The 119883-nt window shown below is 42.6% G+C and overlaps 1 protein-coding gene and 2 non-coding genes across 4 annotated transcripts; 1 reads left to right on the top strand and 2 right to left on the bottom strand.

Annotated features, from left to right (window-relative positions):
- The first annotated feature begins 3449 nt into the window (after positions 1-3449).
- Positions 3450-3521, top strand: TRNAP-AGG. Its single transcript has one exon. It is a non-coding gene; the product is annotated as a tRNA-Pro (tRNA).
- Positions 3522-4260: 739 nt separating this feature from the next.
- TRNAP-CGG lies at positions 4261-4332 on the bottom strand. Its single transcript has one exon. It is a non-coding gene; the product is annotated as a tRNA-Pro (tRNA).
- Positions 4333-20982: 16650 nt separating this feature from the next.
- Positions 20983-119307, bottom strand: RCSD1 (RCSD domain containing 1). 2 transcript variants are annotated; one of them, XM_043963924.1, is made up of 7 exons: positions 119093-119307; positions 44139-44246; positions 42838-42927; positions 35310-35381; positions 32221-32424; positions 27988-28821; positions 20983-23134 (listed from the first exon to the last, which is right to left on the bottom strand). In XM_043963924.1, the coding sequence occupies exons 1-7, from the start codon at positions 119096-119098 to the stop codon at positions 23102-23104; spliced, it is 1347 nt and encodes a 448-aa protein (XP_043819859.1). In that variant the 5' UTR covers positions 119099-119307; the 3' UTR covers positions 20983-23101. The 2 variants fall into 2 exon arrangements, with proteins under 2 accessions (XP_043819859.1, XP_043819860.1); XM_043963925.1 differs by lacking the exon at positions 42838-42927.
- Positions 119308-119883: the final 576 nt, after the last annotated feature.

Raw genomic sequence — 119883 nt, 5'->3', positions numbered from 1 at the left:
CACAAGGAAAAAAAAATAAATTTTGAAGCATTGCTTCAAGTATAAGACATGCATCATATAAAGAATGGTCAGAGAGGAAATGACGGGCAGGGGAGGGGAGGGGAAAGGAGGAGAAGGAAGGGGAAGGAAGGAGAGAGTCAAGACAGAAGTGAAGAGAAAGGTATCAGAAAGGAGCTTTATAAGCAGAGATGGCCTGTGGTACAGTGGAAAGAGTCCTTGGATCTGGATTTAGAAAACTGAGGTTCAAATCTAGGCTCTTCTACTTATTACATGCAGATAGATGCATATCTACATGCCATTTTCACCACCTATTTTTAAAAGTGTGATATATTTGTGTATAAGAAATCTCTAAGAATATGTTAGCTAGGGACTTCTGATGCAGCATGTTACTTTACACTAAAAAATACTAGTCCCCATACTCAGCCTCCAGTTCAACTTGACTAGGTGGCAGGAATTGGATCTAAGAACATTACAGGATTTTGCAGCTTTGGAAAGTTACTTTTCTAATGAGAGCACGATGAGGCGTGCTGAGGACACACAGGCACTGGCAAATAAATGTGAACTATGTTTTTTCAAAGGGAATGATTTGAAGATCAAAGGAGCCGGATTGTATCAAGCAGCTCTCTGTGGTTGCCATCCTCAGAAGGGAATTTGTGAATCAAGTGAATTTACTGAACCAGCTTCTCTCACCTCCTGGATCACTGCCTCCCACTCTGGATCTCCACTACCTGAAGCAGGAGGAAGAACCTAGACCACCGAGAACCAATGCTCACTGGTGGCTGGGATTCATGGAAAAGCCTCCAAGACAAACAATCAAAAGCTTTTCCATTTTTTTAATCCCTAAAAAAAAGTAGCTAAAGAAATGTTTCCCTAAAAGCCCAGTGGCTTTGTTGAATTTAAATGAAAAAGAAGAAATCCAAGCATTTGATTTCAGTCATCCAGCTGAGTCAGTAAAATAATCATCATATCCAACAGGCACTCACTCCATTTGAGGGCAGGACTGGAGCTGCCTAGATGTAGGAGAATCCAATTTTTAAATGTCAAAAGAACCCGCTTTAAAAAACGTTTTGTTAAACAAAGTGGCCTCAGATCTAGAGCATATTAATACCTTTAAGTTTATTCTATTATTCCTGCTCTGAGCTGGAGGTTTATGAAACAATGAAGGCTGCATTTACTCAAGACAGTTTTCAAATAAAACCCATAAAGGTGGAGACAGAATATCTCTAGGGCTAGGGCTTCCAAACTATAATTTACTATTTGTCAGTCTAGTTTTGGTCACTGGAAGGAAGATGGATGAAAATTCCCATCTGGAGGCTGGCCCACCCAGGCTAGTGCCTTCTAACAGGCGTGCATATGGCCTGTTATGATCATTCAAGTAAACAAACACATTTATTTGCACACATATATGTACTGTGTGCAAATTTCAGGGCTTGGCATTAGCAGGAATAGTGAGATACAAAATTTAGAAAAAAAACCCAACACATTCTGCCCTCAAATAGCATATAGATTAACGGGCAAATTATACATAACCACTGGAATGCCGGAACAGTCTCTGACTTTGTCAAAGGTTTAGAACAAACATGCAGGGAGCCTTTAAAAAAAACTTAGCAAATTATAGAAAGCAAAAAATGAGGTTGCCAGCTCCCAGCTTTTGATGCCAGTGCTTTCTTAACTTATCACAATTGATTTCAAAGAACTCTCTCCACTAAAGGTAAGCAGGAGCTAGAAATTTCCCTTCTGCAGAGAGGGTAAGCATGGGGTTTGTGTGTTTCACTCAACTCCATCCACTCAAGTTATAGATAGGTCTGAAGGCTGCATGTTGGAGACGTGGGCCTTATCCAGGAGATATTTAAAGCTCAAGGAATCAGTTGAGGGAAGAAGTATTAAATGAAAAAACAAATCTCTGTGATGTTACCTGGTATTGTCCCATGTGCATCTGTGGAGCCACCTTCTCCCTCATTCTACAAATAATTATTTTCAGATCTGCTTTTGTGTAGGGAACAGGAAAGAATATTAGAGACCTGGGTTCCATGATCAGTTCCCTTCTTTGGAGATGGGGGTTCTGTCCTCAGTAAAATGAATGGTATCAACGAAGTCATCTGGAAGGTTCCTTCTCCTCTGAAATTCTAACTCTAATAAAGACTGAGGTGTGCCTAAGAAGTGGTACAAAACCCACTTACTACAACAAATTAGAGGATGGGGGTGATTCCTTCCTACAGGATTAATCCTTCTTCAAGGAGGTGGAATTGGAGCTACACCTTTGAAAAATGGGTACTTTGGTCATGACCACAAGATGGAATAGAGGTCAGCATAACAGGTGAAGGGAAAGACTAATGCAAAGAAAGGCACAATAATTGAACTGCACAAGACTTTTGCCTGGAGGTGAGGATGTATGAGTAGGGAGGAAAGGCAGGTAGGGACCAGAATTTGAAGATCCTTGGAGAGCAGTTTAGTGAGGTACTGCTGCTGTGTGAAGGTGGCATATTACCTTATGAATGGATAAAGCCGAGAAAAGTGCGAGAATTAGTGCCCTTGATTAATACAGCAACGAATTTTGACTCCAGCAGTGGCTTACGTATAGAGAATACATTCTGCTCAGCTGAAGCACCACCTTCTACATGAAACGTTCTAGATTCCTCCCCCAGCGGGTAGCTAAAAGTCATTCATTCATTCATTCATTCATTCATTCATTCATTCATTCATTCATTCATTCATTCATTCATTCATTCATTCAGGCAGTCTACTAGCATTTAATAAAGCGCCTAAGTTCCAGGAAACACTGGGCTAGATATCTCCCGTATGCCCCCCCCATCACTTTGTATTTATATTGTAATTATATGATAAATAAGTATACATGTACATATTGCCTTTTCTATATAGACTGTAAGCACTTGAAGGATAAATAAAAATGTCGGTCTTTGATTGTCGAAGGAATGGCTAGGGTTTGTTTTGCTTTACTTATTTGCCACAGGAGGGTTGGGAGAGAGGAGACTGATACTGGGAAACAACAGCATTGTAAAACCCCCCCCCCCCAAAGTTTTAGTAAAATATTTTTTAAAAGAATGAATGATGTCCTGAAGATCTAGAATTCAATAAGGGATAAAGTTTGCCGTCTGCCCAAGGGACAGAACAAAAACATCAAAGTGAGTCAGAACCCAAACACTCTAAGTGGAAATAATAGCACATTCTTTAAGCGTTATTAAGAGAGCGTTGGTTGTTCTCAAGTCATTGCTCTCCTCTCTTTTTAATCCAGGGCGGGAATAACCCTCACTAAAATCCTACCGCTCTTAAGGTTTATAAAAGAAAAGAGAAGGAATGATTTTAGCAGGCGGTTAACAGCCATTCCAGGCGACACAATGGAACAAAGCACAACCACCACCAGGGGGCTCCAAAGTTAGAATACAAATCACTAGACTTCTTTATAATGGTAAGAAAGAGCTGGGTGTGCTGGCTCGTTGGTCTAGGGGTATGATTCTCGCTTAGGGTGCGAGAGGTCCCGGGTTCAAATCCCGGACGAGCCCTCTTTTCTTCCCGACATGTAATTTATAAGAATAAAACAATTTGAAATAAACTACTGAACCCCAAGCAATTTTTAAAGACAGCCGTTTAAACTCATTGAGATTTGTAGCTCTGACGGGACATATATTTTCCAGGACCTACCCCACTGTAATGGCATTCCGTTCCCTTCTCCCCCCCAGCAAACCTGGGAAAAATACAAATCCTAACCCGCTCTTTGTTCAAGGGGAGAAATCTTTTGTTCCTGTCGGTCCCTCTTGGGGGTTGGGGGGGAGGGCCTGCTCCCTTTGCATTCATTTCACGCCCTCTTGCACTCGCCCCTTGCACAGCACCCTTTCCCCCACATCCAGTCCGTGATTCCAGCACCCGCTTCAGTGGGGGTATCCCAACACCCTGAGGCATTCCCATTAAAGACAATGAAGGCAACCTGACCCTGGGCCCACAAACTTGCAAAGACTGGAGACTGTGTAAGGGTGCGCACAAGTAGCGTGGCAAAGATGCCACGCGTGTCTCGAGTGAACCATTCGTAGAATTGACCAATCGCTCTCCCCGGCGTACCCCCCCCGGGTTTCCTCATCCCGCCTTCTGGCCCGAGGCCCTGCTTCGATGCACGTGCCCGGGGTCCTCTGGCGAGAGAAAAGGGACGACTTTCTAGGTTACCCGATCACGTTCAGAGCGTTCGGAGCTTTAAACCTTGCAGTTAGTAGGGAAATATGAAAAATCGAAGCAAAGGCGAAAAAACTTGGGCTCGTCCGGGATTTGAACCCGGGACCTCTCGCACCCGAAGCGAGAATCATACCCCTAGACCAACGAGCCGCTCCTAACTAAAACTGCCCCAGCTGCTCCCTTCAGCTCCGCCCCACCCCGCTCCTCACTTCCGCCCCAGTAGAGCCGGGCTGCTGAGGAACCCCTCCCCCTCGCAGGCCCTCCGCCCAGGGAGCCGGCCAGGCCACTCCGGCCACACGGGGGGAGCGCTGGGGGCTCCAGAGGGCTGCGCTGTCGCCCCTGCTCCCCGCAGGGCCAGCGCCCGCGAGGCGGGAAGGGAGCCCCAATGAACCAACGCCGGCGAACGTGCGTGTCCAAAAGCGGAGGAACCACGGACCCCGCGGCCGCAGCCCCCGAGCCCAGCCCCCGGCGCTGCCAGCCCAGTGGACGCATCCGCCCGGTGCCAACAGTAGCCTCCGAGTGCCCGGATATAGAGCCCAAGGGCCCAAGTCCCCTCTTCTCTCCCTTCTCTGCTCCTCTTCCTCTCTTCCCCTCCTCCTCCCCTCTGCTTTTCTCCCCTCTTCTCTCCTTTCTTCTCCTCCCCTCCCCTCTCCCCTTCCTCTCTTCTCTCCCCTTCTCCCTTCCCCTCCTCTCCACTCCCCTCCTCCCCTCCTCCTGGCTCTGCCCCCTCCCCTCTCCCCCTCCTCTCTTTCTCCTCTGTTGCCCTTCCCTGTCTCCTCCTCCCCCTGCTCCCTTCTCCCCTCCTCCCCTCTGCTTACTTCCCCACTCTTCTCCCCCCCCCCCGTTCTCCCCTCTCCTCTCCCCCTCCTCTCTTCCCTCTCTCCTCCCATCCTCCCCTCCCCTTGTAGTTCTCCTCCCTTCTTTCTCTGCCCTCTCTCCTCTCCCCTCTCCTCCCCTTCCTTCTGTACCCCCCTCCTTTCTCACCCTCACCTCCTCCCTCCTCCCCCCTCAGTTCTCCTCCCCTCTTTCTTTGCTCCCGCTCCGCTCTCTCCCTCCTCTCCCCTCTCCTCCCTTCTCCATTTGCCTCCCTTATTCAGCCCCTGGTCCCGTCTCCCTCCACCCTGGGAAGTGGGGGAAGTGGGGAAGTGACTGGGACTGAGAAAAGGGAGAAAGATTGAAGTGAAGGAGGAATGAGGAAGAGAAGGTCAAAATAGGTAAAGACAGACTCAGGGAAAGGAGAAAACTGAAACCAAGGGGATGGAGAGAAGTCACAGAATCTCAGAGCTGACCTTGGTGGTTGTGTGGCCTGGACTGACCCAATCCAAAATTTCTTTAGCACCTATTACAAGTCACTGTGCCAGGTTCTGAGGCCACAGACAAGGAAACCGCAGCCCCTGAGCTCTGGGAGCTGACAGTTTCTTGGGGGACACACCATGTAAACAGATGAGTATATATTGGATAAGGAACGCAAGGAGACCACTAACAACTAAGGGGATCCTGATGAGGTAGCAGATTACCTGAACCTTGAAGGAAGCTAAAGGTGACAAGGGAGGCTGCATTCCAGGCAAGGGGGACAGCCTGTGAAAAGTCACTGAGGCAAAAGATTGAATGCAGAGATGGAGGAGCAGCAGGTAGACCACTTTGGCTAGAACCTACAGAGCAGTAAACCTGGAAAATAAGCTGGAGCCAAATAGTGAAGGGCTTTAAATGCCCAGCTAAGTTTATATTTTGACCTGGAGATAATAGGGAGCCACTGAAGCCTCTTGAGGAGGGAAGTGACATGGTCACAACTTGTGTTTTTGGAATATTATTTTAGCAGCTTTGTGGAGGATGGATTGGAGGGGAGAAGAGACTGGAAGATGTCAATCTAGTTAGGAGGATATGGCAGTAGTCCCTTTGAGTGGAGAGAAGGGGACAGATCCAAAATCCTTCGTGGAAGTAGAACCTATTGAATAAGGGGGATACAGGAGAGGAAAAGAACAGGAATGACTGAACTTGCACTTCTAGGTGGCTTGAAGAATGATGGTACCACAACAAAAAATGGAGAAATTAAGAGGAATAGGCTCAGGGAGAAAATAATTCCATTTTGCACGTGATGAGTTGGAGATGTCAATGGGACATTCAAGTTGGAGATGTCTAATAGGCAGTTTCTCAGGAGAGAAACTAGAGCTGATTGTATACATCTAAGGGTTATCTATATAGAAGTAATAATTGAATACATGGTAGCTCAAGACCATCAAGAGAAAGGATAGTGACAGAACAAAAAGAGGGTCTAGGACAGAATATTGGAGGGACACTCATAGTTAGGGTGTGAACCTGATGATAATACAGCAAAGGGGAGTGAGAAAAACTAGTTAGATAGGTAAAAGGAGAACTAGGAGAGAACACTGTTAACAAAAACTCAGGGAGCAGACAGTACCCAAGAGAATAGGATGGTCAACATTGACAAGTAGGATAAGGACTGATATTAGGTCAACGATTTAGCCATTATGTCACTAGTAACCCTGGAGAGGTTAGGAATTACAGTGTTAGGAAGCACAGTGACTTGTAGTAGGTGCTAAAGAACTATTGGATTGGGTTGGTCCAAGTCACACAGCCACCAAGGTCAGTGCTGAGATTCTGTAGGAAATGATCTCATCTATGTAAAAAATTTAAAAATAAAGGGATGGGGGGCAGCTAGGTGGCACAGTGGATAGAGCACTGGCCCTGGAGTCAGGAGTACCTGAGTTCAAATCCGGCCTCAGACACTAAACGCTTTTGAGCTGTGTGACCCTGGGCAAGTCACTTAACCCCAATTGCCTCACTTAAAAAAAAAAATAAAGGGATGGGACTATAATCCCAGTTCCAAATCCTGTAATTTGAAAGAGTGAAGGGATTGGAAAAAGGCCCTGGGAAACGTCCAGGTTTGGGGAGCATTTAGCAATAGTGCATTCCTTGCATAAATAATCCTATGAATAAAGACTTCTCCTTTCCACGACCTTTATTTTCTCTTTTATGGTAAAAGTGCATCAATAAAGTTAGCAAAGAGTTCAACAGCAGAGGGACAAAGATTTACTTGGATTCAAAAGTGTGGTGCCTAAGGGCAGCTAGGTGGTGAAGTGGATAAAGCACAGGACCTGGATTCAGGAGTACCTGAATTCAAATCCAGCCTCAGACACTTGATACTTACTAGCTGTGTGACCCTGGGCAAGTCACTTAACTCCCATTGCCCTGCAAAAAAAAAAAAAAAAAGTGTGGTGCCTCCTCACAACTCTAAAGGCATGTAAATTCATGTTTTCAGTAGCAGGCCAGAATATGGGAGATTCTAAATTACAACTTCCTTATTTTTCTTCACTTCCCTTTGCTCTTGGTCTGTCCTCCATGGACTGACTTTCTTTTTTTTCCTTTTCTTTCTTTGTTTCTTTCTTTTGTGGGGCAATGAGGGTTAAGTGACTTGCCCAGGGTCACACAGCTAGTAAGTGTCAAGTGTCTGAGACTGGATTTGAACTCAGGTCCTCCTGAATCCAGGGCCAGTGCTTTATCCACTGCACCACCTAGCTGCCCCCTTTCAAATTTTTTTTATTCTTTTATTCTTTCCTCCATGGGCTTTAGAAAACAAAAGCCTCTGGCTGCTGTAATGGACAACGCCTTTACCCTGAAGTCAGTAGACTTAAGGTTGAATTCTTAGCAGCCTCTTTGAAACTTAATTTTCTCACCTATAAAACCAGGGTGATAATACTCATACTACCTGTTCTGTTGAGAAGAAAGCTCTTCAAAACAAATATAAATGCTTATTCTGGTGTAACACTACCAGTTTTTCTGAGCTATCAAAGTCCAGTCAGATTCTGCCTTCTCTAAAGCCTGCTGTCTCTGTCTCTGTCCGTCTCTGTCTCTCTCTCTCTCTCTCACACACACACACACACACACACACACACACACACATATATACAGTTAAGTGACTTGCCCAAGGTCACACAACTAGTAAGTGTCTGAAGCCACATCTGAACTAAGGTCCTGACTCCAGGGGAGGTGCTCTATCCACTGTGCCACAAGCTTATTTTCACAGGAGAGCTTATGCATTACCCCAGACAGTCCACTAATCACTTTACAATGTAATCATAGATTGTTAGGATACTAAGGGTCTTAGAAATTATCCACCCTCTCATCAACCCTCTCGTTTTACAGATTAGAGAATGGAGGCACAGGGAGGTTAACAGAGGTTAGTAAAAAATAGTAAACACTATGTGATACTTGGACCAACACAAAGCTAACAGGCCCCTATCCTTAAAGGTTTTATAGGGATACAGAAGGAAGAAATATATAAAAGAACAAAAATAATAAATGCAGAAAACATTTTTCCTTTTTTTTTTCAGAAAACATTTTCATAATGAATTCTACTTGTACAGACAAACATAGTTATACTAAGGAGTTGCTAGAGTCAAGTGAGGTTAGTCATGAAAGGATGACAGAGGGACTTTTTAAAAGAGGGGAAAGAATTATGATGAAAAGGACTTTCCATGAAGAAGGAATTGCTTGTACAAAAGCTTCCAGAGCAGAAGCAGACTCTGTGTGCCTGACTTAAGTCCAGTAAGAGATGACAAGTGCTGTGCCCATTCCTAATATGAGCTTGATAGCTGGGAGAAGAGAAAGACTACACCTTAAACATCTAGTCCAACCTACATTTTACCGCTAAGGAAATGAAGCTGGAAGGTTTTTTTCTGTCTACAGTAAAAGGGAGAGTTATTATAAGTTGGAATTTTTGACAACCTATGAGCAAGAACTTTAGTTAATTTGAAGAGGCGTTTCCTTCTTTGGCTTCAGAGAATAACAATAATGGCCCTTTATGTAGCACTTAAAAACTGCAAAGCCCTTTTCATGCACTGCGTCATTTGATTCTCAAAATCAACTCCCCTAGGAAGTCGGTACTACAGATACTGTCACCATTTTCCTGGTGAGAAAACAGGGTGATCGATTAACTTGCTTTGGTCACATCACTGCTAAGTGTCAGAGGCAGGATTTGAACCAGAGCTTTCTTACTCATGTCCTGAATAATCAAAATGACACTTTAAAATGATTTCACTACCACCTACCCAGCCCTTTCTTGACCTCTTGCCTGAACTTGACCTCCCCCATTGGAAAATGTTAAGCTGCTTTGGGGGTAGGGTCTGGCTCTGATTGCTTGAATTTGTTTTCCCAGCACTTGTCCCAGGCACAGGGTAAGCGCTTAATAAATGCTTCTAGTCTTGCGATACCCTCTTCCCCGCCGCTCCATTCATTACCCCACCGCTAGGTTAAACTTCCTAACGATCTGATGATGCTCGTCATTCCACTGCTCAGAACTCTCAAAATAAAATCCTACCTCGATAGCTTGGCACCGAAGGCGCTCTCCCATCAGGACAATTCTCTCTCTTCTAGTGTGTGCCCCAACCTTTCTTGCCTCTATGTCTATTCTCATGGCTCTGCCCTGAAGCCCTTCTATCTCCATCAACCGGAATCCTACTCATCTTTTACGACCCAGTCCAAATACCATCTCCTCCATTCAATTCAGTTCCTCAAAAACGTCTCCCTGCGCAGTAGGAGCTCTGACAGGTCCTACCTACCATGCCTTGAGAGCTTTGAATACGATCCCTTGCTCAGTCTGCTTTCTGAGGGCCAGCCCTAAGGAGAACATCTTTATATACTGATATTTTGCTTGCTGAAAAGGCACACATCTGTGTCAGGAACACCACCTCTCAAGTAAAACATGGTGGAGATCGATTAGAGAACGACTACGGGGGATGAATTCAGAGAAGCATGGGAAAACTTCCTCGAACTGCTGCACGGTGCAAGAACCCAGAAAACGACACTCGAGATGACTACAACTTAAACGGAAAAGCCAACCACCGCAACACAACCAAAAGCAAAGTTGCCAAGTGACCCCCCCCTCCCACTCCCCCCTCCCCAGGTGGGAGGCCACGTTTGTGGAACACTGGACAATACACAGACTAGAAGCCATGAAAGCTCCAGACTGCGGGTAGGACTTTGAGGACACCCTGTATTTTCAGGCTTTTTTCAATGTGTCCATTTTAAAAACAAATTTTAATCTTTTTTTTCTTAAGAAAAATATTCCTCATTTGAGATGTTATTTGTTGTATGAGATGGTTCTCTAGCAGCGGGAGGGAAGGGATACTGGGGGGAGTTTGGGCAAGGTAAAATACCAGACATCACAGACCTTGATAAAAGATTCTCGGGGAGAGGCACAGACTCTGTGAGCCCCCCACCTCCTTAGGATAAATACTCCTTGTTCTATGGGATGTTCTTTGCTCTATGGGGTGGCTCTCTGGCAGGGGGAGGGAAGGGATACCGGGGGGAGTTTTGGTTAGGTAAAATACCGGACTTAAGCCGATTTTTGTGAAGATAGCCAGCCTGCCTACGAGGGAATTGGGGAGGTCGGTGTCCCACACAAATGTCCCTCGCGGCCTGCGGGGGCCCGGGGGGGGGGGCACCGGGCCCGGCAGAGCCCGAGGCGCTGCGGTGCATTGTGGGCCCCGGCTCCTCGGCGCACCCCTGTGGTGGACGGTGGGGAGGATGGAGCCCGACGGTCGCCCGTCCAGCCGCGAGTGGGAGAGCTCCTGGGGGTCACTCGGCGAGGCCCCCTGGGCTCCCTGGGAGGGAAAGAGAGATGGGGAGAGGGGGTGGGGAGCCGCGTCCGAGGGAGGAGGCCCGGGTGAGGAACACCAGGGGCGAGAGGCCCGGGGGGGGGGGAGGGGGCGACGGGGGGGGAGGGCGAGAAGGAAGGAGTAGAAGGGGAAACTGAGGGAGGGGGCGGCCGACCAAAGACAGACTGACAGGAGCTGGTGTCAAACCTGACAGGTGCGGGCCGCGGCTGCTCTCCCCCTCGGGGCCCGTCCGCCGAAGGGAAGGGAGGCCCCACTCTGCCCGCCGCTGATTGGCTGGAGCCCGGAGGGCCTGCCCTCTGGCGCCGCCTGCAGGCTGAAGGAGGGAACTTGCCGCCCTAGACTACCCTCTCTTGGCTGAAGAGGGAGGTGCAGGGAGGAAAGAGAGGCCCGCAGGCTTGGGCACGTGGCTGCAGCTGCTAGGCACCCAACGGACCTGACTCTCGGTGTTAGACTATTTATCAAATGCTTTGCAAACAAACCTTCAAGTGCTACATAAATGTTGGGCATCATCATGTATTATGGGAGACAACTAGGTAACGGCGGGTGGAGTACAGTGGTCTAGGTGTTAGGAGGACTTGTTTCACTTTCAGACATTTACAACCTGCGAGACCTGAGCAAGTCAAAATGAGGATAATAGCACCTACTTCCCAGAGTTTTTGTGAAAGTAAAAGGAGATGATATTTGTAAAGTACTTTGCAAACCTTAAAGCTCTATATAAATACTACTTCTACCACCACCACCACCATTACCACTGCTACTACTACTACAACCACCACCACCACTACTACTACTATTATTACCCTGTAACGAGTGATTATGTGCTAGCTGCTTCAAAAGCCAAGAGTAGCAGAAAAGCAGCTCTGTGAGACCAGAATAGGAACAAAGAACAGAGTAGGGGGAGGTTGCCCAACAGGTGATGTATGATGTATGACTGTTCTCCCATTGAGACTCAAGATATCAAGGACTGCCTTGTGAGTTTCCCGGGGCACAGGAATTTGCCTACTCACAGATTTCTGTAAATGTGTGCCAACTCTTCCTTGGGGAATAATTTGACTCAGGATTATGGTTGGACTGTTACTATTTTGCAGTTAGATGACTCAGTGGCTAGAGCTTTAGACCTGGAATCAGGAAGACCTGAGTTCTAGTGTGACCTCTGATGTTTATTAGCTGTGTGATCCTGGGCAAGTCCCTTAACCTCTGTTTGCCTTAATCCATTGAAGAAGGAAATGGCAAACCAAGCTAGGATCTTGGCCGAGAAAATACCACACAGTAAATACCACAGGGTTACAAGGAGTTAGACTGAACAACATTAATGTTTTGATTATTCCTGCTTTTGCTGTCAGTTAAGTAAATGTGTTATAAATGGTACGATTATTTCTGTTCTTGCTTTCTGTTAAATGCTATTGTTCCTGATTTTGCTTTCTTTTGAGTAAATATTATTTATTCCTTTGACATACTGGTAGAACATACAGGGAAAGATGTGGGTTCAGGGATTGGGAAAAGATTTTTCAGCTGGAGATATGGGAGTCCTCTGCATAAAGGTGGTTGTTGAAGTACCCACCTCAGACACTTATTAGCTGTATGACCCTGGGGAAGTCACTTAATCCCAATCACCTTAAACATCTGGGTCCATCTCCAGTCATCCTGATACATATCTTGCCACTGCACCCAGATGACTCTGAAAGAGAGAGTGAGGCTGGTGACTTTGCACAGCCCTCCACTTAAATCCAATTCACTGCAAGTCATGACACCACCCTGACATCATGTTCCTCTTCGGGAACAAAGGACAAACAACAACAGGAATGGATGACATGGCAAAGGAGAGAACTTATATAGAAAGAACTGGAGCATGAAATGGAAGGGTAATTGTTGGTGATTTTTGGAAATTTGTAGAGAAGAAGCTAAGGGACCAGGAAGGAATAAATGACCAATTTTTTTTTTTAAGGAATGGATTGCTGAGAGCCAGCATGGCTTTGTCAGTTACAAGTTGTGCCAGAGGGTCTCATTTTCCATTTTTGACAATGTTACTAGATCCCAAAGGGTATTCCTCCCCCCAAAAAGCAAAGTGTTTGACAGAATTTTTCATGCTATCCATCCTTTTGGATGAGATGGAGAGATATGGGTTAGATGTTAGTATAATTAGGTGGATTAGAATTTGTTCAATGATTGGATAGAAAGACAAGTAATTAATGTGCTGATGTCAGCATAGAGCCCACAGTAGATAGAACACCGGCCCTGGATTTAGGAGGACCTGAGTTCAAATCTGGCCTCAGACACTTAACACTTACTAGCTGTGTGACCCTGGGCAAGTCACTTAACCCCAATTGCTTCACCAAAAAAAAAATCTAAGGTTTATAATGGGATACAACTTCATTATGAGCCAGAAGTATAACAAACCAAACCAAAAAAGCTAATGACATCTTAGGCTGGTTTAGGAGAGGCACCATTGCTGTCCAGAGATGGGTGAGTGATAGACCTATTATACTCTACTCTGCTCAGATCAGCTTGGAGTATTTCATTCAGTCCTATGTACCTGTCTTTGAAAAGACCATGACTAGCTGGAGAATCCCTAGAGGAGGATTATAAGGATGTATTATGCTTGTGTGTTCATGTCATGTCCTTGGTGGAAGCCTGCTAAGGATTCTAATCCTCCCTCCTGCCTTTTAGAATTATAAAGAAATCAATAAATATTTCTTCAGTTTGAAGTGCTTTCTAGACTTTCCTGAAAGAACTAAATTCTGGAAAAACAATGCCCTGCACTAAATCCTTCCTTCTCTTCCACCCAAGTCACCCCAAGTCCTAACCAGTTTTTAAAAGGAAACTAAATTAAAGATCAGAGGCAGCTGGGTGGCTTAGTGGATAGAACACTGTCAGGAAGACCTAATTTCAAACCTGGCCTCAGACACTTACTAGCTGTCCGACCCTGTTGTTTGCATCAGTTTCCTCATCTGTAAAATGAGCTAGAGAAGGAAATGGCAAACTACTCCAGTATGGTCCATAGGGTCAGGAATAATTAGACATGACTGGACAAAAACAAAGATCTAGAAGGATTTAGGTTTCCCTTAAGATAGAATGAAGACCAACAAAGGTGAGAGATGTGCTTAGGTTTATCCACTTTAATAGAAGCATCTTCATTCTCCAAGAATTAGGGTATTGATCAGAGAAGGAAGGAAGAAGGTTTTAATTCAGTTACTAGAAGTATTTCTTGCCTTCACTTTTGACCAAGTGGAAAAAGAATCCATGCAGGAAGTGGTCTAAAAAAGGATCAAATGATTTAGGAAAATAATTCTCTGGGCTGGGTCAATATTTTAATTGTCTGTAGTTCCGTCTGAAGAATCAAATTGTTGATATAACTGTTGATCAAACTGTTGATTATATCATAACAAAGGAATGTTAAGATTGTTTTTACATGTAATTGGGGAATATATTATTAAAAAATAAAGGGGGAAATTGTTGATATGGCTGTTGTTATATTTATCTTATTGTCAGATTTTGTCAGTTTTAGGGGAAATATTATAGGTATTTTTTTTGTGGGGGGCAATGAGGGTTAAGTGACTTCCCCAGGGCCACACAGCTAGTCTGTGTCAAGTGTCTGAGGTGGCATTTGAACTCAGGTCCTCCTGAATCTAGGACTGGTGCTTTATCCACTGCACCACCTAGCTGCCCCTAGGGGAAATATTATAAAGGACTATATTCAAAAACTCAAAAATGACTTGGTCAAAGCTATCAATAGCCATATGAAAAAATTCTCCAAATAACTAATAATTAGAGAAATGCACATTAAAGTAACTCTGAGGTTCTACCTCACACCCAGTGGATTGGCAAAAAGGGGAAATGACCAATATTGGAGGGAGTACAGTAATGCACTGTTGGTTGAACTGTGAATTGATCCAAGCCATTCTGGAAAGTACTTTGGAACTATGTCCACAAAAAGTCATTGAACTCTGCTCACCCTTTGACCTAGCAAATACCTCTACTAGGCCTATACCCCAAAGAGGTCAAAGGAGGAGGAAAAGGACCCATACAGACAAAAGTATTTATAGCAGTTCCTTTTTTAATGATAAAGAACTGGAAGTTAAGAGGGTTCCTATCTATTGGGGAATTGCTAAACAAATAATGGTACATGAATGTAATGAAATACTATTGTGCTGTAACAAATGATGAAAAGAATTTTCAGAGAAATTTGGGAAGACTTGTATGAACTGATGCAGAACAAAAGTGAACAGAATTAGGAGACTAATTTATGTGATAACAATTGTAAGGATGAACAACCTTGACAGACCTAAAAACTCTGACCAATTTAATGGACCAATCATGATTTCAGAAGACTGATAACTATACTACCCCACCTCTTAACAGAGAGATAATGGATTTAATATGTAGAATGAGACATATATTTTTGGACATGGAAAAATGTGAGAATTTGTTTGTTACGAGGTGTTTTTTTTTCCTTTTTAATTAGGGATGGGGCAGTGGAAGAGAAATATAAAATGAAAGCTTTTTAAAGTATCTTTGAGAGATTTTTCAAAGGTAAGGGGAGACTGGGTTTTTGGACCTTCTTTCAAAACAGAGATGCTTAGAATTGTAATAAAAAATACCTCTGGCAGCTTGTATCCCAAACTCAGGGTACAATTGTGTTTTTCTTCAATACCCCCCAAAAGAATATAAGTTCTTTGAGGTCAGGATCTCCATCACCTAGCACAGTGTCTTGCAGGTAATAGAAACCTTATCAGTATTTAGTGAATTGAATTAATACCTAATAGAGCCTCATTCAGTACAGGGTTTTTTTTTTTTTTTTTTTTCCTTCCTCTGATTTGGAAAGATACTCCCTGAAAGTAGGAAGAGAGTTTAGTCACTTTGGGTCAGTTAATTATAAGTCCCTCTCTGCTAATATGACTAACAAGAAAGGTTTGTCCACGGCTTTCCATACTGTGCACCAATTCACTGATAGGTCACAGCTGTCCTATGGGAATAGAATTACTTTACCACTATCAGCCTCATCCAGCTGCAAAATGGAAACTTGGATCTGAATGAATGTTGTTGTTGATTTTTTCCCCCTTGAGCTCTAGTCCAGCTCCCTACAATGGCTTCAACTGTTTCTGCAAAAAAAAACCCAAATGTCTGTCTGAGATATTAAAAGATATTTGACAAGTCTTCCTTCATAAAGGGTCATTTTTTTATCACATGCCTCCGTTGAAATTTTACAACTGCTTTGCTAGACCACTAGTAAGTTCTTGTAAATGCTACAATTTTGTTTCCTTTTTAAAGTATCCAAGCTCCTTAACTTTTATGAACTCATGAAGATGGTACAACTCCAAGGGCATGCAGGGGAAGAAATTCTTATCCGGGAGTGCATCATTTTCCTGAGAATCTGTTTCTGTTTGTATCGAACAGAAGCTTAAGCTTTGCTTGTTATAGGTGTTAATGAAAGAAGAAAAAAATTAAAGATGTTTTTTTTAAAAAAAACACAACAGCTCAAAACTATGCTCCTTTAAGAACATCTATCTTCTCATGTTTAGTTTTTGGTTGGATGGAAAGAGAAGCAGAGCGAAAGCAAACCAGGCCCTTTTTTTTCATATAGTATCTTCAATAATGCTTCTACTGTCAAAGCACAAACATGCAAAGATTGCAAGCATGCAAAGTACAACATGCAAAGAGGGCGAGGTTTTTTGCATGGCACCATATATTGATTAGCTCTATGAAGGGCTTTTCGCTACTAGTACACTGTGGGACTATGGCTAAAGTTCTATTATTTGGAGGCAGTCATGTTTCTTAAAGGAGTCTTTGTTATAGAGTGAGTGCCTTCCCCAGAGTAACACACATTTGTTGGGTATTGAAAACACAATCCAGATGTATAATGCTATTTATCTAGCACCTGAACGTTTGCAAATCACCTTAAATAATTTCATATCGGTTTCACCACAAGCCTACGAGGTGGATGTGTCATTGTTGTTGTCCAGTTGTGTCCAACTCTTCATGACCTCGTGGACCATACTGTCCATGGGATTTTCCTGGAAAAGATACTGGGCTGGTTTTCCAGTTCCTTCTCCAATTAATTAAGGCAAGGTAGGTACTAATTAATTAATCAAGCTGTTTATTTAAAGTAGATCGCTGTAATTCTTTTTTGTTTTGTTTTTCAGGGCAATGAGGGTTAAGTGACTAGTCCAGGGTCTCACAGCTAGTTAAGTGTCAAGTGTCAGAGGCTGGATTTGAGCTCAGTTCCTCCTGAATCCAAGGCCAGTGCTTTATCCACTGAGCCACCTAGCTGCCCTAAATCAAGCTGTTTATCAATCACCTACTATTACCACTAGACTTCAGTGACTCTGGAAGAGAGAATAAGCCTGACAACTTGATGCAACTCTACCTCATTTAAATCCAATTTGTGCACAAGTTAGATCTTGCTCTTTGCAGCCGATGAAATAATGCTTTTATTCCATTCCTCTCTTGCTTCCTCTCTCCCCTTTATCCATCTTGGGACTTTAAAGGCAGCATTCCCACAGCTCCCCAAACCACCACTACTCAGAGCTCAAGGGTAGAGCTGGGTCACCCTCCCTAACTTTCCCCCTACAAGTCAAAGCTAGGGTTTAATTCATTGTTCTACTGAAGAGCTCCCAGCGTCATGCTGACTTAAAACAATGGGAAGAGAAGAATCTTCGGCAAAATGGTGAAACCTATACTCTCCTTTTTGCGCCCTTTACCCCTGTTCAGTGGTGTGCCAGTTTCATTCTGCTCCGTGGAGAAGTGGGAGATTATGGGCACGGACTGTTACATATGATGCTATTACAACTACTTAGTTGGTTGAGTTTGTTTAATTGTTTCTTCGTTACAAGGACAGGCTCACTAGGTGAATGAGTGAAAACTATAACTGAGAAGTTCAATGTAAGAGCAAAAGGGCAAGAATAAAAGTTTTAAAAACAAAAACACTTTTTTTCACACAAGGGACAAAGATGACATGAAGTATTGCTTGCATTTTTTAATGACAGTAAGATTCATGACAGAGGAATGAATCCCTAAATGTAGAATTTCAGGTATCCTGGAACAGGAGGAAGAGATTTGGCAACAGCATGTGGCTAAATCTATGCCCCTGACCTGTGGCAAAACCTAGGATTGTATTGTAATTTATCATAGGAAATGAGATTGATTTTTGTGGGCGGTCTTATGGAAATTCGCTTGTTAACTTTACGATTACTTGTAGTCAGTGAGTGGGCAAGAGCCAACAGGATGGGTCTCCTCCACACCCACAGGCTGATGATCCGAGAGTTGACATACAAAAAAGTCATGCCCCCAAACTGAAGCAAATAAAATCCATCATAAAGTAGAGAAACATTAACCTGGTAGCTGAAGAAGCCCATCCTCAAAGATGATGCTTTATGGGTTGTTGGTAAGACTGGAAGGTTTCCTGAAAGTTGCTGAAGTACAACTGAGATAAAATGAATACCATTGGGAAGAGGGAGCAAGAAGAGGGAAATTAAGGAAGGCTGAGCCAAGGAAGTGACAAAGAAGAAAAATTTTGAAAGAAGGTATTTTAAGATTTTAAAAGATAAGAGTTGAGGAGAGAGTGCCCTCCAAGCATGGCCAAGGACAACCTGCTGGGAATGTCTGAGATGGGTGATAGAATATTGAGTTCAAGGAACATCGTTAAGCTCAGGAACGTTTTACTGGAAATTAGAAAATGTGAAAGGGAGAGTAGGGGAATGTCCCTTGGTGCTATGGGAAGAGCCCTGAGTGTGGAGTTAGAGTACGTAGGGTTTTTTGTTTGTTTTGTTAGTAGTAAGTATCAAATGTCTGAGGCTGGATTTGAACTCAGGTCCTCCTGACTCCAGGGCCGGTGCTCTATCTGCTGCACCAGCTAGCTGCCCCAAGTATATATGATTTGAATCACCGCCCTATCACCTCCTTGGGCAAGTCACACACCTCTCAGGAAAGTGAGAGGATCGGAAGCCTCTAAGCTTCCTTCTAGCCAAAAATCTATTATCCTGTGAGAGCAGGATTAAAGCCGAGTCCTGGAAGACCTCAAATACCAGTCTAAGGTGTTTGCTTGTCTTTTTTTTAACCTTGAGGCACTGGGAAGCCCCTGCAGTTTTTTGAGCACGTCATACCTGTGCTAAATTTTAGATAGTTTCTTTTAATAGCTGTGTGAAGAATAGACTGAGGAAGAGAGATCAGAGGGGTGACCAGTAAGAAGATTTCTTCAATGATCAGGAATATAGATACTATAAAGGTGACAGATGCAAGAGCTGTTGTGGACAGAGATAGATGGAACTTCGGAAGTGACTGAGTGTAAGGGAGAGAGGTGTCAAAATTGAATCAAACTTGGGTGACTAGGAGGATGGTCAATAGAAATTGGGAAGTCAGGAGGGATGTTGGCCTCAAGAAAAGAAAGCGCCTAAGTTCAATTTGTAGCATGATGAATTTAAGGTGTCTGTAGAATGGGGTTTCTTGATTTTTTTTCTGCTATGGATCCCTGGACAGTCTCTGGAGGCCTACAGACCATTGCTTAGCATACTGTTTTTAATGCATAAAAATACAAAAGATTTACAAAGGAAACCCAGAAGTTAGTGAAAAGAAGGATGTATTTTTTTTATTCCTTCCAAGTTCAGGGGCCTCCAGGTTAAGAACTCTTGCTCCAGATGAAGCTATCTATCCGCCAAGTGGAGATGCAGGACCAAGATTCAAGAGAGAGATCAGAGCTGAATGTAGAGATTTGGGAATCATCAGTTTTGAGGTGATAAACCCATGGGAGCAGATGTGATCAACTCAAAATGCTACAGAAAGTTAAAAAATAACAAGAACGGAAATAAAATGCTCTAGGGGCAGCTAGGTGGCACAGTGGATAAAGCACTGGCCCTGGATTCAGGAGCACCTGAGTTCAAATCCAGCCTCAGATATTTGACACTTACTAGCTGTGTGACCCTGGGCAAGTCACTTAACCCTCATTGCCCCACTTAAAAAAAAATAACAAAAACTCAGGAAGACCATCAGGCTTAGAAACTAAGATTATAAGATCGCAGATTTAAAGCCAGAATCCCTTGAAATTCAGCATCTTCCTTTCACAGATGAGGAAACTGCTCTGCAAACATGGTAAGTAACTTGCCCAGAGTCATGCGGTCAATAAGTATATGAGGCAAGATCTGAACACAGGTCTTTCTGAATCCAAGACCAGTACCCTATCCACTACATCACAGGTGATCAACACTCAGCCAGCTGGCTCCATGCAGTCCATAACACTCTGGAGTACTTCATGAACCAGATTAAAATTTAAATGGTAAATATTTAACAAAATAAATAAAAATACAATAAAACATCTATGGTTTTCTGAGTCAACGTGTGGCCCAGAGGGATCCTTATGTACAGTTGCAGTTGTTCGGTCATTTTTCAGTCATGTCCAACTCTTCTTGTCCCCATTTGTGGTTTCCTTTCTCCAGCACATTTTGCAGATAAGGAAATTGAGGCAAACAGGGTTAGGTGACTTGCCCAGGGACATACAGCTAGTGTCTAAAACCAAATTTGAACTCATGAAGTTGAATCTTCTTGATTTCAGGCCCTGAACTCTATGTACCACCTAGCATCCCCAAGAGTTTGCAACACGTTGACCCAAATGTTTTCATTTGATCCTTATAACAACCCTGTGAAATAAACACTAAAATTATTATTGTGCCCATTTTATAGATGGGGAAATTGAGGCTCAGAGGTGGAGTGACTTGCTTGTAGTCACAGAGAAAGTAAATGTTGGAGACAGGTTATGAACTCAGTTCTTTCCCAAATGAAAACTTAGCACTTCTTCCACCATACTCTACCATTCCTCCATATGATCACAGAGATCATAGATTTAGAGTTGTAAGGAACCTCATAGGCTACTTAGTCCATCCACCCTCGTTTGCAGTTGAGGAATTTACCCAAGGTCACAAAGGCAGTAAATATCTGAGATAGGATTTGAACTCAGATCCTTGGACTCTGGAGCTGGGGCTCTTTCCACTGAAGGATGCTGCTTCTATAGTTTAGTAAAATCATGAACCTGAAATGCCCCGCACATAGGTGTGCATCAATAAATATTTGTCGAACGAAGGAATAAAATGCATCTGCCTCAGCTGTTCGTGTGAATCAGTGGAGGAACGGTGGGAAAGATATAACTGGAAAATAAGGAGAAATTCCATCTTTATGTCTCTGGCATCAAGCTAGTTTCTTTTGTCACTTTATTATCTGTATTCCCAATTCCCCATCTTAAAGTACAGTTCTCAGAAGGAAAGCACATTTTTCTTTTTATCGCTATAGTTTTTATTTCTTCTCTTTTCCTTCCTTTTCATTCTGGGGAAAGGAATGGGATAAATCTTTCCTTTTCATCACACACACTCATACAAATGCACATGTGCTGAACTCTTAAGCACATATGTGTATATGCAGTAATACAGTAAAGCACACCCTTAAATAGGCTGGGTCAGAACATGTCCTACTCAACCCTTTGCTTTTTTAACAACAGGGTTATTTTCTAAAACAATGTTAGCCCCATGCTAACTCTTTCCAGGAGTCAGAGAAAAGTGTGACTAGGCAGAGAAAATGAAGGTGCCAGGAGCAACCCCAGACCCTTCAGGCCAGGAGGTCATTTTCCAATTTCCGAAGATTTCCAGTGTGAATCCCGTAGAGCCAAGATCCCACTGAATTAGCACTTTGGAAGGCCCCGAAACTCAAGTCAGACCCAGGAGCAGCTCTGCAAAGTGAAGATTTCTTTTGGTCAATGTCCTTTAGCCCTGACAGATAAGGGAGAGTATCTGAGGTAAAGAGTCAGTCTTTCTGCCTCATACAAACCCCCTGTTAATGCAAAGATATATACCCTGTAGAATTAGACTCTGGGGAAAGATGCTTCTGCGCGACAGAGCATCCCTTACTCATAGCTTCAAGAAGAAGCTAGGTTTGAAACAGTGGCCTTGATGGCATTTCCAAACAGCTATTAAGAATGATTACCTTCACCTGGTACATGTGTAAGAAGACCACAAAACATCTTCCTGGCAATATTTAATATAGCTTAAGAGACCTTTTCATTAAGAATTATTTTCTGGAGCAGCAACATTTATCCTCACCTTAAGATTTCATGTCGATACAGGGGCAGGTTTTGTGGATGAGGAAATTAAGGAATAAAGGGTTTTGACTTGGATACACTGAGTCTGGGGGGAAGGAGGGGGAGAGGAGTCAGGAATGAAATCTACATCTTCTGATTTCCCATCTGGTGCTGAGAACATCCTGCTTTTCCAATGGAGAGCCTACCTCCTCTGAACAAGACAGAAAGGGTGCATGCCTAGGTTGCCATGGCAGTCATAAGCTAAGAGGACCATTTCCAAGAGCAAAAGCACACTCAGGCTCTTGGACTAAATATGACACAGGTTGAAATGAATGTTTCAACACTTAGCTCATCTAGTCTTTGAAAAACTGCTTGGCCATCTCAAAACCGGGGGAGCTGAAAGTTTGTCTCAAAAGTCCTGGAGTTTTTTTTTTTGGGGGGGTGTTTTTTTGTTGTTTTTGTTTTTGTTTTATTTTTATTTTTTTTGTTTTTTGTTTTTGGTGTGGGGCAATGAGGGTTAAGTGACTTGCCCAGGGTCACAAAGCTAGTAAAGTGTCAAGTGTCTGAGATCAGATTTGAACTCAGGTCCTCCTGAATCCAAGGCAAGTGCTTTATCTGTTGTCCCACCTAGCTGTCCCCCCCCCCCCCCGATTTTTATGATTTAGAAGGATTCACATTGTTACTCTTACCAAAATATCCTTTTTTCCCATGTTCCAGCCCTACCCTATCCCCAAATTTGGTTTTACTTACATATAGAGAATTACAAAAGTTACAACTCAGACAGAGGCATGTCTGATGGACTACATCAAGAAATGACTCAAGAAAAAGTGTCAGTCCAGAGCTCAGTTGCTTGGGTAGGCTGTTTCCTAAAAGTCAGACCCTGGGTTGACTCCAGGTTTGGTGGAAAGAGATTTCCAAGAGGTTTCTTCTACAAAGTCTGTTAATGAACATCCTGCACCAAATTTCTGTTGGTGAAAAGCCTTTTACACTGGGATCCTCTCTTCCCACTCCCCTAAAGAACAGTACAGCCTGGAAGCCATGAGACAACAGTGATCGCCTTTGACTTCAGGCTGATTCTAGGTCTTTGGCAATCTTGAAATGCTATGAGCTCCTAATGGAGTTTCTCCATTCCCTGCAGATGTTGTTGCTGCTACTTCCAGAGAGATGACTCCAGCAACTTCACCAAGGGTGGATGATAGAGCTCTTTTTTCTTTCTTTCTTTCTTTTTTTACATTTTAGTATCCTGTACAATGGCACCATCCTAGGAAGAGATGAGAAAAGAAATGAATTAGGAAAAAGGGACAGGGGAAATCCTGCCAATCCTTGTATGATTCTCCTAGAACATAAAGTTTAAGTCCCCTTGCTTTGTCTTTGTGGCTCTCTCCACAATCTGGTGCAATCTTGCTTTTTTATATAATTTCCATTTTTGCCCTAGTCTAGTAGAGTGGTAAGGCACACATTCAGATAACTATACTCAATGACTCCTGGTCTCATCACTGTGAATATTGTCTCCTTCTATCTTTAACCAATACCATGATAAAAAAAAAAGTGCATCGCTTTTCTTACTGGTGATAGGCCTCTGAAAATTTAGTTTGTCTTTAACCATTGCTGTGACAAAAGAATGCATCACCTGACTGCTGATGAGTTTCTACAAATTTAGTCAGGCTTGTCAATGAACTACTGACATAAAGTCTGTTGCAAAGCCCAACATGTCCTATGTATGCAATTTCAATATTCTGTGATTCTCTAAGAATTTGATATTTGCTGATATGTCTGGACTACTGTGTATTTCTCCTGTATAAAATTATCTCTCTCACCTCTGGGTCTTTGCACAGGCAGTGACCCATGCCTGGAATATACTTTTTCCTCACTCCTGTCTCTTAGAATCCCCAGCTTCCTTTAAGGTACACCTAGGTACCTTCCTGCTATTAGTACTTTCTGCCTCTTGAAATTAATTATTTTTGTGTGTGGGTCAACAAGGGTTAAGTGACTTGCCCAAGGTCACACAGCCAGTAAGTGTCAAGTGTCTGAGGTCAGATTTGAACTCAGGTCCTCCTGAATCCAGGACCAGTACTTTATCTACTGTACCACCTAGATACTGCACCCTCTTGAAATTAATTGAAATTTACTTAAATATCTATCACAACAGTAGAATGTAAGAATGCATGATGAGGGGGGCAACTAGGTGGCACAGTGGATAAACACTTACTAGCTGTGTGACCCTAGGCAAGTCACTTAACCCTCATTGCCCTACAAAAAAAAAAGATAAAAGAATGCATGACAGGGAGTCCTCAACTCTATCTCTGAATATCTAGTGCCTAGCATGATGCTTTGCACATAGTGTAAGGTGCTTCTGAGGAGGGAGAAAAGACATCCATTTAGAAACATATTATGGGGCTGAAATGGTGACTGTTCTTTAATGGCAGAGTGTTGCTGGGGAGTACTTTCTGGCTGACCATCTGCAAGAACCAGAATGTAAGTACTAATAAAGTAGCCTGCCCAAGCAGGTAAACACAACAAACTACTGAGCCTTCTAGTACAGGAACCTAAGGACTTATCTTTTCTTCTATGACTGAATATAAGGTCCAGTTAAATGTTAAAGAATGCTGTTGATTGGCTGTTTATTCTATGCAGACCTAAAAAGCTGTCTATGCCAAGGCTGAGGCCCTGGCATCTGAAGCTGCTCCTAGAGAGCTATCTTCCTTTCCATACTAATATATTTCTTTTTCCTTCTGGTTGGCTACTCACTTTATTTGACTACCAGTCTTTGGACCCACTGCTCAGGGAGATTCTCCCTGGGCTCTCTAAGAAACTAGGTTAAGAAATTCCTCCAACAATTAATAAAAGTTTGTTGGATTGAATTGAGTTGGAGCTTATGTCACTCCCCTGTATATACACTATATTCTGACTGGACTGGACTATTCTTTGCATCCTGGTCATGCATGACACTCTCACAGTTCCCTTTCTTTCCTCTCTTTTCCTGTAAGCTTTTATCCAAACTTTTAAGCCCAATTCAAATGTGAGGTTTTATAATGACAAAACGGAGGCAGAAGGAGACAGTATTCACAATGATGAGATCAGGAGTCATTTAGTTTGGTTATCGGAATTTGTGCCTTACCACCCTAATAGACTAGGGAAAAAAGGGAAATTATATTAAAAAGCAAGATGGTGCCAGATTGTGAGAGACACAAAGACAAAGCAAGGGAACTTATACAGCTTCAATGACTTGCCCAGGGTCATGAAGCTAGTAAGTGTTTAAGGCTACATTTGAACTCAGATCTTCCTGATTCCAGGTCCAGTGCTCTATCCACTGTGCTCCCTTCTGCTTCTGTGTTATTGAACTATCTTGGAGGCAGGGGAGGGTACAACCAGCTTGAAGGTACCTGAAATGGGCAAAGACCATCGCAACCAACGTCATTATTTTGCCTAGGTTTGTGCTGTCTGCATCAGTACCTCTGGATCAGAGATTTTGAGTTGGAAGCTGCTGCTGCATTTTGCCATGAGGAACCTGAGGTCTAGAAAAGTTCAATGACTTTCATAAAGTCCCATAGCTAATAAGGGGCATAATTGGGATTCGAACCCAGGTTTCCTGATTCCAAATTCCTTTCTCTTTGCATCATACAGGTGCATGGCCACCCAGAGGATCTTTGAGGAGTCCAGCAAGAGTCTCAGGATGCTCTGGCTCTGCCCCTGTCCTCTATATCCAGCTGCCTTGGGAGACACACCACCACAATGCAGACACCTATCTTAAAGTCCATAGCATTTTATTCACTCAACCATGGGCGTATTTATTGAAGCGATTAGTCAATCACTGTCTGCTTCCTGAGCTTCTCAGCTAGATCTATTTGGGCATTTGTTGCAGAAGTGAGGGAGGAAAAAAGAATAAAGACAATGCCTATACAAATCCAAAACCAATAGGAGCTATTCTTCAAGGCCTAAGTCAAGCCCCACATGAAAGTTTTCTTGACTACCTTAGTCTGCTATGACTGGTCTGGCCTCCTATATCCCTCATTTGAGTCTCATCCACTACCTGGTATTGTTATTTAATTTTTCATGACTGTAACTCTTGGACTGAATCTATGATTTCATCCTCATAGAGATCTCCAGGTGAAGAAACTCCTTTCAACAAAGATTGACACCTATAGTCTTAGAATCTGAAATTTTTAGACTTAGGGAACTTAGAAGTTATGACTTGTCCAGGTTCAGTATGACTCAGACCCAGGTTTGAACCTGAGTTTTCCTGACTTTGAGGCCAATTTTCTATCCACTATGCCACAGCTGCCCTTGTGTACCACCTGTCTCCCAACTTTTCAAGTATTTGCCTCATAAAGGTGCTGTGGAGATCTCTGAGTTCTTGTACTGCAATTTGATCATCAAGGGTGCTTAAGAAATCCAAAGCATCCTTTACTTTACTTAAATGAAGAGTTAACAATTATTTCATTGAGGCATTTATTTTGGGGTAATTGTATCAGCTCTGTGCGTTTATTGTCTTTCCTCCACCATCTTGGCTCTGCCCCCTAAGGCATATATTTTGGAATGTCAGAGTTGGAGTGGATCTCAGAGGTCATGTAGGACCATCCAAATCTGATTCATGAATCTGATCTATAATACTTCTAACCTCTGCTTGAAAAGCTCCAATAATAGGAACTTAATACCCCCTTACCCAACTTCCCAAGGCAGATTGATTGGGAAGCTTTAATAGCTAGGAAGTTTTCCCTAATTTTGAGCCCAAATCTGACTATGTATAACTTCTATCTGTAGATACCAGTTCTGCCCACTGGGGGCAAACAGAACAATTTAAATTTTTCTTCTACATGTTGTTCAGTTGTATCTGATTCTTTGTGATCCCATTTGGGGTTTTCTTGGCAATGATACTAGAGTGCCACTTCTTTCTCCAGCTCATTTTACATATGAGGAAACCAAGGCAAACAGGATTAAGGACTTGCCCAGGGTCACCCAGCTAATGTCTGAGGCTGGATTTGAATTCATGAAGATGAGTCTCCCTGATTCCAAGCCCAGTGCTCTATCCACTGTGATACCTAGCTGGTGTTTTTTCCTCCATGATAGATCTTCAAATACCTGAAGACAAAGGACATATTTTCTCTATGTTTTCTCATTTCCGGGCTGTTCTTCAACCAATACTGGGATTGCATGGACTGTAACCCCTTCATCTTGGCTGCCCTCTTCTAGACACCCTCCAATTTGTTGTTGCCCCTTCTAAATGATTGTGTCCAGAACTGGACGCAGTGCTGCCGTTATGGCCTGACTGGGGCAGAGTACAGCAGTAAAGTCTCAAGTAGCCACCTTTACTTCGTAGCCATGTGGAGAGCAACGGAATTGAACTAAATGACTTTTCTTCTATTTTCCCCATGTGCTGTGGCTGGACTTCGGGAAAATTAGAGAAGATATGATTTGAGAAGTCCTAGAAAGTGTCCCTTGTTGCCCACCCAAACTCAGCTCAAACCAACATCTCCCTCACTTGTGCCTGTAATCTCACAGAACTCCTTCTGCTGCCTATCAGCCGTAGGCTTTAGATTCACTCACTTGGGTCTCTTCTTACTCATTCCTATGTGGCAGCTGGGTGTATCTGGGGAGCTAAGAAGGAGGAGGAAGGTGAGCCTAGGGCAGAGCCATCTTGGGATGGCTCTCTGCTCCATCCTTACAATGCAGAACTAGTGAATTACTGAGGACCACTTACTTTTCAGCTCCTCCAGGTGGGATCAATTTTGTGTGGGTAAAAATTCCAGAACCATGGAGAAGGAAACGAATGCAAAAACCCACCTTATTTCTTCCTTGTGATCTCTTGGAGAAGAATGAATCATTTCCCACTCTAGTAAGGCACAAGGTTAGAGAGGCTGGCACTTTTGTGATTACACCGTGAGGCCAATTTATAAATTTGTAAAGAAATAGGCATGTGGGGGCAGCTAGATGGCGCAGTGGATAAAGCACTGGCCCTGGAGTCAGGAGTTACCTGAGTTCAAATCCGGCCTCAGACACTTAACACTTACTAGCTGTGTGACCCTGGGCAAGTCACTTAACCCCAGTTGCCTCACTAAAAAAAAAAAAAAAGAAAAAGAAATAGGCATGTGATAAAGGAGGCATGTGATAATTTACCCCTGCACTGCAGGTTGATTGCATAGTTGGGGCTTCAGAATCTGTTGCTGGCTGAGAATGCCCTGTTCCAGTATTGCTTTCTTGGTTGTGTGTTATTTCTTGGTTGTCTGCGTTCTGAGAAATATCTTCCTTTTGATCACTTTCTTCTTTGTCTTTTTCTGGCTCAGTGGTATTGTCTCCTTCCTTCTCTTTGGGGTTGTTTTGGGGCCTCTCCTCATTTGTCCCTGTGGCAGCTCCCTGTTTTGGTTCCTCATCTTTAGCTCCTGTGTTCTTCTGTCCAGGTTTCTCCTCTTCATTTCCTGTGCTTTTCTCAGATGTCTCCTCCTTCTCAGAAGGAGGGTCTTCGGTTGTCTTTTCCTTTCTCTCCCCTCCAGAATTCCCTAGAGATGTCTCCTTTTGATCCCTCTTTGGGCTCTCACTTGTTTCTTCTTTATTATCTGTGGCTCTCTGGTGCGGTTCTCCATCATTTTCCACTGTATCCTGCTGTTTCCCCTCTTTATTTTTCACGTCATTCTTGCATGACGTGGCTTCTTCCAAGACCTTGCTCCTTTCCCCTGGGTTCTCTGTCATACTGCATGATCTCCTTAGCAGCGGTTTTTCATCTGACTCCAGCTTTCTCCTCAGCTCTTTGCCCATTGCCCGGTTACTAGAGAGGGGAGATCCCAGAGCTTTGTTCTTGGCTGTGAACACTTCATCATTGTCCTCTTCCTTGGCACCATTCTCCTGAGATGTTTCAGCTGCCCCCAGATCTCCCAGATCTACCCCACAGTCTGACTGAGACCTTCTGAATCTCCTGGAGGGAGGTCTCCTCTTTATTGACCCCCGTGTCCGCACCTGCAAGATGAAACCAACAGAGAAAAATGTTATGAGATCCAATGGTGTCCTGGCCTAGGCACTGATACCCAGTCAGAATAGCTTAGATATTGATAACTAGCCATCCCTTGTGTGACACACTTTCTTCCCCCCGTTCAGCCTTCAATAAAAGTGAAAAGGGGGCCATTTTCTTACATTAAATGGAGGACAAACCAGCATTAACAAGTTCTGAAAAACCCATGACTCAGACCAAAGCTACCCAAGCAACTGTCCCCTCTGGGAATGATGCAACTGGCCCAATGAAGGCTTCTCATGAATCTGTTAGATATTGTCAAGGCTATGTGAAGTGTGACTCTAAGGGTAAGATGTTAGGGACAGGTTGTCATGGTGAACAGAACACCAGATTCAGAGCCAGAATGACCTGGGTTCAAGTCTTACCCATGCTAGCTATGTGGACATACTCAAGAGATTTCCAGGGGCCAAAGGCAACCCTCTAAGACTAAATTGCAGAACAATTGCCAATATATGTGTCTTGGTGGAGGGATCATTACCATCCCCATCCCCACTTGCACCAAAAAATCCCCACTTAAACAGTCATTTTTTTTTGCAAGGCAATTGGGGTTAAATGACTTGCCCAGGGTCACACAGCTAGTAAGTGTCAAGTGTCTGAGACCAGATTTGAACTCAGGTGCTCCTGAATCCAGGGCTGGTGCTTTATCCACTGCGCCACCTAGCTGTCCCCCAGTCAATTTGTTTTTAATCAAGTTCCATATGTACAGAAAATTTCTAATTTTAATTCTATTTTTCCACCAACATGTGCTCAAATGTCAGAGATCATCTTTTCATTGTGAATTCATCTTCAAGACTTAAACAAACTGATGCAAAGTGAAGTGAGCAGAACCAGAAGAACATTGTACACAGTAATGGCAACATTGTATCATGAAGCATTGTGAATGACAGCTTTTCTCAGCAATATAATGATTCCAGACAATCCCAAAGAACTAATCATGGAGCATACTATCTGTCTCCAGAGAAAGAACTAATATTGTCTGATATAGATTGAAGCATGCTATTTTTCACTTCCTTTCATTTTTAAAATTTGAGTCTTCTTGTACAAAATGATTCATGTATAACCTATATTTGATTGTTTACCATCTTATAGAGGGACAAAGGGAGGGAGAGAAGGATAGAATTTGGAACTCAAGTTTTAAAAAAATGATTAAAAATGGTTTTAACATGTAATTGGGGAAAATAAAATATTATATATTAAAAAATAAATGTGAGTTGAAAAAATAAAGTATATTAGGCTAAAAAGAAATCAAAATAAAGAGAAAATAAAGGAAATTATTTTGTTTAATTGTGAATTCATTTTTGATTAGCCAGTACCCCTTAACAGTCTAATTTCTTTGCCATCCATCCTGGTTAGTACCTTATGAAACTATAATAATTGGGCATTGAGGTTTAAAAAGTATTCACTATATAAGATCCCTAAGTTGGTAGAATCTAATTTGCTTCATGGATTCTTGATATAGAATCATATATTTAGAACCGGAAAGGCACTCCAAATCTATCTTGTCCAACCTCCTCATTTGGCATGAGGAAATAGATGGCCCAGAAACCCAATTACACTGTTTTTTGTTTTGTTTTGGGTTTTTTTGGTGAGGCAATTGGGGTTAAGTGACTTGCCCAGGGTCACATAGCTAGTAAGTGTTAAGTGTCTGAGGTCAAATTTGAACTCAGGTCCTCCTGACTCCAGGGCCAGTGCTCTATCTACTGCGCCACCTAGCTGCCCCTCCAAGTACACTATTAACAAGTGTCACAGCTGGGAATTGAGCCTAGCAGTCTCTCTACCACCACCTCATACCATCTCTGTAAACAACCACTTAAAGATGGAAGTTCACACTTCATGGTGAAGTATAAAGAAGGAGTAGAAGTTAGGTGGTACAGTGGATAGAGTACTGGCCTTGAAGCTAGGAGAACCTGAGTTCAAATCTCACCTTAGACACTTACTAACTGTGTGACCCTGGGGAAGCCACTTAACCCCAATCAACTCAAACATCCAGGGCCATCTCCAGTCATCGTGATATATATCTTGCCACTGGACCCACATGGCTCTGGAGGAGAGAGTGAGGTTGGTGGTCTTGCACAGCTCTCCCTCACTTAAATCCAATTCAATGAAAGTCATGACATCACCTCCTGACGTCATAGTCCTCTTCAAGAATGAAGGACCAACAACAACAGGAAGATGAACATAGAATCAAAGGGTTTAGATTCAAATCCTTATTATATTCTTCATAAACTTAGACAAGTGACTTTAACCTCTCTGGACCTCAGTTTCCTCAAGTATAAAATGTGGGGGTTGGACTAGATATCTTTAAAGATTCCTTGTATCTCTAAAGGTAGGATTCTATTTCAAGAAATTCTGCAGCAAATTGGCCTTTTGCAAAGGGAATGATCAGCTCCCAATTTTTATCTATTTTATGTGTTAAGATGTCACCAAATTGAGTTTTCTTAAGGCAGAATATAGAGCACTTACTGCTGTTGAGGTCAGTGGGTAATACATGGAACTTATCTCTTTAATGAAGACCAAAAAGATTCATCAAACATAAATGCCCCTGTGTAACTGCAGTCTGGGAAGCTATCCTGTGTGCACAGATTCATCAGAACATGGCTCTGTCATCTTTGGCTTTTGATGTAACTTTATCTATGTGGCTGGAAGCAGGTTTAACTTTCCTCCTCTCCCTATCCTGGGGTGGGGGGTGGAGGGGGAGGCTTGTGCAACAAAATTCTCTGGCAGTCAAAGGAATGTATGTACAAAGAGATCTTTTGGAGGAAGTAGGGAGAAGTGATGAGGTAAGCAGGTAGGATTGAACGTATTCTCACTTCATCCCAAGGCTAGTCATGACACTGGTTTCTCATGTATCTCCAAATGTATGGGGTTTTTTGTTTTTTGTTTTTTGCTTTTTTCCAACTTCAAATTCTCTCTGAGTAATAATAGAATTTGCAGACTGTCTGTTCAAACCCAAGCTAAACCAAATGTTCCCTTTCCCTTTTAAAACATCTTATTTTTCATTAATATCTTTTGCTTTTATATCACCTTCCTTTCCAAATAAATCTCTACCCTCTTCCCTATCCAGTGAGGCATCCCTTTTAATTATCCAGCACTAGTTTCATTTGTGGATTCTATCATCTCTAGTCATTGTGCATTTTGTTTTCCTGAACTGTCCTTGCTTCACTTTGCATCAGTTCACACAAGTCCATCAATCCTTTTCTAAATTCTTCAAAGTCACCATTTCTTCTAAGCAAAATGATATTCCATTATATTCACATACCATAATTTGTTTAGCCATTCCCCCAGCTGTTAGCCAAATGGCTACCTTTCCCCAAATTACAAAGCTCTCTCTGTAACTTGAGACATACCTTATTGTAACAAGGTAGATGGCTGCCTTCAGGGGGCTGGTCAAAGCTGACTGGCACCTCCTCTGGTTCACTGGACCGGGATCTAACACTTGGACTGCTGGGGGTGGAAGGTGGGCTATGAAATGGAGACACAATGGCCTTTAATCCAGGACTTTTAGGTGAAGCCCCTGGCAACAGGGCAGTGGGATCAAAGGCTAAATTGGCCTGTGGAAAGAAAATGAGGAATTTCATTTTAGGGTGGGGAGAGAATCTTTCTTAGCCTGCAAATCACAGGCAGAAGTAGTTATATACAAGTACCATGCCTGTTTCTCACATTATCGACAAGGAAGTAAATGCCCATTGGTTCTCCTGTGGTCTATTTTCTGTGATTTTTCTTCCCTTTCACCCATGTCCCTGCACATTGGTCATGGCTTATGAGGGTCCTGCCCCATCAAGGTGCCAGGAGACAGCAGTGTGGATCGGGCAAGAAACAACAAATTATAGTGTCAGTGGCTCAGATCAGGGATTGGCACCTACCGCTAAGGGGTCCTCACAGCCCTAGAGATGGTCACCCTCTTCCTCATCCTCGATAGTGCCAATGGTTTCATCTTTCCCCAGTCTAAAGGGGCAGGGAGGTGGTAGATGCATTGTAGTATAACATACTTCGAGTCAGGAAGATTCGAATTCAAATTCTTCCTTAGATACTTACTGGCCGAGTGAAATAGAGCTAGGCACTTCTTTCCTTAGCCTCAGTTTACTCATCTGCAAAATGGGGTTAATAATAGCACCCACTCTCCAGGGTTTTTGTGGGGATCAAATGAAATCATATATATAAAGGGCTTTGCAAACCTTAAAGCACTTTATAAATGCTAGTTTTTTATTATTAGAGTTATGGGTATGGCAGCTTTCAGAGCCATCTCTATCACCTTCAGGTGATAACTGATTAAAACCAACCTCCAGGGCAACCTTGAAGAGGAAAAAAAATAATTAAAGGGAAGAAAAATATAACAAAAGAGCAACTGGCCACCTGAAGGCTGTGTGAGAAAGAGGTGATGAAGGGGGTCATTGTTGCTCCAAAGTCAGCCCTAGTCCTGTCCCCGTAGTCTTGGGGGGTTGGGCTGGAGAGGGATTATTTGCTATGAGCATTTTAAGTCTTCTTCTTTTTTTTTGAACATCAGATCCTCTACTATGTGCCCGAGAAGTCTCTTCGACTAACCATATTCTCCCATGTTGTATATTTTTTCTGGACACCCTTTAACTTTTCTTTTCTGACCAGGACTACAATTTGACTAACACAGAGAATTTTTCTTTTTCTTTTTTTTTTGGGGGGGGGGGCAGGGCAATGAGGGTTAAGTGACTTGCCCAGGGTCACACAGCTATAATACAGAGAACTTTTCAAAATCTCTCTACAAGATAATACGGACTAGCAACTTCTCAGCTGTTCATAGTGTCAGAGATTTGCTTAGGGCACCAAGAAAGGGACTTGTCCAGGGTTACACATATGCCCATATGGCACAGAGGGAAGGTTCAAACCTAAATCTTTCTTACTTCCCTATCCACTATGCCATCCTGTCTCCCTTTACCATTATACTATCTACATGTTCCAGTATTTGTAAGCTTGGTTGATTTCTTTTAGAATACTCACTACGTCATAATAGTTAATATTACATAGTGCTTTAAGATGTTCAGAAAAATCTCCTTCAATCTTGTGAGGTAATAGTACAAATACTATTATCCCCATTTCAGAAGCTAGGAGATGAGGAAGTACACCTCAGAGAAGTGGAGGGATTTGCTCCTGTTCACAGAACTGAGACTGGAACCAGGTCTACTTGATTGCAAATCCAATATTCCTTCCATTAACACCTCAATTCATTATCTGTGGATTTGTATGGTTCCAAGATTCCACCGTGGAGTTCTGGCTTTGCTCTCGCTTGCTTGCTTGACTCAGAAAGCTTAGAGGAAATAGACCACTGATTCTTAAATAACCACCCAACATCTTTGACTTGGAAACATCCTGGAGCAAGTCAGCTAGCTCTCTTCCTATTTCCTCTTCTCCCTCCCTTCTCTGTCTTTCTCTGCCTCTCTCTCTCTCTCTCTCTCTCTCTCTCTCTCTCTCTCTCTTTCTCTCTCTCTGTTTCAGTCTTTATCGCTGTCTCTGTCTCTCTCCTTTTCTTTCTCTGTCTCTGTGTCCCTCTTGTCCCTCTTTCTTTGTTTCTCTCTATGTCTGTCTCCTTTTCCCTCTTCCTTTCTCTCTTTGCCTTTCTCTGTCTTTCTTTGTCTCTCTCTCTCTCTTCTCCTTGTCTCTCTCCCCTTTCTCTTTGTCTCTCTCCCTCTCTTCCTCTCTCTCTGTATTTCTCTCTCTTCTCTCTGCCGCTGTCTCTATGTCTCTGCCTGATTGTTTGCATGTCTCTCCTTAATAATAGTTAGTTCACCTTTCTAGAGTACTTTAAGGTTTTCACAAAGTGCTTTCCTCTCAGTGCAGGCTGTTGTTGTGAATGGAATCAAAGAAGTTACTCTGAAGCTTAGCATCCCTTCATACAGCTCTTCCTCATAATTATGTGTTAAACACCATTAGCACAGGTTGGAGAAGCTCCCTTGGGAGGACAATTTGGTCATCAAATAATTGATAGTCAGTGGAGCAATAATCAGGGTGGTGGCGAAGGCTTTGTTCCAGGGCTTAAACATTTAGGGGAGATGCTGACAGTATTTTCAGTCCCTTGTTAGTATAGGAAGTAGCACCTAATTAGAAATGACCAGTTAAAATACCGGAAACTTAAGTCCTTTGTACCTCCTCACCCATACTGCACTCTGAGGCTGCAACTCACAGTGAGTTTTCATTGGCCCATTCCACCCTCATACCGACCCTCTCACCCCCAGGGCATGAATTTCTTTAAGAGCCTCTTTTCAGTATCCATCTCATCAAACATAACTGAATTGTGCTGCTTGCCCTGGCTCAAAAATCCCTAGTTTTAGCTCTAATGATTGTGTAGGCACCACAGGCAAACTATCTCTCAACAGAGATTGAGACAAAGGAGGAATATCAGCATCCCAAGAATAAAAAGCAACCATTGGGTGATGGTAACAAAATAGGAAATGAAATTTTCACTTACCTGTAGCTTCTCAATCAAAGGCGAATTTTTCACCTTGATTTTGGGAGGGTGACACGCATTGGGTGATGGTTTCTAGAAATCAAATAGACCAAAAGAACACTGTGAGAATGGGGGCAGGGAGAATTGCTTCTGAATGGAACCCACAAGCCAGAGGTGAAATATTGAGAAAATGCTGTTTTCATTGCTTTGTTTCAGAAGACTACTTGCCTTAAGCAGATATAAATTCAGTCCCTTCATCTCTGGTGAGACTAGCTAGGTCTGAAAAGTAGAGAAGGATCTCCTAACAGAGAAGACAGTTTTGCCTGGAGGAAAACTAAAATCTGTGTCTTAGTCATTATTTTTTAAAATTATTATTATTATTATTTTTTGGTGAGGCAATGAGGGTTAAGTGACTTGCCCAGGGTCATACAGCTAGTAAGTATCAAGTGTCTGAGACCAGATTTGAACTCAGGTCCTCCTGAATCCAGGGTTGGTGCTTTATCCACTGCACCACCTAGCTGCCCTCTTAGTCATTATTTTTTAAAAAGGTGGGTTAATTAGACTATGAATAAGAAGGGTAAGAGAGTCCCCATAGATATATTACCAAACCCCACACTTAACAAATCACATTTTGGGGAGATATAGTTATAACACTTGGTGAAGTCATCCAATAACATCCTTTAGACAATTCTTCAGTCTCAAACATAGTGCATGTGGGTGGGTTTTTCCCCAGTTCCCCAAGCTGTTAGGGAGCCTTGGCCTCTTGCATAGCCTTCCATTTACTCTGTATGGACCAAAAGCAATCTCTCTCATTAGAATGTAAGTTCCTTAAGATCAGGGGCTGGGTTTTTTGCCTTTTTTATAACTGCCTTCTTAGCACAGTTAATAAATGCTTATTATCTAAATCTTACTACACTCCCTGGTTGTCATCACTCGACTCTCTCTGGCCTCCTTTTTTGCTATGAAAGTTTTCACCAATCATGCCTACCTTTAAGAGAATACCGTTTATTATCTCTTATCACTTATTATTCCCTAATATAAAAGGTCAGAGATGGAAAAGGGAAAATATCTCACATGCCATGTGAGATATGTCATGTGTATCATAATGATATTTCCTGACCACCAGCTCCAAACCTCCATTTTTCTTCCTTCTTTCCTTCCTTCCTTCCTTCCTTCCTTCCTTCCTTCCTTCCTTCCTTCCTTCCTTCCTTCCTTCCTTCCTTCCTTCCTTCCTTCCTTCCTTCCTTCCTTTCTATTTCCCTTCCTCCCTTCTTTCCCCCCTTCCTCTCTCCCTTCCTTCCTCCTTCCTTCCCTCCCTTCCTTCTTTTATTCCTTCCTTCCTATCTACCTTCCTTCCTTCCTAACCACCTTCCTTCCTTCCTCCCTTCCCCCTTCCTTCCTTCCTATCTTCCTCTCTCCCTTCCTTCTTCCCTCCCTTGCTTCCTCCCTTCCTTCCTTCTTTGCCTCCTTATTATTGCCCAACTGAAGGTAGGAGGGGGTAGAAAAAAGAGTAAATAAATCTGCGATAATTTAAAATTTAAAACCTATAAGCACAAATGATAGTGTTAGATATCTTCTCTCTCACTAAAAAAGCCTTGCAAACTGGCTCTCTTTTAGTTAATAATAACAATAACAACAACTCATATTTTGGCTCCGCTTTAGGTTTATAAAGTGCCTTCTTTTTGACAATACTCTGAGTAGGGTGTGTGTGTGTATGTGTGTGTGTGTGTGTGTCTGTGTCGTTTGGTCCTCATTTAACAAAAGAGGGAACTGAGGTTCAGCTATGACACTAATGAAATCCCAGGTCTAGACCAGGGTCTAGAAAGTATCAAGCTGGGATAAAAATTTATCCCTCGGGGCAGCTAGGTGGTGCAGTGGATAGAGCACTGGCCCTGGAGTCAGGAGTACCTGAGTTCAAATCTGACCTCAGACACTTGACACTTACTAGCTGTGTCACCCTGGGCAAATCACTTAATCCCCATTGCCCAGCAAAAAAACAAAAACAAAAATTTAAAAAAAACCAAAATAAAAAAACCCAACCTACGCTTCTTGATGCCAAATCAGAGAGCACGCTTTGTAGGCTCTCTGTTGAACAATAATGGTTACCCAGTAAAGATAACAAGCCTTTATTAAGTACTCACTATATGCCAAGCATTCTGCTAAGTGCTGGGGATACAAAAAAAAAAAAAAAAAGCGCAAAAAGAACACTTATTTTCCTTATATCAATACTGTTCTTCATTGTCCATCTCCTCATAGCCTGGTTGGTTTTCAGTACTTACTTAGAAGGCACTGAAGGCCTCCCCATGCAGTAAGTGGGCATTTGGTCCCCAGTACCCAGTGGCCACTCATAAGGGAAGGACTAAGAAAGCATCCCATTGGGACAACCCCAAACATCAGTCAAATGGAATGAAGTTGAAAAGGAGTTAAAACAAAAAATGGGCAGGAACAGTGGTGCCCAGAAGCTGGCAGCAGATGGCAGCATTTTCTTTCACAAGTTTTTCAACATGGGGCACGTGCTATAAGACATTGCCAGTGGGGAAATGGAGAACAAGGGGGGAAATAGCTTGATAAGAGCATTTTGTGCTAGTCCTCCGCTAGGGGAAACCTGAGAAGGCTTATGAGTGTTTGGCTATTTAGTGGGGCTCACCAAGGAGCAGGAGCAACTGTGTCAACATGACTGATTTCTACAAGGGAGCTCCTTCCTCCCTTCCTTCCCTCCTTTGCCCCGTCCCTCCTTTCTTCCCTTCTTTTTTCTTTCCCTCCCACCTCCCTTCCTTTCCTCCTTTCTTCCCCCTTTCCTTTTTTCCTTCTTTTCTTCCCTCCCTCCCTCTCTCCCTTCCTTCCTTCCTCCCTTCCCTCCTTTTTTCTCCTTCCCTCCCTCCTTCCTTTTTTCCTTCCTTCTCTCCTTTCCCTCCCTCCATCCTTCTTTCCTCCCCTCTTCCCTCCCGCCCTCCCTTCCTTCCATATTTATTAAAGCACCTGTTACACTGAAGCCACTACACTAATTATGGAAGACACAAAACCAAAAGCAAATGACATAGTCCCTGACCTCGAGGAGTTTACATCCTAATGAGGAGACATTTCATGCACACAGATATGCAAACATATGCAAATTAATTTAGAGGGGTCAGGGCACTAACAGCTGGGGCAATCAGAAAAGGCCTTGTTTTAGGGAGTGGTAGGTGATAACTGGTTAAAGTGAACCTCAGGGGCAGCTAGGTGGCACAGTGGATAAAGCACTGGCCTTGGATTCAGGAGGACCTGAGTTCAAATCCAGCCTCAGACACTTGACACTTAACTAGCTGTGTGACCCTGGGCAAGTCACCTAACCCTCATTGCCAAACAAAAACAAAAAACAAATAAAGTGAACCTCAAGGGCAGCCTTGAAGGCAGAAAGTCCTGAGCCTTGAAGGAAGCCAGGTATTCTAAGAAGTAGAGGTGAGGAGAGATGGTATTTAGGGAACAGGAAGAAAGAGGTGAGGAGAGATGGTATTTAGGGAACAGGAAGACAGCCTATATACAAAGGTGGGGAGGCCAGAGATGGCACTTCAAGTCTGGACGATACCAAGTAGTTTAGTTTGTTTGGAACAGGGGAATAATATAAAATTCCTCCATCTCCTGCCCTCTTAGACCTGGACCTTGGAGGCCTTCCAGCTCCACCCTTTCATTTGACAGATGAGAAAATCAAGGCCAAGAGAGGAGAAGCAACTTGCCCTGCCTCAGGATCAGAACACAAGTTTCCTTTCTCAGCTGATTGGCTAGCCAGCAGCATGGGGTGGTGGGTGTTAGCATGATGAATGTCGGCTCAGGCCTGGCAAACAGATGGTGACGTCAGAGCATCTCTGCCTTCCGGTATTTAGTTCAGAAGAGCTAATATTTATATGCAAAAGAACCTCAAAGGCCGCTTTTGTTTTTACAGATGAGGAAACTGAGGTCCCAGGAGTTTAAGTAACTTGTCCAAAGTCACACTGGCAGGAAGTATCAGAGATAGGTTATGAACCTGGATCTTTTGACTACAAAGTTAGGATTTGGGGCAACCCTGTTAATGCCCACACTTCCCCCACACTTTTCTCATCCCCTTTCATGGTGCTCAGTTACCAGAGGCAATGAGTGGCATGGGAATGCTCTGGGTGGTTCAAATCCCCTTGCTGGTTTGCAATGCCAGACTGCCTGTCTAAAACTTGTCCGGCTTCTTTTTATGTGAACTCCAAAGTCCTTAAAGATGTTAGACAGAGGAAACTAAATTGTGTATCCTTCTGTTGAAAATAGCTCCCTTCTTTAGCAAGTAACTTGCCTTTCTAGCCAAAAACTTCATCCCTGCCTCACTCAGCCCTTTGCTATTCCATTAGTAATAGCTGAGGACTGGGGCCAAATATCCAAGCTAGGGGCATCTAGGTGGCACTGGGTATAGTGTGCCAGGACCTCAAGTCAGAAACACCTGAGTTCGAATCCAACCTTAGGCACTTACTAGTTGTGTGACCCTGAGCAAGCCATTTAACCTCTGTTTGCCTCAGTTTTCTCCTCTGTGAAATGCAGATAATAATGGCATCTGCTTCCCAGGTTTGTTGTGAGGATTAGATGAAAGAATGATTGTGGTGCCTGGCACATAATAAGCACTATATAAAGGTTTGTTAGCTATCATCATCATCATCATTATTTCCTTCATCCCCCTTCAGGCTCCGTTCCTGTCTCTCCAGGCTATCTCCATCATATTTCCTCACCCTGGAAGTTCACTCTTCCCCTCTGGCCCCTTCCTCTGATTAATCAATATCTACATTTTAAGGAAAAGTCCCCAGACCAGCCATGTCTTCATCCCTCTCCAGGATCTATATCTTACTCTACAGATTTTTTCCTCCATGTCCATCTTCTCCCTGTCTTTTCTCCCCTTTTGGTTTTTCAATTCCGTTTATGTGTTATCTTCCCTCCTTAGAATGTAAGCTCCCTGTGGACAGGGACTGTCTTTCTTTTTGCTTGTATTTATATTCCTAGCATTTAGCACAGTGCCTGGTACATGGTAAGTGCTGTGAGAAAATAATTAATAATGGGTTTGGGGGTGATCCAGAGATCCCCCCCACTCAGGAACTGGCTGATTTCTCAGAGCCAGCCCAGAGTCAGTAGAAATGCAAAAGAAATGTAGATTGATCTGCCTGACTACCTAAAGGAAGTTAACTCATCTTGGCGACCCCCCAAGTCATGTCAATCGATGGACTTGAATGGGATTGATGTGCAGTGACCCACCTCTACCTGAGAGAGGATAACAATCCTTGGGGAGAGGGGCGTCACTCTCTTCTTGTCTTGCTGCACCTCTCCCGGATACTGACTTACCTTATCCCATGACTGGCTCTGCCCAGGCCCCTTCCTGGGATTCTATGCTGGGTTTATACACTGTCAAATGAATAATAAATGCTCTCTAGCCCCAAACTGGTGCAATAGCCTCTAATTAGAAACCCCAGCTAAGTTCCCTAATAACTTAGAACAGGGACAGGCTTCCCCCCAAAATTTCAAATGACACAGTGCCTAATAAATGCTTGTTGACTTGAGCAAGCCTCTAAAATGGTGTAATCTTATCTCGTTGCAAATATGTTCTGCTCAGGCTTTTTCATTCTATCTATGCTGTTAATTTTGCAGAATACTTTTTGGGGACTCAAGCCTATAATATCATTGTTATTAAGAGTTCCCAGATGCAGTGGATAGAGCACCGGCCCTGGAGTCAGGAATACCTGAATTCAAATCCGGCCTCAGACACTTAGCACTAACTAGCTCTGTGATCCTGGGCAAGTAACTTAACCCCAAATGCCTCACTAAAAAAAAAAAAAAAGAAAAGAAAAGAAAGGCTTTGGGGGCAGCTAGGTGACACAGTGGATAAAGCACTGGCCTTCGATTCAGGAGGACCTGAGTTCAAATCCAGCCTCAGACACTTGGCACTTACTAGCTGTGTGACCTTGGGCAAGTCACTTAACCCTCATTGCCCCGCCCCCCAAAAAAAAGTGGGGGGAAAAAAAAAGCTCCCAGAGAGGAAACTCACAATACCAATACAGAACAACAATTGTTCTTCTACCTTTTTTTTTTTGTGAGGCAATTGGAGTTAAGTGACTTGCCCAGGGTCACACAGCTAATAAGTGTCAAGTGTCTAAGGTCAGATGTGAACTCAGGTCCTCCTGACTCCAGGGCTGGCGCTCTATCTACTGCACCACCTAGCTGCCCCTGTTCTTCTACTTTTAATCTTGAAGAGCTACCTGGGGCCATGAGAAGTTAATGACTCGCCTAAGGTCCCACAGCTGGGTGAAGCAGTGGATAAAGTGCCTGGCCTGGAGTGAGGAGAACCTGAGTTCAAATTTGATCTCAGATACTTACTAGCTGCCTGACCCTGGGCAAATCATGCAACTTCATTTGCCTCAGTTTCCTCATCTGTAAAATGAGCTGAAAAAGGAAATGGCAAACCACTCCAGTATATTTGCCAAGAAAACCCCAAATGGGGTCATGAAAAGCCAGACATGACCAAAACAACTCTACAACAAGGTCACACAGTTAGTGGCAGAGCCAGAATTCAAACCCCGGTCTCTCAAGTTGTAGTCCAGTATAAGTTGATTTCAATTCAAAGGTTCAGGCTGGGTTGGGGAGGTATGATCCTATCGAATTGAACTCCTATCTTGATTTCATTTGTTTTGGGGGCATTTGTGGTCAAGTGAATGAGTTAGGACTTGGTCCTAACCCACAGAGTTAGGTCCTAACATAGCAGAGGAGATCAAAGGGGCTGACTGTGTTTCCTTAGATATGGTAGAATCATTCCTACTAACTACAACTAGATAAATAGCAACAGGTGAGTATAAGCAGTGAGGGTTATTATTGGCTCCCTCTCTGATATCAGAGCCTTTATTATGCTGGGAGTCAGTTATTTATATCTTTGGCATTCTTCCAGCTATTTAAAACCAGGCTAGTCTTTAAAAAAAAAAAAGGTACAAGCAGAGACTTTGCATTTCTAGGATTATGATTATAACCTTGGACACCAATTTACTACCTTTTAGTAAGAGTGCTTTCCCTTAACTGTTCTTTTTCAGTATAAGACTGAAAGGTTTTCCCAGTGTTATTCAAGATGTGAAAACAGACAAAACCAACTCTCAACTATGCAATGCAATGTGCCCTTGATAAGACCAGCAGCCAGTTTCCATGCTGTGTAGTCCCAGCATGATAAAGTTCATTCATTTAAACAGAATGGTTTGTCTTGTAGGGCTCTATATTTCCACCTTCCCCACTCCTAGCCCATCACCTTCAAAACTCCTAAAAAAAAAAAAAAAGATGCATAGAAGGATGGGAGGAGAAAGGAAGTGACTCAGGAGAAGTTCGGGGGGGTGGGGGGGGAAGGTTCCTTTTGATGAATTATCTCTTGTACTATGTATGGGTTACACGGATTTTTCTGGGTTAAAGATGATGCCCCTTGATGCACACTGGTCTCCTGTACATCACCTTACACAGAAGTAGACTCCAGGCCGACTGGCAGAACAACCTTTCACTTCCAGGGTGACTTTCAAGTACCATCAGCTTTACTTACCTCCTCACCATTCTGGCCCATCTCTATCTTGGGGGGGAACAGGGGAAGGGAGCAAGGTGGTTTCCTTCTTGTTGGTTTATTGGCTGGTGGCTGGAGAGGGGGCCGACAGACACACAAGAGAGAAAAAGGGAGAGAGCTAGTTAAGTAACAAAGAGGAAGAGGAAGGAAGGGAAACCCATCCCACAGGGTGTCCAGGGATATCTTCAGCTAGTGCAGGATTCTATTTGAGGGAGGATGGGAGAGAGGCAGAGGATAAAACTTCCCTGGGTGTTGCCAGGATTTATATTTCTATATAAAATGCTGTTTAAACTTTAAAGTTCTTCTTATCTGTCACTTTCCTGCTGATGGAATTCCTTCCTTTTCCTTTACTTGAGACTCATCCACTTTTAACAATAGCTCAAGATAATAGAGAGATTGACCCCCTTCTAAGGGGGGGCGGGGTCTGGCTCTTTGTGTCATTGCCATCTCTATTACCTTAGGACACTTCCACCAGAGCTAGAAATGATCAACCCATGGGAATTCCACAGAATACAAGAGCAATGGCAACCTGATTTGTCCTTGTTTCCCATCCCTTCCATAAGCCCCCAGACCATAGGATTCAGTGAGCCTGCCATTCCTTCCGTTTTTGTAGTGTATCATGGCCTGGTATAAAATCGTCCCAGAATTTGAGCATCCTATCTCAATAGCTCAGCCCTTGAAGGCCAAATCTCCTATTCAAACCCACTCATCTCTCCCTGTATCTGTCTGAGATCAGCTCCTTCCTAGAACTGCACTGACTCCCTAACTTCCTATAAAGTAGCCTCTCTTTGGCCTTTTGCTCATCACTAAATTCCCAGTGCATCAGCAGCTGTCTTCCTCACACTTCCTGCTTGGTCTGAATAGCACAGTTATGAGCCCAAGATTTCCTAGACAGAAGGCCCTTCTGGAGAGAACAAGGGGGAGATTTTGGTTAGTACTATGTAAATATTAATTGATGTTGAGGATGAGAATGAAGATAGAGATGACCCTGCCTTAGAATGAATCCAATTTTCCATTCCCCCAGTAGACATAAGTGATTCACAGTCTGCACAATGTTTTCTATGTCTCTTTCCCAACAGGGTCACTAGGATCACACACTAGACCCAGAAGCCACAGTCTTTGGATTCAGACTAAAACTTCTTCCTGAGTCCTCTTCTCATCTCAGAGACTTCCTTGTCTCTTCTTCACCTCCTCTCCTACCCAGAGCACACTGGCCCCGACTCTTCCTTCTCCCACCAAAGATGCTGTATTTCTGAATTCTGAATTGATTACTTCTCACTCACCTCCTTAGCTGAGATGGCTGCTGCCTGCTCTCTGAATCGGCCCGCAAGCTGCGCCACAGATGGAGATGCTGAGTTGTCAACACCGGCATTAGTGTTTGCCGGCCTTTCCTACAAAATTAAAGAGAAACAAACAGCTTAGTGAAGTATGCACCACAAGCTTACCATGTTCCCAGCACTGGGGGAGATACTGATGAAGTATAAAGCATGATCTTTGCCCTCTGGATGCTCGAAGTCTAGTTGGAAGGAAATTAATGATGAATTTGATTAGCATCTTGCAAAATGTTTTGGAGGTACTCTGTGTAACAGTAGGAGTACCCACCTCTGTGTTACTACCCACAGATTTACCCTGAACATTACTTTAAAAATAGGAATGCACTAAAATGGGTTTGAAGCTAAAATCAATCTTGCTAATAGGAGTAATAAATGTGAATTACTTGTTAACTATTTTCCCCCAATTTTTAAACATTTTTATTTGAAGTTTTGAATTCCAAATTCTATTCCTCCCTTCCTTGTCCCCCCACCCCAGACAGTAAGCAATCAGATATAGGTTACATATGTGCAATTATGTAAAATATTTCCATATAAATAATTTTACAGAAGAAGACTTTAATAAAAGAAAAAATAAAAGAAACTGAAAACTAGTATGCTTCAGTCTGTGCTCCATCAAGATCGGTTCTTTTCTTGGAGATGGATAGTATGCTTCATCATTAGTCCTTTGGGATTGTGTTGGATCATTGTATTGATGAGAATAGCTAAGTCATTCACAAATCTTCATAGAACAATATTGTTACTATGTACAATGTTCTCCTGCTTCTGCTCATTTCACTATGCATCAGTTCATGTAAGTCTTTCAAGGTTTTTCTGAAATCATCCTGTGTCATTTCTTATAGCACAATAACATTCCATTACAATCATACCACAGTTTGTTTAGCCATTTTCCAATTGATGGGTATTCCTTTGATTTCCAATTCTTAGTAACCACAAAAAGAGCTGCTATAAATATTTTAGTACAAATAAGTCCTTTTCCTTTTTTTTTTTGGATGTCTTTGGGATATAGACCTAGTAGTGGTATTTCTGGATCAAATGGGTATGCAATCTTATAGCCCTTTAGGCATAGTTCCAAATTTCTCTCCAGATTGGTTCACAGCTCCACCAATAGTAGATTAGTGTCCCAGTTTTCCCCATCTCCTTCAACATCCAGCATTTACTATTAACTACATGTATGTGCCTGAAAATATAAACTAATAGGTCAAGTGTTCAGAAATGGTTACTAAACTTGGTCCAACCATTCTGGAAAGGACTTAAGAATTATGCTTTAAAATGGGTGGAGGAGGGGCAGCTAGGTGGCGAAGCGGATAGAGCACTGGCTCTGGAGTCAGGAGTACCTGAGTTCAAATCCGGCCTCAGACACTTAACACTTACTAGCTGTGTGACCCTGGGCAAGTCACTTAACCCCAATTGCCTCACTAAAAAAAAAAAAAAATGGGTGGAGGAGACAAAAATTCCCATATTTTACTTATTATAGCAAAGAGATTCCAGTGTTAGGCATATACTCCAAAGACAGAAAGAAACATCTTAGATATCAATCGATAAATAATCAATAAACATTTATTAAGTACCTATTATGTACCAGGTACTGTACTAAGAACTGGGGATACAAGAAGAGGCAAAAGGCAGTCTCTTTCCCCCAAAGAACTCACAAAATATTAATAGCGACACTTTTTATGATAGCAAAGAACTGGTAACAAGGTAGATACTGATGGGGGGTGGAGAAATTGTGTACGGGAATATAATGGAATATTGCCACATTATTTTAAATGATGATTATGAAGAATCCAAAGAAGGATCTGAAGACGTATATGAACTGATGAAAAGCAAAGTAAGCAAAGCCAGGAAAACAACATATAAAATGACTACAATAATGTAAATAGAAAAAAACAAAATTAAAATATTTAAAATAAAGCAAATAGAATCTTTAAAATGAGAGAAATGGTCATCAATGACACTCGTGATAAAAATATACAGAATGAGAATGGCAAACAAAATCCACTCAGGTTAGTTTTTGAGAGGTTCATTACCACTATTCACTATCTACCGAGTAGATATCTTGACTGGGAGTCAGGAAGACCTGGGATCAAATCCTGCCTCATGATACTGACTAGCTGTTTGTGACACCAGATAAATCGCTTAACTTTTCAGAACCTGAGTTTCTTCATCTGTGAAATGGAGGCTGTAATTGTATTTACCTCACTGGATTGTTTGTGAGTATCAAATGAAGTAATATATGTTAAAGCACTTCATAAGGGAGTCTTATTACTATTATTCCTTTTTTTTCCTTTTTTTTTTTTTTTGGTGGGGCAATGAGGGTTAAGTGACTTGCCCAGGGTCACGCAGCTAGTAAGTGTCAAGCATCTGAGGCCGGATTTGAACTCAGGTACTACTGAATCCAGGGCCGGTGCTTTATCCACTGACCCACCTAGCTGCCCACTATTATTCCTAAAACCAGATCTTGGTCCTTTTATTACCAACCTCATTAATATGTGGGCTGTAATTCCACAGGGCCTTCCTTCTCTGTGTATCTGACATAGAACACCACCACCTCCCCCACCCCTCACCATGGGCCATGACCATTTATTGAGGAAGTTTTGATCCTTTTCTTCAATCATCAAAGAGGCTATTTTCAAATCTTTGCCATCATACCACTAACTCCCTTTGTGGCCATCAGAAAGGTTTTTGACCTTTCTAGGTCTCAGTTTCCTTATCTGTAAAATGAAGGGGCTGGACTAGCTGACCTATAAAGGATGATCAGTATAAGCTAGAACAAGTTATATTGAAGTAGCCTCATCTTTCCTTCATAGTCCCAAATGGTGCAGACTTTGAACTGGGAAGACCAGAGCTTAAATTCAGCTTCAGATATTCCCTAGTTGTGTGACCCTGGGCAAGTCCCTTAATCTCTGTTGCCTTAGTTTTCTTCATCTGTTAAGATGGTGATAATAATAACACCTACTGTTCAGGGCTGTTATGAGGATAAAATAAGATAGTACTTTTAAAGAGCTTTGCCAGCCTTAGAGCAAAGCATGAATAGTAAGCTATTATAATTATTATTGTACAAGATGACACAGGTGGTATGTATGAGAGCCAGAATTTGAACCCATATTCTCGGATTCCAGATCCAGGACTCACTCCACTGTATGGGGCTATCTCCACGTCTGTTAAATGGTCCCTCCTGAGACAGTTTCTATGATGACAATGTTGATGAGCTTTGCATATCAGAGAAATTACAAAGACACTAAATTTCTTTGTGAACAAGATGGAAAGGCATGAACTCAATAATACAGTTAAGTGAGTTTGGAACTGGGGAATAATTGGACCAAACTAGAGTGTTAATTAATGGCCTAATGTCAACCCTTCTGATCTGCAAGTGTAAGATTCCTGTACCTAGTCATCTCCTAGGACTTGGTTGACATTTTGAATAATACATCTGTAAACGTTTCTTGTAATCAGTAGAGTTAATCGTTCTCCATCTTACAGAACACTGTTCTTGAGTGAGAAAGAGATGCTCTAGTAAGATCTACCAGTTGTTTTTTCTTCTAGTAACAGATTCCCCCTAAATTCAACTCAATTCATTTCTTATTAACTTAACATTGCTTACATAATTAGTGGTGACAGGAGATGCAGACTAGTGAAAACCATGGTCCAACCTTCCAGGAGCATAAGATCTCATTGAGGAGATAAGATACACTTATCTTAAAACTGTTAGAGGAGCAGCTAGGTAGTGCAGTGGATAAAGTTACTGGCCCTGGATTTAGGAGGACCTGAGTTAAAATCTGACTTCAGACACTTGACACTTATTAGATGTGTGACCCTGGGCAAGTCACTTAACCCACATTGCCCTGCAAAAAAAACCCAACCAGAAACAAGACGAAAAAAACCAAACAAAAAAAACCAAACAAAAAAACACTGTTAGAGAAGTATGCAAAGCAATATGTGATTAAGTGTTGTTGTTCACTTGTGTCCAACTCTTCTGATCCCATTTGGGTTTTCTAGAGTAGTTCGCTATTTCCTTCTCCAGAACATTTTACAGATGAGAAAACTGAGGCAGACAGGGTTAAATGACTTGCCCAGGGTCACACAGCTAGCAAGTGTCTGAGGCCAAATTTGAATTTATGAAGATGAGTCTTCCTGACTCCAGGCCCAGCTCTATCCAATGCACCACTTAGCTGGCCAAACACGATTTTTTTTTAGCCCATGAGCCCTAAGGGTGCTTTTATTTATTTTTTTGTTTATTTTAGGACTTTTAAAAAATAATAAACATCTTTATTTAAAGTTTTGAGTTTCAAATTTTATCCCTTTCTCCCTCCCTCCCCTTCCCCTTTTCCTGAAGTGATAAGCAATCAGAAATAGATTACACATATACAATTATGTAAAACATCATTATTACCATATTAGTTATTTTGTATAAGAAAACTTGAATAAAAGAAAAAAATGAAAGAAAGTGAAAAACAGCAGGCTTCAGTCTGTGTTCAATCAATATCAGTTCTTTCTTCGGAGGTAGATAGTATGCTTCATCATTAGTCCTTTGTGCCCCAACATGATTAAGTACCAAAATGTGTAATTCAAACAACAGATACTATAGGATGTTGAATAAGGGAAATAACTTCCTTAGCTCTGCTACTCTGGCCCCTTCATAGCTAGGAAGACCATCAATCTTCCTTATTCCTCCTCCCTATCGCTCCTTTAAATGTTGTTCCACCAGTGGACTTTCTTACCCAGCCTGCAAACTACCTCGGTATAATGCCCACTCTCTCCAAGGAAGGAAATAGCTTCCCCTTCGTTGGATGTTTTTAATCAGAGGCTAGATGACTATTTGCCAAAGGTATTGAAATGGAAATTGTTTTGTTAGGTCCAACTTGGAGTGGCTGGCCACTGAGGTTGCTTTCTGCTCTGAAATCCTGAGATTTGTGTCAAACTCAAAAACCAAAACCAAAACCCATCCTTCACAATACAACCATGAGCCAACAGCTCTCGTATCTTCATAACAATCCAGTGAAATAGGTCATGCAGGTGATACGAGTCCCATTTTACAGACACTGAGACTCAGAAACATGAAATGACTTAGCAATAGACATGACTAGTACTTGGAAGAGTAGGAATTCCAATTGGACCTCGGTGACTCCAAGTCCAGCACCCTTCCCACTACACAACAAAGTAAGAAGTTGTCTAATATTCATAGAGCTAGGAGAGATCATTTTAGAGATCATCTTGCTCAGGTAGTGAAGCCAAGGAAATTTCCAACCCCTATTAGTGCAGCTGCCTCTGGGGCTAAGCGCAACACCTGTTTAAATATCCTCACATACCAAATTAGGAAAATGAGAGATTAATATCCTGTCTTCTCAGAAAAACAAAGGGAATCAATGGAAAAAGCGTCTGCTTAGTTGAGCTTCCCCCTGGCTGGGGCACTGGACAGATCAGTCTGTCCATCTCTCTGACTCCTTGCCTTGTCTACTAGATCTGCTAGCCTATTTACTATTACTCACACAGTGCTGGCAATGCATTTACCTCTGCCTCAAAGGCGCCAATCCCTAGTTGCTTGGGGAGGCTCATTCAGCTAAAAATACATCCTGTAAGAGAATCCAAAGCTCCTCCCCAACTTCCCCTTCTTTGTTGGCAGGTGGCTAGCAGGGAAGGAAGAGAGAACCATGGGACCTGTGGAAATGACTAGAGCTACAAAGATAAGACATGGAGAATGGCAAATTAGAGGAGGAGAGAAACATAGACATAAGATTTGGAAAGGATGTTAGTGAACAACCAGTCCAACTGCTCATTTCACAGATGTGGTAAGAGTCTCAGAGAAGTTGCAAACTAAATAATTCATACAATAAATCATTGTTTCCCCTTCTAATAGTATTTTATTTTTTTCCAATTACATATAAAGATGATTTTTTTTAACATTCACCTTTATAAACATTTGAGTTCCAAATTTTCTCCCTCTCTTCCCTCCTCCCTCCTTAAGATGGTAAGCAATTTACACAATAAATTATTAAGTGGTAGAAAAAAAAACCACAGGCTCCTAGAATTTCAGAGCCTCTTGAGGGGACCTTGTTATTATTTAGTCAATTAGTTTATGTCCCACTCTTTGTGATCCCATTTGAGGTTTCCTTGGCAAAGATACTGGAAGGGTTTGCCATTTCATTCTCCAGTGACTCCCCATTTTACAGATAAGGAACTGAGGCAAATAGAGGGTAAGTGACTTACTCAGGGTCACACAGCTATTACATGTCTGAAACTGGATTTGACCTCAGGTCTTCCTGACTCCAGGCCAAGTGCTTTATCTACTGTACTATTTAGCTGTCCCAGAAGAATCATTTCATGTTACTAATTAGGCAACTGCAGCCCAGAGAGGTTGGGATTTTGCCAAACTTATGTCTTCTGACTCCAAGTCCACTATTCTTTCCACATCATGTCAGAGTATGGAGACAAGTCCTTCAATTATGCCACATAACAGGTCTTCCCATCTCTGCCCTCAACACATTTGCTTTTCTGCAATTCAGTGAGTGATTCTTTTTTTTTTTAAGCAATAGCCAGTTCTCCACAACAATTCTTATTGCCCAACCCTAACAAATTTATTCTTCTTACTATCTTATATTGTGGGCAACTATAATTATTGCCATTTTCCTGCTGGGTATGTTAAAGAACAGAGAGGACAAGTGATTTACCAAAAGCCACATAGCTAAAACGGAGTAGGGGGTGAATCTCGGAATTCTTGACTACTGGTCCCCTGCTAACCTTTCCACCAATGGCTTCTTTTTCACCTCTTTTGGTATAATGATGGGGGAGGATGCAAGGTCCTTGTTACCACCTTAGACTACTGGCCCAGTTAATGTAATGGTGTTCCTGGCTCCCTGCCCCTGCAGTCTTCTTAACCCTGGCAAGCATATGTAATTAACTGTGATGTGTAGACTTAGCCCCATGCCATACTCTCACCTTAGTCAAGGGAGATCAAACGAGTTCTTAGCAAACTTCCTGTTCCTGGCTTCTAAACTTCAAAACCGTGCTGTCTCATCCGGGAACTTCCCTCAGAGCCTGGAGCCTCCTCTTCCTGGTATAGCCAACTATCCATGTGTACTTCTCAACCTGGAACATCCCCCTGTTAGAATGGCCCTGTTCTCCCTTTGGCAATTTCCTGCTGGAGCCTCCATTGTGTATAAGAGCCCAGGTCAACCTTCATTCCCCTCCTGGTCTCGTTCTTGGCTTTTGGACTTCAAAATCATGCTCATACTCCAGGGACTTCCCCTTTGTATGTGTCTTCGTCCATTAGAATATAAGCTCCTTGAGGGCAAAGACTGGGTTTCTTTTTGCTTGTATGGTATCCCCAGCACTTAGCACAGTTCCTGGCACATAATGAGTGCTTAATAAATGCCTCCTTCCTCCCTTCCTCACTTCTTCCTCCCTCCCTCCCTCCCTCCCTCCCTCCCTCCCTCCCTCCCTTCCTTCCTTCCTCCCTCCTTCCTTCCCTTTCTTCCTCCTTCCCTCCCTCCCTTCCTTCCCTTCCTGGGTCAGAATTGAATCAGCTCTGATGCTGGTCTTCTTGCTCTGACCTTGGTATCTTAGTCCTATAGTCTATATTTCTTTGCCATGATATGACACCAACATAGTACAATGGAAAGAACATTGGTTTTATGGTCAAAAACTATAGTTCAAATGATTGCCTTGCCACAGGTTACCTAGGTGGTATTGGTCAAGCCACACAACTTCTGGGCCTCAGTTTCCTAGTCTGTAAAAGACAATGATGGATTGGACTAGTTCACCCCTAAGGTCTCTTTCAATTATAGATCTATGATTCTATGTATGGCTCTTAGTGCCTAAGCATCCCACTCTTGGACCAGTAACTGGGTCTCATGGGTATTACTACCTATTCCTGTGTATTGGCTCCCCATTCAAACTTTTGCTGATTTCCTGCTTGGACCTTGATCAATCACTCTCTCCATTTCTGTCTGTATTGTTATCTCAGATCTTCGTTTAGATTCATGGGTCATGGGGTGGAAGGGCTGTGTACATGCTGCCTATCCTTTCTCCTTCAATTGGATTTCCTGGTCTCAGATGTGCTTTGGAGACTCCTGTTTCTTTGTCCTTCCCTAACCACGTTCTTGTTTTTATATCTTTGGCCTCCACCTGACCCTACAAGTTTCCCTTGGTTCAAAGCCTTGATCTTTCCTTGTCTAGCTCATCCTATTGCTACTCATGTCATTTTAGTCATGACAATCAGCTTGAAAGCTCTCCTTGCTTCCGTCTTGTGTCAGTCTACATTTGTAGCAATCTGAAGAAAATAGCTTCTAATCTGTACTGTTTTGTTTTTCATAGTGCTTTCTTCAGAAAACCATGGAGCCCTTGTGTCCAGACTGAACAGAACCTGACAGAAATCCCTGCCACAGGGCTTCAGTAAGACTTACAGGTTGTGGTCTTTCCAAAGACTACCTCTTTGTCCTCAAGCTGGATCCCGCTTCTTACCATCCCTCTCTGGCTCCAGCTCCTTCTTTCCCACCCTTTTTCTTGGCTCTAGGCCTGGGCTTCTGGTACAGTCTCCAGGCCACAGAAGTACATGCGGAGGTCTCACGAGCTGCAGCTGAGGGTGGAGTCTTGGAGAAGGAACACTCACAAATGGTACTCAGAGCCTAAGGGATGATGGATGAGTGGTCTAGAATGGGAGAAAGGCCCATTCCATCCCCTGTAACCATTCATAGAGATCAGATTCTGAGAATACTAACATTTGCTCCCTTTTTGCTTCTCTTGTCTGATAACTTAGAGGAATAGGATTTGGAGAGGACTTTGATGGCCATCGGGACACTCCAGATGTTTTTAGGAAGAACATTACTTAAATCAGCATCCCAGGTTGTCTGTGTATAAAGTTTTATGGCTCTGAAATTCTATTACCATTGGTAGGAAATTCTTCTACCTGGCTAATTTAAATTAATAGGATCGGGGCAGCTAGGTGGCACAGTGGATGGAGCACTGGCCCTGGATTCAGGAGGACCTGAGTTCAAATCTGGCCTCAGACACTTAACATTTATTAGCTGTGTGACTCTGGACAAGTCACTTAACCCCAATTGCCTCACCAAAAAAAAAAATAATAATAATAAAATAAAAAAAAATAGGATCGTAGGGTTGTAGAACCAGAAGGTACCTTAGATATCATCTAATCCCCTCCCTTTACAGATGAGGAATCTGAAAAATTCTTTTTGTCATAGATTGCATTTTTCCACTTATTCTTCTATAGGAGATTGCTTGCAACCAAAAGACATTCATTTCACAAGATTCTCCCCCAAATTTTAGCTAACACCCCTTTCTATTCATGAGTAGAAACAAACACCCAGTCATCACTGGGCAGTTGGAGTGGAGAAAGGGAGGAGGAAAGAATTACATGGGGAAGCCAGGAAATGGAGCTCTTGGAACACTGAAAAACAGTTCACAGAGAGTCAGAGAAACTCCCAAATCTCCATGTAAACTCTCATGTAAACCTCTTGGGGGTGTGAAAATGACTAATTCTTGCCCACCTGTGCCCTCTTTCCTTCATCCTAAAGAAAATGCAGAGACCCCTGGAAAACATCACCTTCTGCAGGCTCCTCTCCTATGAGCACAGCCTACAACTTGTCCAGTTTACCAAGAAAATTGTCCCTTTTCCTTTGTGGCTCTTCAGGGTGCAACTCTCTGAGAAGAAAAAATGCTTTTCTTGTTCAGTGAGTGGTTCTTAAAGTATGATGCCTAGTCAGAATTCCAAGCTCCTCCAAAGTGGTTCAAAATATTAGGGGAGTAAATTCTACTGTCTAGGGGAAGTTCCTAAATGGCCTCAGTTTCCTTAATGTGTTCAAATCACCAGGCCCAGCCAAGTTACATCCCAGGGCATTAAAAACAACTTGTAGGGGGCAGCTAGGCGGCGCAGTGGATAAAGCACCAGCCCTGGAGTCAGGAGGACCTGAGTTCAAATCCAGCCTCAGACACTTAACACTTACTAGCTGTGTGACCCTGGGCAAGTCACTTAGCCCCAACTGCCTCACTAAAACAAAACAAAACAAAAAACTTGTAGGGGGCAGCTAGGTGGCACAGTGGATAAAGCATGAGCCCTGGATTCAGGAGGACCTGAATTCAAATCTGAACTCAGACACTTGACACTAGCTGTGTGACCCTGGGCAAGTCACTTAACCCCAACTGCCTCACTAAAACAAAACAAAACAAAACAAAACAAAAAACTTATAGGGGGCAGCTAGGTGACACAGTGGATAAAGCATGAGCCCTGGATTCAGGAGGACCTGAATTCAAATCTGAACTCAGACATTTGACACTAGCTGTGTGACCCTGGGCAAGTTACTTAACCTTCATTGCCCCATCAAAAAAACAAAACAAACAAACAAAAAAACCCCAACTTGTGAATGTGATTGCTGAGCTGCTGGAGATCATGGAAAAACTCTGGAGAATAGAATAGACATTGTTGACATGGAGATGGGCAGAGGTGGAAAGATAGGAAAAAACTGGATTGCAAAGAACTCTAAAAGCCAACCAGAAGAGTGAATGTTTTAGTCCAGAAATGATAGGGAGCCATTGGAACTTATCGTGTTGAGGGCTAGGGGGCAGGATGTGACATTGTCAATCTGGGTTAAAGGAAAACCAGTCTGGCATCTCTGTGGATGATGAAGCGAATGAGGAGGCGCTTGAGACACGGAGACCAATTAGGAGGTCATGGCCATAATCCATGTGAGAATGAGGAGAGTCTGAACTTATAGAGTGACTGAGTGAGTGGGGAAGAGTGGAGGGCTGAGAGAGCTGTTGTGGATGTAGAAACAGTAAGATGCGACAACTGGCTGGCTGTATGAAATGAGGGAGAGTAGGGACTCCAGGATGACAACAACATTAAAAACTTAGGAGAGGGGGGGCAGCTAGGTGGCACAGTGGATGGAACAGTGACCCTGGATTCGGGAGGACCTGAGTTCAAGTCCGGCCTCAGACACTTGGCACTTACTAGCTGTGTGACCCTGGGCAAGTCACTTAACCCCCATTTCCCTGCCCCCCCCAAAAAAACCTTAGGAGACGGGAATGATGGTGCCCACCATCTTCTATAGGAATAGAAGAAAAAAACCTCACCAGATCAGAGATTTGAGAATTGGAAGAGACGGTAGCCATCATCTCATCCAGCCCCTTCATTTTACAGATGAGGAGACTGAGGTACAGAGAGGTTATGACTGGCCCAAAGTCAAATGGAAAGGCTGGCATTTGAACCCAGGCTCTCTGACTCCAAATACGATACTCTTCCCATTGGACTACTTCCTAACATAGAGCTTTATTCCTATCCTACCTAAACTTAAGAACACAGCAGTCTCATAGTCTCTTTTAGACCTCCAACTAGAATCTAAACCCTGCCCCTGCCCATGCCCATCCTTTGTCTCTTTACTCTTCCAGTAGGAAAAAAAGGAGATCAGGTAGTTAGGAATCAAAAAGGTCAACAGGGGCTGCTCCAAGATAGGGTTTTTTTTTTCCCCCAATGAAAATTCAGAGCAAGTAACAAGAATAAGGGCAGCTAGGTGACTCAGTGGATAGAGTACTGGACTTGGAGTCAGGAAGACTCTCAAATCTGGCCTCTTACTAGCTGAGTGATCCTGGGCAAGTCACTTAACCCTGTTTGCCTCAGTTCCCTCATCTGTAAAATGAGCTGGAGAAAGAGACAAATCACTTCAGCATCTTTGCCAAGAAAACCCCAAATGGGGTCATGAAGAGGTGGAAATGTTTGAAAATGACTAAACAAGAACAAAGTTCCCCATCTCACCCAGGCTGAAGCACAGGGATTACTCAGGGACTTGCCACTTCTGACAAGCACAGAAATTTGGGCTTAATGTGAACAGCTAATTAGCACAGTTCACTGCAGCTCAGAATTCCCAACCTCAAGAGACCCATACATTTTAGTCTCCTTGGTAGCTGGGTTTACAGACTTATGATGCCATGATAGACAACACAGGTGTAGTATACACCTCATGCTCCTTATGCTCTGTAGTAATCCTGTTATCCCCAGAGAGTAGGGCAGAAAGCCTTCTCGTTTTGGCCACTCTCTCCATGGTATTTCAAAAGAAAGAAATATTCCTTCCCACATCATTCAGAAATATTTCACTGGCTGTCCCCCCTCCATACTTGAAATGTTCTTCCTTCTCTCTCTCTCTCTCTCTCTCTCTTTTTTTTTTTTTTGTGGGGCAATGAGGGTTGCCCAGGGACACACAGCTAGTGTCAAGTGTCTGAGGTCGAATTTGAACTCAGGTCCTCCTGAATCCAGGGCCGGTACTTTATCCACTGCACCACCTAGCTGCCCCCCTCCCTTCTCTCTTTCTCCTGCTGGCTTCCTCCAGGACTCAGCTGATGTCCTATTGTCTGTAAGAGACCTTTCCTGGCCCCTCTCAGCTTTGCCCCCTGCTAGTGCCTTCCCTCTGAAATTCCTTGTGATCTAGTCTGTATTTATCTTCTAAGTCTGTAGTTATTTACTCACTGTCTCCACCATTAGACTGTGAGCTCCTTGAGGGCAGGGACTGTGTTTTTGTCTTTCTTTGTATCCTCATTGCTTAGCACAGTGACTGGCACATAGTAGGTGCTTATAAATGCTTCTTCTTGTTGCTTGGGAGAGATAGCCTGAGACTGGGGTGGGGAGCTGGCAAATGGTGGTTATCTAGCAATTTCACTAAAAAGGTGGAAAGAAGAACATGAGCTACTCACAAATAAATGATAGATTTAGTGAAGTGTGCCCCTTGACCTCATGTGGTTTCAGTATGGGATCTTTTTTTTTTTTTCCATTTCCTTCTATAACTATACCCAAGAATTACCTGGCACCACCCTTGAGAAATGCATGTTAAGAATCAAACAGGAAGTGGGGCCTAAAACCCTGCAGAAGAAGCCTGATTTTCGATTCAAATCTTTAAATATATTTTGAGGCAGCAAGGTGCCCCAGTGGACAGGACACTGGGCCTGCAACTTGAAAAAAGTAAAAAGGTTTTTGGTGGGGAGGTCAGGAGAGTGACAGCCTTGTAGAGTAAGAAGGAATACTGGATTTAGAATGAAAAGACTTGGGTTTGAATGCTATAGTGGATAGAGCACTGGGCCTGGAGTCAGGAAGACCTGAGGTCAAATCTGACCTCAGACACTTACCAGATGTCTGACCCTGGGCAAGTCACTTCACCCTGTTTGCCTCAGTTTCCTCATCTGTAAAATGAGTTGAAGAAGGAAATGGCAAACGACCCCAGTATCTCTGCCCAGAAAACCTCAAATGGGGTCACGAAGAGTCAGACATCACTGAAATGACTGCATGACAAGAAGTCTGTCAGTTAACTGTATGACTTCAGACAAGATGCTCAGTTTCCCTGATTGTAACATAAAGGTGTTAAGCAAAAAGATCTCTATCCAGTGATTCTGTGAGGTTGTCTTGATCCTGGCACTAATATTTAGCATGTGTGTAATCATAGGAAAATCACTTAATCTATCTGACTCTTTATTTTCCTCATCTGTAAAATGGGAGTAATAACATTTGTACTACCTACTTTATACGAGTATTGTATAGACTGGGTAAGTCTAAAAGTACCATGTAATGTGAATTATTCAGTTACGGAGGATGAAAATATAGACTAAATGTAGGAATTCGGATTATCTTTCATTCACCTGAACTAATAGAATAAATCAATGACCCTCAAAGTCATTTCAAAAACTTTTTTCCTCTCTCTGCTCTCCTTACCTGTTTCTTCTATCCTCCCCCTCCCCCCATTAATTGAATAATAAACCTAGACTTCTGCATGAATTTAAGGATGCCAATCCATATTTGTCACACATCTTGCCCTTTGGGAACATTGTGGTAACAAGCTATGTCATGAGCTTTCTTTGGGTGACCTTGGACAAAATAAATCACCTCTCTGGGCTTCCTTTTCCTCTTCTGTAAAATGAGGAATTTGAACTAGATGATATCTGATTTCCCTTCCAATTCTTAATCTATGACCTGATGGTTGGTCTCTGCCATGCGACTGCCCCTTGATTGAATAAATGTAAACACACTTGGTGTCTGTGCATTTGAATATGAGATTGTGGATGTGTGTGTGTGTGTGTGTGTGTGTGTGTGTGTGTGTGTGTGTACGTGAGTGGCTAGGTTGGTGACATTTGTCCTTCAGGCCACAGGAAGCCAGGATCACAGCATTCTAAGATTAGAACAAGGAGGCCAGGGGCCGAGGCCATGTCCACTGCCAGCTGCAGTCTCTCGGGTTACATGCAGTTTCACAACAGGAGAATCCACTTTCCAGGTTACCCTCCTCCCTCTCAATGATGACCATGCTCTCCTTGGCACAGGCCTCTGTTTCTGCTGTGCAGGCTCCAAACAAGACACCCACCAGCATTCTCCATGTTCATTCACTTATTCCTTCATCTGACCAATATTCACCAATCACCCACAAAATGCAAAGCACATGCTTGGCGCTGTGGGCAACACAAAGAAATATATGGCTCTGGACAGAAAGACTCCCCTAGCATGAATCTGGTGTTTGTGCCAGTAACAAATCTGTCAGCCACCATCTTGCCAGAGCCATGTACAACCCCTCCCCTAGTTGTTGGTCCCTGGAATTTTGGACTAATCTTTGTGCCTGATCTTCTACATGACCTAGGAGAAATGTATGACCTTCAGTTTGAAAGACTCACTTGTCCAGTGAATTGCACTTGGGTTTTCATCTGTCACATGTTAAATCTGGCAATGGATGTATCACTTTAAGTCATTCTGATGAGGCATTAAGAGGTTTTGATATCAGCTCATATGAATAATGGTGCTCTAGACCAGAGGTGTCAAATATAGGGACAAGCATGTGACCTACAACCCTCCTGTGCTAGACAGAATCTCATTAAAAGGTGATGGGAAATATTTAACAAAACATATAAAAATACAATGCAGCATAGATAATGTTAATTTGTCATTTTCTAAGTCAGTGAAGCCCTAGGGATCTGTTTCTTTTTGTTTGACAACACTGATCCAGACTATGAAACTGTCAGCAATCCCACTGTTCTTCAGTTATTCTAGTGAGACCAGATATCTACAGGGATCTACAGGGAAGTAATTTATGGAAACAGCTATACCTAGTCTTTTTCCTTTATCACAATTGATAACCAATTGAAAATAATTGAAAACCAATGCTATGTTTTTGGTGCTATTGTTTTTCTTTTTTGAGGCTTTTCCTTTTTGCTCTTATTCTTCTCTTATAACATGACTAATGCAGAAATATGTTTAATGTTATCATATATATATACACTATATCAGATTACCTGCTGGGGAGGGGGGAGGAGGGAAGGGAGGGAGGGAGAAAAATTTGAAATTGGAAATCTTATAAAAACAAATGTTGAAAGCTATCTCTACACGTAGCTGGAAAATAATAAAATACTTTAATTTTTTTAAAAAAGATGCTATAAGTTTATACTAGAGAAAGCTCATAATGAGAAGGATTAAAGGAACTATCCCAACACTCATGCTTTTGACTTCAGAGGAAAACGATTAATTCTGTAGGAATTAGGTGGTACTATTCTTCCCTCCCCACCCCCATTGTACCAATGCCCTTAAAGTGAAATCCTAGAGTTAAATTACTTACAGTGCTAATCTGGCACCTTATAATTTTTGTAAAAGAAATTATCAAGCATTTCTTTTCTCTCTCCTCCATTTCTACCTCCTACCAGAAAAAAATAGAAAGCTAAGAAAAACAAAACCCTCATAACAAACATTCATAGTTAAGCAAAAAAAAAAAAAAATCCAATATTGGCCACATCTAAGACTGTGTCTCATTCTGCAAATTTAGTCCATTAGCTCTCTGTCAAGATGGAGTACCTTATAAACTGGAATGCAGCCTCACTAGTAAAGCTGTGAATGGATATCGTTTGTCATTAATCCTCAAAACTATATCAATGTCCATCTTATTACTCAGATTGCCTCAGGTTCAGGCAAGTCATAATGCCTTGTTATGCGTCAATAAAACAGAAATATGCACCTTTAAAAAAAATTCCTCTTTGCCCATAAAGAACTTACAACCTAACTGGAGTCTCAAGACATATCTGTGACTAAGAAGTGAGGAGAACATTCTGTAAACAATCCATTACTTTATTGTCGTAACTTGTACTAACAACTGACATTTATATAGTAGATGGGACTGTAGTCGAGACATTATAAAGGACAAGACAAGAAGTGGCTAGAACGAAGGCATTACAAAACACTTTCCAGGGGCAGCTAGGTGGTGCAGTGGATAGAGCATCAGCCCTGGATTCCGGAGGACCTGAGCTCAAATCTGGCCTCAGACACTTAACACTTATTAGCTGTGTGACCCTAGGCAAGTCACTTAACCCCAATTGCCTCACCAAAATTAAAAAAACAAAATAAAACACTTTCCTCACCACAATCCAAGTAGGATGACCCCCAATTTGCAAATGAGGAAAATGAGGTTCAGAGATATTAAGTAAATTGCACACAGTTACATAACTCGTTAAGTATCTAAGTAGAATTCCAACCAAGCCTCCTGTCCCCAAGTCCATTTGTCTTTCTACTTATCCAGCTATATATACTCATTATGTTGTGATTTTCTGGAAGGGGGTGGACTGTCTTTTGCCACTTTTTGTACTTAGCACATAGGTATTTAATAAATGCTTATTGGTGGATTGGTTGACTAAATGCCAGGATAAGGCAATGTACAGCTACAATGTTTTAGACTTTAAGTTTTGCAAAGGCAGGGACTATATCCTTTCTCTCTGTATCTTTAGCACCTGGCACAGTGCCTTATATAAATAGTAGGCACTTAATATTTGTTGAATTGGATATAAAATGAAGTGTCAGCTAGGTGGCGCAGTGGATAGAGCACCAGCCCTGGAGTCAGGAGTACCTGAGTTCAAATCCGACCTCAGACACTTAACACTTACTAGCTGTGTAACCCTGGGCAAGTCACTTAACCCCAATTGCCTCACTAAAAAAAAAAAAAAAGAAAAGAAAAGAAAATTAAGTGTCAAGGAAGAGTAGCCTCAAGTAGTAGGGGAAGGCTTGGTGCATGAATTGAGCTAGGCTTTTGAGGATAGGAAGAATTTGGATAGGCAGAAGGGACATAGAATTTCAGACTGGGGACACAGCATGAGCTAAGTTTTGGAGGAAGAAATGTGCAAGTCAGTTTGGAGAGCAATGAGGATGCTGACCCAGCTGATTTATATCAGAGAGTAGTGGAAAATAAATGGTTCCCTTCCACAGGAAGCCTTGCCCAGCTTCTCTTAATTCCAGTGCCTTCCCTCTGTTAGTTATTTCCTATTTATCTGGTATGTAGCTTGCTTTGTATATATTTGTTTGCATGTTGTCTCCCCCCCTTTAGATTGTAAGCTGCTTGAGGGTTTCAATCATCTTTTGCCTCTTTTTGTATCCCTAGAACTTAGTGCAGTACCTGGCACATAATAGGTACTTAATAAATGCTTATTGATTGGTTGGTTGATGAAGGTGACTCAGATTATGGGAATCCTTAAATGCCAGGCTGTGCCAGTCAGTGAGTCAAAAACATGCATTAAGCATCTACTATGTGCCAGGCACTGTGCTAAGTACTTAGCCATAGAACACTGTAGTTTATTCATACTTTGGGGCCACCATACTTTAGAAAGTTTTTATATGACATTCTGGGGCCAGAGTTCAGAATGATCATATCCATCTTACAAATGAATAAAATAAAGTACAGCCAAGGTTGGGGAACTTGTCTGGAACCAAGGATATCTCTGACTCTTCCATGACTAGAATTCCCAGAGAGTCCAGATTTCCAGTTCCATCTCCTCTCCCAACTAAACTTTGTTCCACAATATTGCCTCTTGAAAACAGCAGGAATTGTGGGGTTCTGTTATGATAAAACATTCAGCTTAACAGTAATGCTGGTGAGAAAAATCAGGTTCTAGATAGGACTAAACTTTATCCCTTATTTTATCCAGGAATAAAATAGTTTATCCCTGGAGAAAGGGTGCTAAAAATTGCTCAGTCCTTAGTCTGTTTATAAACACTAACTTGACTCTTAGTACTCTTAAATGTGATCTCTTTGTCCAGCGACAAATAACTTGACATATTTTTAGAAGAGCTAATTGACACTGCTATTGATATTCTAGTCATAAATGAAACCAGAAAACCAAATTAAGTTGCTTACACATGCCTTATGTGCCCTACTAATGTGCCTCTCTGCTATCTATGGTTTTGTACATTTATGCCCACTCACCCTCATGGACTGTGTATACTGGTGGCAAGGTGTGTTTTAGGTCTGTGGGTAGAATGTTATGTTCTAAGTGTTCTTGTTTTTGCCTTCTGTTTAGTAAATATTCTTAATTAAGAATTAATGGTATCACCTTGGCTGTTTTGTTAAATGGGAAACATACCAGTGGGGGCTCTGGAGCTAAAGCATACTGTAGTAGGAGTGTATTACCCCTCTTTCTCCCACCAAGGTTACCCTTAGGATCCTGAAAGTGAGTTGTAGCAATGTGGCCAACCCTCTGGAAACTCCCAGCTTACTAATATGTCTGCAGGTTGAGTGAGCAAAACAACCCAGAAAATAGTTCTAAAGAGATTGGGATTTGGCAATGTGCCTACCAAGCTAGACTTGGAAAACAGCTGTTATGCGCCCCCCCCCCCGCCTTATTCCAAGACTTCTCTAGTCCAGGATAAACATTCCCAGTTCCTTCAACCAATCCTTCAATGGCATGACCTCCAATCCTTTAGACATCCTAGTTATCTTCTTCTTGGATGTACTTGAATTTGTCAATATCCTTCCTAAAATGACTGAACACACTATTCCAGATGCGATCCGTCATTTCCCTTTCCACCCCCTCTTGTGCCTCCAGCTGGACCAAACTTTTTCACTGAAAGTTTAGATAAGTTTTATAGAGCACAGCAGCTTGATTATGGGGGCAGGGAATAGAGGAGAGAGAGGAAAGGAGAAGAACAGCAGGAAGGATAGGGTAGTTATATTTGAATTTCAGTCTGCAGTGACCAGATCTCAAAGAAGAATGCTTTATCTCCTCTAGCTATCCCTTCCTCTTAGGGGACTGGGACTGCTTTCAGCCCTTGACTTTCTCCCCAGGAGAGTCTCATTAAACCAATAGAATGATCCCTCCTTCTATTTGCCCCTAAGGGTTTGGGGTTACTTCTTCCAGAAGATCCATTGCAATGTTAATGTGCCAACCTTCATGGGCAAGAGGAGTCAAGAGTTGTTGAGGTTGGAAGTCAGCATTTTCTGGTACCTGCCTGATGCAGAGGGCATTGGCGGCAAGGGAGATACCTTGGCATGCTTTTCAGAACAAGTACCCTCATAGGCAGCTAGGCTTTCTCCTTTAATGATGCTACTGGAGATTTTTTTGTGGTTGCCAATTTGAGCATGAACTACAGAAAGGAGATGGGAGTATGGAAAGATATGTTGGATTTCTTTTCTGCTGGCAAGTTATTATCCTTTTTCCCTTACTGACCCAGCCGGCAGACAGAAGACATTAGCCTCGTGTCTTAATATTATGAGAAATTTATGCATTGGAGTCTCATGAATCACCCAAAAGGATGAACCGGGCCAATCAGTCTGATTTAGGCCAGTACAGTTTTGGACTAAAGCCATGGGGATCACAGCTCAGGGCCCATTCTGGGAAGTCATGGAAGGCAGACTACAATGAGAATGCTTATTAGAGAGGAAGACTTATTAACTTAAGCAGACAGAAGAGAGACCTTTCTGCTTTATGCAGGGGAAAAGGAATTCCTCTCCAGCAAAGTCATATAAACTGAGGGTAAGCCCTTTAAGTACATTGACCTATTTAAGGGAATGGTTCTTGGTTGGTTCTAATAATGTCCTAATAATGCAGCCACTTCAGAATCTCTGGGAGCAGGTGATCAAATAAGAGAATTCTAAACAGAGTAACTCTCTTGATTGCAGCAAGATGAACAATGTCTAGTTCATTACTGTCCTAGGAGAATGGGAAAGATTTCCCTATATCTTTTGTCCTATCCTGCCCAGTAGGAAAGTGAGGAATCAGAAAATGAGTGATGCTGGGAAAATAGAGCTGGGAACTTTGGGTTCTAATCAACTAAAACAAACACTTATTAAGTGTTTGCTTTATACAAGGTTCCGTGTTAAGTGCTGGGGGCACAAAGATAAAACAAGAAAGAGCCTGCCTTCTAAGAATTTACTATCTAATATCTCAATCTGGATGTCCCTCAGAGATCTCAAATTCAGCTGGTCCAAAATTGAACTTGTTATCTTTTAGCCAAAACCTTCCCCACTTCCTAACTTTTTTTTTTTAGTGAGGCAATTGGGGTTAAGTGACTTGCCCAGGGTCACACAGCTAGTAAGTGTTAAGTCCTAACTTTCTTATAATTGTCAAGTGGACCAACCATTCTCTCAGTCACCCAGGATGACAACCTTGGTGTCATCCTCAACTCCTCACTCCTACTCACCCCACATCTCCAATCCGTGAGTATCTTTTTCTTTCTATCTTCACATCTCTCATATAGGTTCCTTCTCTCTATTCTTCCCTATTCAAATGGTTGCCATCTTGGTGCAGGTCCTCATCACCTCACATCTGGATTATTGCAATAGCTGCTGGTTGGTTTCTCTGCTTCAACTCTCTCCTCACTTCAATCCATGCTCCACTCATTTGCCAAAGAGATTTTCCTGAAGTCAATATCTGATTATGTCATGTGCTCCTTTGCCCCTATCGCATCTTCCCCTTTCCCTCAATAAACTCCAGTGACCTCTATTGCCTCCAGGATCAAGTCCTCTATTTGGCTTTTAAAGTCCTTCACAATCTGGCCCCTTTCTACCTTTCCAATCTTCTTCCACATTACTCCCCTCTGCACACTCTACTACTGAGCAACACTGTCCCTCTTGCTGTTCCTCACATTGAACCATCCATCTCCTGATTTGGTGCCTTTTCACTTGCTGTTGCTTGGACTGTTCTTCCCTCTCATCTCTGCACCCAGATTCCTTCAAGACTTTGCTCAGATCCCATCTTCCCCAGCAGACCTTTTTGGGTGAACTCTTCTGCTGGTGCCTTCTCTCTGAGACTACCATCATTTTACACTGTATATATTCACTATAGACTACATATGCACTACTTTAAATGTTGACTCCCCTCATTAGAACATGAGTTCCTTAGGGTAGTGACTTTGTTTTTGCCCTTCTTTGTGTCCCTAGAGTTTAGTATCATGCCTGGTATACAGTAGATGCTTAATAAATGCTTGCTAACTAAATGGGTAGGGGGATAGATAATACAAAGACACAAATTACTAAATTGTAAATTATACAAATAACACATCGAAAGCAACTTTCCATAGTGGATAGAGTGTTTGAGGTGGAATTAGGAAGACCTAAGTTCAAATCTCACATCGTTACTAGCTATGTGACCTAACTTCCATTTCCTTATCTATAAAGTGGAAAGTATTATACCTCTAGACTTTCCTTTACAAGGTTGTGAGGTGTGAATGAAATTAGTACATAAAAGGGAGGAGCCAAGTGGTTCTGTTTCCCATTACACAAATTCATTCCACATGGTTTTTGCTTGGCTTCTTCATTCTGTGGGTTAACAGGCTGCCCCGATTGCACAATCCACATCAGCTATTCATTCCTTCATTGCTCTCTCATCTATCCATCCATTTATCCATCCATCCATCTATCTGTCTGTCTATCTATCTATCTATCATCTATCTATCTATCTGTCTGTCTGTCTGTCTCTCTCTCTATCTACTGGTGGGGGGAACCAAATCTGTGATTTCATTGGTATAGGGAATTCCTGCTCTTCAATTTATAATCTCATAGCCCTGTTCTCTAGCTCACTAGAGGAGGCCACTATAAGGTACATAAGGATCCAAGGAGGCTGCATATTGCCTTAGTTTTAAAATACAATCTTATCTATTTTTAATTATATTTTTTACTTATTTTGTTAAATATTTCCCAATTACACTTTTATCTGGTTTAGGGCATTCTTCATGGGTGTGACACCTCTAATTTTTTTTTTTAATGACACCTCTGATTTTAAAGAGTTGACTAGGAAATTGAGAAGGTCAATTTGGTGTGTGTTAGAGGCAGGCCTTCTCGATTTCCAAGTTAGCTCTCTGTCCAATGCCAAATTCCTCCTCAGTAGTTAATATCAATATTATTTATTATTAAAGAAATCCAAATAGAATTCCAAGAGAGATCTGAATAGGGAGAGATCCTTCATTGTTGGGAAATCAAGGAAGGGTCCATGGAGACACCTGGTTGGGACCCTAGAAGATAGGAAAGATTTCAAAAAGCAAAGATATAGGAATGTGGAAGGTCAACCCAGGCATTGGGTGGGGGCTTGGGGGTGGAAAGGAGTATGGAATACAGAGGCACAGAATCAGAAAAAGAGTAGGCTGTCCAGGAACAGTAAATAGTCTGGTTTGGCTAGTCCATACAATACACGAAGGGGGAGAATATATGACAAGGCTGGTAGTCTGGGCTTTGCCATTAACCAACCATATGACTTTACACAAGTCACTTACCCTCTCTGGGGCTCATCTATTAGATGAGGAAAACGAAAGATTAGATTATCTCTATGGTTCTTCCTAATTCTATGACTCTAGGGTTAGATAATTCCAGAGGTTCCCTCCAGTTCTGACATCCTTTGGTTTTACTATTTTCATGAAGAAAGTTGAGTGTGGGTAGGATTATTTCACAGACAGAAAACTGAGATAAAGTAATCTAACCAAGATCAGGCCAAGATCAGCTGCAAGCCTTAAGAGAAAAATTCAAGGTTGAAAATTACTCTCTATTAGCCATCTGGGACTCGGAGTGGACATCAGTTAAGTTTTGCACCTTAATTCTCCTTTCTTGCTTACTCTCAAAGGAAATTCCAGAAGCAGATATTTTTTCTGCCATGCTGTAACTCCCTTTTCATTTTGAGTCCAAAGTGTACAATCCCTTCATCACAAATTAGCCATCAGGAGGTGCCAGTGGATCAAGAGGAGAGTTGAATGGGGGACAGGGTCGGGGGTTGGGGTAGGGGGGTGAAGAATGATATGGTTCATACAGCAGAGCAGAAAAGCAATTGGAGAGAGAGGTTGAGAAAAGAACGATCGATGAATGCTAGGACCAAGATGAATGGAGGACAGCCGGCTGAATCGCAGTGTAATTTGGAAAAAGAGCTGGAGGAAAAGAGTGAGGAAAAGGGAAGATGAAGGGGAGGCTGGCACTGCTGCCGATGCTGTTTCTGCCCAACAAGGTGAATTTTCTCCCACCCTTCCCAAAGTGGTGCAGAGGAGGGAGGAGCCAAGTGGTTCTGTTTCCCATTACACAAATTCATTCGACATGGTTTTTGCTTGGCTTCTTCATTCTGTGGGTTAACAGACTGCCCTGATTGCACAATCCACATCCTGAATTTTTAGGTGACTCCAGAGCCTTTGGTTCTAGCCATTGTCCTGTGACCTTGGGCATGTTACTAACCTCTAGGCTTCAGTTTCCTTAGCTGTATGATGAGGGAACTTGATTAGATGATTTTTAAAGTCCCCCCCAGGGGCAGCTAGGTGGCACAGTGGATAGAGCACCAGCCCTGGATTCAGGAGGACCTGAGTTCAAATCTGGACTCAGACACTTGACACTTACTAGCTGTGTGACCCTGGGCAAGTCACAACCTTCATTGCCCCACAAAAAAACAAACAAAAAATAAATAAAGTCCCCTCCAGGGCTAACATTCTGTGTTCTCTCCCTCCATCCTAGGGTCTAGTAAGGCCAAGGCAGACCCTAGGAACTGGATCTCTTTCCCTTTGGGTATTCTCTAGATCTCTAGGATTGGCCTAAAACCAGAATGCTTCTACTCAAAAAAAAGAAAAAAAAAAAGATTAAGACTTGGATGGGCAGGTACTCTTTGGTTCCAACCAAGCATACTTTGATGGTTCCTAATGCCCCTGATGTCAGAACAGAGTTAATGGTGCAGGCTAGTGTTTTCAGTAGCAAATTTTCTTTAGAAAACATGCAGCAAGGGGCAGCTAGGTGGCGCAGTGGATAGAGCACCAGCCCTGGAGTCAGGAGTACTTGAGTTCAAATCCGACCTCAGACACTTGACACTTACTAGCTGTGTGACTCTGGGCAAATCACTTAATCCCAATTGCCTCACAGAAAGAAAGAAAGAAAGAAAGAAAGAAAGAAAGAAAGAAAGAAAGAAAGAAAGAAAGAAAGAAAGAAAGAAGGAAGGAAGGAAGGAAGGAAGGAAGGAAGGAAGGAAGGAAGGAAGGAAGGAAGGAAGGAAGGAAGGAAGGAAGGAAGGAAGGAAGGAAAGAAAGAAAGAAAGAAAGAAAGAAAGAAAGAAAGAAAGAAAGAAAGAAAGAAAGAAAGAAAGAAAGAAAGAAAGAAAGAAAGAGAAAACATGCAGCAAGTGAGGCTGGGAAGGACACTGAGAGAGGGAAAGAAAATTGACTTCGCTTAAGAGTATCAGCAAACACAGAGCAGAGGTGACCCAAGGAATAGGGCTCAGTCTGGTCTGTACATTACATCCCTAGAAGGAAATCCAAGAATGGTTGTCCCAAGTGAGAGCTAAGAATCATATTGGGCCCTCAGCCCAAGAAACAACAGAGACAAGATTTAAGATGGGAATAAACAAAACTCCTCTTGCTACAGTAACCTTCTGTCAAAGCATCTGTACCTCCGCCGCCCAATAAATCTCTAGGTTGGGATGTAGGCCAGCCATTTATTTAAGTAGCAGTTTGGGTGGATTATCCAGCCTTTGGGTTTCTTATCAACAGTGGAGACTTGGACAGCCTTAGTAATAACAACACAACACTCTCCTGGTGCTCTCCCCTCCTCACTGTCTGCCCCCCCCCTCCACTAGCACACCCATGCTATCACACTTTATTGAAACACCAGACCCTCCTTAGATTGAAGTTGCTGTCAATTTGGCCACATCTCCAGCCCAAGGAGTTGGCCAGTACCAACCCCCTTCTCTGTAGTGCCCCAGCAACCCATACAGAAAGACTAGGTCTGTGATAGACTAGAATCCTTAGGAATTGCCACTCAGAAACGGGAACTCAAATGGCTAGGTCAAGGATGGATTATTATTTTCACCTATGACCCACACTGGTGCCCAGGAGTTGGCATCAGTGATGGTGTTGTCATTGCAGACAGTCTGTAGTACAGGTGATAAGTTAGTTCAAACTTTTTTTTTTGTCTAATGGTGCCAGGGAGTGGTTTACTTCTATCCCTACTAGCCTGATGACTTTCTGCATATGTAAAATGAGCTGGAGAAGGAAATGGCAAACCACTCCAGTATCTCTTACCGAGAACACCCCAAATGGGATCATGAAGAGAGACACCAACTGAAAAACAACTGAACAACCACCATTAGCATATGCCCCAAGACATAGTACAGGTCCTAATTACCACCCACTTGTGGTGTTTCAAGAAATCATTCCTCTTCTGAATGTCCCTGTTACTCTCAACAGTACCACCAGTCCACCAGTCATGCAGGTTTATAACCATGGCATCATCTTCAACTCCACATTCTCCCCTCACCCTTTATATCCAATCAATTGCCAACTGGTGTTTCTGTTTCCATAGCATCTCTCCAATCTTAGCTTTTTCTCTCCATCTTTGTTTTCTCCATTTCATAGAATCATCAGAATGATCCATCTTATGCATAGATCTGGATAGGTCACTCCCTTACTCAAACATCTTCCTTGGCTCCCTTTTTCTAAATAAAGTTCTAACTCTTTGCCTAATATTCAAGGCTCTTCACAGATTGGGACCTGCCTACCTTTCTATTGTTATCTCATATTACTCCCCTATAGGGAGTCTATACTCCAGTCAAACTAGTCTGCTGCCTGTTCCTCTCACACTGTTTTCTGAGCCTGGGATGCCCTTCTTTTATGTTTGATCAATTCTTACCCATCCTTTAAAGCCCAGTTTAGATTCCACTGACTCCATTAAACTATCCCTGTTTGAGTTCCCTGGTTTATAATGAACTTTTCTTTTAGACCTCTCATACCACATAGCATCTTAGGGTAAAGTTGTGAGATACAACTTTCTAATGCACTTATTACATAATATTTTATGTTACTTTTATATGTTTTATGTCTTATTCCCACATCAGACTATTAGCTCTATGAAGGCTGAGATCAAGTCTTATCTAAACTTTGTATTTCCCGTAGTGTCTAGCACTATGCTTTACACACATAGCAGGCACTTAATAAGTGTTTATTCAACATATGAATGAATGAAAAAATAAATAATCTAATTATATCTATAATACAGACTTGTACCTGTACTATAGTTTGGAACTTAAGTAGAAAATTCCACAAAGTTTTAATTGTGGGTTGTTGATTTTTTTTTAAGTAAAATTCAGTTTCCAAGGATCTCTTATCCTTCTTGGTGTTTTAGATGCTATGCTTCTTCTTGCTAGTCACATAGCATGTTATGTGATAGAAGGTGGAATTGGAATCAAGAGACTGGGGTTTTGGGGACAGCTAGGTGGCACAGTGGATAAAGCACCGGCCCTAGATTCAGAAGGACTTGAGTTCAAATCCCACCTCAGACACTTGACACTTACTAGCTGTGTGACCCTGGGCAAGTCAATTAACCCTCATTGCCCTGCCACAGAGAGAGAGACAGAGACAGAGAGAGACAGAGAGACAGAGACAGAGGGAGTTAGAGAGAAAGAGGTTCACACACCACAGACTTTTACTTGCATTGTGATCATAAGCAAGTTGTTGAATCTCTCATAGCCTTAGTTTCTCCATCTATAATATGGGGCCAATAGTCACACTATTTCCTACAGAAGGTTGTTATAAAGAAAAAAGTTCTATATAAATGTGAGCTATTTTTTTTATCAATACAGAAAAAGTCCTAGAAAAATAAATCAATATTTCTTGAATACTACTTCCAAAGTATTGTGGGAGAAATGAGAAAATATAAGACATGGTCCACTTGCCTTGCTGTTTTGGGCTTCCATTTTCTCTCTTCTCATTTATTTCTCAGTGCCTTGCAATATGGCTTCTGACTTCATCATTCAACTGAAACTCCTCTCCAAAGCTAACACCGATGGCTTTTTGTCTGCTTTGTTTTGTTTTTTGTTTGTTTTGGGGTTTTTTGTAGGGCAATGGGAGTTAAGTGACTTGCCCAGGGTCACACAGCTAGTGTCAAGTGTCTGAGGCCAGATTTAAACTCAGGTCCTCCTGAATCCAAGGCCAGTGCTTTATCCACTGCACCACCTAGCTGCCCCCCAACACTGATGTCTTAATTGAGAAATCTAAGGGTCTTTTCTCAATCCTCATCCTTTTTTTAAACTTCTCTGCAGCATTTGATTCTATTTGCCACCTTCTTCTCCCAACTACTCTCCCCTTGCTGCATTTTTAGTGATTCCTGATTCTCTTCCTACCTGTCTGACAGCTCCTTCTCAGTTTTCCATGCTGGATCTTCATCTTGTCATCTCTGATTCAACATGTCTAAACAGAAGTCATTATCTCTCCCCCAAACCCACTCCTCTTCTAAACTTACTTATTACTCTCAAGGGTACCAGCAGCCTTCTAAGTACCCAAAGGCATAACCTTGGTGATGACTTCTTACTTTTGCTCACTCCATCTATCCAAGCAGTTGCCACATCTTGTTGTTTCTATCTCCACAGCATCTCTCTTATTCCTCCTCTCTGCTCACATGGTCACCACCCAAGTTCAGAACCTTATCACCTATCAGCTGCAATATTGCAATTGTCCCCCTCCTTGGTCTCCTTGCCTCAAGCCTTCAGCCTCTGCCCAGCTGCCAAAGTGATTTTCCTAAAACACAGATCTCAACATGTGACCTCCCTCAAAGAACTTGAGTGGCTCCCTACTACATCAAGGATCAAACATTAACTTCTCTAGCATTCCTTCCCAACCTCTCCTTTCCCTCTTTTTACAGTCTTATTACACATCACTCTCTTCCATGCATTCTCTGCATGGTCTAACTATACTGTCCAGCTTCCTGTTTCTCCCACATGATATTCAATCTTCTTTCTCCAGGCCTTTGCACTGCCTGTTCCCTATGCCTGGAATACCATCCCTCCTCAACTATGCCTCTTAGAATTCCTGGCTTTTTTCAGTACTTGACAGAAGCATCTCCTTATGCTGCAGACTATTCCTCAGCTGCTAGTGCCTTGCCTCTAAGGCAACTTTGTATCTATGGCCAAATAGATATACATGCTGCCTTCCCACTTATTAGAACGAAAGTGCCTTGAGGACAGGGACTGGCTTTCTTCTTTTCTTTTCTTTTCTCTTCTCTTCTTTTATTCAATTGTTTAACAACTTCATTCTTGATTTTTCTCTCTCACTCTCTCCCTCCCATCCTGTTGTTGTTGTTGTTGTTCACCCTTTGTGGTTTTTTTTGGTGAGGCAATTGGGATTAAGTGACTTGCCTCTGGAAGAGAAAGTAAGACTTTGTGCAACTCTGCCTTGCTTAAATCCAATTCACAAATGAGTCAAGACATCATCCTGTAATGTCATTGGTCCTCTTAAAAAACAAAGGGTGAGGGGGCAGCTAGGTGGCACAGTGGATAGAGCACTGGCCCTGGATTCAGGAGTACCTTAGTTCAAATCTGGCCTCAGATACTTGACACTTACTAGCTGTGTGACCCTGGGCAAGTCACTTAACCCCAATTGCCACACACACACACACACACACACACACACACACACACACAAAAGATTAAGGAGGACTGGGAAAGGCCTCTTGCAGATGGTGGGATATCAACTGAAACTTGAAGGCAGCCAGGGTAGCTCATATACAAAGATGAGGGGGCAGAGAGTACCAGGCATGGGGGATAGTAAGGTGAAAGCTCATCGTTTGTTGAGACTACATGAGTTAAATAACTACATAAGACAGAAATAGAAAAGATATCTCAGGACATTGAAGGATTGACAAATGGATGAGTGCAACAAGATTAGGGGTGGGAGGGAAAATCCCCAGGGGTTGGAGTAGTTAGGGGAGGCTTCAGTGGGAGGTTGGGAAGGTCTAACTTGGGCCTTGAAAGGTAGGTAAAGCTTGAAAAAGGCAAAGAGAAAATTGGAGGGCATTCCTTATAACAGGACCAGAAGCCCCACAAACTAAAAAAGGCCTTATTTTGTAGGACAATGAGTCAGTTTGGCTGGAGGGGCAGAAGGGAAAGGAGGGTGAGACTAGACTTTGAAGGGTCTTTGAAGTTAGACAGTTTGAACAGTATGTAAACAATGGCTCGAGGCAGTGGGAGGATGGGTCAAGGGGTTGAGTAGTGTTTACAGTAGTATAATACTGTAGATTTTGAACTGGAAAGGGTCACAGAGATCATCTACTCCAAAGCTCTTATTTTTACAGATGAGGGAACTAAGGCCCAGAAGTTAAATGACTTGCTTTAAAGCTGCCCACATAACAAAGTATCAAAGTCATGATTTGAACGCAGGTCCCCGGATTCCAAGTTCAGCAGTCTTTCCACACCACTACAGTACGTACTTCCATTAAAGGCCTGGATTCCATCTATGCCCCCATAATAAATTCATTCTTTGGGTCACATTTCTGTAGTGTTTTAAGGTTTACAAACACCTTCAAAGCACCCCCACTGAGGCACAGTGGAAGCTGAAAGAGAATGCCTCTCCCCTGGTACCTCAGAGACAGGATCTTAAAACCCCAGAGAGCTGCCAGCATAAGGGGAAAATGTGAGAATAGAAGGGAGTAGTTCGGGGGCACCAAGAGTTCAGGGACATTCCATATCCACCCTACCAGAAAGGAATGACAAAATATAGAAAAGGACTGGGAAAAAGAAAGAGGGACTTCCATTTAAGGAGCAAGTGGTAGAGGGGGGTAGAAAGGGAAAGGAAGAAAAGACCAAAGGAGCCAGAGGAGAGAGAGAGACTCAGAAGACTCAGAGGGAGAGACATTCCAGACCAATATCAGCTATACAATCTGGCCAGTAAGTAGTCACATGGTCCAGGGGGAGATGCGATAAAGTTTCCCGGGATGCTCTTCTGAATTCCTACACTTGGCCCTGCAATGCATGGCATTTTAAAGGCACAGTGAGAGGGCTTAGCTGAGTCAGAGGTATAAGCCCTGAGGATGGGGCAAAAGAACAGCATAGAATTGTTTCCCATATACTTTGGGCTGATTATTTTTTAACATGACCAGTCATTCAATTTATCTGGGACCTATGGATTTAGAGTTGGGTCTTTATAATTATCTAGACTAGCCCCTTCATTTTACAGATGACGACCCAGAGATTTTAAATCACTCACCTAGGGTTACACCGGTAATAAAGTTGAAAAGGCAGAATTTGAACCCAGGTCCTCTGACTCAAAATCTAAGGCTCTTTTAGAGACCATCATAACCAAATCCTGAAATATCCCTGTTTGACAATCACACCCTTAGGGCAGAAGAAATGATGAGATCAATACTTCTTTAAGGAATAGCCAATGTAAACTTTTGTAGGTTGTGATTGCTTCCAGAAGAATTTAAAACCAACCAAATGTAGGTGTTTACCAATTTTGTATTAATTCCAAATACGACTTCCAGGGCCATTTTCCCTCTCTAACCCACTCCCATTGCCTTCTTTCTACTCAACCCCAAAGGTCAGCCTGTAGCCAAAAGAGATTTCCTCTGCAGGCACTACTTCTGGTGGGAGGGGAAACAACAACAAACAACAGCATAGGAGGAAGCCAAGAGTATCAGATTTCTTTACATCTCACAGCCTGATAGCCTGGCTTCCTTTTGGCCTGATTCATCTACACCTTTACAATATCTGGCTGCAGATACATATTATCTTCTTAGTATAGCTTTTTCTTTATCAAAGGGTGAGGAAAGAGAAACACTTGCCTTGGGTTCAGAAAGCATCAGGAAGTAGAAAAACATGTAAAATATATATCTATCATCCCATGTACACCACTCTATAAGGATGGGTGTGGGGTGTGCACAATCTTAGATCTTTGGCTCAGGTGGAAAATTAGATGGTTCCAGTATTGGTATTTGTTCATACACTTGGATTTTAAAAATACCACTTTTAAGACATCAGTCTTGTTTGGGTAGGGCAGCTAGGTGGCACAGTGGATAGAGTGCCAGGCCTAGAGTCAGGAAGACTCTTCTTCCCGAGTTCAAATCTGACCTCAGACACTTACTAGCTGTGTGACCCTGGGCAAGTCACTTAACCCTGTTTGCCTCAGTTTCCTCATCTGTAAAATGAAGTGGAGAAAGAAATGTCAAACCACTCCTGTATTCTTGCCAAGATAACCCCAAATGGGATTACGAAGAACTGAATATATATGACTGAAAAAATGACTGAACTTGTTTGGGTGAATGGTGTTGACATTTGGTCTATGGGGCTTTGGAGGACACTACTCAGTCTCAGTCTATTTCTATCTCTGCCCTTTAATGCACCTCTCCCCAGAGACATTAGGTACCCAAGAAAGGTAGTGCATCTATCTATAGTGAGGCTTGAACTTCCAGAAAAAAGCAGAATCCCATCAAATAAATGGGATCCTGCTTCAACAAATTTAATCCTGGTTTATCTCTCTGACCTTTTTTTATGACACTATTTTGTAGGAAATTGTAATAACTGAGATTCCTATGTCTTCTTCAGGTTTGTAGAATGTTTTATATACAGGATTTCATTTAAGCTTCCTAACAACCTCATGAAGCATGCACAATAGCCCCATTTTACATTTAGGAAAATCGAGATTTTGGCAAGGTTAAGTGAATTGCCTGGGGCCATCTCCAGTGGTCCTGATGTATATCTTGCTACTGGACTCTGATGGCTCTGGAGGAGTGAGTGAGGTTGGTGACCTTGCACAGCCCTCCCTCATTTAAATCCAATTCACTGCAAGTCATGACCTTACCTCCTGATATCATGGTCCTCTTTGAGAATAAAGGACAAACAACAATGACAAGAACTGTTACATAGCTGGCGATTGTCAGGATTCTTTTTTTTTTTTTTTGGCGGGGCAATGGGGGTTAAGTGACTTGCCCAGGGTCACACAGCTAGTAAGTGTCAAGTGTCTGAGGCCGGATTTGAACTCAGGTATTCCTGAATCCCGGGCCGGTGCTTGATTGTCAGGATTTTTAACTCAATTACAACACATTGTCACTGTTCCAAGCTGTTCCTCCAAATAAATCACATTCATGGAATGCTGTACAAAACGCTTTCCTCACACCCACCCAAGGAGGTCAGAAGAGCATAAATTTAGAAGATCTGGAAGGAGTCTACAAAGTCATCAGATCCAACTTCCTCATTCTCTAGGTGAGGAAAGCAACAGAAAAAATCAAGGTGCTTGCCCAGGGTGACAGAGCTGTTAATGGAACATAGGTAGCTTCATTAAGCAATTGAAGATGATTCAAGGGGGATTCCAACTCAGGCCTTGTTGACTCTAGACTCAAAGAAAAATCTACTATACCATCTGTGGGGACAGTAAGTATTATCTCTATTTTACATAAGAGGAAATAAGCCCAGAGGAATGAAGTAACTCACCCAGGGACACACAAGTAGTGCCCAGGTTTTCTGACTCAAATTCCATGCTTGTCCTCAGAAGCCCAGAGAGATTGGTTAAGTGATTTACCCAAGGTCACACAGGTAGTAAATGGCAGAAGTCAGGTTTCTGACTCAAAATCCAGTATCCTTGCTAAAATTAATTTAATTAAAAAAAAAACTCTGAACAGAAAAGAACAAGAACAAGAAAAAAAAAAGGTTGTGTCTATAGCTATGCCAGAAGAGGCTACTGTGATGGATTAAATTTGGGAAGTGTATGCTTTAGCTTTGTAATTGAGGAGGGAGAGAGGAGAGTCATTGAGATTATGATACTGACATTTCAAAAAGAGGAGTAATAAAAAAAGAAATTAAATTAAAAAAAATTTTTTTAAATGAAATAAAAAAGCACAAAGGATTGCTTAGTGGCTATAGTGAGAGTAGGGCATCCCTCCCTCCCATGAGGTACTACTTAACACCAAAGACTTCCTTCTGTCATCTCTCCACTTTTAACCTTTTATCAATAGAACCTAAGTTCTTTGAGGTAAGAAACTTTTAAAAAAAAAATCTTAGATTGTCACCTACTACTTATACTTAGTCACTCTGACCTTGCCTGTGTCTTTTAACCTGTCTGAATCTCTCTTTTCCCATCCATAAAATGGTTATGATAATGCCTATAACTACTTACCTTGAAGGATTGTGGTGTCTCAAAAGAGATGTTATATAGCTAATATGGGAATTTTTCCATGACTACTCATGTATAACTTATTTTGAATTGCTTGAGTTCTTGTGGGTGGGGGGTGCAAATGGAGGGGGCAGGGAGAGAAGTTGGAACACAAAGTTTTAAAAAAATTGATGTTAAAATTTTGTTTTTACATATATTTTGGAAAATTAAATTCTATTCAAAAAAAAATTTTTTTAAAAGAGATGTTATAGCACTGGATAACTAGACTATCATTGTTAAGGCGTGCCTGACTCTTCATGGTCTCATTTGGGGTTTTCTTAGCAAAGATACTAGAATAGTTTGCTATTTTCTTTTCCAGGTCATTTGACAGATGGGGAAACATAGGCAAACAGGGTTAAGTGACTTGCCCAGGGTCACACAGCAAGTGTCTGAGGCAGGATTTGAACTCATTTTCCTGACTCTAGGCCTAGGACTCTATCCACTGTGCCACCTAGCTGCTTTAACTAGCCCACAGCAGGAGTTTAAAGGAATGTTTGTTGAGTTTCAATAAATACATCCTAAAGTAAGGAAGATTTCCTTCTTCCTTCCTTTGTCCCTTGGCAAGCAATGAATACCAGCAATTGCCTCCAATCAACCAGGAGGTCTTTCTCACTATGGGGAAAGCAGGAGGAGCAGAGGCTAGAGAGGAAGAGCAACGATGGCTGGCTGGCTACCTCGTCCACCCTGCCTCTGGCTGGCTCTGCCCTTCCCAACTGCAGCGCCATAGGAAACACCTGCAGACACCAGGAAACCAGAGGAATTAAAAATATCTGCCAGTTCTCATTTCAAAAAGAGAAGGAAGAAAGGAAGAATAGAAAAAGACAGTCACCTTTCTTAGTAAGGAAAACAAATGATGCCATTTCCTCTTGGGGCATCTCTTCTCTTCATCCAGGCCTCTCCTAGGAGCCACACCCCTCTCTGGGCAGAGGTGTCCCACCTTCAGCCTGTGGTCACCATGGCAGCAGCAGCAACCGAGGGCAGCGGCCCAGGGGTGGGTTTTGTATGTCAATGCTGCTTTCAAAAGGTGTCAGGGAGCAACATTTCCAATTGTAAGCTTCTTTCCATGGAAAGAGTTTCTGGGAGGCCAAACTCATTTCCTTAGGGAGAGGTGGTTCCCAGACTCCAACACACCCACCTTAACAAATGGTCTTTATGACTCTTTAAAAAGTTTTCATTTATTTTATTTTTAATTTATGGGCTAAAACTAGCATTTTCATGACATGGTATAATTAAAAAATGATTACATATGAAACTGTAAATCTAATATGTACAATTTGCTATTCCTTTTAAATATGCAATAAAGGTATCACGCAAATGTCTTTGGTCTTTTTTTTCCCTCTCCACCCCACCTCCACCCTAGAGATGGCTATTACTAGACACAAATATGTATATGTGTGTGTGTGTGTGTGTGTGTGTGTGTGTGTGTGTGTAAAATCATTCTATATATACTTCTATTTATCAATTCTTTCTCTGAATGCAAATAGCATCTTCCTATACGACCCCTTTAAGGTTGTTTTCTTAAATCCAGTGAAGAGTCAGCTGCTGGGACCCCTGAGGGTCAGTTAGGGCTACTACCGCCTCAGCTAGAAAGGCTAGGGGGTAGGGTCCTTCTGACAGAGAGTCAATAGATTCAGGGTACAGAATACCTTCAGAGAATGACTAATTATTTTGTCCTAGATGATATATCTGAATCTAGAAACAACTTTTGGGGTGGAAAAATCAGATATAACCTACTCTATAAGGGAACATTTAGGGGCCAGAGACTTTGTGTCAGTGGCTTACATCTGGATCCTTAGATAATCTCAGTTTCCTTATCTGTAAAAATGAAGGGGTTGGACCAAATGATGTTGAAAGTCCCTCTCAGGCCTATGAATCTATGTCATCCCATCTCTCTGTACCTGAGTGCCTCCTTCATTATATTCTAAGTGAGAGAAGCAAGCACCCCATTCATCTCTGTCTTTCCAGCTCCTTGGGGATAGGATGCCCAGAAGAGAGGAGCCTCTTCTTCCTCTGAGCCCTCCTTTCTCTACATTAGAAGGTGCAGAGGGGGGGCAGCTAGGTGGCACAATGGATAGAGCACCAGCCCTGGAGTCAGGAGTAACTGAGTTCAAATCTGGCCTCAGACACTTAACACTTACTAGCTGTGTGACCCTGGGCAAGTCACTTAACCCCAATTGCCTCACTAAAAAAAAAAAAAGAAGGTGCAGAGGGGCTGGGTGTAGTGCTACCCATGCCTGTAATCCCCGGCAGGTCCCTTTAGCTCAGGAGTTCTGAACCAGTGGGCTGTAGCAGATCAGGTGTTCTTCAGCATTAATGTGGGAAGTCCCCAAGAATGAAGGTTGGTGAGGAGAAACCAGGTTGTCCAAGGAGAGGTGAGCTGGTCCAGGCTGGAAACAGAGCAGGTCAAAACTTCTGTGCTGATCAGTTGAGAGATAAAGCCCAGAAGTACCCCTGCACTTCCAGATTTCCAACCTGGTCCAGATGGGGAGACTTCATCTTTTTTTGTTTTTTAAAGAAGAGAACATTTTTGCTGTTGTTCAGTCATTTCAGTCATGTCTGACTCTTCATGACCCCATTTGGGATTTTCTTGGCAAAGATACTGGAGTGGTTTGCCATTTTCTTCTCCAGTTCATTTTGCAAATGAAGAAACTGAGGCAAACAAGGTTAAGTGATTTGCCCAGGGTCACACAGCTAGGAAGTGTCTGAGGACACATCTGAACACAGGTCTTCTTGGCATTGTGCCACTTAGTGGCCCAATAAAAGCAGATATGATCAAGAGGCAGATCTTCAGGGAACCCTGTTGGCTTCACTAAAGTCCTAGCTCTTTAGTAGGCCCATAAGCTATTTTCTTATATCATGTCAGCACATTATGCCACAGCATGGAGGGTAGGCGATGATACTTCTTACCCCAACCCCATAATTTCTTCCATTAGCCTACAAAAGTTTTTTTATAGGGCTTGGAGGAGAGGAGGGGAATAGGCTGGTTGGCATAATGTATACTGTGTTAAATCCCCCCTACCCTCATATTTTATACAGGCTATTTAAAATGAAAATTTAGGGCAGTCTTGATGACAGAAGGCAGTGAAAAATGAGGTGCAACTTCAGAAGGCCAAAATGGGCTGTCTACATTGTTTTGATATCTTTTGTTTTTACATCATAGTCAATTCTGGAAATACCTCCCCCAAAATGAATTTCCCTCCCCTAAGCATTGGGGACATTGTCCCTAACTACATTGTATTTAATATTTATTCTGCATATACTTATTTGTGAACATGTTATCTCCCCCCATAGAATGTAAGCTCGATGATTGTTTCATTCTTTGTATCACTATCTCTGGTGCCTGACACAGAGTAGAATTTGTTGACTGATTGACAGAAGGAGGGAAGGGAACATACATTTATTAAGCACCCACCATTTGCAGTCTCATCTCATTTTATCCACACAATGACCCTGTGAGGTAGATTCTATTGTTTTACAGTTGGAGGCAAGCAGTGGTTAAAAGATTTTCCCAGGGTCATCTAAGGCTCTGAGTCCAAATTTGAACTGTCCTGACTCCAGGCCCAGTGCTTTAACTACTGGGCTACTTTACAGTCTCTGAGGAGGCCAGAAGAGATTTGCATGCTTAAGCTTAATGAATATTTGCTCAATTAAAACCCAAAGCTCCCAGGGCAGCTAGGTGGCGCAGTAGATAGAGCACCAGCCCTGGAGTCAGGAGTACCTGGGTTCAAATCCGGCCTCAGACACTTAACACTTACTAGCTGTGTGACCATGGGCAAGTCACTTAACCCCAATTGCCTCACTAAAAAAAACCAAAAAAACAATGCTCCCTCCAAGGCTCAGCCAAAGTGTCCTTCAAGGCCTACTACACAAAGCCTTTCTTGACAGCCAGGTCACTATTCTTAACTCGGAATCTTTGAACTTAAGAAAAAAAAATTCTGATAATTATACTTCAATATAATCAGCTTCCTTTGTCATCTTCTGCATTTTATTTTATGCATTTAAAGCATTATGCTGAGCGAGGCTTCATCAGAGTGCTGCCAAAGGGATCTAGGATATCATAAAGTTTAAGAATATCTGTGCTAGTACCTGCTGCCAGTGCTCCCCCTGCCATTACACTGGATTTATATGGCCTACATTCCATACATATTTATATGTGAACATGCTGTTTCCCCTACTAGAGTATAATTAGAACATGTGATGGCAGAGACTGTGCCATTGTTAGATTTATATCCCTAGGACCCAGCACATAGTAGGCATTTAATAAATGTTCAATGATTGACTGAATTTGACTGAAGTTAATTGCATTTTATTGCATCAGCTGCCTCCTTCTCCTTCCTGCCTTTCAGCTAGTTTTTGCAGCACCTGCAGGATGGGCCCTGCCAATAATGGCCAGTCTAATTTGTCTGCTCTTCCCCAGGAGCACAAGTCTACCAGCCCAATAACTGTGAGTGGGAATTAAGGAGGAGGAAGATGAAAGTGTCATTGGCCATCAAAGTCAATCAACAAGCACCTTCTCTCAATCTCTCTGTGCCTCTGTCTGTGTCTCTGTCTCTCTTTCTCCCCCTACTTGAATGTAACTGACATGGGCTCCTTTGAGCTGCATCATGTCTGGTCATCCACAGGGACCAGTAGGAGACAGGTGGTGGCACAGTGGATAGAGCGTTAGAGATGAGAAGGGAATATATATATATATTCTATATGATTATATACTATAGTATATAGCATATGTGATACTATACTATTCTATACCACACATATATCCCCTCATCACTTATATACACACACACACATATATATGCCCCAGGCATGTGAGATGACCTGTACAAATGTATGGATGCAGGTAATAAAACAAGTAGCCCAGTTTGACTGAAATGCAGAGCATTTCAGAAGACAGAACTCCATTTTTAAGTCTGGAAAAGGGGTGGGGTGTCAGATTTTGGAGGCTCTTAAATGTCGGGCTAAGGAGTTTGCATTTTATCCTAAAGGTTATGGGAAGTCACAAGTTAGGAGAATGGCATGATAAGGAATCTTAAGAAGATTATTTGGCCGCAGCTTGAAGGGTGGGTTGGAGAGAAGAAAAAAGGGGAGGGGTGAAAGGAAGGGGTAAAGATAGAGTAATCCGTTTGGAAGCATTTGTTAATAGCCCAGTGAAGAAATGATAAGGACCTGGATTGGGGTGGTAGCAGTGTGAAGGGGAAGGGATGATGGAAGAATGGATAAGATTCCCAGGTTTAGAGCCTGGGTAACAAAACAAACAAACAAACAAACAAAAAACAAACAACATACACACACACACACACACACACACACACACAGAGTGATGCCCTTAATAGAAATAAGGAACTATGAAGGAAAGGGCAGGGGCAGGCTAGTTTAATAGGATTATTCTTTTTACTCTCAAGGTGAAGAGTTCCATTGTAGTTATGTTGAAGCTCTGGCTGTATTGAATCTCTGGATATGCTGAATGTAGGGGCTATCCGGAAATAATGGTGGAGATATCCAACAGGCAGTTGGAAATTCAGGGGGGAGGAATTCAAGCTGAATACTCTATACTGTGTTGATAATCATATGCATAAATATGACGAATGGGTGAGTGAAAATGAGATCATCTGGAGAGAAAGTGTCCAGGATAGAGTTTTGAGAGACCCCCACATTTTGGAGGTGGGATGGAGATGATCCTTTGAAGGAAACTGATAGCAACAGGGAGGGGGTAGTAGGAGAAACAGGGGTGATCCAGGTCATGAAATACAAGAGTAGAGACGCTATGGAAAAAAGGAGGGGGATAATCAATAGCGTCAAATGCTGCAGAAAGTTCAAGGAAGATGAAAACTAAGAAAAAGACATTATTACATCAAGCAATTAAGAAGCCATTGATGACTTTTGGGGGAAGCAGTCAGACTGATGTTATTATTGTTATTCTATATAATACATATGTTTTGTATTATGTTGTTATTATTAATAAAACTTCAGACTTAGGGGAGCCAGCCTGGTGTAGTAGATAGAGAACCAGCCTCAAGGTCAGGAATACCTGGGATCAAGTCCTTCCTCAGATATATACTGACTGTTTGAACCAAGCGAGTTACTTAACCTCTAAATCCCCAAGCAACTCTCAGACTGTAGGTCACAAATCTGCATTAAGAGAGGTAATTTCCTACACTAACAAATGCACAGTCCACAAACAAATATCACCTTATCGTCTTCACAGTTATATAATGCTAAGATTTGCAAAACATTTTCCTCAAAACAAGCCTGTGAGGTAGTAGAAATATTATTACTCTTTTTTTTTTTTTTTGGTGAGGCAATTGGGGTTAAGTGACTTGCCCAGGGTCACAGGGCTAGAAAGTGTCAAGCATCTGAGGCCGCATTTGAACTCAGGTATTCCTGACTCCCGGGCCGGTGCTCTATCCACTGCACCACCTAGCTGCCCCAATATTATTACTCTTTTTTCCATAATGAGGAAACTGAGCACAGAAAAATTAAATGATTTGTCCATGGTCACAAGGTTAGGGCTGTAGCCAACTCAAACTGTGTCCTTCCTACCTATTTCAATAACTGCCTCTCCGGGGCCTTAATAATCTCTCTAATGTAATTGATAAGAAAAGAATCATCAACAAAGATGAAAGAGAGCTGGGACCAGCTGCAGAGATGGGCAAGTATGTTTCTTCCCCAGCCATCACAGCTGGGAAGAGGAAGGCAGACTCCTCTCTTCTCTTTAAAAGATGCAGGACAATTGTCTGAATGAGAGGAAACATCTGGAACCCACTGCCTAGATAAGAAGCAAAGGGAAAGGAACAAACCTGGAACACATTGTTTGTCACAAAGGTCAGGGAGAAATCTCCCCCTATTTCTGTGATGCACAGAGCTTGATAGAGAGGTATCCTATTGTTGCTAGAAGGAATCTTGGTGATCCTTTGGCTGGATGATTCCCAATCTATGGTCCTCAGATCCCTTCCGGGATACGATTACTCCAAGGGCCCCCCTGAATCTATATACATCAAACATTGTCATTTGTCCTTCTGTATTTCTCAGTTAACAGACAACAATAATATAATTACTATCATGTGGGTGCTCCACAAAATTTTCAAACATAAAAATAATGAGTACTAGCACACACACACACACACATTTTTGTTGTTGTCATTCAGTTGCTTCCAAGTCTTCGTGACCTCATTGAGGTTTTCTTGGCAAAGACACTAGAGTGGATTGTCATTTCCTTCTCCAGCTCATTTTGCATATTTGGAAACTGAGGCAAACAAGGTGAAGTGACTTGCCCAAGGTCACATAGCTAGTAAGTGTCTGAAGCTGGTTTTGAACTCATGAAGATGGCTCTTCCCGACTCCAGGCCCAGTGCTCTCTATCCACTGTGCCACCTAGCTGAAACACATACGTATATATGTATGTGTGTATATGTACATATGTATCTGTGTATATATACAGAGATACGTATACAAACAGGTTATATGCATATATTCATATCTATATTTAAATCTATCCATCAATCTATTACCTATCTATCTGTCTTTAAGGTTTGTGACAACCACCCCGAAAGGTAGATGCTATTACCATTATCATTTTACAAATAGGGAAACTGAGTCAGATAGCACTTAAGTAACTTATCTAGGATCACAAAGCTAATATGTATTTAAGATCAGATTGAACAGAGGTCTTCTGGACTCTGGGCCCAACACTCCATCCATTGCTCCACCTATTATTTCCAAAGCTTGGGAAGCACTGATCTAATCCCCCCCCACCTTATTTATTTATTTATTTATTTATTTATTTTTTAACAAAGAAAGCAACTGTGAGTAAGAATGAAGAAATGAGTTTCCCAAGGTCACAAAGCTGAACTCTATGGAACTAGAAACAGGAATCATTTTGGGCTTTTTTGTATCACGCCACTTGTCTGCCAGGCTCAGGTGATGTGAAACCAATCCCCGAGCCACAGTGGATTTATGATGGACTTAAAGATACAAGGTGACCATCTAGCTGCCCTGCCTTAGTTGACCTCCAGCTCAGCCGGTGACTGACTGCACACCTTTTCCACTTTGCTTTGCCTATGTAGACCTGACAACTACAATTAGAGTGCTTTGTTAATGACAAGCATCATCTCCACCCCATCTTAAGTACACAAAATCACTAAATTGTAACCCACACATTTAACATATATGAAGCACTTTTCAAACCTTAAATCTTTCCATAAATATGAGGAAAGTAATAGCAGCTTGTTTACTTCTACATTTATACTTTCAATCAGTCAATTAATTGGTTGGTCATTGCCAACCCATACCCATTCCTCCCCCGCCAAACAATTCTCTTTCCACATGGCTATCCATGGCCAAACCTGGGGACAGCTCTAATGTTAGGAAGCTTTTCCTGACAGCTAACCAACATCTGCCTCTTGGCAGCTTCCACCCATTGTTCCATTAGGTAGACCTCTCCCAATCCCTCTGCCTCTTCAGCCACATCCCTGATACTGGAAATGAATCTCCGAAGTAATGATCTGTAAGAGATGGAAGAGAGAGAGAGAGAGAGAGAGAGAGAGAGAGAGAGAGAGAGAGAGAGAGAGAGAGAGATGGAAAAGATCCTAGACGAATATCCAGCTCAAACCTCTCATTTTTCAGATGATAAAACAGGTTCACAGAAGTGACTTATCTAAGGTCACATAGCAAGTTAGTGGCAGTTCTAGAGCCAGGACCTGGGTTTACTGTATCCCATCCCAGGGATTTCTAGCAAGAAGAAGACTGATGGGGATGACTTCATTAGAAAATGAGCTCCTTCAGAGTCGGGACCCTTTCAGCTTTTTCTATTTTTATCTAAATTGGAGCATGGTAAGTGCTTAATAATTGCTTATTCATTCATCATCCTCTATGGATTTGTCTGAGACTGATCACTGGCCTCAGAATCAGAAGACCTCAGTTCAAATCCTCCTCCAATCCTGGCTGTGTGACTCTGGGCTAGTCCCTTAACCTCTCTCTGCCTCATTTTCCCAACCTGTAAAGTAAAGGATTTAGACTCAATGGTTTCTAAGCTCCCTTTTAGCTCTTATTTTTCATTCAGTCAGGTGTCATAGTAGATAAATAGACAGAGTGTAGGACTTGGAATCAGAAAGGACAGAGTTCAAATGTTGACACTAGCTGTGTGACCCTGGGCAAGTCACTTATTTTTTTGTTTGTTTGTTTGTGTTTGTTTGTTTTTTCGGGGCAATGGGGGTTAAGTGACTTGCCCAGGGTCACACAGCTAGTAAGTGTTAAGTGTCTGAGGCCAGATTTGAACTCAGGTATTCCTGAATCCAGGGCCGGTGCTCTATCCACTGCACCATCTAGCCGCCCCGCAAGTCACTTATATAGTACTTCACAAATATTATCTTATTTGACCCTCACAACAATCCTGGGAGATAGCTGCTATTATTGTTCCAGTTTTAAAGATGAGGAAACTGAAGCAGACATAAGTTAAGTGACTTGCCCAGGGTCACAGACCCATTTTGCCAAAATCCCAGTAAAGGGGCTTACAGGAAGGGAACTTAAAGAAAATCTAGCCCAACTGTCTCATTTTACAGCAAACTGAGTCCCAGAAAGTTGAAGTGATTTGCCTAAGGTCATACAACTAGTTAGTGGAAGAGCAGAGTAGAACATCTCTGTCTCCTGACTGGCCAGCCTGTCTCCTTCCCCCTGCCCCGTGATGTCCACTTTTGTTGTTGTTACCCTCATTTCTTACTTTTGTTTCTAAAATTCGGTGTTTCATCTGTTACAGGGCAATCTTTCCAAGTCCTTAGACCTAGGCCCTTCTTCTGGCTTTGGTACAGGGGATAAGACAGTGATGAATCATGACGTTACCTAACTATCCCACTGTCCCCCACTGCCTAGCCCTCCAAACACAACACGTTTACCCCACCACTTCCTCCCTGTACCGTTGCAAAGGTTGTCTGGGCCAAAGGCTCAGTCCCAAACCAGGGGAAAGTCAGGAAGTACAACTCTCCCCTCCTCTTCCCCCTTCCCCCCCCCCAGGTTTCCTCTTTGTGGTTTCAAATTAGCCCATGAAAATGAGAGATCTTAACCTAGGGCCCCACCTGGCCCCCAGTCTAGAACAGCTGCTACCAATCTCAAAGGGAAGCTGGCCATCAGAGGAGAAAACAAAGGCCCCACACCCTCTCACTTCCCGCCTACCTCAACGCTCAGGCTGAGCAGGGAGAAGTTAGCCTAGTGATCACAAGGGCAAGGCTGCTTTTCTCTAACTCAGACTCCTCCCAGACATTGGGAACAATAATCTCTTCCATTTCTATAGCACTTTATATTTTTTTCAAGGCATTCACTGTGCTGACTTATTAGATTTGACCAACAATCCTTTAAGAGAGGTACTTATTAGGGGGCAGCTAGGTGGCGCAGTGGATAAAGCACCAGTCCTGGGTTCAGGAGGACCTGAGTTCAAATGCAGCCTCAGACACTTGACACTTACTAGCTGTGTGACCCTGGGCAAGCCACTTAATCCTCATTGCCCCGCAAAAGAGAGAGGGGGGGCGGTACTTATCTCCCCCATTTAACAGATGAGGAGAAAAAGGCATGAAAATCAATTAAAGTATTTGCACCCAGTTAGCAGAGGAACTACAGGGCTGGTCTCTAAATTAATACTGGGTTATTCCTTGACTTAGCTATCTTTGCCTTCCTGTATACTCCATTAAAAAAAAGGTATTGATTTTTGTTAACTTTGGGGATAACTTATGTTGGATTAAATTATTCTGATTTTTTTTTTTTTAGTGAGGCAATTGGGGTTAAGTGACTTGCCCAGGGTCACACAGCTAGTAAGTGTTAAGTGTCTGAGGCCAGATTTGAACTCAGGTACTCCTGACTCCAGGGCCGGTGCTCTATCCACTGTGCCACTTAGCTGCCCCAAATTATTCTGATTTTTGAGGTGATTGGGACATGATATCTGTATTTCCTTGTGTTTCTGTCAGTAAGTGGAAGGAGGAGAGGGACAATTGGTTCAATAATTAAGTAGGATTGTGGATGTTCAGTCCTCTTCAGTCAAGTCCAATTCTTTGTGATCCAATTTAGAGTTTTCTTGGCAAAGATACTGGAGTGGTTCATCATTTCCTTTTCTAGCTCATTTTAATTTTTTTTTTAATTTTGTGAGGCAATTGGGGTTAAGTGACTTGCCCAGGGTCACACAGCCAGTAAGTGTTAACTGTCTGAGATCGGATTTGAACTCAGGTACTCCTGACTCCAGGGCCAGTGCTCTATCCACTGCGTCATCTAGCTGCCCCCTCTAGCTCATTTTAGAGATGAGGAAACTGAGGCAAATGGGGTAAAATGACTTGCCAGGGTCACATAGCTAGTAAGTATCTGAGGCCACATTTGAATTCAGGAAGATGAGTCTTCCTGGCTCCCAGCTCAGTATTCCATCTATATTGTACCACCTAGATACCTGAAGATTATGGGTATAACACTCCCAAAGCTACCATGCAACTAAACTTCTTCATCAACTGTGACTGAGTCAGGGATTGTAAAAGAGCAGGATGAGTTCAATCCAATACACCTAAGCAAGTCAATCCCAAACCAGTTTAGAAGCATCTGGCATGGAAACAGCCCGATTCTTCTTTGAGGGACCACAAGGAAGCAGACGATCCAAGCTGAAAGACTGTCATGACAGACCAGGTCAGGCCCAGGGACCTGCCGCTGATGAATAGGCTATCTTAGGGAGCAGAGGTGCCAGCCAGTCTGGGCCTGGGTAGTTTTCCTTCATTTGGATATCTAGCTCACTTATTCAGTTGTTTCAGGGGTGACCCAACTTGGGGTTTTCTTGGCAAAGACACTGAAGTCGTTTGCCATTTCCTCCTCCAGCTCATTTTACAGATGAGGAAACTGAGGCAAACAGGGGTAAGTCACTTGCCCAGGGTCACAGATAGTAAGTGTCTGAGGCTGGATTTGAACTCAGGAACATGAGTCTTCCTGGTTCCAAGCTCAGTGCTCCATCCAATGAACCACCTAGCTTCCCTTTTAGCTATTTTACCCTGGTGTATTATTGCTGAATTTGTATATCCCCTTTTCCCTTGTAAGTAAACTCTGGAGCACTCATTCTTTTGTGTGGAATGCCTTGAGACTAGGTCTAGGAAGAAAAGAGGGGCAGTTGCCAGAATCCTGCAGCTAATGACAATGGTATCAGGAAAAGGAGTAGGGGAAAGGCAAATTAGGGATCCAGTGTAGCAGAATTCTGAACCCTGGAAGTTAATAACCGTACCAATAGCTAGCATTTATACAGCATTTTATGGTTTACAAAGCATTTTACAAACATCTCATTTGATCCTTACAACAACTCCAAGGGGTGGAGATGAGGAACCTGAGTGGGGAAGGGGTTAAATGATTTGCCAAGAGTCACATAACTGAGAAGGTCAAGAACTTGACCTCAGTTTGTTCAGAGTTCAGGGAGAACTGAGAACATTGTGTAAGATCAAAGGCCCGATTGGCTAATGCCTCAACCTAAGACCATCCTTGTTTTCAGGTTGCTACTAAATACCCCAGCTACATCTGGAGCTGACAGGCTGCTGAAACCCATAGGACTTTTTCACATGAACTCTTGTTCAGCCACAATCCCCCCACCATCACCGCCAATCCTGTGCCTGTATAGATGATTTCATTTAAAATTTTGTTTTCATTGACATCTATTTTTACTCATCCTTTCATTTCAAAATATATCCCCTTCTCTCCACCTCCCCTAAAAGCCATCCCCTGTGACAAAGAAGAAAAAAGAAAAAAAGGTGTGTGTGTGTGTGTGTGTGTGTGTGTGTGTGTGTGTGTGTGTAGGTGTGGGTGAGTGGGGGTGTCTCTGTATATAAGCAATTTAGCAAAATTAAACAATCCACCAAGTGAGTCTGACAATATAAGTAATTTTCTATACCCATATAAAGGAAGGAGGTTCATTTTCTCATCCTTTCTGGGGCCAAGTTTAGGTATTCTAATTAGACAAGGAAGGTTCAGTTTAATTTTGTTGTTGTTGTTGTTGTACGGCTGATATTTTAAGCTCAAGGGCACTGACGGGGAATGAGCAGGATTTCCTACAAAATTAGACTGTTATGTTGGGAGGCAAAGAGTGTAGGAGACCAAGGGGGAATCCAGCCACGATGACACTTTTAAGTGGTGAAACTGTTCCCTTTTCTCCCACGGGTCTGTAGGTGTTGCCCTTGCTGTCCTAGAGCTCATCTCTCTCTTTCCTGTTTTTGTTCTGTGGAGTCCGATGCTACTGTTAGAAAGCTCTCAGGGTTGTGTCACTTCCCGGGGTGTCCACACCCTACCTTCTCCAGCTCCCTTCCCCTTCTCTCTTTTCCTTCCCTCTCCTGCAGAAGTGAACGTGGTAGATTATGTTTCATTAGATGTTACAGGCCAGGAATGTACCAGAAGGCAAGGACCAGGCATCTCCTGAGAAAGTCTAGAAACACACATGGGGAGGGGGAGAAAAAGTCAGATCAGGGCTGGATTCCAAGTGTGGACACCAGGTAGTATGGAAAAGTAAAAAGCCATAATGAATTTGGAGGCAGAGAATCTGAGACTAAATAATGAACCACCTGGATCAGACTGGGCAGAACACCATACCCCTCTGGGCTTCAATTTCCTACTCTGCCAACTGAAGGTGTTAGACTAAATGATCCCAGAGTTCCCTTCTGGCATTAAATCTCAAGGTCTCATGGTTAGCACCAAGGTTATGGAGACGATCCAAAACTAAGCAAGAGACCCTCTGATTCCCCCCAGAAAAACTGAGAACTTCAGAGAAAGAGGGATTCTCTATGGCTAATGAGCTCCTTCCTATGCTCCATCCTATGGACAATGTTAGGGCAGGTGACTCAGTGGACAGAACACTGTGCCTGGAGTCAGGAAGACCTGAGTTCAAATGCAGCCTTAGTCACGTACTAGCTGTGTGACCCTGGGCAACTCACTTAACTCTGTTTTCCTCAGTTTCCTCATTTGTACAATGAACTGGAGAAGGAAATGGCCAACCACTCCAGTATCTTTGCCAAGAAAACCCCAAATGGGGTCATGCAGAGATGGACACGACTAAAAAGCCAAAAAAACAGATAAAGAATGCTGTCCTTATTGCATTAAGCCCCAGAATATTACCAGGAGATCCATGATAATTCAAAAGAGAAAAAAGCCTAATAATTCATAAAGGAAACACAAAGACATATGGATGGGGGCAGCTAGGTAGCACAGTGGATAAAGCACCAGCCCTGGATTTAGGAGGACCTGAGTTCAAATCCGACCTCAGACACTTAACACTTACTAGCTATGTGACCCTGGGAAAGTGACTTAACCCACATTGCCCCACCAAAAATACCCCAAACACATGGATAATATTGTTGTTGTTTGTTCTTTGTTCTTGAAGAAGACCAATGACATCATGGGGGGGGGAAGGGTGTCTTGACTTTTTCATGATTGAGATTTCAGTGAGGCAGAGCTGCACAGTCATCAGCCTCACTCTCTCCTCCAGAGTCATTGAAGGCCAGTGGCAAAACCATGGAAGATGACTGTTGATGGCCTGGAATGTAGTGGATGACCTGGGTCTTTCTAAAAATGACTGTTGTCCAGACTATCATGGAATTGATACATTTACAGGCCTCTTAATTAAGTTAGTACATAGATCCCAGGCAATGGATAGAGCACAGGGTCTAGAGTCAGTAAGCCCCAAGTTCAAATCCAATCTCAGAAACTTATTATTTGTGTGACTCTAGGCAAATCATTTAACTTCTCTCAGCCTCGGTTTCCTAAACTGTACATAAAATGGTCATTATAATAGCACCTACCTCACAGGGTTGTTGTGAGAGAATCAAATGAGATAATATTTGTAAAGCTCTTAGCACAGTGTCTGGTACAAAGTATGTGCTAAATCAATGTTAGCTATTATTATTATTTTTTTTTGTGGGGCAATGGAGGTTAAGTGACTTGCCCAGGGTCACACAGCCAGTAAGTGTCAAGTGTCTGAGGCCGGATTTGAACTCAGGAACTCCTGAATCCAGGGCCGGTGCTCTATGCAATGTGCCACCTAGCCGCCCGCAGCTATTATTATTAAAGCACTTAACACAGTACCTGGAACATAGCAAGTGCTTGATATATGTTTGTTCCCTTCTCTTTCCCTGGGATATGTGCTACGAATGAAGGATGAGCTAAAGCTAGAATTAAATAAGAGGAAGAAAGCAAGCTAGTTTTCTGCACTATGATTTCAATGATTGTAAACTGCTCCCAGGCACAAAAAAAACCCCATCACTTTAAAACAAATGCTCTCCTAGTGCCATGGAATGGTTCCAAATGTTGCAGTGATACCACAAATTGCAAAGAATCAAAGTGGTGCCTAAGCCAGAAAATAAGGAAGAGGTGATTGCTGAGCATGTGTGGACCGCAGCATATTTCTGCCAATGACCTATGAGGAGGAAGTGGTGCAAAAAGGTATCATGTAAGAAAAGAAATTGGACTTGTCACGATGTAAGAGCCAAGGGTGGAAGATGGGGTCACAGGGAGCTGCACTGGGTCCCACAAAATAGAAAATGCCTGAGGCTAAGACCACACTTGTTTTCTGATTGCCACTAAATACCCCTGCTTCATCCTGAGCTGATAGGCCCCTGAAACCCATAGGAAGATGGAGAACACACAGGGTAGAGCTTCTGACATTGACAGATGGAGAAACACGGACAAAGATTTCAAAGGATGAAGAGGAATTGATGAATTGTGAAGATGGAGGGAATGCCCACCTGGCTGAGATTACAGATCCATGACCTTCTCTTTTTAGTCTCATTTCCCACAACCTCCCTGCATGGGCCCTTTGCTCCAACCAAAATGGACACTGTTTCCCCAATTTCCCCCCCAATAAGCATGTCTTAGACTCTTCCATTTCTGTGCTTCTGTTCTTGCTGCTCCTTCTTTCTGGAATGAGTTTCCTGTACTTCTCTACTCACCAGAATCCTACTTGTCTTTTAAGGCCTAGCATGCAGGCTTCCTCTGTCATTAAGGGTTTTCTTTTTCTCACAGCCAAAAGTGGTCACATCCCTCCTGCTTGTGTCTTTAAATCTCATGGCACATACTGCCAAGTATCCTGGTTATTTGTATATCAACTTTGTAAGCTACTTGAGGGGAGAAATTATGCCTTCCTCTTCTCTGTTAATTAATGTTAATTAACATGCCTAACAGCGACTTGCATGTGGTAGATGATCAGTAAATATTTATTGAATAAATGAATGAGGACTACCAAGCCAGGTCTTCCTAATTCTGGACTTGCATAATTGACTTTCTGAACCTAAACAGAGGACTCTACCTTCAGGTCTGTTAAATTTCATCTTGTTGGTTTCAGTCCAGTACTGCTGCCTATCAAATTCAGTTTGAATAGTGACTCATCTTCCATACAATTGACCCCTCTGAGCATTAAGCCCTCTACAAATGTGGCAAAAACGGCCTCTTTTCTACCAAATTATCCACAAAAGTGCTGAGTAAGACAAGATCTACAAGAGAGTCCTGTCCTTCATACTAAGGTCATGCCTCTAAGATAGTGATGTCAAACTCGAATAGAAATGGGAGCTACTACACTGCATATATGGGCTGCTAGGTGGCACAGTAGCTAGAGTGCTCAGCTTGGAGTCAGGAAGGTTCATCTTCCTGCACTCAAATCTTGTCTCGGACAGTTACTATCTGTGTGACCCTGGGCAAGTCACTTCACCCTATTTGCCTCAGTTTCTTCATCTGTAAAATGAGCTGGAGAAGGAAATGGCAAACCACTCTGGTATCTTTGCCAAGAAAACTCTAAATAGGGTCATAAAGAGTCAGACATGACTGAAAAATGACTAAACAACCATATATAAGGGTCCTTATTGGCCATATGATGACATAAAAAAACATATTTTATGTTCTATCGTATTTTTATTTATTGTGTTAAATATTTATCAATTACATTTTTTGTTTGTTTGTTTTGGTAAGGCAGTTGGGGTTAAGTGACTTGCCCAGGGTCACACAGATAGTAAGTGTTAAGTGTCTGAGGTCAGATTTGAACTCAGGTCCTCTTGAATCCAGGGCCAGTGTTCTATCCACTGCGCCACCTAGCTGCCCCTATCAATTACATTTTAATCTGTTTCCAGCAGGAATGTTACAGGCTCATTGCCCAAGTGTCTGACACATTTGCTCTGAGACAGTATAGTATTCATCCACAGTCTTCAGGTAAGATTGTTCAATTAGTTCCAGAACCATCCAACAAATGATCATTTTGTAAAATAAGTAATGTATATGTTTGGTAAATTGAGATTTTTTTCAGAGATCAAGTTTGCCTTAAACGAGGTTACCATGAAGTCATCCTCAAATAGGTATTATCAGGGTTAAGGCTGGAAAGGAAAACAATGGATGAAGATCTGCCTCTGATTAAATATATGTGCCTTTGCTTTCTAACAACTATCCCAACACGGAAGATGCTGCCTTGTCAGGTAGTGATTTCCCTGGCAATGGAAATATACAAGCATAGTCTTTTGTGTGTGTGTGTGTGTGTGTGTGTGTGTGTGTGTGTGTGTGAGGCAATTGGGGTTAAGTGACTTGCCCAGGGTCACACAGCTAGTAAGTGTCAAGCATCTAAGGCCAGATTTGAACTCAGGTCCTCCTGACTCCAGGGCCAGTGCTCTATCCACTGCACCACCTAGCTGCCCCTACAAGCATATTCTTGATGACCACTTATTGGGGGAAATCCTGTTTCCAATACAGGGGGCCAATGGTAAACCATGCTATACATGGAATAAGGAGAATGTGGGTTTAAATCTTGCACCTAATATTTATGACCTGTGTGACCATGGGTGAGTCATTTAATATCTCTGAGCCTCAGTTTCCTCATCTATAAAAGGAGTATAATAATAATTGCAGCTATCTCACAGGGTTGTTGTGAAAACGAACTGAGAGAATATGTCAAGTGATTCACCAACCTTTAAGTGCTATTAAATTCTGGTGTTTGGCATATAGTAAACACTTAATTAAAAAACTTATTGTGATTATTATTACATAAGATTATAATTATGTTATATTATGCAATTATACTATTTATTATTATATTATATTATATATATCTATTATAGTGGTTATTCTTGAATCACCTCTGAGAACCCTTCTAAGATTCCATGTACTCTATAAATTTTTCCTACCTCTCCTCCTCATCCCTCTGCCCATGAATCAACCCACTAAATTAACTTGGAGTTGTATGGGTGTTTTTTTTTTCCCTAGATGTTAACCAAAAATTTCCCTATAGCCCTTGCCTGCCTTGGGTGGCTACCTGTCATGCTTCCTAGGATCCACAAATTACTCACCCAGACTACTGCAATAGCTGCTGGTGGGTTTTCCTGCCTCAAGTCTCTACCCTCTCCAATCCATCCTGCATTCAGCCACTAAAGTGTATTTCCTAAAACAGCAGGTCCAGTCATGTCACCCTCTCTACTTATAAACTCCCTACTTAACAAACTCCAGTGACTTCCCATTGTCTCCAGGAGCAAGACATTTAAAGCCCTTCCTAACCTAGCCCCCTCCTACCTTCCCAGTCTTCTTACACCTTACTCCTGGGAATATACTCTTCTGATCCAGTGACACTGGCTTTTTGGCTCTTCCATGAACAAGAAACTCCATCTCTTGGCTCCAGTCATTCTCTCCGGCTGCCCCCCATGGAATGCTGGAATGCTGTCTGGAATGCTGTCTCTCCTTCTTTTCAACTACCAACCTCCCTGGCTTCCATTTAAGTCCCAACTAAAATCCTACCTCCTACAGGAAGCCTTCCCCCACCCTTCTTAATTCCAGTGCCTTCTCTCTGTTAATTATCTCCTATTTTTCCTGTATGTAGCTAGCTATGTATATATTGCTTGGGTGTTATTTCTCCTCCTACTCATTAGATTGTAAGCTTGTTGAGGGCAGGGTCTGTCTTTTTCCTCTTTTTATATCCCCCCCCCAATTTAGTACAATACCTAGCATATATTAAATGTTTATTGATTGGTTCATTGAAATTCTGTTGGCATCTTCGCTGAATACCAGTTTGCAGTAAATCTTTACCAAGTGTAGTTTATATACTTTATAGTATGAGTGGTTAAGAAACAACAAAGAATTTTAGAATCTTGGGGCTGCAAGAAAACTCTAGAGCTTACTTTGTCCATCCTGCTCTCTGCCAGGATTGCACTTAATCTTGGGTTTTTGTATTTAAAACCCTCCCAAACACATTTGTTTCTTTTCTATAAACCTAACATTCACCCACTCTTTAATTCAAAAGCATTTTCTTAAGTTCTTGTAGCAAAGTTTCTTAACCTTTTTGTGTGTGTATCTTGAACACCTTTGGCAATCTAGAATAATGTTTCAAATGTCTAAAATAAAATGCATAGGATTATAAAAGAAATCAATTATGTTGCAATATATTTTCTTTTTTTTAAAGTTATAATCTTTAGTGAAATATATTTTTCAAAATAAGAAAAAAAACACAAGTTCACAGACTCCAGGTTAAAAGCCGTTCTGTGAGCAAATAACCATACCAAGACTTATAGGGTTTTTTGTTTTTCAGTCATTTTGATCATGTTTTATGACCTTGTGTGGAGTTTTCTTGGCAAAGATACTAGAGTGGTTTGTCATTTCCTTCCCAGCTCATTTTACAGACAAGGAAATTGAGGCAAACAGAGTTAAGTGACTCATCTAGGTTCACATGGCTAGGAATATCTGAGGCTGGATTTGAACTCAGGTCTTCCTGGCTTCATTGCTTATCTCCAACACTAGCTTGGCTGTGTGGTGTGGGGCAAGTCTGTTAACCTTTCTATGTCTCTTTTTCTTCATCTGTAAAATGAAAGGGCTGGATCTGATGATCCTTAAGGTTCCTCCCAGCTCTAAAATTCAATGAGTAATGAAACATAATAGAAGACAAAGATTCTGCTCTGCAAAAACAATGAATGTGAATGAGAGAGAAGATAAACCTATGTGAAAATGACTGGATACATAGATAATGCTATAGAAATGTGAGGTGTTATTATTACTGCTATTATTACCCAGAGGGATGAAGTCTCCTGCTCAGGGTCACACAGCTAGTTAGTGACAAAGAAGAGAAAGAAAATTTTGCAATTGCTCGTAGTATGCTTTTCTTTTGGCACTTTCTCATTTCTAACAGACCTTAAACACACACAAAGGGCTTATTTATGTGGCTTAGGTATAGGAATTATCATGATAAGCATCATATAAATACAGATAAGAATATGGATTTCCTGTTCACCTTTTGTCCTGACCTTGTATGACTTTCAAGAGAGAAAGGCATGTGGAAAATCCAGGATGGCTGACCCTATTTGACTGACCTTATTAGACCATCAGTCTTATTGCCATTGAAAAAAAGAGTAATAGATTTTAAATCCCAAGGGTTACCTTGTCTGTAACAGAACCCCCTCGGAGCTGGATCATAGTTCCCTCCAAGTGATGACATACACCAGTCTGGCAAATGCTACATAGGCAAAGTGTAAAATGGAGTTGCCTTCATGTCCCTCTCTTGTTTTTCTCCTAAATATCCTTGCTTTTGAAGGGAAAGCCTTCATCTTTTCTTCTAGTCCTACTCACCTTTCCCACTCTTCCCCTCAAAGGAATGAGAAACAAGGGCTTAAGATATATTCGAAGAAAACAGTCTTTGTGTTGGAGAAGAGGCTCAAATTTCAATAGATTACACATAAGAACTCTCTGCCGACCCTGGAGTTGTATGAAACAAGGGTGAGTCTTTGGAGCAAAGGGATGGAGCCATACAGATCTCTTTCCCTGGGGGCCTTCGAGAACAAGGAGATAATGTATGGGAGGAGTTGGAAAAATATAAAGCAAGAGTTATTATCTACCCAGATAAATATACATGAATGAATAGGGATTGGCCTCTCAGTCAGAGAGACCTGGGGTCAAGTTCTTGTCACACGGCACATTAGCCGTGTGACCACCTCTCAGTGCTTCTTTCAGCCTGTGAAGTTACAGATGAGTTCCTTACACTCATGAAGGGAGTCATATGTGTAGATACCCTGCCCCATCCCCCCCCCCAACAAAACAAAACTAATTCCATAAGGGTATAACCCTGCTAGGACTTCTAGCAAGCAGAAGTTTGAACAAGATAAATGTAGAAGATTCCTGCTAATTCCAGGAGACTTTGTCTGCCTCATCATGAATGCCTGACCAATAAAATGTAACATTTTCTCTACATTATACTTTTTCAACTATCACAGTTATTATAGAAATATATAACAAACCTGCCTTGTCTTTCTTTTGCCATGAGATGGCCTCAGCAGAGGGGTACTGAAGTTGCCAACATGCTTCCCATGAGGCACAGAGGCAGATTGCATCACCAGAGGACAACCATCTTTGTTGCCCGGCTCCCATAGGTGGGGTATGCCCAGGGCAAAGTACTTCAAAATGGCATCAATTGAGCCGTATAGGTCTTGGAATAAACCTACTCACATATTTAACATTCATTTGACTGAAACAAACACTTATTAAGAGTCAACCAAGTGGGGGCAGCTAGATGGCGCAGTGGATAAAGCACTGGCCTTGGATTCAGGAGTACCTGAGTTCAAATCCAGCCTCAGACACTTGACACTTAACTAGCTGTGTGATCCTGGGCAAGTCACTTAACCCTCATTGCCCTGCAAAAAAAAACAAAACTAAAAAAAAAAAAAAGAGTCAACCAAGTGCAGAGCATTGTGCCATGTGTTAGGGAGAAACAAGGGTTAAATAACATTCTCCCTGCATTCATGGAGCAAATGAACACTTGTACTTGACCTACGGGTGTGGTCACACTCATCACACCCTTACTATGATTCTGATTTGTTGTTGTTCAGTTCTGATTTCCTGACCCCATGGACCATACTGTCTATGGGGTTTTCTTGGCAAAGATACTGTAGTGGTTTGCCATTTCCTTCTCCAGTAAATTAAGACAAATAGAGGTTAAGTGACTTACCCAGGGTCACACAGCTAGTAAGTGTCTAAGGCTGGATTTGAACTCAGGTCTTCCTGCCTGCAGGCTCAGCTCTCTATCTACTGAGCCACTTGGCTTCCTCCTATGATTCTGATTTAGGGGAAGGTTAATCAATCAATCAACAAACATTTATTAAGCACCTACTACTAGGTGATGCAGTGGATAAAGCACCAACCCTGGAGTTAGGAGAATCTGATTTCAAATCCAACCCCAGACACTTACTAGCTGTGTGACCCTGGGCAAGTCACTTAACCCTGTTTGCCTCAGTTTCCTCATCTGTAAAATGAGCTGGAGAAGGAAATGGCAAATCACTCCAGTATCTGTGCCAAGAAAACCCCAAAGACTCTGTTGCATAGAGCTGAACAACTGAACAATAACAACATATGTTGGGCACTGTGCTAAGTGCTAACATTTGATTGGCTGGTGTCTATACCATTCCTATGCAATAAGGATATGATCTTCATTTTTATTCCAAGCAATGGGAAGAAAATGAATTCCTTTAGTGAAGGAAAAGGGAGCAAAAGAACACATAGAATCTTCTATTGATGGACCAACTGTGTACAGCAAGCAATGCACTCTGTAAATACCAGGAATTAGGTTTCATAGGGCTTAAAGGGTGTGCCATCTTCCCATTATTTGGGAGATATGTCATAGTCTTCTCCTAGAACTGATCATCCATAATCATTTTCACATCTTGGACTACAGATTTGTAGCTAGAGGTAATCTAATTCAGCCCCCCCCCACCCCCGTTTTAAAGATAAACAAACTAAGGCTAATAGAGGGTAATAGACTTGCCCAAGGTGAGGTAGGTAATGAGTCTGAGGCAGGATTTGAACCCAGGTTTTCCTGACTCCAGGAAGAGAACTCTATCCCACTATACCACACTACCTTGCTCAGATCCTAGAACTCACTATAAATTGGGTGGGTGTATCTGGGACTGTCCTGTCCTTAAGGGAGTTGTGATTGTTGGGGCTACCCCTGTACCCTGGAGAATGCCACATGCAGCCAGTTCATGTGTCAATGATGCTCTATCAAGGTGTGAGACCCAAAAGGCAAGGAGGAGAAGGCAGGGAATCTCAAAGCTTTCATGGTATTACTGTTAGATGGTGGCTCTCTGGGAAAGTGGCTATGCCTCAACTGCCTTCTCACCCTGAAAGATCCCTCCTCCCATGAATGAGCTCCTCCCAGACCCTCAGTCCGGGGGAAGGGGCCAGGCCAGCCATCCTCCATTCCCTTCCTGATTCTCCAGCCTTCACTTCCAGGTTGGGCACCTTTCCCTCCTCCCCTTCCCCTCTCCTCTTCTGCCTTTTATATACTATCTTCCCATATTAAAACAAATCCCTTGAGGCCAGGGAACGTCTTTCCTTCTACTTGTACCTGTCTTCCCAGTGCTTAGCACAGTGCCGCACACAGAAATGCTTCATAAAACCACTTTATAAATGCTTGTTGACTTGAACTCCAGAGACTAAAGACAGCTCCTGCAGCAGGGGCAGAAGGTCCTGGTCTTTGTAGCTCCAGCCATGACCATCCAGTGACTGGGCTGTTTGCTGCTCTCTGCTACCCTCCAGTTAACAATCCTTCTCCAGCTCTCTCAGCTCAATCCCAGTGGCCAAAGCTCTGCTACTGGAAGTGATGTGAATGGCCACGGGAACACAGCTGGATTTTCAGAACCTGGTGGAGATGGGCAGCCGAAATGGACGAGATGACAGTGGGTCAAGGAAAGAGCAAGGCTGGGAACAGGGGAACTTGACAAGATTTATAGAAAAGGGCACTTTATCTATCAAAGGAACCAAGGGGAACTAGGAATAAAGCTGAGTGACCTCCTTTTAAAAGATTTACTTTCCAGCCTGTGGACCTGACCCCAGGGTAGGTTTCAAATTTATTTTCTATCCAGAATCCTTTGGGTGCTGGCGCCAGGCAAGACTGCAAGGTTTGTTGGCCACACACTAAAGCAATAAGCCTTAGATACTGTGGAGTGGGGGTGGAGGTGTGTGTGGTGATTTTTAAAGAGCTCTGCACCTACTGCAAGGATTCTTAACTCTTGCCCTAGGGCCAGAGGACCTGAGTTCAAATCCCACATCTGATAATTACTACCTATGTCACCTTGGGCAACAGATTTAATGTCCTTAAACCTCAGTTTCCTCAACTATAAAATGAGGGGACCGGATTAGATCACAGAATCTTTTAGGGGTTTTTTAAGACTATGTTTTCCTAGCTTGCTCAGGTGGGATGTGCAGCGGCTGCTCATGGACTCCCACCCCACCACGATTAGCTTGGGAGCCATGACTTGCTCTGTATCCCACCGAGGCTGGTTCCCTCTCCCGTTGGTCCCCTCCCCCTCCCCCACTCCTCCAGGGATGGTGGTGGCTATCATATTGCCTAACTTGGTATAGGCACTTACCTTAGTGTGGTCACCAGAACGCTTTTAGGTGTACTGAAGCTCAGAACTCAGCTCCAGCTGAGAACCCAGTCTCCTAAACAGAAGGGACTGGGGGAGGAGGGGGTGCCTAGCATAGATTAGGGGTTCTTGACCCTTTTTGTTTTGTGGACTCCTTTGGCAGTTTGGTTAAGTCTATGGACCCCATTCTCAGAATAATGTTTTGAATGCATAGCATTATAAAGAAAATCAATTATACTGAAATAATGATCAAAATATTGTTAAAAACAAGTCCATGGAGCCCAGGCTAAGACCCCCTGGATCAAGTGATCTCTGAGAATCTTTCTGGCTCTGGATCTATAAACCTCTACAATTAGATCACAAACTTCTTGAAGCTAGATACTGATTTTTCTTCTTCTATAGAAAATACACCTCTTGTTTAGAGCAACTGGGTTGATATAGTAGATATAGCTCTGGTCCTGTAGGGAGAAAGGCCTGAATTCAAATCTGACCTTAGACACTTATTAACCACGTAACCCTGGAAAAGTCATTTCATCTCAGTTTTCTCATCTGTAAAATGGGAATAAATAATAATATCTACCTCCCAGGGTTGTTGTGAGGACAAAATGAGATAATATTTGTAAAGTTTTGCAAAGCTTAAAGCATTACATATAATTTTTACTAGTTTTTTTTTATGGGATATTTCAGGGTCAAGACAAGAAGTTGCAGCAGTAGGGAAAGCTAAGTGGTGCAGTGGATAAAGCACTGGCCCTGAATTCAGGAGGACCTGAGTTCAAATCCGACCTCAGACACTTTACACTCACGATGTGTGACCCTAGGCAAGTCACTTAACCCTCATTGCCCTGCCAAAAAAAAAAAAGAAGAAGAAGTTGCAGCAGCCCCTGGTGATAGACACTTGTCCCCCTAGTTTGGGTAACTTTAGCCATTTACAACCCAGATCCCCAAGCTGGTGCTAAGAAAAGTGAGCAACCAAAATCTGTTCCTCTCTTCCCTGGCTCTCTTCTTTCTTCCCTCAGTATCTGGAGGCCAAGGGTTGGAGCCAGGGAGTCCCTGTGGAGATGTCTAAATGCCTGAGCAGAAACAGCTCTGATCCATGATCTCCAGACTCTCCCAATTCAATTCATCAAGCATTTAAAAAGCACCTACTATGTTCTAGCCATGGAATTGGGTACTAAGGATGCAAAGACCAAAAAAATGAAAAATGAGAAAAGGTCCCTGCCTTTAAGGACTTACATTTACAGGAAAGAGAAACAGGATAATTTGGAAAAGGAAGAGAATACTGACAAGGAGGGAGAATTAGGAAAAAAACTTCATAGAAGAAGAGACACCAGAGCTGAGAAGGAAGCCCAGGATTCTAAGAGGCAGAGTTGAGGCAGGACTATATTCCAGACATTAGGGTTTAAAGGTACAGAGATGGGAAATGGGATCTCCATTTCAGAATAAAGCAAATAGATCCAGTTGGCTGGAATGTAGAATGTGTGAAGCAGAGTAATGTGAAATAAATCTGAGGAGGGGGGCTATGGAAAGATCAAGAAGGGCTTTTTTTTAAACATCAATGAGGCAGTCAATAAACATTTATTAATCACTTACTATGTGCCAGGCACTGTGCTAAGCAATAAAGATTTTAAAGAGGTAAAAGATAGTCCCTGCCCTCAAGGAGCTTACATTCTTTTTTTCTTTTTTTGGGTGAGGCAATTGGGGTTAAGTGACTTACTTGCCCAGGGTCACACAGCTAATAAGTGTCAAGTGTCTGAGGCTAGATTTGAACTCAGGTCTTCCTGACTCCAGGGCCAGTGCTCTATCCACTGAGCCACCTAGCTGCCCCTGGGGAGCTTACATTCTAATGGGAAAGACAACAAACAAACAAATGCATATGAACAAGTTATGTACAGGATAAATAGGAAAAAACCAACAGAAGGAATGCTTTAGAATTAAGAGGCACTGGAAAAGGCTCCCTGTACAATATGGGATTTTAGCTGAGACTTGAAGAAAGCCAGAGAGGCCAGTAGGCAGAGATGAAGAGGAAGAGCACTCCAGTTATGAGGGACAGGAAGAGAAAATGCCCTCACCATGCTGAGGAGTCTATATTTTATCCTAGAGGTAATAACATGGTCAGAGCAGTGCTTTAGGAGTATTCATTTGGAGCTGTGTGGAAGATGGATGGACTGGAGAGAGACTGGGAGTAAAGGGAGCTATTGTAACAGCAGGCATGTTGGGTTGAGAGCAGAAGCCGTGTAAATGCAAAGAAGGGGAGGATACAAAAGACAAGGACAGCATCAACAAAACCTGAAGACAGAATGGTGGTGAGGGGCAAGGGAGTGGAAAAAGGCAAGGTGAGTTCTGAGCCCAACTCCCAAGGAACTGGAGTTATGGTTTAGGGCTGGGCTTCTTGCCCAGGTCCCACCGCAGAAAAGGAATTTGTACAAGGATGGAGGGTTGACTGTGCACAGAATACCCATTGATGTGGTGGGTATCACAAGGGTGAGGAGAGGAAAGGGTTCCCTATAATCACACAAATGACAAGGAGATTTCATTCTTTCAAGACTGGACCAAGGGAAAACAGGCCACTAACTTATACAAATCAATCCATTTCTTTGGGGCCTGCTGATCTGGTAAGCTGGAAAGGAGGCTTATTTCAATGTCTTTGTCTCTGCTGTATTCCCAGAGCAAGTTGATGTCCCATATGGTCAAGAGGGATGATTTTGGAGCTGAGATACGGCATTTAGAGGGGGGTGGGATTTTAGAGGTTACCCCCTCATTTAAAAAATATTTCTTTTTCTTGATTTTTTTTACATTACCTTTATTTCTGAATATATCCCAGCTCCCTCACCTACCAGTGAGCCTTTGCTCATGAGGAGAATTTTTAAAGTGAGGGGGAAAAGTAGACCAGTAAAATCAAGCAACAAGTTGACTGTATCTGATAATAGACACAATACTCAATACCCACAGTTCCCCACCTTTGCAAAGAAAGTGCTTAATTTTTTTTTAATAGATGAGAAAATAGAGCCACATGGGAGATGATTGATTTGGCCAAAGGTCACAGGGGTTGTAAGGAGCAAAGCTGGGATATAAACTCAGGTCCTCTGATCCCAAGTCCAACCACCTTTGTAGTTGTTAGCATGCATAGAAAAATATAAATGCATATATACATATTTAAGTTGGAATGCTAAAGTGGGCAGTGTGGGCAATTTTTTTTTTTTAGTAAATCCTTACTAAACTAAAGTCTGGTGTCTTTCTTTTTCTTCTCATCCTTTAGCATGTTCTCAATCTCTCTCTCTTCCTCTCTCTCTCTCTCTCTCTCTCTCTCTCTCTCTCTTCCTCTCTCTCTCTCTCTCTCTCTCACACACACACACACACACATACACAAACACACACACACACACACACACACACACACCTTTTAAATGAAATTTTCCCTGGGCAGGTACATAGAGTCTCCAGTGGGTCTTCCAATAATTAGAGAAGAACTAAGTCACCAAATGACCTTGGGTGTGTTTCTATACCTCTGTTTTCTACTCTGCAAAATGGGATACATCCTCAAAAAAGGAGTCTTCCTAGGGAAGTGAAAAATCAGGACAGAACTTTAAGAGGTAAACATTCTGGGGGAAGGAAGTAAGAGAAGGTGGGGGTGGCTGGCACAGAATTGTCTATGGTTTGTTCAGAGAGCGTTATTATTGGAGAAATGCAGTTTGCCATCCCTGGATTCCTCTGGAACCAAAGCTCTCTCTTTTGCCGCCCTGATAAGATTACCCTGTCTGCTCAGCCACCACAGCCTTCAGATTTCCCACGGACTGAGCTCTCTCTTACTGTTTGGCTCGCTATGGTATGAGGAGCCATGTTGGGGATAAGGGCCCTGAAATTTGACTCCAGGCCAGGAATGTTAAATCACAGCCCTCTGTGATAGGTCTCCCTGCCTGCCTGGGCTCCAGCATTACAGTCTGACTACCTTAGCTGCCCCCCTTCTTTCCTCCCTTCTGATTCAGTCTAGCCAGTGAAAGGTGCCTGGTAAATGGGAGCTATTGTCATTGGGAGTGTTGGCAGATAGATCGAGACAGCCCAATGCAAGTTTGGGTGTACAGTACTTAGAAACCCCCACACACACACCCACACACCCACACACACCCCCCACCCCCAGGCTCAAGTGAGGCCCATCACTCCCTATTCTAGGACCAACCCCCCTCGCTCTTAGCCAGGAATTCCAAGGAAGGCACTAAACATGTGTTTTAATGGGAGACATAAGATAAGGACAGAGTTCTGTTTTTAGTTCTGTGAATGGGTGAATTCTATTATCCTTTTAAATTCAAAGTCATTTCAATTCAACAAGCTCTGAGGACATTCCATAAGTAAGAAACTATGCTAACGATGTAGTGTTGAGAAAGGAGGAGGGATCAAAAGATGACTGAGGTAGATCTGGTCTAGTTGAGAGGGGAAGACATGGACATAAATATGATACATGAGAAAACGCGATAAGTACAAAGTGGAGGGTCAGGCAAAGTGCTTTGAGAAATATGAAACTGGAACAAGGCATCCCTTTCATTTGGGAGGGAGAAGGGTCAGAGAAGCCTTCTGGTCCTCCAAGAAGGTGATGCCTAAGTTAGACCTTTAGAGGGGGGAAACTGAAACAGACAGACAGAGGCAAAGTCCATTCTAAGCATGAGAAAAGATGAGAACAGAGATGGGGAGATAAAAAAGGGATGGATGAAAATGGGGAATGGAAAGTAGTTCAGATTGAATGGAACACAGACTGTGAAGAGGAGTTGTATAAAATAAGCCTATAAAGGTCATTTGGAGTCAGATTTGGGGGACCCTTGAATGCAAGAGTTTATATTTACTCAGGAATCAATGGGGTGCCCACTGAAGATTTATGAGTAAATGTGTAACATGAACAGACTGACGCATTAAGAGAATTTTCTTGTGGACAGATTGGAAAAGGTATGGACTAGAGAAATGAAAATCAGTTAGGAGGCTAACTAGGGGAGCAGAGATAAGGGCCCAAACTTGGATAGTTGCAATGGGAACAGAAAGGAAGGGATGGATGTTAGAGATACTATTGATCAAATCAATAGGATTTGGCAAATGAATTGGATGTAAGTAGTGAGGGAAAGGGGAAGAGTCAAAAATTTCTGGTATATTTGGGAGACATATAATTAGTATCATTGGCATACATTGACATACCAGTTAGTATAATTGGTAGACATTGGTTAGTTAAGTGTAGAGATTGCTTTGGGGAGAAGATAAGGGGTTTAGTTTGGGACCCATTGGATTTGAGATGCCAATGGGTCATGAAAATGGGGATGTTAGAAGATGTGACATTGGAGGTGTGGTGAGAGGTTGAAGGTAGAGATATGATATTTTGAAGGCATCTGTGTATAATATTGACAGTTGAAGCCATAGAAATGGTCAAGAGCAATAAAAAGTTTACGAAGATGGAAACTTGAGGGAAATGTCCACTTTTAAGGAGTGGGAAGAGAACAACAAATCAACAAAGGAAACAGAGGAGTAGCCAGAGAGGTTGGAGAACCAATTAATCAGTCAATAAGCATTTTTTTTGCAGGGCAATGAGGGTTAAGTGACTTGCCCAGGGTCACACAGCTAGTAAGTGTCAAGTGTCTAAGGCTGGATTTGAACTCAGGTCCTCCTGAATCCAGGACTGGTTCTTTATCCACTGTGCCACCTAGCTGTCCCCAAGTCAATAAGCATTTAAGTTCCTACTATGTGCCCAAGTACTGTGCTAAGTACTGGAGATGCAAAGAAAAGCAAAAGACAGTTCCTGCCCTTGAGGAACTCACAATGTAATGGGGGAACCATAGAGTTTTGGTGTAGGGGAATCCAAGGGAGAATGAATCAAGAAGAGAATAGGTAACACCCTATTGTGATGTTCAACAGTAGCCTAGAAATCAAGAAGGGTGAGAACAGAAAAAAAAGGCATCAGATTTAACAATTAGGCAGTCATTAGTGGCCTTGGAGAACATACTTTCAAGAGAATGTCATTTGGAGACAAAAGTCAGAGTGCCAAGAGTTGGGAGCCACAGAGATCTTGTCAGGCTAGTACAATGGGCTGAATCTAATAAGATGTTTGGTAGGGATCAATGTAAAGTCTGTACATAGGGTCAAAAAAACAGTCTCACAAACCCAGACTTATGGAGGTGTCTTGCTAATTCATGTGAAAAAGACCTGGGGTTTGAGTAGATTTCAAGTTCAAAATGAGTTGACAGTAACATGGAAGCCCAAAGTATGAACATAAACACGGTCTGATTTCAGGATGAAGAAGGGGCAAGTACTAGTGTATGTTGCCCTTGTCAGAACACATGGCACCAAATGTTCAGTTCTTGGTGTTACATTCCAGGAATGACTTTGGGAAACTGGAACACTTCCAAAGGAAGGTGGGATATGATGGTGAAAGGACTAGAAACTATACTGAAGGGGGATTGGCTGGAGGAATGTTTAGCTGGAGAAGAGAATCAGGAGAACAGGATAACTGTCTTCAAGTATTTAAAGGGTCATCACATAGATGAGAGATTCAACTTGTTCTGCTTGGTTATAGATGTAGCAGAAATCACAGAGGCAAATTTCAGGTGGAAGTAAAGAAAAGCTTCCTAATCATGAGAGCATGAAAGTACTGGACCCTCTTTTTGCAGATGGGGAATCTAAAGCCGATAGAGGTTAGGTGACTTGACCAGGGTCATGCAGGAAATCTACAGTAGGGCCTGGATTCAAAGCCATGTCCTCTGACTTTAGATGCCAGTTTCTTTCCACAACACCCTTCTGGCCCTGTTAGTGGGTAGTCCATTGTCTGAGACCTTTAAGGGGAAGCTTGATGGTTGCTTGTTAGAGAAGTTGTAGAGGAAATTCCTATTCAGGTATGAGATGACTAGATGACTAAGGTGCTCTCCAACCCTAAAATTCTATGATTCTTTGGGTACAGGAGAAATTGGATGGTGGGAATGAAGGAAATGGAATCAGTAAATGTAAACAACTCTTTGGCAGTGAAGGAGAGAGAGAGAAAAAGAGGGAATGAGAGAGAGAGAGAGAGAGAAGATGACAACTTAAGGAACTATCAGGGTCAAGGAAAGATAGGATTTTTGTTTTATTTTTAAGACTGGGGAGTCCTGGATATATTTACAGGTCAGGAGCCAGAAGAAAGAAGGGAAAGAAAGGGAAGATGCATGATAATGATGGTACAACTAATGGAACAATATCATGGAGACAGGAGGGGGTGGGTAAAGAGATTGGCTTGGCAAGGACAAAGTTCATACCTTCCTCTGAGATTAGAAAGAAGGAAGAAAAGATAGAAGATATTGAAATGCCTAGAGGAGGGGGCAGCTAGGTGGCGCAGTGGATAGAGCACTGGCCCTGCATTCAGGAGGTCCTGAGTTCAAATCCAGCCTTAGACACTTGACACTTACTAGCTGTGTGACCCTAGGCAAGTCACTTAACCCCAATTGCCTCACCAAAAAAAAATGCTTAGAGGAGTTGAGGTACTTTTTGTTGGATGGTATCCATCTTAATAAAGTAAGAGGTAAGGGGCAGCTAGGTGGCACAGTGGATGGAACACCAGCCCTGGAGTCAGGAGGACCTGAGTTCAAACCCAGCCTCAGACACTTGACACTTACTAGCTGGGCAAGTCGCTTAACTCCAATTGCCTCACCAAAAAACAAAAACAAAAACAAATAAAGTAAGAGGTAAGATTAGCTCCTGAAACTAAAGAGAGATGGGGTAGAATTGGTAGAAGAGAAGGTAAAGTTTAGAATAGCTCTGGGGGGAATGTAATGGGGAATGGATAAAAAGGATTGCTGTAGAGCAGTGAAGACCCAGTTGAGATTAGAGAGACTCCAAATCCTGTACTCTATCCACTATCATATTGTTGTTGAGTCATTTCAGTGTGTTTTACTCTTCATGACCTGATTTGGAGTTTCTTGGAAAAGATACTAGAGTGGTTGCCATTTCCACAGATCCTTTAACAGCTGAGGAAACTATGGCAAATAGGATTAAGTGACTAGCCCAGGGTCACTTAGCTAGATAGTGTTTAAGGCTAGATTTGAACTCAAGAAGATGAATCTTCCTGCTTCCAATCCCAGTGCTCTATCCACTCTGCCACCTGGCTGCCCACTAGAACATATGGCTTCCTTATACTTAGTGCAATATATTTTTGGAGGGGGTTGGGGGGGGGAGATGTTTAAAATATTGAAGAGAACACAATTTTCAACAGACTTCCACACCTAGGTTCTTGAGAAGTATCTACTTAGTTATTAATAATTAATATACCAAATTGGCTCACTTACTGTTCCTCACACGGGCCACTCCATCACCCTTCTCCATGACTCTGTATATATTATGCCTGGAATGCACTTTCTCCTCCTTGCTACCTCTTAGAATCTCTGATCTCCTTCAAGACTCAACCCAAGAGCCACCAGACAAGACCATTTCTGATTTCTTCAAAAACCATCTTGTATTTATTTTGTATATTCCAATATCACTGAATTAAGGAACATTTCATTAAGGGCTTACTATGCTCCAGATGTTGTGCTGTATATGCACATGTTGTCTTCCCCATAGAATGTAGACTCTTTGAGGGCAGGGCAGTTTCACTTCTGCCTTTATAGCCCCCAAAGCCTAGCCCAGTACCTAGAACATAGCATGTGTTTATTGGTCGATTGATAATGTGTTTTAAAATGATTAAATTAATAGGGGAAGGGGTGGAGCCAAGATAGCAGAGAAAAGGCAGTGAGCTCCCAAACTCATTACATGATCACTCCAAAAAACATCCAAATAAAGCCATAGGAAAATGCCTGGAGCAGCAAAACTCACAGAAGAATGTGCTGAAATCATCTTCTAACCAAGAATGGCTTGGAAGGTCAGAAGGAGGGAGCTGCTGTGCTAATACAGGAGTTGAGCCCAACCCCACAGTCACCCTGACACAGATCCAGTCCCAAGAAGTCCTCACCAGGGAAGGAAATCCCCAGAGCCTCTGGATCAGCTGAAGCACCAGTGTCATCTAGAGCTAAGCTCACAGTCTGGTGAGTGGGCTGAGCCCTGGGCAGTGGGGAGACTACAGGGGTCTATGCTGGTGCTAAGGCAGAATTGGATTTTTCACCCCTGCTGAGAACCAAGAGGTAGACTTGAGTAGCAGTGGCCCAGGTGGGGGAGGGGCACAGGCTCGTCAGACCTGACAACCACAACACACAAAGCTGGTTGATTAGCAAGTTGGTCTGGGGTCATCTAAGGACCAGGGAACAGGCCTGTCAAGTGAAGAACCTGATTCTCCCTAAATCATACCACCTGGGACTTCTTAAGCTTGAGATACTGCAGCCTGGAAACACTTTAAGGAGCTAAAAGTCAAGTAAAAGAAAGGCAAGATGATCTGACAGAGAAAAGTGAGGACCATAGAAAGTTTCTTCAGTAACAAGGAAGATTGAGATGCACCCTCAGAGGAAGATGTCAACATCAGGGCCCCTATATCTAAAGCTTCCAAGAAAAATATGAATTGGTCTCAGGCCATAGAGGTGCTCAAAAAGGACTTTGAAGATAAAGTTAGAGCGGTAGAGGAAAAAATGGAAAGAGAAATGAGGGAGATGCAGGAAAGACATAAGAAAAAAGTCAACAGCTTGAAAAGTCAAATTGGCCAAATGGAAAAGGAGGTACAAAAGCTCTCTGATGAAAATAATTGTCTAAGAATTAGGATTGAACAAATGGAAGTCAGTGACTATAAGAAACCAAGACACAATAAAGCAAATCCAAATGAATAAAAAAAATAGAAGGCAATGTGAAATATCTTCTGGGAAAAACTGCTGACCTAGAAAATAGGTCCAGGAGAGATAATTTGAAAATTATTGGTCTACCTGAAAACCATGATCAAGAAAAGAGCTTAGACATCATCTTCCAAGATATTCTCAGGGAAAATTGCCCTGAAATTCTAGAAGAAGAAGCTAAAATAGAAATTGAAAGAATCCACCAATCACCTCCAGAAAGAGATCCCAAAAGGAATATTATAGCCAAATTCCAGAGCTCTCAGGTCAAGGAGAAAATATTGCAAGCTGCCAAAAAGAAAGAATTCAAGTACTGTGGAGCCCCAGTCAGGATAGCACAAGATCTAGCAGCTTCTACATTAAAGAACTAGGATTACAACCAAGTATCATCTACCCAGCAAAACTCAACACAATCTTTCAGTGGAAAAAATGGGACTTTAATGAAAAAGAAGACTTTCATATATTTGTGATGAAAAGACCTGAACTGAATGGCAAATTTGACTTTCAAATACAAGACCCTAGAGAACCATAAAAAAATGGAGCTGGGGGACATACCTGGGGCCGTACAGTGGGCGACTGTCTTGTGTCTGAAGCTGGGTTTTGGCTGGGATCCCCCTGGGTCCAGGGGTGATGATTTGTCCACTGTGTCACTTAGCTAGGTGATGACATCTTTAGGGTTAAACTGAGGGGTGAAGGAAATTCACTGGGGGAGGGGGAAGGGCAGAGGTGAAATCCTACATGAAAAAAACAAGAAAAGGCTTATGGAGTGGGGGAAGAGATGGGAGAGGAGCAGGGCAGTAAATGAATTTTGCATTCATCAGAAAAGGCTCAAAGACCTTAAACTCATCAGAGCTGCCTCAAGGAGGGACTAACACACACACCCAACTGGGTGGAGTAATCTATTTAATCTGGGCAGTAAATGAGCCTAACACTCCTCAGAATTGGCTCAAAGACCTCAATCTCATTAGAACTGGCTCAAGGAGGGAATAATGTACACACTCAATTGGGTGGAGTAATCTCTCTAACCCTGCAGGAAAATAGGAGGGGAAGGGGATAAAGAGAGAGGGGCAAAAGAAGGAAGGGCAGAGTGGGGTACAGACAGAAGCAAATCCCTTTCAAAGAGTGATAGGATGAAAGAAGATGGATAATAGAATAAATATCATGGGGAAGGGAATAGGATGGAAAGGAAACAGTTAAGAATAGTAATCATGAAAAAGAGAAAAGGGGGAAAAATTATACAAAAAATATTTATAGCAACTCTTGGTGGAGGCTAAGAATTGAGAATCAAGGGAATGTCCATCAATTGAGGAATGATGGAAAAAGCTGTGCTATATGATTATAGTGGAATGGAAAGACTAATGAACATCTATGTATAGTGAAGTGAGCAGAGCTGGGAGGACATTGTGCATAGTGACAGCAGTATTGTTTAATGAGAAATTGTGAATGACTTAACTGCTCTCAGCAATGCAATGATCCAAGACAATCCCAAAGAACTAATGAGGAAGCTTACTATGCACCCCTATAGAAAGAACTGATAAAAAGAACATTTGTGGATTGTACATATATAACCTGGTTGCGATCTTGTGGAGGAGGGAGGAAAGGGAGGGAGGGAGAAAAATTTGGAACTCTAAATCTTATGACAATGAATGTTGAAAAGTACCTTTACATGTAACTGGAAAATAAAATAAATGTTTGTTGAGATAGCAAAAAAATAAAAAACAAAAAAATAATAGGGGAGGTCATAGGAGGAGGGCTCTGAGGGGGTCAGAGAGGAGGTGCATCTGACCTGGAACCTGAAGAACAGGAAGGACATCTACAGAGGGAGATTGTGGAACTTAGAGTTGGTAGTAACATGGGGCTTAGGATAAATCAGAAGAAGTTTTTCCTGTGAGAAGCAAAATCAAAGGATAAGCAGATAACAGGACAAACATATTGAGGAATCAAGTGACTATTAAAGTGACCAACTAGATGTCAGGACAGACATATTGAAGAAGGGGAGATAAAATTCTATAGCAGGAACATTAATTAGGTGTGTCTACTACCAGAGCTAGGAGATGAAGATAACCCCAAAGGTCAAGACCATCATTTCAAAAAATCCCCTTAACTCTCAGGAATATGACAAGCATCCAGGCTTTCCCCACCCCCCCACCCCCCCAAAAGAGTACTTTCCATTTTCAGGTGGTCACTGCCCTTTGTCTGGTTCTAGACTCTCCTCCTGGCCATATCCCCTTGTGCCAAATAAAAACCCCGCTTTTATCTTCTTTCTTTCTTTGTTTATTTATTATAAGTGAGGCATTTGGGGTTAAGTGACTTGCCCAGGGTCACACAGCTGGTAAGTGTTAAGTGTCTGAGGTCAGATTTGAACTCAGGTACCTCTGACTCCAGGGCCGGTGCTCTATCCCCGATTTTATCTTTAATCAGGACATGTGCAAGTTTCAATTCTTTAATAGAGGAAATCCAAGGACCAGTATTTTTTTGCCTTTTCCACTGCTACAGTAGGGGTAGGTAAAAGCTTTCTAGTCCAAACCCCTTCATTTTTTAGTAGTGACCAGGTGGCACAATGGATAGAGGGCTAGGGAATGAGATTCAGTTAGGTTAAGTGATGCGCCCAAGGTGGCTACTAAGAAATAGAGTTGGTACTGCACAAGGAAACTGAGGCATAGAGAGGTTAAGTGACTTGTCTAGGACAACACATCTAGTAAATGTCAGGGGTAGGATCTGAATCCAGCTCTTCTTGACTTCAGGTACAGCATTCTATCTACTGCATTAAGCTGCCTTTACTAGGAAAATGAGATCCAGTTAGGTTAAGTGATGTGCCCAAGGTGGCTACTAAGAAATAGAGTTGGTACTTATAAACTCCAAATCTAGTATTCTTTCCTCTACTTCCATATTGGGAGAGTAGGGGTAAGGGTAGGAGTTTGGCCCAAACACCTGCAAAGACTCAGACATGGAAAAGGGCAGGATGAGAAGGAAGGAAGGTGAGAGGTCCAGCATGACTGAAGGTTAGTTTAGTGTGTCCACCCTATGAAGCAAGAGTGAAGTCAGAGGCTGATCATGCTCTGAAAACAGGCTCCCTAAGAAGTTTAGCCAGGAATCAGTTGGAATGAATGAATGAATGAATGAATGAATGAATGAATGAATGAATGAATGAATGAACCTTGGTGTCCTCACTGGAGTTACTCTATGTGCTTGAAAGTGACCAGACTCTATTTCATTAAAAAATAAATTATATAATTCACGCTGTTCACAGATTTAGTCCCGGCTCTCCCTCTAATTAATTATTGGGGCTTGGCATAACCACAATTCCCAAATGCCCAGATTTAGAATGGAAAGGAATTTTAGAGTTCATCTAGTCTAACCATGCCCCCATCCCCCCACCCCACCCCACCCTCCATTTCACAGAGGAGGAAACTGAGGTCCAGAGAGGTTTAAGTGGTTTACCCAAATAACACAAGGAGTAAAAGGAAGGTTTGGGATTTGAAACTGGGCCTTTAACTCCAAAACTAGCCCTCTCTCCCTCGTGCCAGGCTGCCAACCCTTGCATCCTGGAGTCCCGAGCAACTTTTCTCAAAGGAAATTTACCTTTGGCCCTAGGGGACCCCTTTTTTCGCCATGGACCTGGCTCAGACAGTAGCTACTTAGGCTGGGCCATTCAAAATGTAACCCTGTAAAATGAGTCCTCTGGGAACTCTGTTCTGCCTTTGGGCCTCAGGCAACAACCTGCCTTAGAGCCCAAAATTGGCCTCCTCTTATCTCTCAGCCATTTTTTATTTCTTTTTTTGCAAGCGGATTAGACAGGTCTTTAAGTGGGAGTAGTTATAAATCACTGTGAGCCCCAGCAGGGCCCTGATAGAGCTTACTGGAGATCCCTTCCAGGAGGGAAAACCAACCCTCAAGGCTGAGGCCTTTCCTTCCCTTGTGGTTCCTTTGACCCAGCCCAAGAGAAGTGTGTCACAACTTCACTCTCCCCAGGAAACCGCTTAGAGCCCGAGGGCCTACTTGGCCTGCTCTTGCCTTGCTGATGTCCGTGGCTTCTGAACCATACCTGGGAGGAATGGAGGGCTGCTCAGACTCAAATCTGCCCCAGCAGAAGCTGCCCAGGTCTTAAACATGAGCGCACCGACTCGTTTTGGGGCAGATGAGCCTCTGGTACTGTCTGGGTTTGCTCACTCGGAGGCAGTCTCCATGGACAGCCTACTAGAAATCCTTAAATAACTAAAGTTCCTTCCTGCTTTAGGGATCGCCTCACACTCTACAGCCAACAGCAGTGGGACCAACCTCAGCACTGAGTTACAAAATGAGTTTGTGAAAACATTGAAATATTGCACATTAAACCTCCAAGGTGACTCAAGGAAGCCTTAGCTGGCCTTGAGGGTGGGGGTTGGGGGTTGGGGGCTCCTAGTTCTGTCCCTGTGGGAGACATCATGCCATCTTGAGTGTGGTGTAGTGGAAAGAATCTGAACTTTGTTTTACAAGATGGGCATGATGATCCTAGCTCTGAAGCTCTGTAGAAACAGTAAGTCACAATGAGAAAGTCACCTCAACTCTGTGAACGTCAGTTTCCTCATCTGTAAAATGGGGTTAGCAATAGTCCGGTGGGGTTTTAGAATCAAGTCGAGTCAACAATCATTTCTTTAGCCCCCAGTTTGTGTCAGGTACTGTGCTAAGCACTGGAGGGTACAAAGAAAGGTAAGAGACAGTCCCTGTTCTTCTTGAGAAGCTGCTGTTTTAATAAGAGGGACAACATGCAAACTATTTGCAATCAAGATACAGGATAAATTGGATATAACTTCAGAGGGGAAGCCCAGACATTAAAAAAGACTGGCAGGGAGCAGCTAAGTGGCACAGTGGATAAAGCATCAGCCCTGGATTCAGGAGGACCTGAGTTCAAATCCAGTCTCAAACATTTGACACTTACTGGCTGTGTGACCCTGGGCAAGTCACTTAACCCTCATTGCCCTGTCCAAAAAAGAACAAAAACCAAAAATAACTGGCAAAGGCTTTTGTGCAAAATGTACCACAGGGGACGCTTAAAAGGAGCTAGGAAAAGCAGGAAGTAGAGATGAGAATCAAGAGAGTTCCAGGCACAAAGAACAAATAGCCATTAACCATCCCTGGGGTTGATAGGAGCACTGCGTTCAAGGCATACCAAGATCTGTTGCATTGGATCATAGAGCATATGGAGGGGATAATGTGGAAGAAGTTAGTCTGAAATCCTCCTCAGTCCCTCAATAGCTGTACAACTTGAGGCAAGTCACTCAGCTGTCAACGTCTCAGTTTGCTCATTTGGAAAACAGGAATGAGAATACATGTACTGCCCACCTTGTAAGGCTGTTTGTGAGGAAAGTATTTTGCAAACTTTGAAGCACTCTTCGATTGCAAGCTCTTATTATTGTTATACACCTACCCAGGATGTTGTGAAATTAGGGAGTGGTTTGGGAGGGTACTTTGTGCTTCTTGGAGAAAGATTGTACAGTTCATTAGAAAGTAATGGTCATTCTCCCACTAGCCATGTACATGACAAGCTCAGAATGGAACATGCCACCAGAATGCAGAATGTTCAAAAGGCAGTTTCTGGGGTCAAGGGGACTACTGGGGCTACGAGGAATCTACCAATTTTCAGCCCCAGCATGCTTTTCTCTTATCTGCTGGTTGAGGTTAGATTTGTCTCTCTTAGGTGACCCCTCTAGGGATGCTCTTTCTACTGCTACACCTTTCTCTTGTGATATCCAAAGCCCTACCTAACACTACTTGAAGTCAAGAATCGTGGGAGTACCATGTAGTTTATGGTAGACATTAACAGAAGTTACAAAAACAGAGTGAGGGCAAGGGGTAGAGTAAAGGCAGCCATGACGTCACTGGCCATGGGACATCTGATACCCCTAGCGGGGGAATTACCAATGGTATCAATAACTCACATTTATGAAGGGCATTATAAATTACAAAGTGCTTTCATCATTGGTTCATGGGATTGATAATTGGGAGGGAACTGAAAAGCTGTCTAGTCATACCCATCTCCTATCTCCATCTCCCATCTCCATGCCTTTGTACAAGCTGCCCTCAGTACTAAGCACAACCACACACACCCTTCTCACCTCTACCTCTACCTTCTTTTTAAGTTCCACCTGGGAGGCCTTTCCTGATTCCACCCAGTGACTACTGTCTCCTCCTACCAGTCAACAAGAAAAAATACCTTGTATTTCTTTTGTCTATACTTATGTGCATTTATGTTTCCCGAATAGGATGTAAGCTCTTTGAAGAAGGATAGTGTTTCATTTTTGCTTTTGTATTCGCAGTGCCTAGCACAGGGCCTGACACAGAGTATATACTTATTAAATGTTTGGTGATTGACACTCCAGCTCTCCTTCTGCAAATGAGAAACCTGAAGCCAACAAAAGTTAAGTTTAAGTGACTTGTCTGAAGTCACACAGAAAGAAAGCGTCAGAACCAGAATTCTAACCTAGGTTTTCCGATTCGAAATTAAGTGCTTTTTTTTCCCTATCACACTCTCTTGAAGGTAGGTAGCATTTATTTTGGTCTGTTGAATTAATCAGTCTTCGGACCTTCCTGTGTTGAAACTCCCTTTATCGATGCTGGTGGGCAACTTCATAGTAATCTGCAGTCTTAGTTGTCTGGGGGAATTGAGAGGTTAAGTGATTTCCCTGGTTACAGTCACATCAGAAACAGAATTTGAACCTATGTCTCTACCTAATTCTCGAGACTACTTCTCCACGACAGGTATAATTATCTCTACTTTATAGATAAAGGAACTAAGGTTCGTAGTCACAGAGCTAGTGAGTGACGGAGCTCAAACACAGCTCTCTCTTTATTCCGAATCTTTAAGTTTGGGAAATAGAGGAGAATATTTCTGAGTTCATCTGGTAAGGGTGGGGGGAAGGGGCAGAGAAGCACCAAGCCTTTACTATGTCCCACCATACATGTATAGACCACGCTGGAAAAGATTACAGAGCAATCAAGGAAGAGCGAACATCCTCTGAGTGCTTAGCTAAGGGGGATTTTTCGGGAAGTGATGGGAGAGATGAGCTAGAGCAAAAGCAAGACTTCAGAAACAATCTAGCGACTGGTCCCCCCGTCTGCAGAAAGAACTTGTGTTCCCAAAGGGCTTGCATCAAAGGGAAGTTTTTGCCATTTGTTTCTGTTTTAGGACCCATGCCTGCAAACTCTTGGGCTTCCGCTTTCTTCAGTTTCTCTCTTGTGCTTGCTGATTTCTACTTGAAAAAATTCCACAGCCATTGAGATCACTAATCAAAAAGTTTCAAAGCCCTTAGAAGCTTCACCCTTTTTTTTTTTTCCCAACTCTCCCTCTTTTCCTACTGACCCCCTGCACCATCCCCTGGGAGGAAATGAGAGTCCTTGCCCAGATTAGGGGGGATTGAGGGCGGTGGAGAAGCCCGAAGGGTCTGTGAAGGATATGTCCAGAATAGCAAGTCCTTGTCCTTCTCCTGTGGCCAACTCAGAATGACCCTCATATGACCTTCTGTCTCCCCCCTCCCCTTCTCGAGATGGTACCATGTGAAGTGGAGGTAACATTCAGTCAATCTAGGAGTCAGTCACATACTCTATGATCTACACTGCTCATGAGAAACCCAGACATTAATGCTCACGCACATGATTTTAAGCAACAAACTTCCATTACCTCCATGTCTTCCAGGTGTAGAGTGAGTGTCTGCTGAGGAATCCTTCGTATGAAGCTTGTGCCCTGATCCTCGTGGGGCTTGCTGAATTTTCCCTTTTCTTAGCCCTGCCCAGGCAAAGTTTCTAGCACCAGGCAGTGCACGAGGGCAGTCACAGAGCCCCAGCTCAGCTTGAGAACTGACAGAGACCAGAGTGGCTGTGCACTAGAGAACAAGGAAGGAGGGAGGGAGGGAGGAAAAGAGGGTGGGGAGAGGAGGAGAGGAGGCAAGGCAATCAGGGTTTAAATTTAGACACAAATCTAAACAGATACTGTCCCTCCCAGAGTGCAGAACTCAAGAGAAGGAGCAGCAAATTACATTAATCTGCCCAAACATGGGGATGAGATGCTTGCATTTCCCCATTTTCCCTCTTTATTTTTACTGCCCACTTTACTTCCATCTGTCTGTACTTATTCTCTTTTCATACTTTCCCACTGTTTTTATTATACTGTCTGTTGGTCCTCTAAAATTGATCGCTCTTGATTGCTTGCTCTCTCTCCTCTCCTCTCCTCTCCTCTCCTCTCCTCTCCTCTCCTCTCCTCTCCTCTCCTCTCCTCTCCTCTCCTCTCCTCTCCTCTCCTCTCCTCTCCTCTCCTCGCCTCTCCTCTCCTCGCCTCTCCTCTCCTCGCCTCTCCTCTCCTCGCCTCTTTCTCTCTCCCCCCACTGTCTCCTTTCCCTTCCTTCCATTCCTCCTTCCCTTCCCTCCCTTCCTCCCTCCCTCCTTTCCTTCCTCCTTCCCTCCTTTCTTTCCTTC

The sequence above is a fragment of the Dromiciops gliroides genome, chromosome 4 (genome assembly GCF_019393635.1).
Source record: "Dromiciops gliroides isolate mDroGli1 chromosome 4, mDroGli1.pri, whole genome shotgun sequence".
Classification (NCBI taxonomy): Eukaryota; Metazoa; Chordata; class Mammalia; order Microbiotheria; family Microbiotheriidae; genus Dromiciops; species Dromiciops gliroides.
The sequence above is the reverse complement of the archived record's forward strand: the minus strand, read 5'-3'. Positions and strand labels throughout refer to the sequence as shown.

Excerpts from the sequence above, each read along its gene's own strand:
- RCSD1 (XM_043963924.1), bottom strand. Across the intron at positions 28,822-32,220 it reads ATCTACCTTGTTACAATAAG|GTGCGGACACGGGGGTCAAT; the intron begins GTATGTCTCAAG and ends TTCATCTTGCAG. Across the intron at positions 23,135-27,987 it reads AATCAACCTGCAGTGCAGGG|GATGGTGCCATTGTACAGGA; the intron begins GTAAATTATCAC and ends ATCTCTTCCTAG.